Source organism: Biomphalaria glabrata, chromosome 6 (genome assembly GCF_947242115.1).
Source record: "Biomphalaria glabrata chromosome 6, xgBioGlab47.1, whole genome shotgun sequence".
Lineage (NCBI taxonomy): Eukaryota > Metazoa > Mollusca > Gastropoda > Planorbidae > Biomphalaria > Biomphalaria glabrata.
The window spans coordinates 23975031-24119209 of NC_074716.1; the positions used below are offsets into that span (position 1 = coordinate 23975031).

The following is a 144179-nucleotide window of genomic DNA, read 5'->3' on the forward strand; positions in this document are numbered from 1 at the left end:
CTAGGCAGCCATGATTAATAAAGGGTAATGTTTCATTCTCTTTTGGCTGTAGCAATAACAAGACGTGGAGAGATGAGGTGACTGAGTGGTTAAGCTCTTTGCTTCCAAACTTGGAGTCCTGGGTTCGAATCTCGGTGAAGACTGGGATTTTGAATTTCTTTATTTTTTCTGGCTCCTCTGAGTCCACACAACTTTAATGGGTACCGAACCTAGTTGGGGAAAGTAAAGACATGAAAGGTCTTTGATTGTCCCGTAGGAACTATTTTAATCAACAGTGTTTTCTAAGAAATCAAAGTCATTTCAGAAATTTAATAAAATGCTAAACTATACATATAGATGAATTGACTACATAAAACAATGCGCTGTAAGGCTTGAAATCAATGAATGTCCCTAAGTCCACTGCTGGCATTCTTCAACCTGCGGTTTATCTATTGAATATCTATTCCGAAAAATATTTACACCAGTGAAAATTCCGCCCACCTGGCACCGATAACTCCAAGCAAGGGGGAAAGACCTTTGTTCTAACAGATAAGCGTCATTTAGATTTACCTGTTCTAGATCGAACTCTGCACGGAGGAATAAAGTCATGAATTTATCGAAAACTTCGCCGGTTTTTTTTGTCATCTAGAAGCTTTTGTGACATTAACTTTTTAAATTTTTGCCGAATTATGTACCTGAGGGATATTCATGAATTATGAACAGATTCTGCTTGTAATAGATATCCTTAGTGGCCTTATGTGTGAATTTGGAGCAATAGACCGCTACACTTTATCGCGACCAGAACTATACGATAGTTGATTACAAAACTTTTTAGCAGGAAGATTCTAGATCTATGTGCATTTTATTTGGATTGTGTCTTTTGAATAGTACTTAGAATGAAAGCCATCTAATAGGTATGTATATAAACTAACATACAAAATATTTATGAAATAGACAGCTAAAGAGATTTAATTTACAGGCGCATTTATATAAATAGACTGGATGGTTAGTGATAGAAAGGGAATGGTTCCATATATTAGATTTGGTTGGGAGGCAATAGCGTCCATCTAAAATGTATGGAAATCTTTTACCTTAAATACTTATGTCCATAATGTTAATACATGGGAAGACACCAGAAGAAAGGTGTATCGATTCCAGTCAATTTAATTTGTTGATTGATCCCAATCAGTGGACATGACGCTCTTTTTAATGTAAATTTTGTCTTACTTAAGAAACACCAGCCTATGGGGGGGGGTATTATTAATTATTATTGTTCTCATATATTTTTATATTAGTCATATTAATTCAAATCAAGGAAACCCTTTCGAGAACCATAGTAACTCAAAACTATGAAGGAAGAAAAAAAAAGGAAGAAAAAAAAACCTACAAAGGCCAAATTTCTATGTACAATATAGCCTACCACTAAAACGCGAATTCCTATTTTTTTAACCAGCAAGTTTGATGCCGTTGGAAATAAATGTTATTTTAAATTCCATTTTCTATTCTTGTAAAGTTCGTGCTAACTCCAATGATATACCAGCAGCTTGACGCAGATCTAATTGTCTATTGAGTTTTCAAAACTCTCTGATCATAACTCATACGTCCTGTGGGCCTTATAAGACATGTTGCTATCCAGCCTCTAGAAACTTCTACTCACAGTGCACTATAAGGCTGCAAAGGACCTGGTCCAGTGGCGTAGCATCCATGGCGCGAAGGGGCTCAAGGAACCCGGGCCCACAACCATTAGGGGCCCAAAGTCTGTGCCTTAGCCTACCAACCATGGCAAGTTTGGGTTTTATTGCGTTTAGGCCCATGGCTCCATTGGGGTCCACATGAAGCGAATTAAAACTACTTGCATTTAAATGTTTTTTGGTAAATATTCAGACTACTGTTGTTGTTTTTTTGCCACACATTAAATTTGTTCTGGGGGGGGGCACCAACATTTTCTTGAGCCCTGGCCCACGGGTATCTTGCTCCGCCACTGAACATTAGACTCGACGATTAGTGCAGAGATGCGGTCCGTCACACATTAGCCTGAAATTTATTTTGTTCTCGGTGAAAAAAAAACAAAACTTGTTGCTGACAGTGTATTCAGCTATCTTAAGTTGAATACAATGTAGACCTGCTCCATGGGGTAAATGTTAGTTGCAGATGCAGGAAGCAGTAAACCATACAGTTTAATTCTTAAGATGTGTAAATTAATCGTTATAATGATATTAATGTCATTAATACAATACCTCTATTTAATTCACACATTCCAACTGGGTGGGCTAAACCTTCTGGGTAAAACCTAAAACCTGGGTGGACAAGGTTCTCGAAAACAAAAAATAAAAAATGTCCATATGTGACAAGTCAAAAACTCGCTGTCAGAGTCACTCTAAATTATCACAGCATTAATTATTATTTTTCATTATTTATTTATTTTATTTTAATTATTTCCCCATCCTACCCCTGAATTCTTCACCCGCCCCACCTTTTCCTCTCTACCAGGCTAGACTTAGTCCACCACCTTGGAGAAAACTAGGCCAGTCCTTTCATTTATCTTCCCTTGACCGGGGCAAAGATACGCACAGACTCTTTGATCTTATCGGCAGGATGTCTGACAGCCGCAGTGGACACCACCTTGTGTGGAATGCAAGTCACTCCCCCACCCCCTTCTCCCACGTCTCTCTTTGATCTAAGAGATTACTCGGGTCAACACACCGCGTGATACTCCAAGGTGCGACTCTTGTCGAACTTCACCCACGTGTAAGATAATCCTTAAGCCTAGGGCATTTCCTGTTTCCGCTCACATTTCCCAGGCATATATAAAGTAAATCAAATCAAGCCAGACTCTCTTTCATTTCTCCTTCGAGCTGAGCTATCGAGTCTGGACTATATAATTTATTCTTACTCCTAGAGGAATACCTGGTGGTAAGCCGAACTTAATCACAAGTTCCATCTTAATTACTCTGTGTATATTTCCATTGGATTTTATCATGTGTAGTTTATTATTTCGTTTATATTTAATTAGTGCATTGTGTATTTCTCACTGTCGTAAGTAGAAAACATGAACATGACTAATGTATATTTTATGTATTGCATTAATCTATTAATGCTACGTTGCTCAATTGATCGTTGATGCAACCATGTATATATTTGTACATCTTATTTTATTTCCTTTATCTCGGTTGACCGACTTGATAATTTTACTAGCGCACTAATACTGCGTCTAGAAAAGAGATACGAGTTATCTCCCCTGTAGTGAATTGTCTCCCCTGTAGTCATTTTACTCTAAGGAGAGTTGCGCCGCTTGAAGGGACACCCTCTCCATTCAAGCACGCTTCATTGATCTCGACCCACGGTCATATGTAAACAAACCACCTGGGTCGCTGACCACCGCCCATTCCCCCCCCCCTTCTTTCTCTATCCACCTGTGGTGTTTATTTGAGATTATTATTTCCCCTTCTATGTACATTCTTATATTATTATTTCCCCTTTTATGTACATTTCTATATTGCTACTATCTGCCATCTATTTTCCCAAATCCCATTTGTCATCATCTCCTCATTGTGCTCTAAAGCAATTTCACCAATCTGACGAATGCACCTCAGTCGAGGGCATCGATAAGATGCATGAGAGACATGTCCTAACTTGTCTTTATTTATCCGCAGCCTCCCTCAGGTGTCTGCCTATTTAATTGCTATTTGCTGTTCAGTGTCTACTCGACGCCACTCAACTACTGCCTATGTGCTTAGTGCTATTCAGCGCTGCACTTGCCTATTGAGATCTACTCAACTCTACCACTTGGCGCTATCGGCATTGCCCGCCTATTCGACAGCCCACCTGTCAAGCTATTAGGTGCGACGTCCCTATAGATTCAGATCTGTGTGAGACGTCATAGCTACGCCAACCCTCTGCAACTCACTGGACATATCCTGTCAACTACGCTGCCCACGGCAGATCCGCTCTGCCCGCAGTAACCTTGTGCCCACGGTAGCCGGCCACCCACAGGACAACCAGCTAAGTCAGAGGCCAAAGTGACATACTCTCTTATTAAATGCACGAGTGATGATTAAATCTAGTATTATTTAGAGATAGAAGCAAACCCTCCCCCTTTTATTCTTATATGTATATTTATGTAAATAAATATTCTTCATTTTTAACTTTTGTATCTATCTTTCATTGCTTTGTCTCGTTGCGTGTCTGCTCCCGATACATATGCTGATAGGTTGGGGTGTGATAGCTTTAAAAATAATCATCCCCTAGACATAAAACGCGCCAAACACACGTCACATTTCCCCACCTGTCACACCATATACTTTTTAAATCTAACATGATATCAGCTAGCTATCTGATGTATCAGATGTATAGAAAATAGGAAGTGTTGATTAGGAATGTAATGTAGAAGGTGTACTTTACATTTTGCATACTTTTTAATTTTAACACTATAAAATGAAATATCAAAGTTTTTTGCTTGTTACACAAACAACTTTGTAGTGTTTAGTTGGCAACAGCGATCTTTAAATAGAGCGTCCTTGACATTGTTTGGAATTAAACATGTTACGTGAATATCTCTAATAGTAAGACTGCAGAAACCTAGATCTAGTCATAGCTCAAAAGTGACAATTTGTCCTCATTATAAAAACCGGCTTCATTCAAAAAGTAAACCCGCACAAGGAAAGGAAGATGAAGTTCTTTTATTTTCCATTGCTTTCTTGCCTTCACCTCGTTTGGTTCCGGCCGGAAATACACCACGGGGGCTCATCTTTCTAAAAAGGTAGCATTGGATTAAAGAAAGATTATAGGATAAGTGGAAACTGCTCGTCAGGCAACAGTTTAGACAAAGAGCCTTTGACTTCTCCCAGACCCGACCCGCTTGAACCTAATGATGTTTATTCCTGTCGAGAGACGATCAAAGATATAGTTCTCTTAGATTTGATAAAAAGCTTGCAGTGTAGGATTCTTTCATGGGTCAGATATGAAGTAATACAGAAGGATTTATACAATCACACACACACACACCCTGGCAAATGACGGCCACGTGGTTAAAACTTAAGATGTATATAACAAAAAGTGTTACTAAATTATCTTCTGGTTAAAGATATAGGACTTCAATTCATTGAAGAACGAAGAACGTGTACTTAAATAGATTGAAAGTTAATTCTGCTAACAAAACAAGATTCAATAGGGCCTAAACCTTTTTTGAACGTAAATGTTTCTTAAAACTTAAGTATCGGTAAATAATATTACAAAGGGCAACAACGGGTAATCTCCACTTTGTCTTACGTTATTGAAAGTTTACGAGCACTTCACTAGCAGAGTGGTTAGTATGTCGGCCTATGGAGGTTCGAGCCATGAGTTCACAATCAGGTCGTTCCCTCTTTTTTTTTTTTAAAGCTAACGAGCTCTGCGTTTTTTTTGTTGTTGTTTTTTTAGGATCATTGTTATTTTATATTTATATTACTTCTGTATTCTGTCAAATGAAACAAATCTTCAAGTAAGTGAAAGAATAAAACAAAACATTGGAAGTTTTCAACTTTTTTTTTCTTTCCGTGTTTTTCCTTTATGTATAGCAAGGTTAATGTAATCATTAGAACTGAATTTTAAAAAAAAGCGAACCCTTTAGGCCTAATGTTATGCAAATGCATCAATTTTAAAACAATACTAGAAAGACTAATATAGTAAAAATATTAATGAGAGTTTTTATCAGGGAGGCCATACTAGAAAGGGAATGATAATTTAGTATTTTTTGAGTAACTGACATTTGTATATAGAGTTGTGTTATTCCGAAATGTCATTTATATATAATAACATTGATTATATATGCCATACCTATTACAGATAACTTCAGAGAAAATATAGTGATGACCTCCGAGAGAGCAGTCATGCTGACTCAATTTGTTAAGATCCTCCACAGTAGACAAAAAGATTAGGGATGACTATTGTTAGGATTTTTTTCACGTGGAGTAGAAAATCATTTGTACCAGTAATCTCCAATTTTCCAAGGATGAATTTCTAAAAACAAAAACTAATTGAATACTTGAAAAAGTCAATGTTTAAGAACTTCAACAGACTTTCAATTGTGCGGCTTATGTTTTGCATAGTTTTGGAGTTGTCATGTGTTCACGTTTGGATACAATCGCAGACTTTAAGGCACAGTGGATGATGCACGAGTTGTCCAGTGCCATTGTATAAACAAACTGAATCAGATTGGGTAAGAAGGGGCTTATTCTCAATTTCTCCAAAACTATTTCTTAGCCGCTAGGAAGGATCGCTGCAGTCAAGGATTTATTCCTACTCGAGTTTGTATTCCTATTAGAACAAAAAGTCTCTAAGTCATCACGGTTTAGGTTCTTAGTTTCAATGATTGAAAATAAATAGCAGGATTTAGAGTAGCAGGTGTCTAGCGAGTTGACCAGATACTTAACTAAAATTACAGCAACTACTTGTAGACGTCACATGCAATAAGCGTAACTCTTAATGCTAAATACAGAATTTATTAACTTCAATGTTCTAATATTGATACTTAAAATTTGCATGCATGTAAGTTTAAGTTGTCTAAAAAAAACTTAAAATATCACTGTTTACAAAACCAGTTGAAAAGTTAAAACAAAGCCAATGTTTCGCCAGTCTAAGGTTTGGGTAAACATGACTTATGGAACATTGTTTTTTTTTTTTTTTTTTTTTATCTTCCTCGCTCTAACATCCCTGATGGATCTCATGGGAGAGCGGCACTTGAATGTGCATCATTTGCACCTTGTTCACAGCTGGTGTACGCTAACTCCTGCCCCTCACCTTAATGTGTTGCAGTTGATGGAGATATGCCTTCTGTTTCTGCAGATACTTGTGACACTTGTCTTCTCACTAAACACCTGAGTTCAACACCAAATACTCACGCTCAGAAACAACAGGCTTTGGCGTGTGACATGTCCAATGTAGGCTACTACTTAAAACTGCTGATCTTCTCTATTTTTTTCCACTTGACATTCTTCAATATGCAGTTAGGGATAGCAGTACTTAAAAGAAAATTCAATTGAAAATATTGCAGTACATTAAGTAATTTGAAATTTACTTAGCAATTTGTAAAGTAATCTGAATTGACTATAGCAGTTGTATTAGATATCTTGTGCATGCAACTTGTTTACTTTCAACAGTAATGACTGAGTTCCATTCGTTGCTTTAATTCTGTACGCCAATGCTGCCGATGAAAAAAACTCTCAATGGAGTCTTCTTGATTTCACTTCTGACTTCACCACACCTGCAGACTTGCAAGCCGTCCAAAAATGACTTCTTAAGTGACATACTTCGTCCTAAGCTGAGCACTGACCTGGTTTGTGTTCTTTGCCGCTACTCACATTTCTTGGTGTTCTTTTAAAGTTATTGGTAGCTGAGATTCTACTTCACTTTCATGAGTTCAAGCTGTCATTCAGTTGCCATTCAGTTGCCATTCAGTTGCCTCAGTTGCCCTGCTGGTTCTCTCAAAAGTCGTGCTCCAGGGTTGTCATTCTTTATTCCACCAACTTAACGTATGTTTTAGTAGGGAATCTTTTAGCCTTGGAATTGAAGTCAGTGACAAAGTTGTCAAATGATGCCACTTCGTGTTCAGATCGCTGGAAAGACACATGTCTTTCAATAGTCAAATCTTTTCTTGGCTGACAGTATTTCTCAAATTTGTTAAGAATGCATGAAGTGTTTGGAAGGACTTTTTTTTTTTATCTCACATGCATTACAATTATTATAGGAAAAATAATAATAGATAACTATGAAAACTTTTATTTTTATAAGCACTTCGTTGGCACAGTGGTAAGTGTATTGGCTTGAGGAGGTGTTGACTTGTAGCACCAAAATGCTGGTAGACAACTAAACCACTGTAGGCGTATTATATTTTAACTTTTAAAACTTGAAATAACTTGAGTAACTTCTTTGTGAACAATAGTACATATACATTTTATTACAATAGAGATAAAATCAACTTGAGCTGATATTACTAAATGCAGTATTTCGAAAAAATCTAACTAATTACAAAAATAGTCTTTTCATTTTGGCGTTCTGGTGTCGTCTGTCCTACTTAAGACCGCTGATGATAAATCCACTTATTTTGAATCATTCACACTTCACAGCTAACCACTTCCCACCGTCACCATGGAAACACACATACTCCATAACGGGAGCAATCGAGTTCGAATTCATGTCGTACAACTTTTTGCATGCATTTGAAAAGTGATCACGGTAACATTCACACAGATACTCCTTTCTTTCTCCACCTTCCCCAACTGGTCCAGACAAGTGACAGGATCATAGAGTATTGAGAAAGCTAAATGCATAAAATTGTGCTAAACAGAAACAATTGATAAAAGTTTTTTAATCGCACATATTTATTATTGTGAGTCTAAATCTATTACAACTTGAACTACAGGACTGATCCAAACCAATTGATACTATTGCACTTAATATATGTTTTGTTTGTAAGTAATTTTTGTTTATTATTGCTTACTGGGCAACCAACTGCTTCAGTTCATGTTAAAATGGATTCTTTTCTCGTCATATAGATGCCGTCACAGACACAGAGTTGATGCAGTCTTTTCTTTCTCTCTGAGTCTTCAAGAGACATCCAAAACTTAGCTCTGACCTTTACACAAACATGAACCAAGGTTTAAGTAACTAGACCTTGAGTTATTTCTTTCTTGTAGCCGCCGTACAAAAGTTTGTTTCCAAAAACTTTGAACTGCATGACCTTTCATGCTCCTTCACCTGAATAGTCGACACCTGTAAATAGACTTGAGAGATTTACACCAAACTCTTTCAATTGTACACTTCTTTCATGCACACGGCCACTTTCTCTATCACACACGTGCTTCTCTCATCTATTCTTTGTCTTGCTTCAATCGAGATGCTCCAAGAGCCGCTCAACCAATGTGTGTGAATATCAGGTTAGGGTTAGGTGGATCATAAGCAAATGGCCTACCTCATTGGAGGGCCGCTTTCGACATTCATTTCGTGGGAGCTATCGGCCGAGGTTCAGTTTTCATGTCCTAGTATCTCAACATCTTATACAATTGTGAATTATTATGTACTGCCACATGTAGAACGGAGACCTTTTGATTGAACGTTTTCTGATGCACATAATCTACATATAACACCAGATCTAGTTGCTAGTATGCATTATAAATGGGCATGTTGAAATTATCCTGAGAGACAGGGGCAGGATCAACAATAACCTTAAAAAAAATGGCTAGTGAATTCTAGTAATCCTTCAGGATCAATTGACGTAGCTTTGGTGATCCCACAGACCCCAAAAGGGATGTCTCTTTCCATTAAGTCATCACACATTTTTGTTTTGACTTGTCTCTAGTGTGAAAGAGAGGACGTTATATGGGTGGGAAATCACGGCTAACTAAGTTACTTCCACTTGGCTGCATTTCTTGGAAACCTTTTTGGTCTTGGATATCATACATATAATTATCTTTCAAATACGTATTATAATTATATAGGCCTACCAATTATTTTTTTTTCATTACATTTTTCATCCTTTTCCTTACAATTGGTAATATGAAGGTTCGTTAAAAAAACAACAACTTTGAGACAAAAACAATAGCAACAAATTAAAATTTTATATTCGTAATAAAGAGGTGTTTTGTTTTTTTCACCTGAACTAAATGATAAGCTATATTTAGATCTGACAAACGTTTATATTAGTCTTTTGCTTTGCTTTCATTTAGTAATATAGAAAATGGAGAAAACATCTAAACAAAAAACAAACAAACAAAACAAAAACAAAAAAACAAGAGCAGCAAAATATATATAAAAAAAAAAAGAAACTAAACATCACAAACAATTAGTATAACATGCAAAAAAGAAATATAACAAAATTGGCTGCAATATATATATATTGTATATATATATATACAATATATAAAGAAAGAGAGAGCGAGAGAGAGAGAGAGAGAGAGATAAAGCGAAAAATAAAAAGAGAAAGGATGAGAAATTAAAGTGAAAAAGAGTTGCAATGGCTTTTGTCAGCTGCTCACGACGCTGCTAAGTAACAGAACGAGGTTGGGTCGACTCATAAATAATCTATCCAGAGACCGAGTACAAACTACTCCATTCAGAGACCTGAGACCGAGTACAAACTACTCCATTCAGAGACCAGAGACCGAGTACAAACTACTCCATTCAGAGACCTGAGACCGAGTACAAACTACTCCATTCAGAGACCAGAGACCGAGTACAAACTACTCCATTCAGAGACCTGAGACCGAGTACAAAGTACTCCATTCAGAGACCAGAGACCGAGTACAAACTACTCCATTCAGAGACCAGAGACCGAGTACAAACTACTCCATTCAGAGACCTGAGACCGAGTACAAACTACTCCATTCAGAGACCTGAGACCGAGTACAAACTACTCCATTCAGAGACCGAGTACAAACTACTCCATTCAGAGACCTGAGACCGAGTACAAACTACTCCATTCAGAGACCTGAGACCGAGTACAAACTACTCCATTCAGAGACCGAGTACAAACTACTCCATTAAGAGACCGAGTACAAACTACTCCATTCAGAGACCTGAGACCGAGTACAAACTACTCCATTCAGAGACCTGAGACCGAGTACAAACTACTCCATTCAGAGACCTGAGACCGAGTACAAACTACTCCATTCAGAGACCAGAGACCGAGTACAAATTACTCAATTCAGAGACCTGAGACCGAGTACAAACTACTCCATTCAGAGACCTGAGACCGAGTACAAACTACTCCATTCAGAGACCTGAGACCGAGTACAAACTACTCCATTCAGAGACCTGAGACCGAGTACAAACTACTCCATTCAGAGACCAGAGACCGAGTACAAACTACTCCATTCAGAGACCGAGTACAAACTACTCCATTAAGAGACCGAGTACAAACTACTCCATTCAGAGACCGAGTACAAACTACTCCATTAAGAGACCGAGTACAAACTACTCCATTCAGAGACCGAGTACAAACTACTCCATTCAGAGACCGAGTACAAACTACTCCATTCAGAGACCGAGTACAAACTACTCCATTCAGAGACCTGAGACCGAGTACAAACTACTCCATTCAGAGACCAGAGACCGAGTACAAACTACTCCATTCAGAGACCGAGTACAAACTACTCCATTCAGAGACCTGAGACCGAGTACAAACTACTCCATTCAGAGACCTGAGACCGAGTACAAACTACTCCATTCAGAGACCAGAGACCGAGTACAAACTACTCCATTCAGAGACCTGAGACCGAGTACAAACTACTCCATTCAGAGACCAGAGACCGAGTACAAACTACTCCATTCAGAGACCAGAGACCGAGTACAAACTACTCCATTCAGAGACCTGAGACCGAGTACAAACTACTCCATTCAGAGACCTGAGACCGAGTACAAAGTACTCCATTCAGAGACCGAGTACAAACTACTCCATTAAGAGACCGAGTACAAAGTACTCCATTCAGAGACCGAGTACAAAGTACTCCATTCAGAGACCGAGTACAAACTACTCCATTCAGAGACCTGAGACCGAGTACAAACTACTCCATTCAGAGACCTGAGACCGAGTACAAAGTACTCCATTCAGAGACCGAGTACAAACTACTCCATTAAGAGACCGAGTACAAACTACTCCATTAAGAGACCGAGTACAAAGTACTCCATTCAGAGACCGAGTACAAACTACTCCATTAAGAGACCGAGTACAAACTACTCCATTAAGAGACCGAGTACAAACTACTCCATTCAGAGACCTGAGACCGAGTACAAACTACTCCATTCAGAGACCGAGTACAAACTACTCCATTCAGAGACCTGAGACCGAGTACAAACTACTCCATTCAGAGACCGAGTACAAACTACTACATTAAGAGACCGAGTACAAACTACTCCATTCAGAGACCGAGTACAAACTACTACATTAAGAGACCGAGTACAAACTACTCCATTCAGAGACCGAGTACAAACTACTACATTAAGAGACCGAGTACAAACTACTCCATTCAGAGACCTGAGACCGAGTACAAACTACTCCATTCAGAGACCTGAGACCGAGTACAAACTACTCCATTCAGAGACCTAGTACAAACTACTCCATTAAGAGACCGAGTACAAACTACTCCATTCAGAGACCTAGTACAAACTACTCCATTAAGAGACCGAGTACAAACTACTCCATTAAGAGACCGAGTACAAACTACTCCATTCAGAGACCTAGTACAAACTACTCCATTCAGAGACCGAGTACAAACTACTCCATTAAGAGACCGAGTACAAACTACTCCATTAAGAGACCGAGTACAAACTACTCCATTCAGAGACCGAGTACAAACTACTCCATTAAGAGACCGAGTACAAACTACTCCATTCAGAGACCGAGTACAAACTACTCCATTAAGAGACCGAGTACAAACTACTCCATTAAGAGACCGAGTACAAACTACTCCATTAAGAGACCGAGTACAAACTACTCCATTCAGAGACCGAGTACAAACTACTCCATTAAGAGACCGAGTACAAACTACTCCATTAAGAGACCGAGTACAAACTACTCCATTAAGAGACCTGAGACCGAGTACAAACTACTCCATTCAGAGACCTGAGACCGAGTACAAACTACTCCATTCAGAGACCAGAGACCGAGTACAAACTACTCCATTCAGAGACCGAGTACAAACTACTCCATTCAGAGACCTGAGACCGAGTACAAACTACTCCATTCAGAGACCTGAGACCGAGTACAAACTACTCCATTCAGAGACCGAGTACAAACTACTCCATTAAGAGACCGAGTACAAACTACTCCATTAAGAGACCGAGTACAAACTACTCCATTAAGAGACCGAGTACAAACTACTCCATTAAGAGACCGAGTACAAACTACTCCATTCAGAGACCAGAGACCGAGTACAAACTACTCCATTCAGAGACCTGAGACCGAGTACAAACTACTCCATTCAGAGACCTGAGACCGAGTACAAACTACTCCATTCAGAGACCTGAGACCGAGTACAAACTACTCCATTCAGAGACCGAGTACAAACTACTCCATTCAGAGACCGAGTACAAACTACTCCATTAAGAGACCGAGTACAAACTACTCCATTCAGAGACCGAGTACAAACTACTCCATTAAGAGACCTAGTACAAACTACTCCATTAAGAGACCGAGTACAAACTACTCCATTCAGAGACCGAGTACAAACTACTCCATTAAGAGACCGAGTACAAACTACTCCATTAAGAGACCGAGTACAAACTACTCCATTAAGAGACCGAGTACAAACTACTCCATTAAGAGACCGAGTACAAACTACTCCATTCAGAGACCGAGTACAAACTACTCCATTAAGAGACCGAGTACAAACTACTCCATTAAGAGACCGAGTACAAACTACTCCATTCAGAGACCGAGTACAAACTACTCCATTAAGAGACCAGAGACCGAGTACAAACTACTCCATTCAGAGACCAGAGACCGAGTACAAACTACTCCATTCAGAGACCGAGTACAAACTACTCCATTCAGAGACCGAGTACAAACTACTCCATTCAGAGACCTGAGACCGAGTACAAACTACTCCATTCAGAGACCGAGTACAAACTACTCCATTCAGAGACCTGAGACCGAGTACAAACTACTCCATTCAGAGACCGAGTACAAACTACTCCATTCAGAGACCGAGTACAAACTACTCCATTCAGAGACCGAGTACAAACTACTCCATTCAGAGACCTGAGACCGAGTACAAACTACTCCATTCAGAGACCTGAGACCGAGTACAAACTACTCCATTCAGAGACCTGAGACCGAGTACAAACTACTCCATTCAGAGACCTGAGACCGAGTACAAACTACTCCATTCAGAGACCTGAGACCGAGTACAAACTACTCCATTCAGAGACCGAGTACAAACTACTCCATTCAGAGACCGAGTACAAACTACTCCATTCAGAGACCGAGTACAAACTACTCCATTCAGAGACCGAGTACAAACTACTCCATTAAGAGACCGAGTACAAACTACTCCATTCAGAGACCAAGTACAAACTACTCCATTAAGAGACCGAGTACAAACTACTCCATTCAGAGACCGAGTACAAACTACTCCATTCAGAGACCGAGTACAAACTACTCCATTAAGAGACCGAGTACAAACTACTCCATTCAGAGACCGAGTACAAACTACTCCATTAAGAGACCGAGTACAAACTACTCCATTAAGAGACCGAGTACAAACTACTCCATTCAGAGACCTGAGACCGAGTACAAACTACTCCATTAAGAGACCGAGTACAAACTACTCCATTAAGAGACCGAGTACAAACTACTCCATTCAGAGACCTGAGACCGAGTACAAACTACTCCATTCAGAGACCTGAGACCGAGTACAAACTACTCCATTCAGAGACCAGAGACCGAGTACAAACTACTCCATTCAGAGACCAGAGACCGAGTACAAACTACTCCATTCAGAGACCTGAGACCGAGTACAAACTACTCCATTCAGAGACCAGAGACCGAGTACAAACTACTCCATTCAGAGACCAGAGACCGAGTACAAACTACTCCATTCAGAGACCAGAGACCGAGTATAAACTACTCCATTCAGAGACCAGAGACCGAGTACAAACTACTCCATTCAGAGACCTGAGACCGAGTACAAACTACTCCATTCAGAGACCTGAGACCGAGTACAAACTACTCCATTCAGAGACCAGAGACCGAGTACAAACTACTCCATTCAGAGACCTGAGACCGAGTACAAACTACTCCATTCAGAGACCTGAGACCGAGTACAAACTACTCCATTCAGAGACCTGAGACCGAGTACAAACTACTCCATTCAGAGACCTGAGACCGAGTACAAACTACTCCATTCAGAGACCAGAGACCGAGTACAAACTACTCCATTAAGAGACCGAGTACAAACTACTCCATTCAGAGACCGAGTACAAACTACTCCATTCAGAGACCGAGTACAAACTACTCCATTCAGAGACCGAGTACAAACTACTCCATTAAGAGACCGAGTACAAACTACTCCATTCAGAGACCGAGTACAAACTACTCCATTAAGAGACCGAGTACAAACTACTCCATTAAGAGACCGAGTACAAACTACTCCATTCAGAGACCGAGTACAAACTACTCCATTCAGAGACCGAGTACAAACTACTCCATTAAGAGACCGAGTACAAACTACTCCATTCAGAGACCTAGTACAAACTACTCCATTAAGAGACCGAGTACAAACTACTCCATTCAGAGACCGAGTACAAACTACTCCATTCAGAGACCGAGTACAAACTACTCCATTAAGAGACCGAGTACAAACTACTCCATTCAGAGACCGAGTACAAACTACTCCATTCAGAGACCGAGTACAAACTACTCCATTCAGAGACCGAGTACAAACTACTCCATTAAGAGACCGAGTACAAACTACTCCATTAAGAGACCGAGTACAAACTACTCCATTAAGAGACCGAGTACAAACTACTCCATTCAGAGACCTAGTACAAACTACTCCATTAAGAGACCGAGTACAAACTACTCCATTCAGAGACCGAGTACAAACTACTCCATTAAGAGACCGAGTACAAACTACTCCATTAAGAGACCGAGTACAAACTACTCCATTCAGAGACCGAGTACAAACTACTCCATTCAGAGACCGAGTACAAACTACTCCATTAAGAGACCGAGTACAAACTACTCCATTCAGAGACCGAGTACAAACTACTCCATTCAGAGACCTGTTTGTTTTTTCTTCTCTTCAATGCCGACTGTCTTTGTTTGGGGGTACAGATATAGCTCATTGGTGGAGGCAATACATTACAATACTACATGCTGGGGTGAACAGTTGGCTAGTATTGTTATTGTGGTTAGTAACAGTGTCGGTTATTCACCCCGTGAAACAACAAGTTGTCTGTAAACGAAGTTTAGATACGAATCTGTAGGTAAGCGTTTTGTTCTATGAAATAAAGGAATCTCATCTCTCTATCTTGTCTTCTAGAGCTAACGTTTTGTTCTATGAAATAAAGGCATCTCATCTCTCTATCTTGTCTTCTAGAGCTAACGTTTTGTTCTATGAAATAAAGGCATCTCATCTCTCTATCTTGTCTTCTAGAGCTAATGTTTTGTCAGGTAATAAACACAGGCGCCAGATGGACTCTATGTTAATGTTATAAATAAACACCTTTAGTCTAATTAATTGACAAACAGCAGAAACACTCAGACACAATTATCAACGCATGTAGAGTAGTTATCAAACACACATACTCATTCAATGCAGATGCAGAAATACACGCAATTAAAAAAGGGTACTCTCAAGGTGCTCCTTTAATTTGCGTCAACAGATTACCCTTTGTAAATTTGTACTTGCCATGCACCTCCCTCCGTTTTTACAAAGTTTATATCAACTCACTGTCTGCCTGTCTGGCAAAAAAGTGTGTACACGTTATTTCTCCCACACCCATTCTCAGATCAAGTTGAAACTTTGCACAATTACTAATTAGCATAGACAGTACATGAATCAAGGAAAAAAGTAAACAATTAGTCAAACAATTACTAGTAATGTACTATTTTATTTGATTCCAACAAGGGAAATTCATCTTATAGTATTCACATATATGGCTAAATATGTTGGGTTTCGTCTCCTTGGATAATGGGAAAACGTTATTTACGATGACTACTTTGATTTCTTTTTCTTCTTTCACGTGTTATGTTGTAGCGTTCAGGTGACTAGACCAATATACCAGATGAACAGTGCAGTGGTTTCCAAATCAGGGAGCTCTCCATATGATTTTCTTTCAGTAGGGGTGTTTTGGGGCCAGTTCGGGTCTCTTAATAAAAAAATGCAGTTTTGAAGAACATGATCAACATTCTCTGGTGATACTCCACATGGGCAGATTTCACTGGTTCCAATTTTGAGCTTCCGGTACATATGTTGTCTCATTCTGTTGTGTCCGGTCCTGAGTCGAAAGATTAGACGTTGATCTTGTCGGGATAGCTTATAATAGGCATTATCTTTCTTGTGATTCGAACACTTTGATTTCAATATAAGATTAATGCGACTATTAGATTACATGATTAAGACAAAAAAAAATAATACTTCATGAAAATTAGATCTCTACAGTGATAGTTTTTTTTTCTTTTTAACAAATAGTTATTAATAATCTGAACATAAAAAATTGTCAACCGCTATAATGAAGAAATGCACATTTCATTTTACGGTTCGGTGCACATCAAAATTGCTTATGCTCTCTGGTATTTACTTTTACAAGCCCATTCACAGTTCAGTAATATAGGTCAACTTGTGGTGGGCGAGCAGTGCCTTTGATTCTGTTTTGAATCTTGTCGAATATTTAATATGTGGCAATAAGTTACATTCTTTGATAACACTTTGACATTAACGCAATGCCCTTCATGTGTTTGTTCAAACCGTATCCCTGCATTCTTTTATTTGTGGACGTTTGATAACTTCACATTCTAGTTTCCATGACCTATGAAATTGTTAAAATTGACTTAATTTTATTTCAAATTCTGTCAGAAAAGCTTCTTTCTTTAATTTTTCTAAAGTCCATTTAAAAAAGAATTTATTGTTTACCTAACGTAATACTCAAAGGTAATGTTCGCCACTGTGCTGCAGTAGATAGAGGTGATAATTGCTTAAATTAGTATTTAATAAAAATATTCAAAAACTTAACATGATTTTGTTAGTGGAAATAGTTGATGGCTCAATACATTTCATTTGAGATTTTCCTTGGCATTAACTTGCAAAGAAATACAAGACTAAAGATATATGATTGTCATGAAATATTCAGGATTTTTTTTTCTTTTTTTTTTTTAAATAGCAATAGGGATACTTTATTTTGGCCGGCCTGATAATATATATCTTAAATCAATACATTCGTGTAAAACTGTGGTTTAAATGTACATTTCATTGACCATCGTTCTGTTTCCTTATCTTATCATAAAGATTTCAGACGTTATTTCAATAGAGAAGAATTATTATTATTATAATTTAAAGAAAAAGTATCGTTAAAGAGAAAAGTAAATGCTCTGAGTATATATAACTTGCCTATTAGTCTGTGTTTTAATATTTCTATACATTATAAAAACCTTGGCTACCACCATATACGACCTACATAACTTTGTATCATTGTAAATTGCAATGAAGCCACCATATATTAACTGTCACAGCTCTGTGCCAGTCTCTGTTTAAAAGAGAAATGTTAAAAATCCTTATTACAACTTGTTCTCTGTAAAATTGCACATTTACGAGATTGATGTTGCACATATTGATAAGAAACACCAATTACGAGATTGATGTTGCACATATTGATAAGAAACCCCAATTACGAGATTGATGTTGCACATATTGATAAGAAACACATTTACGAGATTGATGTTGCACATATTGATAAGAAACCCATTTACGAGATTGATGTTGCACATATTGATAAGAAACACATTTACGAGATTGATGTTGCACATATTGATAAGAAACACATTTACGAGATTGATGTTGCACATATTGATAAGAAACCCATTTACGAGATTGATGTTGCACATATTGATAAGAAACACATTTACGAGATTGATGTTGCACATATTGATAAGAAACACATTTACGAGATTGATGTTGCACATATTGATAAGAAACACATTTACGAGATTGATGTTGCACATATTGATAAGAAACCCATTTACGAGATTGATGTTGCACATATTGATAAGAAACACATTTACGAGATTGATGTTGCACATATTGATAAGAAACCCATTTACGAGATTGATGTTGCACATATTGATAAGAAACCCATTTACGAGATTGATGTTGCACATATTGATAAGAAACACATTTACGAAATTGATGTTGCACATATTGATAAGAAACACCAATTACGAGATTGATGTTGCACATATTGATAAGAAACACATTTACGAAATTGATGTTGCACATATTGATAAGAAACACCAATTACGAGATTGATGTTGCACATATTGATAAGAAACCCATTTACGAGATTGATGTTGCACATATTGATAAGAAACACCAATTACGAGATTGATGTTGCACATATTGATAAGAAACACATTTACGAGATTGATGTTGCACATATTGATAAGAAACACATTTACGAGATTGATGTTGCACATATTGATAAGAAACAAGCATAGTAATCGAGTAAAAAAGAGTCAATGTTGAGTAGTGCAGTGTTCTGAAGACCCAACAGTGACCCACAAACGTAGCTACATCTACGTAGATGAGTCCTTTCCGCTGTAAATATGACTAAAGCACAAAACTATGAATTAATTCGGCGTCACAGTTATGCCGTAAAAAAAACACACGTCTTATCCTCATATATATGGTACACACCCTGGCCCACACCGCTTTCTTTCGGACATTATCACGTAATGTTCAACCATATCAACTTAGTTGATCAACAAGAAGCCAGCACATGCAAAGGTCATAGGTCAGATAAATCGTTTCACTGGCATTCTCATATTGTTTCCGCCTACACTCTGTATTTATACACAACCTGGCATGTCAGAAAAAAGGCGATAAAGGTTTGGATTTTATATGTACAGAAAACTTAGATCTAGGTTGTTTTTTTATTCGCTAACATTTGAAAGTTGTTTTCGTTATCTTTAGCCTCGTTCTAAAATATCACATGATCCGTTCATATTTGAATAATTTTTATGTCATTCATTAGACCAGTGTTTCCCAAACATTTCTTTAGCGGAACACTTCGCACATTCTGAATATTTAGCGGAACACTGCTTATTTTTACAAAGCTAATATCAACTCACTCTGTCTGTCTGGTAAAAAGTTTGTACACGTTATTTCTCCTACACCCAATATCGGATCAAGCTGAAATTTCGCACAATTATTTATTTTACCTACCAACACAAGAATCAATTTAAAAAAAACCGAACCAATTAATTAATTAACTGTTGGTAATTAATTATTTTGTTTGGTATCTCGAACAAGGGAAAGAAATTTTACTTGACTGATAAGGTGGTATAAGCTGAATTAGTCCCCTTTATTGTTTAAAACCTTTTTTTTTTTTTTTGCATAAGGAGCTCCTTGGCACAGTGGTTACCTACTGGCTTGAGAAGGCTGAAATATATTTATATTTCAAGCTGACCCAACATATTAATTAATTATTATACGCAGCTGTTTTGCGTATCCCAGGGTTAAGGGATGGGGGGGGGGTTATGGGAAGAGGAGATTATTGCATGTGTGTCTTCTCGCTCCGAGTCTTACATGGCAAATAGAAGAAACAAAATACATAGTCTAGAATATGAAAGGAACCATATGTTAGATCAGTGATGGTCAAATTACTTCCCGTGGGCCATATCCGGCTATGACGCAACGTTTTCCGATCACTCGAAGCTTCTGTCTACAATGTATACTGAAGCCACAAGGGCTCGGTTACATTGGGCTCAGTTACATTAGGCTCAACGGTTACATTGGACTCAGTTACATTGGGCTCAGTTACATTGGGCTCAGTTACATTAGGCTCAGTTACATTAGGCTCAACGGTTACATTGGACTCAGTTACATTGGGCTCAGTTACATTGGACTCAGTTACATTGGGCTCAGTTACATTAGGCTCAACGGTTACATTGGGCTCAGTTACATTAGGCTCAACGGTTACATTGGACACAGATACATTGGGCTCAGTTACATTAGGCTCAGTTACATTAGGCTCAACGGTTACATTGGACTCAGTTACATTGGGCTCAGTTACATTAGGCTCAACGGTTACATTGGGCTCAGTTACATTAGGCTCAACGGTTACATTGGACTCAGTTATATTTGGCTCAGTTACATTAGGCTCAACAGTTACATTGGGCTCAGTTACATTAGGCTCAACGGTTACATTGGACTCAGTTACATTGGGCTCAGTTACATTAGGCTCAGTTACATTAGGCTCAACGGTTACATTGGACTCAGTTACATTGGGCTCAGTTACATTAGGCTCAGTTACATAAGGCTCAACCGTTACATTGGGCTCAGTTACATTAGGCTCAACGGTTACATTGGGCTTAGTTACATTAGGCTCAACGGTTACATTGGACTCAGTTACATTGGGCTCAGTTACATTGGGCTCAGTTACATTAGGCTCAGTTACATTAGGCTCAACGGTTACATTGGACTCAGTTACATTGGGCTCAGTTACATTGGGCTCAGTTACATTGGGCTCAGTTACATTAGGCTCAGTTACATTAGGCTCAACGGTTACATTGGGCTCAGTTGCATTAGGCTCAGTTACATTGGGCTCAGTTACATTGGGCTCAGTTACATTAGGCTCAGTTACATTAGGCTCAACGGTTACATTGGGCTCAGTTGCATTAGGCTCAACGGTTACATTGGACTCAGTTACATTGGGCTCAGTTACATTGGACTCAGTTACATTGGGCTCAGTTACATTAGACTCAACGGTTACATTAGGCACAATGGTTACATTGGGCTCAGTTACATTAGGCTCAACGGTTAAATTGGGCTCAGTGGTTACATTGGGCTCAGTTACATTAGGCTCAGTTACATTGGGCTCAGTTACATTAGGCTCAGTTACATTAGGCTCAACGGTTACATTGGACTCAGTTACATTGGGGTCAGTTACATTGGGCTCAGTTACATTGGGCTCAGTTACATTAGGCTCAGTTACATTAGGCTCAGTTACATTAGGCTCAACGGTTACATTGGGCTCAGTTACATTAGGCTCAACGGTTACATTGGGCTCAGTTACATTAGACTCAACGGTTACATTAGGCTCAATGGTTACATTGGGCTCAGTTACATTAGGCTCAACGGTTAAATTGGGCTCAGTTACATTAGGCTCAGTTACATTGGGCTCGGTTACATTGGACTCAGTTACATTGGGCTCAGTTACATTAGGCTCAGTTACATTGGGCTCAGTTACATTAGGCTCAACGGTTACATTGGGCTCAGTTACATTAGGCTCAACGGTTACATTGGGCTCAGTTACATTAGGCTCAACGGTTACATTGGACTCAGTTACATTAGGCTCAACGGTTACATTGGGCTCAGTTACATTAGGCTCAACGGTTACATTGGACTCAGTTACATTAGGCTCAGTTACATTAGGCTCATCGGTTACATTGGGCTCAGTTACATTAGGCTCAACGGTTACATTGGGCTCAGTTACATTAGGCTCAGTTCCATTAGGCTCAATGGTTACATTGGGCTCAGTTTCATTAGGCTCAGTTACATTAGGCTCAACGGTTACATTAGGCTCAACGGTTACATTAGGCTCAATGGTTACATTAGGCTCAGTTACATTAGGCTCAACGGTTACATTAGGCTCAGTTACATTAGGCTCAATGGTTACATTGGGCTCAGTTACATTAGGCTCAACGGTTACATTAGGCTCAGTTACATTAGGCTCAACGGTTACATTGGACTCAGTTACATCAGGCTCAATGGTTACATTGGGCTCAGTTACATTAGGCTCAGTTCCATTAGGCTCAATGGTTACATTGGGCTCAGTTTCATTAGGCTCAGTTACATTAGGCTCAACGGTTACATTAGGCTCAACGGTTACATTAGGCTCAATGGTTACATTAGGCTCAGTTACATTAGGCTCATCGGTTACATTGGGCTCAGTTACATTAGGCTAAACGGTTACATTGGACTCAGTTACATTAGGCTCAGTTACATTAGGCTCAATGGTTACATTGGGCTCAGTTTCATTAGGCTCAGTTACATTAGGCTCAACGGTTACATTAGGCTCAACGGTTACATTAGGCTCAATGGTTACATAAGGCTCAGTTACATTAGGCTCAACGGTTACATTAGGCTCAGTTACATTAGGCTCAACGGTTACATTGGGCTCAGTTACATTAGGCTCAACGGTTACATTGGACTCAGTTACATTAGGCTCAACGGTTACATTGGGCTCAGTTACATTAGGCTCAACGGTTACATTGGACTCAGTTACATTAGGCTCAGTTACATTAGGCTCATCGGTTACATTGGGCTCAGTTACATTAGGCTCAACGGTTACATTGGGCTCAGTTACATTAGGCTCAGTTACATTAGGCTCAATGGTTACATTGGGCTCAGTTACATTAGGCTCAATGGTTACATTGGGCTCAGTTTCATTAGGCTCAGTTACATTAGGCTCAACGGTTACATTAGGCTCAACGGTTACATTAGGCTCAATGGTTACATTAGGCTCAGTTACATTAGGCTCAACGGTTACATTAGGCTCAGTTACATTAGGCTCAACGGTTACATTGGGCTCAGTTACATAAGGCTCAACGGTTACATTAGGCTCAGTTACATTAGGCTCAACGGTTACATTGGACTCAGTTACATCAGGCTCAATGGTTACATTGGGCTCAGTTACATTAGGCTCAGTTACATTAGGCTCAATGGTTACATTGGGCTCAGTTTCATTAGGCTCAGTTACATTAGGCTCAACGGTTACAATAGGCTCAGTTCCATTAGGCTCAATGGTTACATTGGGCTCAGTTTCATTAGGCTCAGTTACATTAGGCTCAACGGTTACATTAGGCTCAACGGTTACATTAGGCTCAATGGTTACATTAGGCTCAGTTACATTAGGCTCAACGGTTACATTAGGCTCAGTTACATTAGGCTCAATGGTTACATTGGGCTCAGTTACATTAGGCTCAACGGTTACATTAGGCTCAGTTACATTAGGCTCAACGGTTACATTGGACTCAGTTACATCAGGCTCAATGGTTACATTGGGCTCAGTTACATTAGGCTCAGTTCCATTAGGCTCAATGGTTACATTGGGCTCAGTTTCATTAGGCTCAGTTACATTAGGCTCAACGGTTACATTAGGCTCAACGGTTACATTAGGCTCAATGGTTACATTAGGCTCAGTTACATTAGGCTCATCGGTTACATTGGGCTCAGTTACATTAGGCTAAACGGTTACATTGGACTCAGTTACATTAGGCTCAGTTACATTAGGCTCAATGGTTACATTGGGCTCAGTTTCATTAGGCTCAGTTACATTAGGCTCAACGGTTACATTAGGCTCAACGGTTACATTAGGCTCAATGGTTACATAAGGCTCAGTTACATTAGGCTCAACGGTTACATTAGGCTCAGTTACATTAGGCTCAACGGTTACATTGGGCTCAGTTACATTAGGCTCAACGGTTACATTGGACTCAGTTACATTAGGCTCAACGGTTACATTGGGCTCAGTTACATTAGGCTCAACGGTTACATTGGACTCAGTTACATTAGGCTCAGTTACATTAGGCTCATCGGTTACATTGGGCTCAGTTACATTAGGCTCAACGGTTACATTGGGCTCAGTTACATTAGGCTCAGTTACATTAGGCTCAATGGTTACATTGGGCTCAGTTACATTAGGCTCAATGGTTACATTGGGCTCAGTTTCATTAGGCTCAGTTACATTAGGCTCAACGGTTACATTAGGCTCAACGGTTACATTAGGCTCAATGGTTACATTAGGCTCAGTTACATTAGGCTCAACGGTTACATTAGGCTCAGTTACATTAGGCTCAACGGTTACATTGGGCTCAGTTACATAAGGCTCAACGGTTACATTAGGCTCAGTTACATTAGGCTCAACGGTTACATTGGACTCAGTTACATCAGGCTCAATGGTTACATTGGGCTCAGTTACATTAGGCTCAGTTACATTAGGCTCAATGGTTACATTGGGCTCAGTTTCATTAGGCTCAGTTACATTAGGCTCAACGGTTACAATAGGCTCAGTTACATTAGGCTCAACAGTTACATTAGGCTCAGTTACATTAGGCTCAGTTACATTAGACTCAACGGTTACATTGGACTCAGTTACATTAGGCTCAACGGTTACATTGGGTTCAGTTACATTAGGCTCAACGGTTACATTGGACTCAGTTACATTGGGCTCAGTTACATTAGGCTCAGTTACATTAGGCTCAACGGTTACATTGGACTCAGTTACATTAGGCTCAACGGTTACATTGGACTCAGTTACATTAGGCTCAACGGTTACATTGGACTCAGTTACATCAGGCTGACTCAGTTAAATTGGGCTCAGTTACATTAGGCTCAACGGTTACATTGGGCTCAGTTACATTGGGCCCGGTTACATTGGACTTAGTTACATTGGGCTCAGTTACATTAGGCTCAACGGTTACAGTGGGCTCAGTTACATTGGTTTCAGTTACATTAGGCTCAATGGTTACATTGGGCTCAGTTACATTAGGCTCAACGGTTACATTGGGCTCAGTTACATTAGGCTCAACAGTTACATTGGACTCAGTTACATTGGGCTCAGTTAGATTAGGCTCAACGGTTACATTGGGCTCAGTTACATTAGGCTCAACAGTTACATTGGACTCAGTTACATTAGGCTCAGTTACATTAGGCTCAACGGTTACATTGGGCTCAGTTACATTAGGCTCAACGGTTACATTGGACTCAGTTACATTGGGCTCAGTTATATTAGGCTCAGTTACATTAGGCTCAACGGTTACATTGGGCTCAGTTAAATTAGGCTAAGTTACATTAGGCTCAACGGTTACATTAGGCTCAGTTACATTAGGCTCAATGGTTACATTAGGCTCAGTTACATTAGGCTCAACGGTTACATTAGGCTCAGTTACATTAGGCTCAACGGTTACATTGGGCTCAGTTACATTAGGCTCAATGGTTACATTAGGCTCAGTTACATTAGGCTCAACGGTTACAATAGGCTCAATGGTTACATTGGACTCAGTTACATTAGGCTCAACGGTTACATTAGGCTCAGTTACATTAGGCTCAACGGTTACATTGGGCTCAGTTACATTAGGCTCAACGGTTACATTAGGCTCAGTTACATTAGGCTCAACGGTTACATTGGACTCAGTTACATCAGGCTCAATGGTTACATTAGGCTCAGTTACATTGGACTCAGTTACATTAGGCTCAACGGTTACATTAGGCTCAGTTACATTAGGCTCAGTTACATCGGACTCAGTTACATTAGGCTCAACGGTTACATTGGACTCAGTTACATTAGGCTCAACGGTTACATTGGGCTCAGTTACATTAGGCTCAACGGTTACATTAGGCTCAGTTACATTAGGCTCAACGGTTACATTGGACTCAGTTACATCAGGCTCAACGGTTTCATTGGACTCAGTTACATTAGGCTCAACGGTTACATTAGGCTCAGTTACATTGGACTCAGTTACATTAGGCTCAACGGTTACATTAGGCTCAGTTACATTAGGCTCAGTTACATCGGACTCAGTTACATTAGGCTCAACGGTTACATTGGACTCAGTTACATTAGGCTCAACGGTTACATTGGGCTCAGTTACATTAGGCTCAACGGTTACATTGGACTCAGTTACATTGGGCTCAACGGTTACATTGGACTCAGTTACATTAGGCTCAACGGTTACATTGGGCTCAGTTACATTAGGCTCAACGGTTACATTGGGCTCAGTTACATTGGGCTCAACGGTTACATTGGGCTCAGTTACATTAGGCTCAACGGTTACATTGGGCTCAGTTACATTAGGCTCAACGGTTACATTGGACTCAGTTACATTGGACTCAGTTACATTAGGCTCAACGGTTACATTGGGCTCAGTTACATTAGGCTCAACGGTTACATTGGGCTCAGTTACATTAGGCTCAACGGTTACATTGGACTCAGTTACATTGGACTCAGTTACATTAGGCTCAACGGTTACATTGGGCTCAGTTACATTAGGCTCAACGGTTACATTGGACTCAGTTACATTGGACTCAGTTACATTAGGCTCAACGGTTACATTGGACTCAGTTACATTAGGCTCAACGGTTACATTGGACTCAGTTACATTAGGCTCAACGGTTACATTGGACTCAGTTACATTACGCTCAACGGTTACATTGGACTCAGTTACATTAGGCTCAACGGTTACATTGGACTTAGTTACATTAGGCTCAACGGTTACATTGGACTCAGTTACATTAGGCTCAACGGTTACAATGGGTTTTGATGCGGTCTGTAATACTTTTTCTGGACATGTAGATGTCCCTCAGATAAAAACAGTCTGATAGACAGCACTGATAGACAGCACTGAATCACTGATTGACAGCACTGATAGACAGCACTGATAGATACCACTGATAGACACCACTGATAGACACCACTGATAGACACCACTGATAGACACCACTGATAGACACCACTGATCTATTTCTTTTCTTCTTCGTAACTGTCCTTCGAGTTGAGTTTAGGATTCTTTGAACCCTTGGTCTATGGAAGCTTGCCTCCTCTGCCTGTATGAACAAACTTCTGTTTGGGAATGATCCTAGCAGATTTTAATTATTCCATCCCTAATCATGGATGGCTCTCAGGGCGCTCTGGTTATGTGAGGCCGAAGGCCGAGCACATTGGGGAAACTCCCCCCAATTTTTTGTTTGTAAAAAATGTTTGTAAAATGTTTTACATTTTTCGGATGTTCCTTCAGAGTAAAAGATAGTTAACTTCCTAGTCCAAACATCCCGCAGGACGACGGGGGATGGGAGCGGGCAGGGTTTGAACTCGGGTCCATCGATCAATCCAAACGACAGTCCAGCGCGCAAACCGCACGACCAGGCAGCCATCTCTGTACCATATCAGTCGTGCAGGTGTTGATGCTGAGAAGCATAGCCCGGGGATATATATATATGAAATGAGGTACCCAATCAAAACATGTTAAACACAAAATTGAACTAGATTGTGTACAAAACTTTATTTTGTAATCCTCACAGGGATTATTTCCGTCTACCATTACGGAAAGCCAAATGGCTCAATTTTACTTTTATATTATAATACATTCATAGACCATTTATTTTCCGTGAAGGCATTGGTTCATGCATTGAGAATTTGGTCCGTTGTCATTGGGGCAAATTACCATCTCACAAATAACAAAGTCCACCCTTTTGTAGACGTCGCCAGAGTTTCGTTTGCCGTGAATGCAGGAATCGATGCACGCTTGATTGCTGGCTCCGCAAGACATTTCACAGACCACATAATCGGCTCTTGGATCTATCAACAGAAAACACATGAACAACAATGGATATAGCGAGGACATTACTGATTACTGATAACAACATTTCGTTTTGTCTTAGCGTGAAGGTTGTTAATGAGTGAATCAGCTCAGTAAGTATTCAATAGTCGTCTATTTCTTTCAGAAACACACTTCATTGGGTCATGTCCACATTGAAGTTATAAACATAAGTTCTATTAATATCTATATGTGTTTGAGATTGCTCAGTCAGAATGGATATAGTCTTACTAAATCGTGTTTATTGATAATATCTTATAAAATGTAATAAAAAATTGAATCCCATACACCAATAAAAATTCCTAATATAACAATTTTTTTTTTACTTGGTGATAACAGTTAACATTAAAAAAGGAATGACTGTTGTTGTAAAGAGAGACGGGCAATCTTATTTAGCCAACTAATATCATTTTACAAGATTCACGAATAATCACATTTATTAGTTCATTCACATTCGGTCGCTTTCCGATGTCTACAGGATATCTTAGTCCATAACTTATTGTCCTTAAGTTCGAAGTGCTTGGTTAGTGACCACTGAGAACTCAAAAGATTCGTGTTAAAATGAAGTTTAAAGTACTTCTCCTCAATGAGAAAAAACTTAAAGAGTTGGGTTAAATGGAATTTTAAAGTACATTTCCTCAAAGAGGACTTAAAGAGTTGGATTAAAATAAAGTTAAATGTCTCCACTGAGAACTTAAAGATTTGGGTTAAAATGAAGCTTAAAGTACATGTCTTCACAGAGGACTTAAAGAGTTGAGTTAAAATAAGGTTTAAAGTACATTTCCTCATTGGCAACTTAAAAAGTCTAGTTAAACTGAAGTTGAAAGTCCATGTCCCCAGAGAACTGAATTCAGTCTAGAATCCAACAGGGAGCTAACATGTTCACATTTTAAAAACAAAGTTTCTTAATGAAATCAATTATGAACGTAATTACCTATGATGAATGCAAAAGCTCCGTAAGTGAGTGCTAATAGACAAACAAGGAATAGGCTCTTCATGTTTACAGATTGATGGTAGGAGAAACTTAAAACAGGATCAGACTCAGAGCATGTGCATTGTCTTCATAATGTGCGGCTATTTATAGCTGGCATTTGAAAACCTGGCCTTCATATCTGAAGAGAAAACGTGCCAGATAATTCAGAAGTTGACAAAAAGAAATTATCGCTGTAAAGGTTTCTACTCTAATTCATATTGACATATTTTATACACATTTTACCAATATAGGAATTACATAAAAAAAAGGAATAACAAAAAGACTAAGACTAAGACTAAGACTGCTTTATTGATCCTTACGGAAATTTGTTGTGATTACAAGGACTCGTTTCTCATATAAAGACAACACAACAGAAAAAATACACATAAATACAAATGTCTTATCATGTAGTGTTTATCGTTTTTACTATAATAAGCCCGCATTTTTTAAATTTACACTAGATCAAGGTCAAGGTCTCGATTTAAAAGTAAAATTCATATTTGGAATATTAAAAACTAATCAGTCAACTGTAGAATTTATTTCTAAACAAACAACAATCTTAGGGACTATTACTATAGACGACTGTTTAGGAGAATGTTATGTGGCCAGCACAACGACCAACCAATTTTACTCCCCCAACGTAAGTCAGGTACCCATTGGAGTTAGATGGTCTCAGGGGCGTCACAACATTCCCGAAATTCAAAAGCCCAGTCTTTACCATGATTCGAACACCAGACCCCTTCGGTTCGGAAGCTAAAAGCTTTACAACTCAGCCACCATGCCCCAGAATTTATTTATTTAAAGTGGAATAGAAAGAGAAATCGGCAATAACTTGTGACTGTGGCCAATGATTACGAGGAAGTTATGTATTCAGCACAATGTGACCTACCGCTTCTATGTTCCCTGCTACTCATGTTTATATTTTTTCTTACTCATCAATGCACCCACTTCAGTCTAATGCTTACTATCTGGTGGGGAAAAGTCATATCGTAATAAGCCAATGAAACTGGAATACACTAATCCACCTATTTATTTTAAAAGCTTGTAAAATACCAAATGTTGTACATTAACCAGGAGTCTCTCATTCTTTGGTCTGTGTCGATCGTTTTGTGGTCTCGATGACATCATTTCCAATTGAGGGGGGCGGGGAGTGGCGTTTAAAAAATATAGAGAAATTCTAATGCTAAACAAAACAAAAAAGTTTGGTTGTTTTTTAAATGTCGTCCTCATTTCTCTTGCCTACTAACCAATCAGGTTTAAGTTTTCTTTAGATCTTTATGGAGTATCGACGTCACAAAGGAGCCCTGATCATCCTTCCCTTCTTCACATCATGTCTTGATATTCTGCTTACGAAGTACGTTATGAGTTGTCGACGTTTTGTGGAAACCACTTCACGTCAGGATGTGACTTTCCATATGCTAGGACTAATTTGTACAAATACTCCTTCTTCCCTAGCGCTATTAGAGCATGGAGTGGGTTGCCTGAGCTAGCCAGGAAAACCAGTGACTTGGCAGAATTTAAGTCATTGGTTAATATGCATGACTAAATACATGACGAGTAGGACGTAATCATCTTCTTTTTTGAAGTAACGTCTGTATTATATAAGATAAGATTAAAGGAGAGCTTTAATAAAATGATAGTTTTCATGAGTCTACACTAGTGTACAGTCACTGTACAGTGTGTATTAATTTGAGTCTCTGTTGAAACAGAACAGTCCTCCTGGTTACTTCTCACACGTACACTTGTCGGCATTAACCTCTGTCCATCTCTCACGTCTTGCCTATGTCTGGTCTATGTCTTGTTCATGTTTTGACCATGTTTTGTCCATGTCTTGTCTATGTCTTGTTCATGTCTTGTCTATGTCTTGTCTATGTCTTGTCTATGTCTTGTCTATGTCTTGTCTATGTCTTGTCTATGTCTTGTCTATGTCTTGTCTATGTCTTGTCTATGTCTTTTTCATTTCTTTTCAATGTCTTGTCAATGTCTTGTCTATGTCTTGTCTATGTCTTGTCTATGTCTTGTCTATGTCTTGTCTATGTCTTGTCTATGTCTTGTCTATGTCTTGTTCATTTCTTGTCTATGTCTTGTCTATGTCTTGTCTATGTCTTGTCTATGTCTTGTCTATGTCTTGTCTATGTCTTGTCTATGTCTTGTCTATGTCTTGTCTATGTCTGGTCTATGTCTGGTCTATGTCTTGTCTATGTCTTGTTCATTTCTTTTCAATGTATTGTCTAGTTTGTCTATGTCTTGTCTATGTCTTGTCCATGTCTTGCCCATGTCTTGTCTTGTCCATGTCTTGTCTATGTCTAGTCTATGTCTAGTCTATGTCTTGTCTATGTCTTGTCTATGTCTTGTCTATGTCTTGTCTATGTCTTGTCTATGTCTTGTCTATGTCTTGTCTATGTCTTGTCTATGTCCCCTATTGTCCACTTCAGAAGCACTACATAAACTACGTTCTACTTTGTGTCGAGTTCTTTAGTCTGTTAGTCAAAGTGCTACTTACTATCAATGCACAAGATCTTATCTTTACACAACAAATCAGCATGTATTGTAGATCACAAGTTCGAACGCTAATATATTTACTATTTTCGAGAGGCACTCTCTGGAAGAATAATTTAAACATAGGAAAATTATCTAACAATGAGAACATATGTTTTATCTTTATACACATCTTGATGAACACATTTTTTATTCTAATACACAGACTTAATAAACATATCATTTGTTCTTGTACACAGACTTAATAAACGTATCATTTGTTCTTGTACACAGACTTAATAAACGTATCATTTGGTCTTGTACACAGACTTAATAAACATATCATTTGTTCTTGTACACAGACTTAATAAACATATCATTTGTTCTTGTACACAGACTTAATAAACATATCATTTGTTCTTGTACACAGACTTAATAAACATATCATTTGTTCTTGTACACAGACTTAATAAACATATCATTTGTTCTTGTACACAGACTTAATAAACATATCATTTGTTCTTGTACACAGACTTAATAAACATAGGGCCTATCATTTGGTCTTGAGTGAGTTGAAACAGTTGTTTTATTTTGTATCCATATTGAATAACTGGTCTTTGTTGTGCTTAAAATAAAACCGATATAAAGACAAGATTAGTAATGTCCAAACTACGACCCGAGGTCTATATCCTGCCAGTCACGCAGTGCAATCCGACTAATCGAAACTTCTATCCACAGCGCATGAGGCCTTCATCAGCCACAAAACAAATGGCTCGATAGAGAACAACATCGGACAGAGAAGTTCACTTAAGACTATTTTCTGTTAATTGTTTGTCTTTTACTTTGAAACACTTGCAACTTTCATAATTTATATTTTTTTCAACCACGCTAATAAATATTTATAATTATACTTTTGAATGGCAAGCAATGTGTTTTTTTTTATTAAATAAAAATACTCATACTGTAAAATAGCTGTTAAATTATCTAATATATTGTTATAACCCTGTCATGCGCACCATCTGCACTATATACATTATTATTGTCTGCAAAACTCTAGACTTCTATTAAGTAGCAAGGCGTGGTTTCAAATCAACTTTACAATGATGAAAATCTAAATATGGCTATACCATCGTGAATGTGAAGCAAATAATAAAGTTTTATCTAATTCATTGACTATTTTTTCCCAGAAACACCAACGCATGTGTATAATGTAATGTGTAGGAAGAAGATAACATGTCAGTGTAGTCAAAGTTATCTGACAGCTTACTAGTGACATGGGCTGATGACTCATACCAGATAACTTATACCTGCCTGTGCTTGGGGTCCTTGGGGTAAATACTTTGGTAAGTAGGTTTCTCAATTTTTTACTTGTCATATGTTTGAATCTATGTTTTAATCTCTCGAAAATAGTTTCATAGTTTACTTATTTTTTTAATAAAGAGACAATAATTGAATTAGATTCAACAGGCTACGATCATACACAGTAAAATGTATTTAAGGCGAAATTTTCTCTGACTGTGACCTGTCCTCTGTCAGCTACAAAGTTTGGGTGCTATAAGTACTACATTCGACTGTTCGTGGCAGCACTCCCCCCCCCCAGTACATTCGACTGTTCGTGGCAGCACTCCCCACCCCCCAGTACATTCGACTGTTCGTGGCAGCACTCCCCCCATTACATTCGACTGTTCGTGGCAGCACTTCCCCCCAGTACATTCGACTGTTCGTAGCAGCACTCCCCCCCCCCAGTACATTCGACTGTTCGTAGCAGCACTCCCCCCCCCCAGTACATTCGACTGTTCGTGGCAGCACTCCCCCCCCCCCAGTACATTCGACTGTTCGTGGCAGCACTCCCCCCACCCGTTACTCTATCCTAGTTTCTCTACATAATAGCTTGACAGTTCTCGCCGTATCTGCCCCCACTCTCTATATGTCCAGAAGACTGTGTCTAAGATGAAAAAAATATTGAAATAATCGTTTATTTAATTTTGTTCTAAAGTAGCTAGCATTATATCAGATAGTTAGTGATCTTTATATACACATCTAATTTGGCTAACATCGTATCAGAGAACGTTATGTACGCATCATAATGAGCAAACATTGTATCAGACAGTGAGAAACAGTTCATTGTTGTGATAAGTATTAAAGAGGGGTTTTACAGTATTTAAAATGTAATTAAATATCTAAAGATGATGGGAATTTTAGTTATCCCCCCCCAATCACCTAGTTTTACCTGCCATGAAAGAGAATCGAAACGACGTCGTCCCAAGGAATGCAATGCCACAGTAAGGACTTCCTGTAGTCTTCACTTACCTGTATCAGATAGCACTCCAACTCTTAATGCTAATCGGCCCCAGTGTGTTAACTGTGTGCTAAGACGATATTCATAGATATGTTGGAATCACCGAGAGACAGCCATACCTTCACAAAGAATACTCCACATCATAAATACTCTGGCATTGACTAATTAAGATTCCCTAACTCGCTATCAATTGTCGACTCCAGGCGCTGCTTAGACCATCTTAGATTCGCCTTGATGTTGCAGCAGGAAAAATAAAGCTGCGTGCCATGACGGTGCACTGTCACAATTGTCTGTGTGCCATGACGGTGCACTGTCACAGTTGTCTGTGTGCCATGACGGTGCACTGTCACAGTTGTCTGTGTGTTTCATCAGATATTAAACCTGTCATCGTTATTTTCCTTTGGCGTTGAGTTGCTTGTCATTGAATTAATTCAATACTGTCACGATTGTGTTTTTGGAGAGCTGGGTACTGTCTCCACAATCATATGACGGATTCGGAGGTGCCCATAAATCTTGTAACTCACTACTTGGTTACACCGAAGAAAAATAGCTCCTTAAATAGTACCGTACAAAGATTCTTCTGGATTCGTTACTTCACTGATAGTAAATTCTACAAGCTTCCAAAATTCCACATTGACCCTACATCATTTTAATTCAAATCGAGGTTCTGTAGAAGGATGCCACGCACATGCAACGTGACCTAATACGGTTAAAGGGATGGCCTTAAGCATAGACAAAGTAGGCAGCCGCCTAGGGCCTCCAATTTAAAAAAATGCGAAACTAGGAACAACTCCCAAATATGACAGATCTATGTCAATTATCCTAACTCTAAGTCTTTACAATAACTCATTGATTTTTCGTGAATGTTTTGATCTACCTGTTAGACTACCTATGTTTAGAAAAACATTGTTTTCGTTGTTTAGGTCTGATGCATCAAAATGCAAATGAAAAGTAGCGGAGAATGCAGTGGTGCTTAGTAATTTGCGTTACTTGTTAGCATTGATTGTTTTAACCAAACAATAGAAATTGCGTTATTTTATTTTTAGCTTGTTTATTTTTATTTTCGTATTTTATTAGGAGCCCCTAAATTCACTTCGCCTAGGGCAGTGGTTCCCAAACTTTTTTGTCTCGTAGACCCCTTGTCATGTTTTTTTTTGGTTATCCGTAGACCCCCTGCTTAAGTTAAATTGAATTTTTGAAAATTTTGTTTAAAAAAATTTCTAGCCAGTGACACGAATAGTGAAAAAGTTTTTTAAACCTACATTTGAAGGTGAATTAATTTTTGAAAATAAATGTATTAACAAAATTCAAATTTAAACCATTATATAACAGTTAATATGTATCGTTTCTATCACTATACACATTTTTTAAAGGTTTGCAAGCTTACCATCCGTTACTATGGAGATTATTTTTCATATAGGGATTTGTTGGTTTATGAAGTAGTTCTTCAAAACATTAAATATTAATGTGCCTTAAGTATCACAGTTAAAGTTTTCACAAAGAGCAGTTTTTCGTGGATTTCTTGAGCCATAATAATTTGAATAAAAAAATACATCATTACTAGACAAAGCTGATTCTGTCAGCTGTATAGAGAAATTTTTTGTTTGCAGAAATATTTCGTTTGCAAAGACTTATATAAGAAGAAAGAAAAATTTGACTATATTCCAACAGAGCTCAAGAATTTAGTGAACTCTTCTACAAATCCATTGCCCTAACAACCAATGAGTCAGAGTTTGCATGGATGGTTCTCAGAAAGCCACCACAAACGGAGGAGCTGGAATATTTATTGAATGTCCCAATGGAGAAAAAATAATTTAAAAATTAACCACAGAGAAGAAATAGGAGCACTGGAGCTAACAGTTACCATGCTAGCCAATCGGCCAAGTTCGCCAAACAGTTAATTTTTTTCTTGACCAATATTAAAAATAGTAATTCAAAGCTTGACAAACTCTGATGTATCCTAAATGAAACAACTCATGATGCCTGGACTGATGGTAGGTGGTCCCCTTGCCTGCTCGCATCTCCCGTCGGGAGATTTGGGTTAGGATGTTATAATCCACATAATCTGAAGGAACATCCAAATTTTTTTGTACAAAACATATTGTGTGACCTGTTCTCCAATGTTGAAATAGAAGGAAATAGAAGGCTGACTAACTTGCCAAATGTGAGAAAACAAATACACACTTGAACATCGCACTTTATCAGGAAGAAAAGAAGAAACTAATAGTGAATTGTAAAAACGAGAAATGGACAAGCTCTCATTCGATATACAAGAAAGATGACACCTATTATAAACTATCCCGATATAACCACCTAAAATTTTTCACATCAGAACCGTACACATCATAATGAGAAAACATATGTTCCGGAAGCTCAAAATTGGGACCATTGAAATTTGTCCTTTTCGAGTGTCACCAGAGAATGCCACCAATGCCTTCAAAAATGCATTCTTCATCAAGAGGCCCAAAACAAGTCACCGGCCACAAAACCCAAACATAAAATTCTTTTAATGATATAAGTTTGTGTAAGAGTTTTTTAACTATTTCTTCAATGGCTAGTAAAATCAATAATTTGCCTATCATGTGAGGTTTTTACTATAATCATTTTCTCAATGTCATGTCAAAGAGAGTTTTTGTGGGTGTATTCTGAACTTTATCTTTGAGTGTTGCAAACTTTTTTCTTTTTATTAGGGTGGTATCATCTCAAATGATCCTCCAGCTTAATTGGTTTCATAGCATCATAAAAAAATGGCACATTGTTTGACAAGGAAGTAATGAAGTTCAATTTCAAATATTTAACGCTGTACAGTTTACATTTATTTATTTTTAAGTTATAACTAGACAAAACTACACTATTTAAATATAGTTATTAAATTAAACAAAACAATTTTTCATTCAATCAGCAGGATAAAAAATTTAAGGATTTTCTAAGGTACAAATCATTAATGTGTGTATGAAAAAAATTACAATTGTTAAAATTAAAGTCACAACATGCTGAATTAAGATTCTTTATCGTAGACCCCCGTGCACATCTCATAGACCCCCAATTCCCTTTTTAACTTTCGTAGACCCCTTGGAAGTCTTCGTAGACCCCTGGGGGTCTATATAGACCACTTTGGGAATCACTGGCCTAGGGCCTCCGGTTATATAAGGCCGGCCCTGACGGCTATTTCACGTAGTATCACGTAGTACTGAATAGCCATTATTGTGTGCTGTCAAGCGTAACATAGACACATGAGACTTACATTTGCATTCGTAATTGGATATAGAAAGGATCAACCACAAACGTCATTTAATGAGTTATTGGTCAATTTTGTCTTCCTCTTTGGGGGGTATAGAAAGTATAATTATGCCACACCATGATTTATAAACTCGTAGGTCGTCTTCGTAAAACAGAGTAAAAAATTCATATATAGATTTCCTACTTTTTAAAATTAATATTTTTTTGAAACAGGCTTTTTTTGTGTTCTTAGACTTTTTGAAAGCGTTCGTCCTTGTGACTCAAATATCACCCAATAACCAATTAATCCAAATGTGATGAATGGAACTCGTCTGCTGAAACCACAGCATACTTCAGAAACGAAAGATGTTTGCAGAGTTGTCGTCCTTGGTTATCAGGGCGTAGGAAAAACAGGTTACACTAACTGACAGTTATAATCTATCTTTCTGTAATTTTTCTAATAAAAACTAATTCAGAAGCTATAATAGTAAACTATTCATTATTTTTAATGGGGTGGGGTGGGGTAAGGTGGGGGTGCAAATGTATCAACGTCAGATAAAATCAGGTTTTCAATTCTTTGACCTATTTAAACTAATAGCTTTAAAAAATTATTGGCTATTAAGAGTTCAAGAGTGTATTTCTCTTTCTGTCCAATTTTCACTACATTTAGCACTGGTCGTCAGATTTCTAACCAAACGATTCCTAGGAGAATATTGTCCCACTCTTGGTAAGTCAGTTTGTCTAGGACTAGGTGTACTTAGGTCTAATTAGTTCTCTCAAGATAACATTGTTAGACTGACCTGGGCCGGAATTAGACTTCATTTCCCCTACTGGCTTTGTCCATCATTCGGCTATTTTCTTTTGATCTTTCTTCAAAATAATTGAAATATCCCTGGAACTAAGCTCTAGTTTGTTTTGCTTAAAAATAAATCCAGCACTGAGACTGACATAAGAAAAAAAATGGATATTTTATACACTGAGACAAATTAACTATATTCCATTGGTATTAAAAATGAGTGTCCACTACTCCACAGAAAGTATTTACAGATATAGCTCTGATAAATCAGACGAAGATGACGTGAGAATGGACATTCTGGACACTGCTGGACATGCCGATGTAAGAGATTTCAGGCCCTCAGAGTAACATCTAAGCTAAAGTAAAATCAGTAATGATAATTATCTAAAAAGCAGAGAACAGATTTATTTTAGATTTGAACTCTTATTAGGCAAATACTGTTTTTAATTTGGCTATGAGATCCTCTCAGAGATCAATTGGCTTTCTAAATATCGTTCACACACAGAAAAAAAAAACAGACAACAAAAGAAAGATAACTAATACATTACTCAGGTGAAGATTATTTCAAAGAACATTTATCTACCAACTACAGCAGCATCGAACGAGCATGTAACTCCCATATTCCTTTGTTTTTATTTTTGGATAGCGAATCGCTTTCTCTGAAATTCAACATTAATATTGCTCTAAAATAAGATACAAAAGTCTTGGCTCATTTGGTGCTGCCTATTTTAAATTTGAAAAAATAAGACATTAAACAAATACACTATTATTATTATGATGATGATGCTGATAATGATGAAAAATAGATTAGTCACTTTGTATACCTATAAAATGCTTCCTATGTCAAGCGTCTCAAATAGCCTCTGACCACATTTTCTAACTCCTGGCCTTGACTTGTGGCTCTCATATAGGGCCCGGTCGAACAGTTATCACTTATAGTAGAAGGGGCAAAGGCGAGTAACTGGCACCTAAACCAGTGAGCTTCGGGCAGGAGGGTCTCGTTAGCCTTGGTTGGCTAACCACCTAGAAACTCTGAATTCAAACCCCTGCTGCCTTGCAGCTAAACCCATACATGGGGAAGGCTTCGGGAGTAAGCCCTGGGGGTGTGGGCCACAGCTAATGTCCAGGCATTCATCTCATTTCTATGAGCTAATCCGTTGTCGTTTGGCGACTGAAGGTCATTCTGACGACAGAGAGAAAACGTAAGGTCTAGTGATGACGATGTTGTGTTTTAGTATTATTATTAAAAACAAACAAGTATTCATTCTCTGGCACTGCCATGGTCGAGCTTCGTTTTAAGAGAAACAAAATTCAATGTAGTCTCTTTATCAGTTAAAATTATTATTCAAATTTGAAAGATTGTAAAGTATTTCTCTTCTTGTGGCCCTATGTAATATTTCAGACTCAGTCATGTTGGAATGAAGGCTACGCTCTCTGGGGAGATTGCTTTGTTTTGGTCTATTCCATTACCGAAGAAATCAGTTTTAAGGAAGTGCAAAATTTGAGACATCTCTTGGAGGCTGCCAAAAGACAAAATGTTTATTTCTGTGTCCTAGTCGGCAACAAGAATGACCTTGTGTACGACAGACAGGTCACGACCTCACAAGGTCAAGAGTTAGCAGACGATATAGGTTGTAAGTTTTATGAAGTCTCAGCTTGCGAGTGGAATCAGTTACCTCAGGTACAAAAAGTTACATCTCGTTATTCTTCTTTATTTCACCCCTTCTTTATTTCTGATTCTATTTTAACAAAGATTTGACACACTCACTCTGTCTCTTGTAAACAAAATAATTGTACACGTTATTTCTCCCTCAGCCATTCTTGGATCAAGTTGAAACTTTGCACAATTATTTTGTGTATCTGACAAAACAAGAATTAATTTTTAAACAAATGACCAATTAGTTAACTAACTACGGTAATTAGTTATTTTGTTTGGTATCTCGAACAAGGGAAAGATATTGTACTTAACTTATGTGGTGGTATAAGTTGAATTAATCCTCTTTATACTTTGTGTAGAGAATTAGGTAGGTCGTCGAGTTTGAAACTAACAGTGGATAACTATAAAACCTTCTATTTTCATAAGCACTTCAATGGCACAGTGGTTAGTGTATTGGAATGAGGAAGCTTGAGCCCTCAAGTTCAAAGTCAAGTCGTACAACTTTTTTTTTCATAAAAAGCATTTAGAAAGCGATCACGGTAACATTCACAGAAATACCCTAGTCTTTCTCTTTCCTACTCTTATCATTGTTCTTCTCTGTTTCGTATATACATACCATACACTAATACTTTTCACATTTTCTCTTTAAGATTCCTTTAAAACATCCTACTTAATGATGGTTATAACAAATAAATGTAAACATTTAAAATTGTTTATGTGTGTGTGGTCTATTTAAAGAGAACTTTTCACAGGTAAAAAATAGTACAGCCGCTGCGCCAGATCAGTTTCTTAAATTGGGGTTTTCCTAGATTTGGGCTGAAGTGCCAACAGAGCGCAAGAAAAGTCAGATAATTATTGTAGTTGTCTTCCCTTTGTTAACATAACTTACGCTGAGTTCCTGGAAAGGTTTCAAAATATTTATTTGAAATGGTCGCTGATGTTTACACGATAAAGTGAAAGCCCGTAGGTTGTATTGACTTTCATGCCTTAGTAACAGCCTTTGATGTAAATTTCCTTTAGACAAATGGTGCTGCGCCAATGATTTACTTCCATGTGATAACGTAAAGAGATAGACAGAGAGCAGAAAGAATGAATGCTATTTTGTTGAGGAGAATTTTGTATTTGATAAAGTACTAAAGATTATAATTTTCATTTACATCGTCTATATTATCTAATAAATCTGGAATAGAATACGCCCAAGATTAGAATCACCAAGACTGTATATATTTGAACGATTACAAACAAGGTCTTTATATTTAATTCAAGAAGCAATTACCGATATTATTATTTGAACTACCAGTTGATGTATATAATATAACAATTCTGTTCCCAGGTTGTAGATATCTTCATTGACCTCCATGCCACTTGGCGACGTTCCAAACAAGCAAGAGATGGGCGCCCAAGGAAGTCCAGCTCGAGCACCAAGTTTAGACAAGCCATACAGAAAGTCATCTCTGGGAAAAGTTCCAACGTAAAAAAAAATGACAGCCACCAATAATGGAAGTGTATAGGACTAAGCGTGCTGGGGGGGCGGCGTCTCTAGGGGATAGTTTGGGAGAGGGGGTCGTCATAAGGGGAGTGTTATGGAGTGTTGACGGGCTGTCTCTAGACTCTAGGGGATTGTTGGGGGCTGTCTCTATGGGGAATGTCTCTAGGGGAATTTGGGGGGAGGGGGCTGCCCCTGGAAATTTCGGGAAACCATCTGAAGGCAAGTTTTGGGTGCTGTCTCTTAGCGAGTGTTAGGGGGCTGTCTGTAGGGAAGCTTTGGTGTCTGCCTCTAGGGAGTGTTCGGTGTAGTCTCTAGTGTTTAGGAACGTTATTGTAGATATCAACACATTTCTGATTACGTTCAAGTGTATATAATGACAGTTTACAAATGTTGTTTCCTTTGTTAGTCTTAAAGATCTGATCTAAACAGCATCACTGTGTGTCCTGCAGTATCCTTGTGTACGATATTACCTCATGGTGTGTTAATTTGTATCACATATATCATGGTGTTTTAAATTGTGTCCCAGATATCAATGGTGGGTCATTGTATCCTAATGTATTATATTATGTCGGTATAAGGGTGGGAGGTTAAATATTTCAAGCGATGTGGCTGATTTGATTCCACCCTCGCCAGTATCAACTTGAAGATATTTGATCACAACCATTTGAAATTAGGATAAAAATCGATTCATGTGTTCACCCGTCCCAAATGTCCACGTCTCTTATGGTAACGTACCATTGCGTGGGATACTCTTATTTGACCTCCCCAGTTTTACTTCTTTTGGTTATCTCCCTTAGACTAATGGTTCTCTAGCATGATACTGACACAATTTTTCCTTATCGATGACAACATATGAACTAATTGAAAAATTTAGACAAGAAGTTGATCATTTTGTAATAATTAATCAATTTTGTTTTCTATGGCAAAGGGAGTTAAACCTTGCAGTGTGGAGAGGTATGGAAGTGTTTTTGCTTTTTCACCCCCTTAGATAAGATTTGTTTTTTTTAAAGTATTTTGTAAAAATATTTTGCTTATTGTTTCGTAGGGATAAAACTGCTCGCTTTGATTTTAAAGTTGGTTGTGTTCAACGGACATTGCAACCATTTTTGTACCTCTCATATCTTTAGGTTAATGAATTCAATTATTGACAGTCTGATATAAAGCTGCATAACCTCCACCTGTGCGAGGCAGCCGAGATTAGTAGTTAGGCTACAGGTGGTTGGAAGTTGTGCTGGTCATATCTTAGTATATTTCATCTTATCTTATGAAATACAGACGTTACTTCAAAAAAAAAAGATTACGTTTTACGCGTGTCCCTAGGTCAATTTAGTCATGTTAATCAATGACTTAAATTCTGCCAAGTCATTGGTTTTCCTGGTTGACTTAGGCAACCCATTCCATGCTCTACTAGGAAAGAAATTTAGAATTTTAGAAATTTAGAAACTCTTCAGGATAGGGAGACTTAAAAGTAAAGTAACAATTATACATAAAACTTTAAACCATAATCTTCACACAAATGAACAACTAATAAAATACCTAGAAAGACAGACAAAGGAGACAGGATAGTGAGAAAAAAGTCCCCCCCCTCTCTCTCTCTCTTGTTTAAATATGGTGGACAGCGCATATAACTTCGTGCGAAATTTTCCGTCAATACATTGCATAGTCTGGATAACACATCTAGCAACCTTCATGCAAAGTTCTGTATCTATACTGAGAACATTTTCAACTCGTCTCAGTTTAAAATCTCATGGAATTAGAAAACAAAAATAGCACACATAAAAAGTGCATAAATATTTTTGTTACACAATCCTTCGTTTGATTTCTTGCAAAAAAAATTTTTTGAACTGAAAAGAATGTTTTCAATAAAAGATATTTGTTGATATGCTCTAACCTATAAATCTAAGCTGTAAGATTTAACGTACTACTGATAATAACTTTTATGGTAATTTAGCAGGGCATGAATAAAGCGCAGGCTTCTTTGCAGAGCTGATGCCATTATATATATATTACAGGAGTTTTGTTTTCAAATGAATTATTTGTTGCTGTTTCTTTTTGTTTTTTCAAATCTCTATCAATTAAATGTTTTATGAAAACTATGCACAAAATAAATATAAAGTCTTTCCAAGGCAATTACTTTTTTTTTTTAATTACCAGTAACTTGTGTTTTGAAATTTAATCTAATGAAACTTAAAAACTTAACACTTAAATCAGAACATTTACATGGTACATTTTCTCCCTTTCGCTGGTCTATGTATAAAAAGTTGATATGCAAATAAATGCCGAAAAAAACAACAACAACAAAATTATGACCAATAGCCAACAGGGCTTTAAAAGGGGCATCAGTATTGGAGGTTAAAAGCGTGACTAGTGTCAGTAGTTTCAAATACCTTGGATCTATTGTCTCAGATGAGGGAACGAAACCTGAACTACTAGCCCGAATTGCACAGTCCACAGCAGCCCTTTTAAAACTTAAAATAATATGGAAAGACAAATGCATAACCCTTGACACCAAAATCAGACTGACGCGCTCCCTGGTCATGGCCACATTTTTATATGCTTGTGACTGCTGAGCTAGAGAGGAGGATCCTAGCAATGGATTGAGATGTTATAGAAAGATCCTAGGTATTACATTTAAAGACCGCATCACAAACCCAGAGATTAGAGACAGGGTTAGTGCAGCGTTTGGACCCCATGATGACCTACTAACTATCGTAAAAAAAAAAAACAAGCTAAAAATCTATGGCCATATTACAAGATCTTCGGTGCTCTCAAAGACCTTCCTTCATGGAACAGTACCAAGAAAAAGAAGAAGACAGACAGAGAAAGCGAATGGAAGACAACATAAAAGAATGGACGAGCCTGCCACTGAAAGAGGTTCTAACTAAAGCAAAAGACAGAGAGAAATGGAGAAAGACGGTCGACAAATCTTGCGTCGTGCCCCAACGGTCCAACAGACTAAAGGGATAGTTAAAAAAAAGGGTTTAAAAAAATACATAATACGTTGCTTAGCTGTGTAGTATTTTTTAGAAGGTAGAGAAGGACTAACCAGAACATATTTAAATCAATTCCTCTGTTGGTCAACGTTTGACTGCATATTGAGAAAACTCAAGCCTGTTGTGGAGAAAAAAAATGAAGTCATTCAGATCGTGCATTGAAAGATAAGACTTTCACCTTTGGTAGTATTTTAACATTGATCTGCTCCTAGTTGCTGTAAGAATATAAATAAAAGGACTTGGTGAAATAATTGTTATTTAATAGATTGTATTCAAGGATATAGAGAGACTTAAATTAACTGAAGGTATAATTCAATATGAAGTTCATATTAATACTGGCTGTCTTGGCGCTTACCTGTATTCTATGTCAAGGTAACAGTTTACATAAACATTGCCACATATCTCTCTAGATTTACCTATGTGTATATTGTGTAGACTCAGAACAAACAATAGAGAAGTGCTAGCGGAGGTTTTCATAAATCTTACTGGTGTATCCGGTGGAGAGAGAATACAGAAGTTTTGATAAACTGTACATTATTACGAGCTATAGCAAATCAAAAACTTTGATGAGGCGTCCTCTCTAAGGTTTGGGAGTGGGGGTGCTATAGCAAATCAAGAACCTAAGTAACATTGGGAGGCTGTTGTAGACAGTCTTTGACTTGTAGCACCAAACTGCTGTTAGACAACTAAACCGCTGTAGGCGTATTTTAATTTTAATTTGTAAAACCTTGAAATAACTTCTTTATGAACTATAGTAATTATTATTTTTATTACAATATAGACTAATTTAGCTTTAGATGAAATACAGGTAGTTGACTTTAGTAATAATATAAAATGGTATTTTGAAGAAAATCTAACTCACTTCAAAACACGTCTTTTCACTCAGGTGTTCTGCAGTCGTCTGGCCTACACAAGACAGCTGACGACAATGACGCTTATCTTGCATCTTTCACACGGCATAGCCATCAACCAATCGCTAACTTCTTCTCACCGTCACCATAGAAACACACGCACACACCCAGCTTTTCAGCTTTTGTGCTTTTCTCTTTCCATGATATATGCATGAAGTGTCTAAAGTATTGGTTTTAAAAGTCTTTTTGTTTCGTGGACCAAACACAACAATAACAGCAAAATGCAGTGTAAAAAAGCAATAGTCCAGTGGCATAGCTAGGAATTCGCCATCATTAGGGGGCCCGGGGAGCTTGACCTCTTTGGGGGTCCCTGCATTTTGCGTAATATTTAATATTTAATGTAAAAAAACTCATTTCGGGGCCCTCCTCAAGTAGGGGCCGCGGAAATTTTCTCATTCTCCCCCCCCCTCTCCCACCCTAGCTACGTCACTGCAGTAGTTGACATAGTCGAGTTTGTTAAACTCACATTAGTTTGGGAAAAGGAAGGGCGGTTGGTCATTGTGCTGGACACAATACACCCTCGTTAAATTGTTGCATTGAAACTGATGATCTTTACATGATCTTTACATGATCTGCTCTATTAATTGCTAGGTCTGAAAGGCGTAATTTTTTTTTAAACTCACAAAACAGAAGAATAGAATTGAGTCAGCACATCCCTACATTTCAGGTCAGTTTGATTTCTGTGCTAGCTGCAACCCAGAGCTGAACAGACTGTGCTCATTGTGTATCAAGCCTCAAATTGTGAAAAGAAACTGTTTTTGTGGCATCAGTGACCCACAGTCTCCAGAGTGTCTTGCAGTTTCCATCTGTGACGGTGTCGGCAAATAAAATGATAAATTAAGTTAGTAAAATCAGAACGCTTAGATCTATATGATGTGAATTCTGAATAATCTTTTCCTTTCAAAAAATAAAGAACCCCTAAAACTAAACCCAGAGTTCAAGATTGTTTATACGTTTTGTTACGTGTGGCTCAAAGCGATTCAGCGAAATGATCTCAACCAATTAAATCGAGTTAAAGCAAGTGGTTCTTAAAATGTGTATTTTAATACCCAAGCAATTTTACCAGAAATAAGAAAAACATTAAAAAAATACTTATAAAAAAACAAACAAACCCAAACCTCTTTTATACAACTTACAGAGCGATTTATTTTCTCTTAATAGCTAATGAATGTTAGATTAAAAAAAGTTGAATTTCCAAGATTTTATCTGCGAGTTCGTTTATTCAAAATGTCTATAGTAGATAGATCTTACTCACACACAGTACAACAAGAACAAAGTAAAGTAAGGCTGCTTGCTTTGAATATTTAATCAAATAAAGAATAGCACATTACATTACAATATCATGAGTGCGTGTTCGAATCTTCATCTTCTTCCGCCAGGTGGCGTGCTTCTAGAGTTTCGTTTCTTTCGAAGTGTTTCCGTCTTCTTGTCTCAGTTCTTTCAAGTTCGCCCCCATCAGTTTTAGAGGAGCCATAGGACATCCCACTTCTGACACCGATTGTAGCTACTCCCTATATATTCAGGCTCTCTGCAAACTGCACCACACGAAACTACCTGACTCAAAGAAAATGACATCTCAGGGCTCCAAAATAAAGTAATATTTTAATGTCCTATAAATCAGAGCCAATAAATCCAGCAGCATTCTTGTCTTGACTACTGGTTGATAACGCCAGAGGTGGTAATGGTTGTTAAGCGCATCATTACGTATACACTACTTCCAGTGAACTACCCACAATGAAGGAGTTGAATAAAGTAACCCCCCCCCCCACCCTTGTGGAGCTCAACAAAGCCATAGACAACATGGCTGCCGGCAAAGCGCTTGGATAATTGCCCCCGCCCCCCCCCCCCCCCCGATTTTCTGAAACTACACTAAGCCAACGTCTACAAGAACACAAGAACAAAGGTGACAGAAGCGACTGCAACAATCACAAGGGAATTTCTCTCCTAAGTATTGTAGGCAAAGTCTTTGCTCGAGTGATACTTCCCAGGCTACAGAAATTCGCTAATCGGGTCTATCCAGAATCACAGTGCGAGATCCAAGATCGACATGATTTTCTCCATCCGTCAACTTCAGGAATAGTTGCAGAGAAAAATAAATGCCTTTGTACATTGTGTTAATTGACCTGATTAAGGCCTTCGATCTAGGCATGGCTCTTTTCACAGGCTTTTAAAGATGTAGGATTTAAAGGGTTTACCTATTGAGTGTATCGTACAATTGACGTGACTTTAGGTAACCCACTGGCATCTATTTCGTTTGAGTTGCTTCCTACGCATGTTTACAATAGATTTTAGTCCAATGAATTATGTCTAATAAAGTTACCGCCAATCATACGATACACTAAATATGTCAAAGCCATGACTGATAGTCATATGCTTAATGTAAATTGCGGAGCTCCTGCCAGGCGTGGGGCCCATATTGGAGCAATCGGTCAAATCGGCCTAAGGCCGACCCTGCCTAAATCGATCGTAATATACAGATACATGCATGGAGACTCGAATTTTTTTTATTTGTTTTTAACACTCGGAGCCTATTGTCGTATTCCTGAGCCCGGGTCACGTGTATCTTGTTACGGTTACTGTGTTACAGGACGTGCTATCCAAAGCAATAATAAACTGATCGATACAAATTAACACATTTGACGTGTCACATATATGGCATTGCTGTTCAATCAAATAGTTAGCCACACTCAAAAGTTCACCTTTAGTCCATTCACAGGTTTTCCCCCTAGATCTATAACGCTTTTGCTAGCGGGATTTTCCGTTATTTAGCAAGAACTGTTGGGGATTCTTAAATACTAGTGACTAGTCTAGAGCACAAAACATGTTTCGATGTCATTGATTTGTCTAGATTTCTTAAATCTACACAGAAGCCATGAAGTGAAGAAAGGATTCACCTTTAGGTAACGATTTTATAAATATTTTGACCCAATTTATTTCATACAAAGTAGTTCTCATTCCATAACTAATTGACTCTAGTGTCCTTTACATCACGTATTGATTAAATTCTTCATCAAATAGAGTTTTAATAGAGTCTGTGTCAATTATAGAATGTGTTATTTCATATCAATTAGATCTAGATCTAAGAAATTAAAAATGACAGTCATTGCCAGGATTAGAACCCGGGACCCCTCGGTTAGGAAGCCAAGCGTTTAATCCATCATTTTTGATGCGGTCTTTGTATGTGATATCTAGGATCTTTCTGTAGCCTCTCAATTCCATTGCGAGGATCCTCCTCTCTAGCTCTGCAGTCAGCATCCAACATTCATAGTGTTTACATGGCACCACTGAAAGGCCTTCTAGACTAAGGTCACCGACCAGGGGCGGAAAAGTACCAAGACGGGTTGCAACGGCCACATGTTCAGGACCAAGGCGAACCACCTATTCGGAGATTCTCAGCTGTGGTCAGGCATGGTGAGAGGGGGGAGGTTGGTCAGGCATGGTGAGGGGGGGGGGGCTGTTCAGGCACGGTGAGAGGGGGGGGGGCTGGTCAGGCATGGTGAGAGGGGGGGGGGCTGGTCAGGCATGGTGAGAGGGGGGGGCTGGTCAGGCATGGTGAGAGGGGGGGGGGCTGGACAGGCCTGGTGAGAGGGGGGCTGGTCAGGCATGGTGAGAGGGGGGGGGCTGTTCAGGCATGGTGAGAGGGGGGGGGGCTGGTCAGGCATGGTGAGAGGGGGGGGGGCTGGTCAGGCATGGTGAGAGGGGGGGGGGCTGGACAGGCATGGTGAGAGGGGGGGGGCTGGTCAGGCATGGTAAGAGGGGGGGGGCTGGTCAGGCATGGTGAGGGGGGGGGCTGGTCAGGCCTGGTGAGAGGGGGGGGGCATGAAATAAGAATCATAAATACGTCCATGTAATGCACACTAAGCGACAATTAGAAAAGCTCAAGTATACAAAGTATCGGACAGTACATAGGACAGACTCAAGTATACAAAGTATCGGACAGTAAATAGGACAGACTCAAGTATACAAAGTATCGGACAGTAAATAGGACAGACTCGTGTAAACAAAGTATCGGACAGTAAATAGGACAGACTCAAGTATACAAAGTATCGGACAGTAAATAGGACAGACTCGTGTAAACAAAGTATCGGACAGTAAATAGGACAGACTCGTGTAAACAAAGTATCGGACAGTAAATAGGACAGACTCGTGGATACAAAGTATCGGACAGTAAATAGGACAGACTCAAGTATACAAAGTATCGGACAGTACATAGGACAGACTCGTGGATACAAAGTATCGGACAGTAAATAGGACAGACTCAAGTATACAAAGTATCGGACAGTAAATAGGACAGACTCGTGTATACAAAGTATCGGACAGTAAATAGGACAGACTCAAGTATACAAAGTATCGGACAGTAAATAGGACAGACTCGTGTAAACAAAGTATCGGACAGTAAATAGGACAGACTCAAGTATACAAAGTATCGGACAGTAAATAGGACAGACTCGTGTATACAAAGTATCGGACAGTAAATAGGACAGACTCGTGTAAACAAAGTATCGGACAGTAAATAGGACAGACTCGTGGATACAAAGTATCGGACAGTAAATAGGACAGACTCAAGTATACAAAGTATCGGACAGTACATAGGACAGACTCGTGGATACAAAGTATCGGACAGTAAATAGGACAGACTCAAGTATACAAAGTATCGGACAGTAAATAGAACAGACTCGTGTATACAAAGTATCGGACAGTAAATAGGACAGACTCAAGTATACAAAGTATCGGACAGTAAATAGGACAGACTCGTGTAAACAAAGTATCGGACAGTAAATAGGACAGACTCAAGTATACAAAGTATCGGACAGTAAATAGGACAGACTCGTGTAAACAAAGTATCGGACAGTAAATAAGACAGACTAGTGTAAACAAAGTATCGGACAGTAAATAGGACAGACTCAAGTATACAAAGTATCGGACAGTACATAAGACAGACTCGTGTAAACAAAGTATCGGACAGTAAATAGGACAGACTCAAGTATACAAAGTATCGGACAGTACATAGGACAGACTCGTGTATACAAAGTATCGGACAGTACATAGGACAGACTCGTGTATACAAAGTATCGGACAGTAAATAGGACAGACTCGTGTATACAAAGTATCGGACAGTAAATAGGACAGACTCGTGTAAACAAAGTATCGGACAGTAAAGAGTACAGACTCGTGTATACAAAATATCGGACAGTAAATAGGACAGACTCGTGTATACAAAGAATAAGACATCAAGAGTCGGACATAAAGAAAGGTAGTAACTCTAGGTTTCTTTTTTACATTACCTTTATTGAAGTCAGAACTTCATGCAGAAACCTGGTTGGAACCTCGTCAAGGATCCCAAAAATGGCTTCAACGATTTTCCAAGATGTCTAACAGTTACCGTATATTGCTGAGAAAAAAAAATACTAGTTCGTTGGCCATATTGGGAAAACTCTAGTTTGTATTTATACTTTTTCAAATTAAATTTTCAAAGTAAAGATTTTTCAAGGAACAGGGAGAATTCCCTTACAAATAGGCCTACATAACGATCGTATTCGAATTTATCTTTGTTTTCCAGTGTCGGTATAATATATATAGGTCTGTGATTGATACATTCGCTTAAAACCAAGATTTTTGTCTCGGGCGGAAAGGAGGTAGAAGGGGTTAAAAAATGTTCAAATGTTTTTCTAACATTCAGTCATTATAAAGAAAAACAAAATATAAGTTATAAGGTCTCTAAAAAAGTTTTTCTGGTTAATTCTTATCTAGATCTGCAATGATTGAAGTTGATGCTGCAAACTAATCTTTAGATTCATGCAACGAAATCCTGTTTTAAAATGCTACAATGGGCTCGTTATTGTCTTCAGATGCTGTCTTGACTAAGGTAAATAAAACACAATATTTGGTTCTGATATTTTAAAGTTACATGAGGTCCTTGAAGAAAAAGAAAAATGTTAGAAAACCCAACATTAGTTTACTGTCTTTTTGCGTTGAAATCATCGGATGGACTTTACATGGCGCAGAAGGACTGACCACTTGTTACAGTTTATATTCAATTAAAAATGTTTTTGTTTAAAAAAAATAATATTTTAATACATATCCGGGATAAAAATGCTCAGAAAGACTCAAAGATAAATGCACATTTTTAGTTCAATATGCTAGGACAAATTAGTACAAGTACTCCTTCTTCCCTAGTGCTATTAGAGCATGGAATGGGTTGACTGAGTAAGCCAGGAAAATTAATGACTTGGTAGAATTTTACTCGTTGATTAACATACATGACTAGAATGACCTATGGACACCCGTAGGACGTAATTAGGTCTATGTTCTTTTTTTGAAGTAACGTCTGTATTTTAGATCTTTATCGTAATAACCTTTTCTTCTAAAATACAGAAGCGCTCTCTCTCTCTCTCTCTCTTTCTCTCTTTCTCTCTCTCTATCTCTCTCTCTCTCTCTCTATCTATCTATCTATATATCTATCTATCTATCTATCTATCTATCTCTCTTCTAGTCAATCGATTGTCAATTAAATTTGTTAAGCTGGCAATAATGGAACTAAGCTTTTTTTTTTTAAATAAAATGTTTGTTTCGAGAAAACTGGCTACAGATAATATAGACCAATAATCTGTGACACTAAAGTTTCTTATTACCTTCAAGACGTACTGTTTTGTACTATATATATAAATTAGTGTTAACGGAACATTTTGCACATTCTGAATATTTCGCGGAACACTGATCAGTTTTAAGGAAATATTTTTTTCTATCATTTAAATTTAAAAAGTAATAATTAAACTATATTCTAAATTAAGCATTTTTTCACCTATAAAACTTTAAAATATAGATAGATAGATAGATAGATAGATAGATAGATAGATAGATAGATAGATAGATAGATAGATAGATAGATAAGGTTTACGCGAATTACTTTGACAAATTTGTCGTTTCAAACCAAATTAAAGTTATCAGATAGTCTTATTTAGTATAGCCACGTCTCACAAGCTACATTACACACTCGTATACGTGCCATGAGTTACTTGACACTATTCTCTACACTCTAAAACTGTTAGATGACTGATGGTATATCGTTTCATTATTATTGACATTTCTCCACTCAACAGAGAAACTCCTTTGATATCAAGAATCTAGTTGGTACGTTTTAAAACATTAGATTTCTATATATAGCTCTCTGGGTATTTTACTTTTTCTTAACGTTCTAATAATGTAAATCTACCATTGAGTATTTTCACATTACATTGTAACACAATAATCTGCTGTTTATAAGTAATACCTCTATTCAAGTCACTCCTTCATGGAGGGTGGATACTAATCTCAAATACGGCTCAAACGATTTTACTCTGAATTTAACCGTTGATGTATACAGGGCCGGCCTTAGGCCACTGCAACCTATGCGGCGGCAGTGGGTCCCGCACTTTCATAGGCCCCGCGCTAACTCTAGGTGTAAATTATTAAAGAAAAACCGTTATAAGTTATATATAATAACAGGGTTTCCGTGGCCTCCTGATTTTCTAGGGCCTCCTGGAAATCTCCATAAATTGCAAAATAGATGAAACGGTCCCAGAGATCTCCTGAAATTGTTAAAATCTCCTGAAAACTCATAAAAATCTCCTGAAAAATAGACAAAGTTGTCATTTTGGGATTGCCAATCCTACGCGCGATAGACAAAAACCGCATTGTCAGCCTTCATTTAATAAAAATGTATTGTAAAGACGAATGTATTTTCTAATACAAAATCTTAATTTTGACATTATGCTTATTCCTACCAAGAATGGGCCTCGCGCAATCCGTTTCGCATAGGGCCCCGCAACTGTTAAGACCGGCCCTGGATGTATATCACTATGGAAAAAAATACTAGCTCGTTGGCCACACGGGGAAAACTCTAGTTTGACCGTTATCATTTTCTATGTAAAAAATAAAGGAATCTAAATTTGGCTAGAGACTAAATCTAGGTCTACATCCGATATCGATTTTGAAAGGACTATCGCGTTCTTAAAAGGACTATCGCGTTCGGTAATAGATTGATTCAAGAGTTTAATAACTTAATGTTCAGGAAATTTTTGCGCATTTTCTTAGTCTAGATCTAAATACTCATTGTTAGAATATTAAAAGGTGTACTAGATCTATACATTCGCTTAACAAAGATTCTCTCTCAGGGAGAAGGGGGAAAGGAGGGGGGCACGGAGTAACATGGAATTACGTTATTTAAGCACTAAGTTACAGTAACATGGAATTACATTATTTAAGCACTAAGTTACAGTAACATGGAATTACATTATTTAAGCACTAAGTTACAGTAACATGGAATTACGTTATTAAAGCACTAAGTTACAGTAACATGGAATTACATTATTTAAGCACTAAGTTACAGTAACATGGAGTTACATTATTTAAGCACTAAGTTACAGTAACATGGAATTACATTATTTAAGCACTAAGTTACAGTAACATGGAATTACATTATTTAAGCACTAAGTTACAGTAACATGGAATTACGTTATTTAAGCACTAAGTTACAGTAACATGGAATTACATTATTTAAGCACTAAGTTACAGTAACATGGAATTACGTTATTTAAGCACTAAGTTACAGTAACATGGAATTACGTTATTTAAGCACTAAGTTACAGTAACATGGAATTACATTATTTAAGCACTAAGTTACAGTAACATGGAATTACATTATTTAAGCACTAAGTTACAGTAACATGGAATTACGTTATTAAAGCACTAAGTTACAGTAACATGGAATTACATTATTTAAGCACTAAGTTACAGTAACATGGAATTACATCATTTAAGCACTAAGTTACAGTAACATGGAATTACGTTATTTAAGCACAAAGTTACAGTAACATGGAATTACATTATTTAAGCTTACAGTAACATGGAATTACATTATTTAAGCACTAAGTTACAGTAACATGGAATTACATTATTTAAGCACAAAGTTACAGTAACATGGAATTACATTATTTAAGCTTACAGTAACATGGAATTACATTATTTAAGCACTAAGTTACAGTAACATGGAATTACATTATTTAAGCACTAAGTTACAGTAACATGGAATTACATTATTTAAGCACAAAGTTACAGTAATATGGAATTACACTATTTAAGCACTAAGTTACAGTAACATGGAATTACGTTATTTAAGCACAAAGTTACAGTAACATGGAATTACATTATTTAAGCTTACAGTAACATGGAATTACATTATTCAAGCACTAAGTTACAGTAACATGGAATTACATTAGTTAGGCACAATGTTACAGTAACATGGAATTACATTATTTAAGCACTAAGTTACAGTAACATGGAATTACATCATTTAAGCACTAAGTTACAGTAACATGGAATTACGTTATTTAAGCACAAAGTTACAGTAACATGGAATTACATTATTTAAGCTTACAGTAACATGGAATTACATTATTTAAGCACTAAGTTACAGTAACATGGAATTACATTATTTAAGCACTAAGTTACAGTAACATGGAATTACATTATGTAAGCACAAAGTTACAGTAACATGGAATTACATTATGTAAGCACAAAGTTACAGTAACATGGAATTACATTAGTTAGGCACAAAGTTACAGTAACATGGAATTACATTATTTAAGCACAAAGTTACAGTAACATGGAAAGATAGAAGAAGAAGTAATATGGATGAATGTTGGGGCGATATTAAAACAAAGATAGAGAGAATTAATCTAAGCCAATATATAAACTAAACAAACGCAAAAGAAGTATCATGAAATATCACTTGCGTCCACTACATAATAGAAGCTACTGCTTGCTACAATCGAAAACGGATCATATACATTTAAAACAAAACTTAGTTAATCATTGCTTCTTGTAGTCTGTACGTCAGCAATATAGACAATAGCTAGCTATTTAGAGCCAATGTCCAGTCTACTTTCACTTCTTGTCACCCATTGTATTCTACAGTTAATCACGAAACAGAAGTGTTGAAAGTGGAAGCAGCTGATGTCCATACACTTATAGATCAATGTCGTAAGAATCCAGGCCATGCCAATTTTATTCCTGTTTCAAGATTTCAAGTAACAGACTTACCAAAAGGATACCGTGACATTAATCTGTACGAATACATCATAGCGACTGCTGACCTAACAGTCAGATTAGCTGTCAAAAAAGTTAGCCCAAACAGGCCACAATTTTGGCCTGGCACCAAGAAACCTTATCCTTTTTGTGATACGACAGAGAGCGTAATTAGAACAGGCACTGGGGAACTTACGATACATAAGTACATAGAGGGAACAGGCCAGGATGCACATGGAAGTAATTCTAACATTGTCTCTGGAAGTAAACTAGAGACAATGTACAAAACTTGCCCTTGTAAAAAATGTCAATCCTCAGAGCAGCCTTCCAATGTTTGGTGGGAAATCTATGTCCACACGGCCACACATGTGGTTTTTGATGAGGCCGAGGCCGCGGCCACCACATGCAGATTGTTTTACGATGAGAAGGCGTGTCCTGTGGTCAGTTTTGACAGAGTCAGTGAAGTCGAGGCCAACGTGGAGAGAGATAAGTGTATGTTAAAATATGAGACGTGTGATATGGCGCTGGGAGAGAAGCTGTTCAAGACGGAAGTACGTTGTGGGCGTCTCTTCAAGAAAGTCGGAAACAAGTTTGCGAGAAAACTTGGAAACAAATTCATGTTTATTGTGTCACATCCTCATGGAGGTCCCAAACAGGTCAGCATCGGTAAGTGGAGGACTTCCATCAAAGTCGGCCAATTTAATAAAACTTTTGACAGAACAAAGATAACGTACACTACCTGCACATGCCCAGGGAGCAGTGGAGCATTAATCCACTGCGTTGGATTGAGTGGAAATCATATCCACAGTGGAGCTTTGGAGACAAAACTGAACTGTAGCGGTGTCGGTTACCACTACAGACAGTGAAGTCCATTTTGGTGACCAGATTAATAGCACCATGATTATAAGACTGCCAACACTGACTCCAGACAGATGTCGACCAACAAACTTTTAAATAGAATGTCACAATACTGAATGCTGTCTTTATTGACCATGTTATTGACTGATTTTAATTTGAACTTACTAAACACATTGGCGTAATATTATAATCAGATATTTGAAGAAATCTGTATATTAGAAAAAATAGAGATCTTAACGCTACAATGTGTTTGATATTGCCTACAAAATGCAGATAATAATCTTTTGAAACATTTCGATTTGTTTTCTTTTTAATTGTTTAAATTGCAAAAGACAAAAATATAAACAAGTAATGTTTTAATCGACATTTGATTTGAATAAATAAAAGAACCAGCAACAAAAACAAATAAAAAAAAAAAAAATTAAGTACTTTTTTTTTTATATTTATATTAGTATCCATTCTCTCTCTCTCTCTCTCTCTCTCTCTCTCTCGCTCTCTCTCAATATATATATGTTATGTTCATAAGCTCTCTATTAGCAGCGTGGTTACTGTGTTGGCTTGAGAAGCCTGAGAAGGTTTGACCCCTTTTTATTTTTATATTTATAAATGCTTTTTTAACATTAGTCTAGAATAGTCCAGATCTATTACAAATTTAATTACCTGACTGATCCAAACTAATTAATACAATGACACTTTATAAAAGCTTTGTTTTTTAAAAAGAATTTTAAAAAAATGTTTTCTTGTTATAAACTTACAACTTAAGCAAGTTCGTATCAGTGTTGTTGTATTTTTTAAACAACATTTGAATCGGTAACTCATTCAATGAGTTAGTTAATAAATGGAGAATATATTTTATAATGGCCCATTGATACTTTTCCCAGTGTAACCGTAGATGCAAATTGTTTGTATTAATGCGCGAATCTATGTATGAGTTATTAATGAAGAAGTCTATGACCTTTTTAAAAAACTTGCATTCCCTGAAGTTTTTCATTCAAAAGTGTTTTTTTTTTGTTTTTTTTAAATCTGCTTGCATAGTTAATTTTAAAAATTAAATGGTTCAGAACTTTAAAAGATCCAAAATATCACGATGTCCGATGTCCGATTTTCATTTTCTTCTACAGTTTCTGAACGGAAGGATGGACAGACAGACCACACAAAACTCAGCTATTCCCCCTTTTGGGGGTCTCTAAAATGTACTCAAAATCTAGGAAGAAACATTACTTTATATCTCAGTATATTGTTATAATTGTAATTATTTTTGTCAGCATACTATTCAGTTGAGAAGGGCTAAAATAATCTTAAGTAAAGAATGAATAGAGTCAATTAAACAGATGTTACAAAACATTAGTCTCAACGAGCTGAAAGACACATCACAAAATAGAATACAACAGTGGCTCGATTATGTGCAGTGTTCAGTGGCATTCTCTTTATATATAGACTTTCACTTTCTCTCTCTCTCTCTCTCTGTTTCTCTCTCTTTCTCTTTCTCTCTCGCTCTCTTGCACTCTCCATTTCTAGTTTTTCAAGCAGACCTGTTTTTTTTTTAAAGATAAGACTTTTAAGGATTTTTTTTTCTCGGATTTGTTTCTGGACCTGGTTTCTGTTGTAAGTGATCTGAAAAACAAATTGACATTCTTGACTTTAAAATCCAAAGTGATTATAGTCAATAATGCGTCTTATATTTGTTCTGAGTGTGGTGGCAATGACCAGTACTTTAAGTCAAGGTAAAAGTATGTAGATTGATTATTCAAGGACTAATTGATAGTCGATGTGCGATAGATAAATAACTTCAAGACAATGTTAATTTAATGATAAATTTTATGTTTATACAGAGATAAACTTACATAGATAGATAGATAGATAGATAGATAGATAGATAGATAAATAGATAGATAGATAGATAGACAGACAGACAGATAGAGAGAGAGAGACAGACAGATAGATAGATAGATAGATAGATAGATAGATAGATAGATAGATAGATAGATAGATAGATAGATAGATAGATAGATAGATAGATAGACAGACAGATAGAGAGAGACAGACAGATAGATAGATAGATAGATAGATAGATAGATAGATAGACAGACAGACAGATAGATAGATTGATTGATTGATTGATTGATTGGTTGATTGACGTAGACATATCAAAACACGTTTCTTTCTTCGTCTTTCAGGTCAGTTTTCTTTCTGTGACCTTTGCCCCCAAGGGTTCAACAGGTTATGTACATTTTGTGTCAGACCAGCCGTCGTCACAAACAACTGTATCTGCGGCATCAGCGACCCCGAGTCCATTGAATGTCTGACCGCTAATCAGTGTGATGGAGTTGGGAAATAACGTGATAGATACAAATCACAAGTTCAATAATAAAATCATTCCAATTACTTACATTTGTGTGTGTGTGTGTTTATTTATTAAGCATGATTTGAAATGTACATTAAATTTAAACATATATTTATTTAGCTACTTTTAAAATTTCCTCAATTCCTTCTAAAATTAAATGTAAACTGAAGACTCGCTAGAATTAAATGTACTAAATTTACCACTAAATGTGACAAGTTAATATTCCAACTTACTGAATGTTCCATTACAAAAAGACATTTAGTCAATTTTAATGTAGGCCTACTTAACGAAAAGTCCTATAACTACTTTCTACAAGTAATAGTGTCCTGACACTTAATTCAGTAACGTCTTCGTACTAGAATAGTGTCCTGACAATCTATTCAATAAAGGAAAGGTTGAACAGAGTCTCAAAGAGTAAAGAACAAGTGTATACCGTTTGTGTCTGTTTTCGTATTTATAGCAAAATATCATCCACGTAAAGTACATTTGTCTTTGTTCTGGTTCTGAAGTATGTGCATGTGATGTTTTATTTTGTGTTTTTATTTAGAGAAGCAATGACGTGAAAATTGCACGTCTTGAAAAGGGCAGTGTGGTTTTACCTGCTCTTGTTATGAGTCTGTCCTGTGTCCAAGCGATAACTTAGTTTCGCTGATGTTTTTGCATACCTCTAGATCTAGACATGACTAGATTGAACTAGGAATACGCATAGGACGTAATCATCTTCTTCTTTTTTTTTTTTTTGGAAATAACGTCTGCATTTATTAAGATAAGATAAAATAAGACAGTTTTTACACCCGTTCAAGTATTATTTTGTTTCACGGTAACAATAATGTGCAATATTATGTCTTACGGAGCTGATTCAATGAGAAAGGTAAAAGAGTTTTTGTCTGCACGGTATTGGCGCACAAAAAAGTAGATCTATTTATCTATCCGCCTGGTAGTGTTAGTGTTTAAGGCGACCTTAAAACTCACTGCTCGCTTCCTTTCACGTGCTCTAACGGATTAATTCTCAGCATGGTTAGCTCCCAATGGGGTTTCTGATTCGGTAGTGTCGTATGACTGATCTCTTAAATCTCTGTTGGCGAACTTCAAAAGTCCCAGAGGACTGGCAAAAGGGAGTGATTGTAAAGCTTCCAAAAAAGGGCAACTTGGCAGACTGTAACAACTGGAGGGGCATTACTCTCCTCTCTGTCCCAGGCAAAGTTTTCAGCACTGTTTTGTTGAGACGGCTTCAACAGTATGTAGATGAAAGGCTCAGAGAAGAACAAGCAGGTTTCCGAAGAGGCAGATCATGTACAGAGCAGATTTTCGTTTTACGAAATATCATAGAACAAAGTCTTGAGTACCAACAACGGCTAACGATCAGTTTTGTGGACTTCAAAAAAGCGTTTGATAGTGTCCACCGAGAATCACTATGGAAAATAGTTAGAGATTACGGTATCCCAGAAAAATTCGTCCAGATCCTACGACACCTTTACAGTCAGTCTAGTTGCTGCATTAAAACAGAAGAGGGAACAACAGAGTTTTTTACAATCGAGACAGGTGTGAGACAGGGGTGCATCTTATCTCCCTTCCTTTTCCTCCTAGCCATCGACTACATAATGAGGAGAGCAATGAACCAGACTGCCTTTGGTATTCCATGGCATGAACAACTCCGATTGACGGACTTGGACTTTGCTGATGATGTTGCACTACTCGGGGCTACAAATAAATGCATTCAAGAAATGACGGAGAGCCTAGACAGAGAGGCACCCAAAATTGGCCTCCGCATAAACTTGGATAAGACTAAAATTATGCGAGTGGGATATAAGGCAAAGGGTGTCCCCGTCAGACTTGGCGAGTCAAAGCTTGAAGAGCTGGACAAGTTCACGTACCTTGGCAGCATCATAACAAATGATGGAGATGCTTACCATGATGTAGCGTGCCGAATAGGAAAGGCAGGGAGCATTTTCCAAAGGCTGCAGCCTATTTGGACTAGCCAAGCCATTGGACTCGAGACAAAAATACACCTTCTCAACACAATCGTCATTCCAACTGCTACATATGCATGTGAGACATGGAAGTCATCTGTCAAAATTGAGAAAAGACTAAATGTGGCTCAACAGAGATGGCTGAGACGGATTTTGGGAGTCAGTTACACAGACCGGATCTCAAACAAGGAAATCCTTTGCCGAACTGGGAGTCGAACACTTAGTGAGGTTGTGACTGAGCGTCGCATGAGGTTTGCGGGTCATGTTCTACGTCAAAATGAATTACGCACACCAAGAGTTGCGATAACATGGAAGCCAAAACGAGGAAAGCGCAAACAGGGACGTCCTCGTATTACCTGGCGACACACCTTCATGGAGGACCTCAGAACAGTGGACACCAGATGGGAAGAGGCTTCAGACATTGCCAGTGACAGATCATTATGGAGACAGCTTGCCGCCCAATGCGCCGAACGGCGCGGGAGGACCTAAGTAAGTAAGTCTAAGTGTCGTATGCCATGCGTTTCAGACATCACGATAGATTCGAGTTCGAATACTGCCCGACGTCATGACCTGCTGTCCTGCAGGATTCTGGTGCTAGGACGTAATATATATTCATTCCTCAAGGAAAGTTCAAAACTTGTCTCCTGAGTCTGCAGTGTCATGTCATATTTTGTTTTACAGTAAATTGTCAAAGATTTGGTTCTTACGTTTCAGTGGTAGAAGATAAGAAACAGAATGGTGTAGATAGCAGAGACTACACATGATCTTAAAGTTGTTTGTTGTACAGGTAACTCTTTGTTTGGACATCAAAAGCTCGAACATCAAGATGAAAATCTTGTTCCTATTGGTCACCTTCTGTGCTGGACTTTGTCTGTCTCAATGTAAGTCTATGTACTGGAATCTATCGGACACACTATAAGTTAATGTATTGGAATCTGACACAATTTTAGTTTATATACTAGACTTTGTCATGGGGTAGGTTTGTAACTTTGTAAGAGTATTGTTTACTTATGTAACTTTATGTTACTTTATGTAAGTTAATTAATAGTTCAACTAGGGCACGTTATTCTTTAGTAAGAAAAATAGAATACACTTTGTAGATAAACCTATTTCAATGTATTGTGGTGTTTTTGTCGATGAATGATGGACGAAGACAAGCTTTTATTAAGCTTGACAACAGCCTATAATCTACAACGCAGTTACTTCCCTTGACGATGGGCTCTATAACCTTCTTCTGGAGCCTATGTAAGACTTTATCTCTGAAACTCATCCTACAATAGTACAGTCCCTTGAGTTAGCCGATCATTGAGATGCTTAATATATCTCACTTTCTTACGATTGTTTCAAATAAGCTTACACACACATTCCCTGCACACACATTCCCTGAAGTCAGTGAATGCTTTCTCACACACACACTTTGTTCATTCTGACGTTGTTGTTTTTAATTAATACTCTTTATTACTTATTCATTTATGTTTTTTTGTTGTTTTTTTTTTTTGCTTTTTACACAAAATTACGAAATCCTTCAAACGGTGGCTGCAAATATTATTAACATTCACTAGAAGACCATTTGAAATAAAAAAAAAATAAAATAAAATAAATAACTACTGATTTAACACAAAACCTTTGCAACATGTCAAAAACTATTGTAATCTCTCTATATTAGGAATGTTCATGATTAACACAGTAATCTACCTCTTGTTTCATTTTCGGTTTCTAGGATCCTGCTTAGGGGTCGTTCGTAAATAACGTCACGCAAAAATGACCTTTTTTGACCCCCCCCTCTTCCCTGTCACAAAGTATCACAAAATCTCAGACCCCACCTTCCCCCTCTGCGTCAAGTCACAAAATAAAATTCGTGAAAATTATAATAATTTTCGAGCGATGAAAAATGACGTGTGACCTCTTCGAAAGTCCGGGCGATAGAAAGAGAATTTTGGCGATCTCGGCAAAATGAAGCGAAATGAACAGAATAATTCAAATCGGACAAATTCGTTACAGAAACTATAGCGAGAAATAATTGAAAGTTCCTGCGGATGTTTCACTCGTTAACCTCTGTGTGTTGTTGAATGTTCGTTGATGAATTCAAGTCCTTTATGCGATGTCACAGCTGATCTTTTGATAAATATATTGAATTGAATTTATTTCTCCATTTGATGTTTTCAGGCTAGAGATTTAGTATTTCTTGAGAAGAACAACGTGACATTCTCAGTCGGCAGTGCTAACATGATGTTTTCAGTTGAACTCCTCAAACAAGACTGAAATATCTCTATATTTTCAATGCTTTTTAGAGAATAACATTACCTGAGAAGTTCATGTACCTAAAAATGTTATTATTTTTCAAAGATTTTTGAAGATAAAAAAAAGTATTTTCTTTGTGTTTTTTTTCTGAATTTTAAATTTGTGACGACAAAAAATCGCTAACCCCCCCCCCTTTCCCCCTTGTTACAAAGTGTCACATTTTCTCAACCCTCCTCCCCCAAGAGAGTGACGTCATTTACGAACGACCCCTTACATTTATTTCAACAGGAGCGGGAAACAACACTGAGGAGAGTGGGACGGGCTGCTGGAGACGTTCTTTTGAGGAAAGGAAGGGGTCAATGTAGGGGTAAAGTCACGTGACTCACGTAATGTAGGCCTACGCGTCAGAATCTCAAGATTTGAATTTTTAAAAAAGTTATGTATAACAAATAGAACCCCAGAAGACAATCATAATTATGCATCAAGGCGTTATTCTTGAAGAATACGTTGTTTACAAATATATCTAGCTTCGACCAAATACGAGAACTTGCCCGTATCGGGTGTGGGAAGTTCCATATACTAAACATATATTCCTAGTCAGGTCGAGAAATGGGAGAAACCTAGTTTGGGAACACTATATAAGCAAGGGAAGACAACAACCGCTGTGGAGCGCTGTTTGTGTCTACGTCTTCGAATTATAAAGTGTAATTAAATCCAAATTAAACTTTGCTCCTTAGTAGAGTCACCTCCCTACAACACTATTTAAATGTTTGTTCTTCTCTATTGCAGTGGTGGTTCCACAAATAAATGTTTGTGAGTATTGTCAGGCAGGAAAAGTTCAATGTTTAAATAACTGTATTTCCATGGCGACGCTCTCTAACCCCGACGCCTACGTGAACGGACTATTCTGTATCTGTGGTGACAACAAGGTCTGCAAGGATCTATGTGCCCCTCTACTTGGGCAAATAGGAATTTAGAATGTGGTGTGCATGTAATCACATTCAGGTGTTCCAGTTCTTTGTATTCAACCAGATCCTTGAAGGCAGACTTGCCGTGAGAAAATAAACATTCACTTTCACAATGCCTTTTTTATTTGTATTCCCAGTTGAAAGTAATGTTATTCTCTAATGAGAAAGCATTTTAAAAATATCACGACTTTCTGTATAGTATTTCTTTTGCCATAAGTGAATTTTCTAAACTTGTCTTACATCATTTCTACTTCCACTAAATAAAAAACAAAACCAATCCTAATATCATCTAAATAAGATCTAGCCTTTTTCTTTCATTCAAGAGAGAGAAAGAGAAAGGAATAGATCTATTGTCATTTCACTTCATTCAAAAGGGGTGAGATAAACTATTACAATTAATTAAACTAAAAATGATCTTTCTTTTTATTTAGAGAACAAAAAAATAAACAAGGTTACAAAGACAGTTTGTGTGAAAACACAAACTCAAAATCGGCCCCCAAAGTGGTCCACCCAGGCAGGTAAAAAAGCAGGTTTCAATATTTTCCGAAGAATATCGGTATTAAATTCTATCAGAAGTGGTCCACCCAGGCAGGTAAAAAGGCAGGTTTCAATATTTTTAGAAAGAACATCATAACGAAATTCAATTAAAGACAAATGACAGAGAAGGATGGAGAAATGTTGACAGATCCCTAAGGGATAGGTGAAAGTGAAGTTAGATGTGAACCTGGCCTAACTGATGTCTTATAATGAGTATCTAATTGATCAAATTGTTCTGTAAATGGTCAATCTCTTATTCAAAGCCTCAAGAAAAAATAACAATTCCTTTAAAAAAAATTATTAAAAAATATCCCCTACCTTTATTCTGTTTCCATATGGACTTTTTTAAAGACAAAAAACCTATTTAGCATGCATATTAGATGGGCATATTTAAAACAACAATTAATAATGCAATGCAAATATTAAAGCATAGTACACTAACGAAAGAAATATTTTTTTTAATTTTTTGTACGGAAATGTTGTTTTTTTTCCTTGAGGATTTGAATAAGAGATTGACTCTTTACAAAACAATAGGGTTTGTTGGACTAGTCCGTTTCGTTTCTTTGATTAAAAAGTTTTGGGTCGGAAGTCGCTTTTTTCCCTATATATCTTTGTATTTTTCAGTTCTCTTTTCAAATTAAACTGACATTATTATGCTATAATTTTAAGTGTACCTGATAGAGAAAAAAATTCTGCACAAAAATACGGGTAGTTGGGATATAACCCGATAGAGGCTATAAAAAGAAAAGACCTGAAACTAGCGCGTGAAACTACACATTTACAGTACTTTATTTGATGAGTATTTTACCCAAGATCTGTGTTGTTTTTTAAGGACTAGCTTATTTCATGTACCCGGCATTTTCCGATACACAATTTCATACACAAAATAATTGTTGAAAAAAATTGTAGTGATTTTAAACTTTAAATGATTACTTAACAAGGTGTTACTCTAATCAATTTAGAATATTATTTTGTTATGAATGTCACTGTTTATTTTGTGTCTGTTCTAGTTTCTTAAATTTTTCTTGAGTTAAGGGGTCGTTTTTCTCCTAATGTGTATACCTGATTTCTCCAAGCAGCCTTTGTAAAATATTGGTCCTAAATAATGCTATGTTTATAAACGAAAAATCGCATGGCTGCATTATGATGAATGTACGTTTTAGTTCAATATATTTTATATTACTAGGTAACTATAAATAACCGCATAAATAGACGTAAGTTTAATTTTTTTTCTGTTAGATAAAGTCATATGGCAAATTTTTATTTATATCCTAATTCTAAAAAGGAATAGTAGTAGAATTATACAGTAAAAATAATCACTAAGATTTTCTTTTAATAGTTTTGAAAGTCTAACTGAGTTTGTGTTTTTGCAGATGTACACAAGCTACACTATGAGTCAGTCCATCTCTTCTAATTGTTTAGAAATGAGTGTAAAAATGTAGGCTTCAATATTTTTAGCCTGAATTTAAGAAGTTACAAACTTCAAACAACTAATATGTTACCTCTACCATAAAACTTTGTACTTCAAAAATAAATTTATCCAATGCTCGAAATCCTGCTTGTATACTTAGGCCCTATTTAAATCGATCCGGTATCAATGTATTAAGTAGCAATAACCCCGCAAATAAAAATTAAATGAAAGAAGATTGAGATATACATATATTTTTGTGACGGTACGCACCGGTACGAGGTACCGGCACCTTTTTTCAATGTCGGGAAAAATGATTACTTTTCTTGTAATTCAACGTTAATTGTTAATTTATTATTAGTTGAAAGTTAGGCAATCTATCACTGAGTACCGACATGCCGTATTATTAAAAACACCTCTATGTGAACTTCTCAATCATCTAGAGTCTTAGACAGTCATTATTTTAGACTAGATTTAAGTAGAGTCTAGACCTAGATTTAGTAGGCCTATTATTATAAAAAAAAATAATCAGTCATTATAGACATCATTCGCAATTTTATTATTAGGTCTAGACATTGAAAAGTAAATCTAATAATAAACTATAATAGATCTAAGCATGGGCGTAGCCAGGGGGGGGGGGTTCTTGGGGTTCAAACCCACCCCCACCCCCGAAATGAAATCCCCCCCTGGGGGGGGATCGGAACTTAGTGACTGATTTTTTTATTTGATTTTGTTTATTTTAGGTGAGATTTTAATACTAAACCATCACTTGCCACAGCACAGCCAAGGGGGTTTTCTGTTTAAAAACCCCTACCAGGGGGTTTTTAGTTTAAAACCCCTTTCTAGGGGGGTTCGAGTTTAAAAAACCCTACCAGGGGGAGGTTTGAGTTTAAAACCTCCTACCAGGGGTTTTTGCAGCTAAATCCCCCTCTTCTATAAAACAAAACAAAAAAAAATGCAAACGACAATCCCCAAATTCGAAGAGCACAGTTAAGAAAGATTTTGATTTTAAAACCCTCTCCAAAATTTACGACAAACCCCCTCTTCAATATAAAAAAAAGCAAATTACACACTCAGAATTCTATGACGGTATCCAAAGAGGTTTTGAGTTTACCTCCCCTCCCCCCCTTTAAGTAGGGTTTAAGTTAAAAAAAATACCTCTTCAATACCCGATATAAAAAAAAAGCAAATTACGCACTCAAAATGTTATGAGTGTAGCAAATTGGGTTTTGACTCAGTTTTGAGTTTAAACAACCCTTCAGCGGGGTGAGGGTAAAAAATACCTCTTTAATATTAAAAACAAAGCAAACTAAACATTCAAAATGTTATGAGTGTAGTCAAAGGTGTTTTGAGTTTAAACCCCCCGCAAGCGTGGTTTGAAGCTAAAAAATACATCTTCAATGTATACTAAAAGCAAAAGGCAACACTCAAAATGCCATGAGCGTTGCCAAAAGGGGTTTAAACTCCCTTTCAGAGGGGTTTGATGCTAAAAAATACCTCTTCAATATAAAAAAAAAAAGCAAATTACACACTAAAATTATTTGAGCATAGCCAAGCTAATTGGGGGTTTTGAGTTTTAATCCCTCTCCTACAAATGGCTTTTTAAAAAAGTTTAATACCCTTCCAGATGGTTTTGAGTTTAAAATCCCCCTACAGCGCGTTTTGAGGTGGAAAACCTGTATCTTCAATATTATTCTAGAGCAAACTACAGTTACTAAATTCTATGACCGTAGCTAAATGGGGATTTGAATTTAAAAAAAAACAAACAACTCCTGAGATTTTTTAGTTTAAAACCCCCAAACAGATGATTTTGACGATAAAACTTCTCTTTTCGATATAAAATCTAAAGCAAACTACAGTCACTTAATTCCAAGTGCGTATTCAAGAGAGGTTAAACATTTCACCAGTGGCGGGGCTCCATTAATAAAGTGCAGTGAATAGTCATCTGCCGAAATTGAAAAAAAAACTAAATGTGGCTCAACAAAGATAGCTAAGACAGCTCTTAGGAGTCAGTTATAGAGATCGGGTCTAAATCAAGGAAATCCTATGCCGAACTGGGAGTTGACACCTTAGTAAGATTGTGACAGAGCGTCGCATGAGGTTTGCGGGACATGTTCAAAATGAATTACCCTATAAGAAAAGTTGCGATGACATCCTAGTACAACTTGTCGCCACACACTCATGGAGGTCCTCAGAGCAAGTGGGAAGAGGCTTCAGACATTACCAGTGACAGATTTTTGTGGAAACAGCCTGCCGCCAAATGTTCCGAACGGCGCGGTAGGGTCTAAAAGTCAGTAAGAATAGCAGATTAGGTTTTTGAAATAAAACTTTTAATAGCAGGAAAATGCACCGTAGATACCTCAGAATATGCATTTTGTTGGCTTTCAATACCAGAAATAGTGCTTGGCGGCGGGGCTTCGCCCCGCGCTGGGGGAGCTCTTAGCGCTCCCCCAGACCCCCTTGATGGCAATGGCGGCAGTCTACAATTTTTCCACTAACTCCAGGAAGAACCTATTCTATGGCACAATAAACGTCTTCCGAAAGAATGAAGGATCAGAATGTAATAAAGATTATGTACACACACACACACATATATACATATTAAAAAAAATGCGCGGGGTGGTGGGGGGGGGAAGGAAAAAATCTCCCCCCCCCAACCCCCCCCCCCCCCCGAAAAAAATCCTGGCTACGCCCATGGATCTAAGTCTAAGTACTAACTTATTAAATAAGTCATTATAAGTAGAAGTATTATAATGAATATTGTATAGATTTAGATTGACTAGATTATAGATCTATAGATAGATCTCTAGTCTACTAGATTAAGTATAGAGTATAGTAAACGTATTACAGTATTATTAGATATATGTCTTGTCTATATCTAACAATCTAATAATTAAAAAACTTTAGTCTTTATTAATATCTAGACTTTTTTCTAATAAAAACTGACTATAGGCATAGCATAGGCTAGACTCGGCAATCTAGTCTCAAGATAGAATCTATACTATTACTAGATCTATTCGATTTTTATATATAGATCTAGACTAGAATTAGATTATAGATCTAAATATACTAATGAAGAGATGATATGAGGTGTTAGCTAATAGCGTTGCACAAGAAACAAACCTGGGTTTTTCTAAACTCTAATACTTGGTATGTAATAGTAAAACAGCACCTACCTAAATAAATCGTAACTAGCAATCAAAAACCTATATTTATTGTAGTATATATAGGTCTGTGGTTATATTTTATATAGCCTTCGTATCTTCTTCTATAGAGAAATGACTTTTGTAATTTCTTTTACTGAAAATTGGGCTATTCGCATAGACATAAATAAATATAGACTGGAAGTAGGAAGTTATTTTTATTTGGGGGGAGTCAATATGTTTTATGTACTATATCTATGTGAAAAAAAAAATGGCGGCGATTGAGCTATAAATTCTAGGACTAACATTTCAGCCAATATATACCTTTGATCTTTAGTTTTGAAAAGTGCAAAACTGCCATATTCCCAATATTTTGTCTTTGTTTTATAATCATAGACATAGGCAAATATATATAGGTTTGTGATGTGGATCTACACACTTATCTTTTCCCAAATATTTCCGATAATAATTTGTTCTTTATCGTCCAGTCTATATATATATGTCTATGGCTATTCGCGTCTGACACATATAATTTTTATGTTCAGCAACAAACCCTATTAGATCAATTAGGCCTAGATATTCATTATAAGACATCAGTTAGGTCGGGTTCGCATTTAACTTTATATTCACTTTCACCTATCCTTTGGTCTGATGGACCGCTGGGGCACCACTCAAGATCTGTCAATCTTCTTTCTCCATTCTTCTCTGTCATTTTTCTTTGATAGAATTTCATTCTGATGTTCTTTCTGAAAATATTGAAACCTGCCATTTTAAATGCCAGGGTGGACTTCTTCGGGGGGTCGATTTTGAGTTTGTGTTTCCACACAAACTGTCTTTGTAACCTTGTTTTAGTTTATTTTTCATAAAGTCTATTTATTTTTAATAAGCATTACGTCATTTCTACTTCCTATTCAAAATTGACTCAAAACCAGGGCCGGTCCTACAGGTTGCGGGGCCCTATACGAAACATATTGCGCGGGGCCTAATTTGGGTTGTGATAAGGATAATAAGTGAAAATTAAGATTTTGTATTAGAAGATAGATTCGTATTTGCATTTTATTTATATAGTTTAATAAGTACAAAATCACTGTCAAAAATTATCTTTACGAGCAATCTACAGTAGATAATAGTTTTCCAACATAAAGCCGATAAACATTCAGATCTGCCTTTTAGATTTACTATCGACTAGCAAAATATCACTTTTGTTCAAGGAGGTCGCGATAGATTTAGATCTATATTTGTAATAATTTGTATGCCAGTGACTATTAAAGTACATTAAGTATTAGAACTTCTTGTTTTGGTTAAAATTCGTCTTATTATTGCATTTTTAGTAAATGAAAACTGACAATGCCGTTTCGTTTTTTTAATCGCGAGTAGGATTGGCGTTTTCCATATTAAATGACACCCCAAAATGACAATTTTGTCAGTTTTAAGTAGATTTGCATCAATTTTCAGAAGATTTAAATAATTTCAGGAGATTTTCATGACTTTTTCTTATATTTTATAATTTCAGGAGAATTCCAGGAACTCTTTAATAATTAGTTAAAATGGTTTAATATAATAATTTACACCTTGAATAAGCATCGCGCGGGGTCTATGAAAGTGCGGGGCCCACTTCGGCGTATAGGTTGCAGTGGCTTAAGACTGGCCCTGCTCAAAACACTGCATGAATTTTTTTTAAATAACTTGAAAAAAATAGATCTACTGTCATTTCGCTACATCCAAATGGGTGAGATAAACTAATACAATGGGTGAGATAAACTAATACAATGGGTGAGATAAACTAATACAACAAATAAAACCAAATTGATATTTCCATTTACTAAGAGAACAAAATACCTAGAGAAATGTAGAAAGGGGAACGAGCATGTGTGTACGAAGGACTTTTTGTTGTTGGCGTGGAGGGGAGATAAGTCAAAATGTTACTAAAATTAACGGGCCCAAAATATGAGAGCGTGTATGTGTTTGGGTGCATTATGGAGCGGGTCTTTCCAAATCAAGTCTATGGGGGAGAAAATACGAAAACAAAATGGGGGTTCATGAAAGTTATAAAAAAAAAGACAGACAACGGGCTGAAAATGTAAAATGTGGCCCGTTTCTTTAAAAAAAAGAACAGAAAATGATAAACAGTAAAAAGCCTTGGAACAAATCAACGGGCGTAACCGGTGCGTACTGCTAGTCAAGATATAAAGGAAAATCTAAATCAAGCACTAGTGTTTTTTTTTTATCTTTACTCAAATGTTACAGACATTCTCTTTAACACTTTAGTCAATTCGTCTTGGAACTCAGCGGCGTGTCTTGATTAGTTCACTTTATGTAACCAATGCCTTAAATTATTCTCTCGATAAAGAAGTAACACTGATGATAAAATATTCGCTGGACAGGTATGATGAGTCACTAAGACTAGAAAGACGAGAAGAACTTTGACAACATCTTGTCGTGAGTGACAATGTCCATCTTGTGGGTCAGTTTATCTTAAAATAACTTGGTCGTGCTAGAAGGCTGCATAATTAATATTTGTTGAATTAATGTGTTCATTTTTAGAATGTGTTCAATCCAGAAGCTTATCGTCGTGTACAGAAACATTAGATAAAATATTCAGTAACATCTGGCATGGTTCCATAGATGAATAGCTTTTACATTTCTAGACAGCAGACGACAAAGATGACGATTCAGGTTCTCTTATTCTTACTTCTTGCCTATTGCCATGGTAACTTTATTTTTAACTACGAGTTTTACTTTCTTTATTTATAGTTTTTATTATTTTGTGTGTGTGTGTGTGTGTTTTTTAGTTTTATTTCTTTTTGTTTTGTAGATAGTCGGGAGTACAAGTCAAATCATCAATAGATTTAAGAATTATTTTTTTTTCAAATTCACAGCAATATTAAAGATTTCCAAAGAAAAAAGTGTTGTTGTTTTTTTTTTAAGTAATCATCTTTTTGTTTACTAATTGGATTTTACAATTTGATTCTGCAGTGTTAACAAATAGTATATTACACAATTCTGTAAATTAATGGTGTATTATACACCAAACAAAAGTAATTTTTTATGGATTTGCCTTCAATTTATGAAATTCTCTTAAAGTTCAGCCTGCATAGAAAGATAAAAATAATAGTGACATAGGTCTATATAGTTGTACATTGGGTCTGATAGCATTAATAGTGACATAGGTCTATATAGTTGTACATTGGGTCTGATAGCATTAATAGTGACATAGGTCTATATAGTTGTACATTAGGTCTGATAGCATTAATAGTGGCATAGGTCTATATAGTTGTACATTGGGTCTGATAGCATTAATAGTGACATAGGTCTATATAGTTGTACATTGGGTCTGATAGCATTAATAGTGGCATAGGTCTATATAGTTGTACATTGGGTTTGATAGCATTAATAGTGACATCGGTCTATATAGTTGTACATTGGGTCTGATAGCATTAATAGTGGCATAGGTCTATATAGTTGTACATTGGGTCTGATAGCATTAATAGTGACATAGGTCTATATAGTTGTACATTGGGTCTGACAGCATTAATAGTGACATAGGTCTATATAGTTGTACATTGGGTCTGATAGCATTAATAGTGGCATAGGTCTATATAGTTGTACATTGGGTTTGATAGCATTAATAGTGACATCGGTCTATATAGTTGTACATTGGGTCTGATAGCATTAATAGTGGCATAGGTCTATATAGTTGTACATTGGGTCTGATAGCATTAATAGTGACATAGGTCTATATAGTTGTACATTGGGTCTGACAGCATTAATAGTGACATAGGTCTATATAGTTGTACATTGGGTCTGATAGCATTAATAGTGACATAGGTCTATATAGTTGTACATTGGGTCTGATAGCATTAATAGTGGCATAGGTCTATATAGTTGTACATTGGGTTTGATAGCATTAATAGTGACATCGGTCTATATAGTTGTACATTGGGTCTGATAGCATTAATAGTGGCATAGGTCTATATAGTTGTACATTGGATCGATGTCATTAATAGTGACATAGGTCTATATAGTTGTACATTGGGTCTGATAGCATTATTAGGTACATAGGTCTATATAGTTGTACATTGGGTCTAATAGCATTAATAGTGGCATAGGTCTATATAGTTGTACATTGGGTTTGATAGCATTAATAGTGACATAGGTCTATATAGTTGTACATTGGGTCTGATAGCATTAATAGTGACATAGGTCTATATAGTTGCACATTGGGTTTGATAGCATTAATAGTGACATAGGTCTATATAGTTGTACATTGGGTTTGATAGCATTAATAGTGACATAGGTCTATATAGTTGTACATTGGGTTTGATAGCATTAATAGTGACATAGGTCTATATAGTTGTACATTGGGTCTGATAGCATTAATAGTGACATAGGCCTATATAGTTGTACATTGGTCTGATAGCATTAATAGTGGCATAGGTCTATATAGTTGTACATTGGGTCTGATAGCATTATTACTGACATAGGTCTATATAGTTGTACATTGGGTCTGATAGCATTATTAGGTACATAGGTCTATATAGTTGTACATTGGGTCTGATAGCATTATTAGTGACATAGGTCTATATAGTTGTACATTGGGTCTGATAGCATTATTAGGTACATAGGTCTATATAGATGTACATTGGGTCTGATAGCATTATTAGGTACATAGGTCTATATAGTTGTACATTGGGTCTGATAGCATTAATAGTGGCATAGGTCTATATAGTTGTACATTGGGTTTGATAGCATTAATAGTGACATAGGTCTATATAGTTGTACATTGGGTCTGATAGCATTAATAGTGGCATAGGTCTATATAGTTGTACATTGAATCGATGTCATTAATAGTGACATAGGTCTATATAGTTGTACATTGGGTCTGATAGCATTAATAGTGACATAGGTCTATATAGTTGCACATTGGGTTTGATAGCATTAATAGTGACATAGGTCTATATAGTTGTACATTGGGTTTGATAGCATTAATAGTGACATAGGTCTATATAGTTGTACATTGGGTTTGATAGCATTAATAGTGACATAGGTCTATATAGTTGTACATTGGGTCTGATAGCATTAATAGTGACATAGGTATATATAGTTGTACATTGGTCTGATAGCATTAATAGTGGCATAGGTCTATATAGTTGTACATTGGGTCTGATAGCATTATTAGTGACATAGGTCTATATAGTTGTACATTGGGTCTGATAGCATTATTAGGTACATAGGTCTATATAGTTGTACATTGGGTCTGATAGCATTATTAGTGACATAGGTCTATATAGTTGTACATTGGGTCTGATAGCATTAATAGTGGCATAGGTCTATATAGATGTACATTGGGTCTGATAGCATTATTAGGTACATAGGTCTATATAGTTGTACATTGGGTCTGATAGCATTAATAGTGACATAGGTCTATATAGTTGTACATTGGGTTTGACATCATTTAGCTTCTGCAATGATCTCATGAATTTCCCCTTTCTAGCTATACTTTAATGTTACTATTAACAATCTTTAAATTTTGTTCTTCTGTTGCAGGTTTCCTTATACAAAAGTTTGACTGTCTGACTTGTGCTGAGGGGGACACTTTCTGTCTGTCGAATTGTATCTTCACCATCTTCCCAACCAATTTGTGCTCTAACTGTCTGCCCACTGACTTTCAGTGTTTGTCGTCTTGCAAGCTGATTGGATGATGTGGTCACGTGTTATGTGCTACTGAAGGACATTTGGTTTATGTATGACATTGTATGTGAATATGTTAATGTGTTAGAATTGTGCTGGTATTCAACTATAAGGGTATCAAGAAACTAAAGACTGTCTTGGACAAAATATGCCGTGTTTAGTTGCGAATTGCTTTTTAATGCTATCGACACTTTTCAAAACACTTACATTGAAAGTTGTTTTCTGTTTTTAAAGTAAGGAGTCCTACTAGAACAATATTTTGTAGCTTGGAACAAAGAAACACCTGAAAAATTCAGTTGTTTATAAAAGAGAGAGCCCAAACTCAGTTTCTAACGTTTCTGTTCTTAAATTAGAAGCAAGCTAACTCTAGTCTACATTTTGAAATTTTGAGGATTTTTTGTTTTGTTTCAGTGTACCTCGAGTTTCTTCCTTCATTTCTACGGTCCCTTTTATGCCCAGCGCCACCCAACCGCCCCCATTGTGCCGAGCGCCCCCTAACCCTTCCTTTTGACTCCCAGCGCTCCCAAATATCAAGAAATCGCTCCCAGTGGGGCGCTAGACCCCGTTGAAGAACACTAACAATAATAATGTGCAATTACAAATATTTTTACTGGTTGCTTAAATCTAGCGCAATTTCATGCTTTTAACTTTCTCAGTACGCTATGGTCCTATACCTTGTTTGGACCAGTTCTAAAGGGGTAGGGGAGAAAAAAGGAGGTATCTGGGTGATCGATTTTTGAATACATTTATTAAAAAAAAGGTAAACGACCTGAATTCGAAGTCGAGGGCTAAAGCCTCCTCAGCCTCATCAAGCCAATACTCTAACCAATGTGCCATGTTTGTGAAAATAGAAGGTTTATTAATTATCTATTGTTAGTTTCAAATTTTCCTCTCTACAAAGTATAAAGGGGACTAATTCAGTTTATACCACCACATCAGTCAACATCAGTCAAGTACAATTTCTTATCTTTTTTTTTTAGATACCAAACAAAAAAAATATTACCAATAGTTAACTAACTAATTGGATATTTTTTTTTATTGATTCTTGTGTTGTCAGGTAAAATAAATAATTGTGTAAACTTTCATCTTGATCCGAGATCGGAAGTTGGAGAAATAACATGTACAAACATTTTACAAGATAGTCCTATACATAGAACTAAAGATCACAATGGATAGAATTAAATGGAACATTAACATTCGTGAGTGAGGTGAAGTGAAGTATCTTACAATGGAGTATTCTGGAACGTTCATTGTAGAAACACCTTTGAAAGTGTAGTCGTAAAGGAATTATCAAAGTATCAAAAATCAAATTGTGTTTCAGACACAATTCTAACAATCCAAATCAATGAACTTAGGCATGGTAATACCAGACATGGTTTTGAGGTTTTATTCTGTCACTGCGAACTTTAACTCTTCCCTTTGAAAGTCAATCTTTCTTCCATCTTTTCAATTTGGAGCTATAGGTCAGATGATGAAAAGGTCATCTGTTTATGTGGCCTACGGTTTACGAGGGTGTCACGTGGCCGACACATCGACCAACCACCTTTACTTTTCCCCAACTAATGTCAAGTACCCATTAGAGATGGGTGGACTCAGAGGCGGCCAAAGATCCCGAAATTAAAAATCTCAGTCTTCAACAGAATTCGAACCGGGGACCCCCAGCGCTTTACCGCTCAGCCACCGCACAACTGCAGCTATAGCCTAATAATGACAGCAAAACACGATTTTAGACTATTCCTGACTGTTTATCTATTTATTTGTATTTTTTTTTATGCCAGAAGATAGTAAAAAAAATATCTTTGACCTATTTTTACTGAAACATTCTAAATATAGAGCTCGCGGTTTTGTGAAAACATAAGGCGGACTAACTGCACAGAATTATTCAATTAGAACAATGAAGCTGGTAATAGTCCTTGTTTTCATAGCCGTAACATCCGGGATCTCTACAGGTAATACAACATCATCAATTATCTAATGTATGCGATGTTTTAAGGGATTGTTATTTTAAAAAACTACTTCAATTGAAACGTACACTTGACTGATGCTGATAATATTCTAACTAGTATGTAACTGACTTTATTTTTTTTTTACAATCTAAATTCTTGGTAGTTAAACCCAGCGGCTACATTATAAGATCCTGAATGTTGTTAAAATATCGATCTTTGAAAGACCGAACTGAAGACTTCATGCACAGCTTTGAATACATGTAGTATTATGTTGGTAAGAGAGGTTTGGTAATTGTGCATACCTGACAACGTCGTGGACTATTCGTCACTTGATCTTTAATTTTAATACCTTAGGAGAGAGAGAGAGAGAGAGAGAGAGAGAGAGAGAGAGAGAGAGAGAGAGAGAGAGAGAGAAAGAGATGCTTCAGAACCGACGGGTGTCGAGTTCAGGTTCAAACTGAGGTCTTAAATTTTGAGATTTTTTGGACGCTCCTGAAATGGCCTGAATCCACCCATCTCTAATGGACACATGCATTGGGCAGTAAATGCGGTTGGTCGTTGTGCTGGCCACATGACGCCTTGTCAACCATTAGCTATAGAAACATAAAAACTGAAAATCAATTTGTAGATCTAAAAGTCTGAAAGAGTACCTTTCCTTTCTTTTCCTATCTAAAATAATGCTACTAAAGCATGATGTGTGAAGTGCAATCATTTAATGGTTGGATCATTGATGTCTTCTTTTTTTCAGCTCTGCTGACAGATCTTTTAGGGTTAGACTGCCTCACATGTTTACCCACAGACTTCTCGTGTCGGTTCAGGTGCCCGGAACTATTGCGAAGGCAGCTATGTCAACACTGTTCTCCCAGCGACCCGGTCTGCATGCCGCTGTGTCTGAGGACTCTGAGACGTCGACGTGACATAGAATGTTTGATGTGTCATGAGAACCTTTCGTGTTTAATTCAATGTGGCTACGTGGGTGTTAGCGTTGGGAAATAAAACCCAAAGATCTAATTCGAGTATTGTTCGTGCGAGTAGCATTTCGCTTTTTTTGAGTTCTTCATTAAGAGATTCGATTTTTAATTTTTTGTGAAAATAGAATGTAAAAATAAATTTATATGTTATATGTACTCTGTGGAGTCAGTGTTTCTTATATATGCTTTATATGTTAATTTAAACTGTTCACCAAACGTCAAATAAAGAAGAACTTGACGAAAGGGAACGAATAGCTATTGCTAGTTTAAATATAAACTAAAAAATAAATGAAACGGTGACAAGCGGCAATCGTCAAGTTTCGTTTCTTAATTATCCCTTGGGCCCCACATGAAAAGGTCTTTTAAGTTAGTCTTGAATGGTTCCTTCAATGGCAGTGTGCAACGCTAATTCCTAACAGTATAAATCTACATGTAAGTGCAGTCGTTCTATGAAATATTAAAGAGGCGGGGCAGTTTTTACACTGCTATTTTTTTATTGAGAAGATTACATTGCCAAAAACACACAAGACACAAACAACAATTAAGGTTTACATCGTTCAGACATTGTTCACAGGGGCGTAACTAGGGATTTGGGGGCCCAGGGGGATTGACCTCTTTGGGGGCCCCTTACATTTTGACATTCGACATATGACATGAGATAATGTACGCAAATATATATAAGCCCAAAATCAAATTGGTTCATTATATCAGTAAACTTAACAAAAAAGTAATCATGAAGACTCTTTTAATGAATAATGCCGTTGTTTAATAGTTAAATAATGCACAAGTGACAAATCTAAACAGATATCGCTTCACGTCGTGCATTCTGTGCAGCAGAGACATCTATAACATCAACTACATCGATACTTTCTAGTATTTGTGACTTTACTGAAATTAAAGCCATGATAAGCCTTTCTTGCGTCATTGTGCTCCTGAGATAGTCTTTGATGAGCTTGAGCTTTGAGAATGATCTCTCACTTGACGTAATGGAAGTGGCCTGAGTTAGCGGTATTCGGAGGAGGTTGCAAAGTTTGAGCACACGTTATTCCCATATGAAGCCTTTTTCCTCAATATGTCTATTGGTGATTGTATTACTGGTTTGTTGATGAAAAGTGCTCGTGCATCAATGACATCTTTGAAAAAGCGATTTTCCATTTATTTCATCATACAAACAGGAAAAGTAGCACAGTTTGTCAGAAGCCTGTCTTCATTTAACAGGTGTCTTGTTTCAAGAAGAAACCCAAAGGTATCCATTTTCTTTCCAGCCTTGGAATCTGCCCTTCATCTCCATATGAAATCTGTCCAGCACTTCTGTCGCAACACGTTTGAATTGCGGTTCTATTGACAGTTCCTACATTAGAACTCAACTTCCCATCAAGTCTTTTCTTTCTTCTGGTTGTTTTGATTACAGGGAATCCATAGTATTCACTACCTACTTTTGCTTTTTCGATGGATTGGGTTTTTGTCAGTTTCTCATTATTTTGCAGAAAGGGTACTAATTTCTTTAGGAGCTTCCCGTATATGCAGTCCAGACTTTTGTAGTTTCTTCTGAACTATATTAATTGGGCGCAGGAGCTTTGACCAGAATTCAAGATAGGCAAAAAATTCTTAATTTTCCACTGCATGAAGTTGATTCTGTGCTAATATTATATGGTATTACGTCATTGTTGGTTGTTTATGTTTTGTGCGAAAGCAAAAAGATTCAGAGCATACAAAAGTGGGAAAGATCCATATCTCGTTATGCTCGAGTATAGAAATACTCCGATAAGTGGACTGCCGTATTCACCATCACAACTGCTGACGAGTAGAAGACTCAGGGAATCATTCCAACTGATCCCAAACTATTGAAACCATCGGTAGCTGAAAATGCAGAGACATTACTCAACGAACGACAGATGAAAAGCAAAGTGAAATACAATGCAAAACTACCTAAAGATTATTCTGTCGGAGAGTCCGTCTATGTCGAACATGGCAGAAAGCAGTTGTCATAAAAAAACATTCAGCACCCAGATCTTACACCATTAAGACAAACGATGAAAAAACATGCAGAAGAAACCAACGCTTTTTGAATAAGAGTTTCGATCAAGACATCTCTGGGTACTATGATACCGATGAAGACAATGAACTGCAAACTGTTGGAACAAACGAAACAGACAGTTATAGACCAACGTCTAGAGAACTTGTTGTGCCAGTCAAGACAACCAGAAGTGAACGAATTCTTAAAGTTCCTAGTAGACAGGGCCGGCCTTAGGCCTCTTCAGCCTATGCGGTCACAGTGGGCCCCGCGCTTTCATATGCCCCGCGCTAATTCTAAGTATTAAATTAAACCATTATAACGTAAATAAATTAACAGGGTTTTCGCGACCTCCTGATTTTCCAGGGCCTCCAGGAAATCTCACGAGAAGGCAAAATATACGATAAAGTCCTCAACTTTTTTTGAATTTATTCAAATCCCCTGAAGAATAGACCAAATTGACATTTTGGGGTGCCTATAAATAAAAAGTGGCATTGCGAGCTTTCATTTGATAAAAATTTATTGCAAAGACGAAAGTAGGCCTATTTTCTAATTAAAAAAAAATAATTTTGACATTATGCTTATCTACCCAGACTAGGCCCCGCGCGATCCGTTTCGCATAGGGCCCGCAAAAGCTAGGGCCGGCCCTGCTAGTAGATATCACTCTTAAGAACTTTAAAAGAAAGGGTGTGATAATAACTTCAAAAGGAAGGATGTGCTAATATTATATGATATTACGTCATTGTTTGTTGTTTATGTTTTGAGCGAAAGCAAAAGGATTAGATGGAAATAAAAAGGGAGTGTCCATTGAATGGAGGAAAGATAAATAGAGGGGTAATAACTCGAGTGTGACGTTTAATTCTGAAATTATAGACGCCAAACCCGAATAATGGACTATTTTAGCATTATTAAGTATAACTTTTAGATCTGTTAAACTCGATTCTGTAAATTTTGCTTCAAGGTTAATTAGTGTAGCCATAAAATACTCGCCATTTAGATCTATTATTTGTAAAGGTAACAAGATACCTGGAATTCGCTGTATATCATGTAGTTTTATTCGTGGCAACAAAGTTTAAAATGTAAAACTAACTTTAAAAAAAACTTTGATCTCTGTGGGAAAAAATATTTTTAAAATGTCAACAAAGTCAACGTACTGATAGACCTAGATCTAGGTTTAAAATGTTAACAAAGTCAACGTACTGATAGACCTAGATCAAGTTTAAAATATCAACAAAGTCAACGTACTGATAGACCTAGATCTAGGTTTAAAATGTCAACAAAGTCAACGTACTGATAGACCTAGATCTAGGTTTAAAATGTCAACAAAGTCAACGTACTGATAGACCTAGATCTAGGTTTAAAATGTCAACAAAGTCAACGTACTGATAGACCTAGATCTAGGTTTAGTCTTTGTGATAAATTTAATCCATAAATGTTGAAAAAGAAAAGACACCCGATGACACTATTTTTCAATCAAATATATTAATTTATGTATTTACAAATAAATTTCGGACACCCATTTTCGGGCCCCCCAGGGGGGCACGGATTTTCTAATTCTCCCCACCCCTCCCACCCCTTAGTTACGCCACTGATTGTTCAGACATCGTCCAGACATTGTTCAGACTTCATGATCACTGCATACACGAGTGTTTGCTGTACCGATGCATGGGCGACCAATTATATATCTACCTTTATATAAAGAATTATTTTTGTCTTACAAAACAGGTCTATAATTAAAACTTTTGTTTTCCCTTTAGGCCTAGCACCGGTTACCCCCTAGGCTTCATATTGTTTATTATGTCCGCAATATCCCCTCCTTTATTAAACTTCCAATAAACGGACCCCATTTGAACGATCCCATAAACTACTTTTTAGCCCGTGAATTATTGTATGTGTGAGTATGAAATGAAACGGCCTGCTCTCTTTTTCTTTCATTTTCTCTCTCTCTCTCTCTCTCTCTCTCTCTCTCTCTCTCTCTCTCTCTCTCTCTCTCGCTCTCTCTCACCCCTTTATTTATTTTGACAACCTGACATAGACTTTTGATTTGGTTTGGACCGACCAGTTGTATAACATTTGAAACACACACATGCTCCTGAATTCTAATATTTCTTATACGCTCCCTTCCAATCGCAACAAAATGTTAGTCCAACGTAAAATTGTTTTTACTTTTATTCAGCTTCTCAATTGAAAATCAAATTATTTACTAGGCCTAGTCTATGTTATTGTCAAGCGCCCTCCTCCAACACACATCCGCAGTCGCACCTTTCGGACCTTTTTTTGTTAGCATCCTCCAATTGACCAGTCATCACACACTTTTCAGCTTTTAAATTCTAGATAAAGCACTTTGAGGTCTCAAGTCACTGATTGACTTCATTGAGGCTTCGAATCATTGACTTCATTGAGGTTTCGAGTCACTGACTGACTTATTTGAGGCCTCAAGTCACTGATTGACTTCATTGAGGTTTCGAGTCACTGACTGACTTCATTGAGGCTTCGAATCATTGATTTCATTGAGGTTTCGAGTCACTGACTGAATTATTTGAGGCCTCGAGTCACTGATTGACTTCATTGAGGTTTCGAGTCACTGACTGACTTCATTGAGGTTTCGAGGGCCGGCCTTAGGCCACTGCAATCTATGCGACCGTAGTTGGTCCAGCACTTTCATAGCACTGGTGTAAATTATTAAATTAAACCATTTTATAACTTATAACAGATTTCCCGCGGCCTCCTGATTTACCAGAGCGCCTGGAAATCTCCTGAAATTGCAAAATATACCCCAAAAAAAGTCCTGGAAATCTCCGGAAATTAAAAAAAATCTTTTGAAAACTCATACAAATCTCCTGAAATATATAGACAAAAAATTGTCATTTTGGGGTGTCATTCAATATGGAAAACGACAATCCTACTTGCGATTAAAAAAAAACGGCAGTATGCAATACACGTAATTGTGGAATCTGGTGAAAGAAGCTTCTCGCGCCTCAAACTAATCTAATGAAGAATTACTTGAGGTTAACAATTCTCAAAGATAGATTGAAACATTTGGTAATTCTTGCTATTGAGCATGATCTATGTAGGAACTAGAATGTTTATGATAGAGTCATCTTTTCCTTACCTCTTGGTGTCCAAACTGTTGAGCCATGAAGAGAAGTATATATATAGATAGTTGACATTAGTTGACAATCATTATTGTTGTTATTCTATTATCTACTGAGCAATATGTTTTCAATGGTTTTAGAAATAGATAATTTTGTTTGAAACGGTCTCATAATTGACGTCACTTTTCAATGTCAAACTCTTATCTAGTAAAATAAATATATAGTTGTTGTTTTTTTTTTCTTTTTTTCTGGTTAATGAAAAATAAAATCATGAACTGAGACAAGTGCACAAAGGGTAAAGAAGAGAATGTTAAAGTAAATGGATGAGAACTTAAGAGCCAGTGCTGGTGTGTCTGCTAAAGGTAGCTGTCTAGCTCTGTGTTTCACTGGCTAACGATTCGATACTAAAGCAGTTGTGATTCTAGCGTTGCAATGAAAGGACACACTTTGAAAAAATATAAAATAGTGAATTAAATCTAAATAACTAACATTTAATGAAACACATAATCATCAGCAAGCCTAACGCAGTAGATAAAACTTATCAATAATACGTACATAGAATAAATAACAAGATGGCCTAACTTGACTTTTGGTTTGAGATGTTTTTAATATAGAAATATAGCTGAATATGCTTTTGTTATTCAGTGCCCTGTTTTAATTCACACAATTTTTTAATCCTGCGTTTGATAAATGTTCTATTATTTATAATAATAACAACAGATTCATTTGTTTAACGCAATTTTGAAATTCAAATACACTGGCGCGTCTTCTTTTTTGAAGTTACGTCTGTATTATATAAGATAAGATAAGAATATAAGATATATAAGATATATAAGATATGAACCCACCACCAGCTCGGCAGCCTAAGTGTTCTACCACTCTGCCAGGATAGTCTTTGTTAGTTAACGCAAAAAGTACTCTATAACTATTAATAGAGTGGTATTTTTAAAAGATATTTGTGTGAAACATTCGTTTTCTGAGACTTTAAAAAAAAATTAAGCGGGGAAAAAAATGCAGAACTTTTGCAACCAATTATTTCACAGAGACATTTAGTTTATAGTATTTAAAAAAGTGAACCACATTCTCTTATAACAGAATCATAAATAATACTTGTATCATTTTTCTATCTCTAAAGGTTTCAATGGTTAGGTAGTATGTCTTTGTTATTAAATAACATTTCTATTACTATTATTATATTTTTAGGTTAATCACTTTTCAATTGTTTATGATTTAATACTTGTGAATTATTAGAGCTTACAAATAAAAACCTATATAAAAAAAAAAAAGAAAGCTCACAAAAGAGGCAAGATGGCCCATAGAAGAGGCACATAAAGCCCAAAAAGAGGCCCAAGGATTCCTATGATGATAAAGCTAAAATTGAATAGCGCAAATTCTGAGGTTTCCTTTAAAAAAAAATAAGTGTTGTATCTTTGAATGAATATATTAAAGACATGCCAACTACAATTATGTAATAAAAACGAAAGCATAAAGCTTACGAGCAATTAATTCAGAGCTTTATATTATATCAAGCAATCAAGACAAGGATACGTATAGCTATTAAGATATTTAATCTCTTTGCTCTTTAGTAGGCGTTCACTTTGCCAAGCCATTCAAACACATTACAACACAGCCAACCACTGGATTTGTACAATCACAGTTTCGTGGTGGGCAGTTAAATGGACAGGTCGTGTTGAAATACACACATGTCGTGCATGGGTCAAGTCCCAGCATTCCTGGCGTGAGAGAAAAGAAAACATGTTTAGATGACAAAGAAATACTTGAACTGAAATAAATCATGATTACCTAGAAGACTTTTAATCAATTTTTTTGATTGTTTTTACTATTACTATGTTTATTACTGTTCCTGATATTATTATTGTTATTACTAGTATTATTGTTTTTAAATTGTTTACATTATTTTTAGAGAATATGTCTGATGTAACACAAGGTAAACGGTTCACAAATTCTTAGCAAACAAATGTTGACTAAAACTATGGTGTAGACTTTGAATGAACAGCAGTTATTTCCTAACGATCCCCAGGAGGGAAAGATTTAACTTGAAATACTAAATAAAGAATGTTATCATTAAGAAGTATTTAAAATGTCTATGTGGACCAGGCTGTGTCCTACATATTTCTAATGTTTAACAAAGCAAAAGTCTCATTTGAAAACGAAATCTCAGAGCTTACCATTAGAAAAGACAAGACTCAAAACAACTACCAGCACAATCAATAAAACCTTCATTTTCAAATCTATGCGTTACTGTCTTCCCGTCAATGAAATTCAATCGGATTGTGTAACTTGTAACCTTAACTGTCTTTAAAATATAAACTTTTTTTTCATATTGTAGATTTTAATTTTAGTTTTAATGAAGAAAAAAATATACAACAAAACCTCACGTTTTTTTAACTGCAATTTTATGTGGACCAAAACACATCGTGACGTACTTGTAATCTTGTAGATATTTCTAGTGAATGTAACTTAGACTAAGAGTTTTACTTTCAAATGAGCAGTCTCCACCATTTTCTCTATGATTAGCTCAGATTGACGCACGGAAAGAACAACGGACATACAGATGACACAAAACTAATAGCATTTTTTTTCACCTTTCAAGAGCCGCTTAAAAACGGCAAGAAATTTTTCATTGAACACTCTAATCAAGTTTTTATGTTGTTTGTTTTTAATATAGTAGTTGCCTTCAAACTTATCAACCCTCAACATTTCTCCACACCGCTTTCTCGTCCCCCTCCCCTCCTTTATTGTATTGATATTGATGAAGATCTAGACTTTGAGTACGGACCTTACCAATCACATTCTACGTGCATGTTAAACTGTTGCGGAGTCAAAGTAAAAAAAAAAGAAAACAAAACAATCCGTCAAGATTATCAGACAAGATTATCAGACAAGATTATCAGACAAGATTATCAGACAAGATTATCAGACAAGATTATCAGACAAGATTATCACGCAGACTCAAGCGGCACTGAATGTGTTCGCCGATTGGTCCGCAATTCCAGGTAGATTCACAGGTATCGACATTTTCAGCAAGAATATTAGAAGCGTTGATGTTAAAGTATGATTGCCTGCGACGTTTTACACCCAATGCATAAGATCCTCATTGTTTCCCGTCTGAATACAGAACAGTGGAACAGCACATGCTTTTTTACAGATAGACAAAAATATTTAGGGCAGCATTGAAGTTCTGGGTGTGTGTGTTTTCTCCTTAGGAATGTGATTAAATGATTATCTCGCATTCTGGTATATCATGAATATAATATACCATTTAGCCTCTGATAAAAACTTTTTTTAAATACCGTTTGGTATGACATTATGTAAGCTGTAGTTAAGCGGGAAATTAAAAAAAAAAACTATTTCTATAACGTTTCGTTTAGAAATGTGGTTTGGTGATTATACTCAATATGTACATTCTTTTTTTTATTTGAAACAGAAACAAAACTGTATACATAAATGTTACCTAAATAAAAAGTGCACTACAATTTGACAAAATTATCGTTCTTTGTTAACATAATATCCCTTACATTTATGTATTGTTTTAAAAGTAGTATATTTTAGGAATAAACCACTTCAATAATTAATTTCATTTATTTTATTGTTTTCTTTCAGGTGACAAAAAATAGAAGTAATACCAAAACCTAGCAAGACACAAAATATGGTGAAATAAAAAGTTTCATAAGCTTTTCTAGTTGTTTATATTATTATTTATACATGTCAGATGGACAGACAGACTACGCAAAACTAATAGCAGTTCGTCCGTTTACTCGGGCCGCTAAAAATAGAAAAATTGTTTCTATATTGTACATGTACGCAAGTCGCAATTAATTGTTGATTTCTTAATTAGTTAGATCTTATCATTAAACACATGGACGGCCTCGACCTCTTTTTGCTTATCTTTTTGGTCGACATATTGTGAGTTTTTTTTTAGTGTGGATGGTCTGACTGTCTAGTAGCTGGAGTCTTCAAAATGAGTTTCTTAACTTTTGCATTGATTTTATTACTGTTGTGTTCTATAAAGGGAGGTAATTATGACCACTTTGAATTTAACCGTATTGTGTTCATGTTTAAACACTGATTTAAGTTCACCTAGGAAGAATGTTTGCTCTACTCAAAATGATAAAACGCATTAAGATTGATATTATCAACAAATGATTTCCCTTGTACAAAACTACATTGACTTGGCATACAACATACATTACAAAGTAGTAAGGTGAAAGTATAAACAAATCTCCCCTATGTCGGCAGCAGGTGTCCACAAAACAAAACGGTAGTCAAGGCCTCCTGCTGGACGACGAGGGGATGGCAGCGAGCAGGGTTTGAACACTGGACCATCGGGACAACCGAACGACAGTCCAGCGCATAGCCTACTGCACGACCAGACAGCCAAACAATGTTTGTTGTTTTAATCCTCATTTCTCTTTTCTTTGATTTTTGTTTTTAAATTCCAAATGCCTGTAAATATAGAACATTTTAATAACTAGACAATTAATGGGATAAAACATCTGGGTACATGTCATCATACATGTCACAAGAAGAGAAACATTAATTCATTTTGTTTCATTGACCAGGTTGGTGTTTCATGCCATGCAGTATGTGTCCTAAAGATGACGATTTTTGCCCAACTTATTGTGTGGATGACTTTGAATGGCAGTCCATTATTGGTCGAGCAGTTTGATGTCAGACTATGTAGACTGAACAGACAATATAGACATCCATAAATGTACATAGTCTTTCGTTTTTTTCAATGTCAACAAATGAAATAAAAAAAATTTTTAAATCTCTTTTTTTTGATACTGTGATACGTTTGCTTAGGGTTAAATCTAAATATTTCCTTCCTTCTAGACTAGATCTTAACAGTGTACGCTACTACTCGTAAGTAGGAGTTAAGTAATGGAGTTGAATACAAGATTAAAGGCAGATTATTAGAAGAAATTGACATTTGACTAGAGAAACACCATCAATAGATTTAGAGACACTTCAGGACACAAAACTTTAAAAGTGAAACTAATACATAAAAGCACAAAAACATAACTTAAGAGAATATATGTAAAATACTCAGAAAGACACATAGATAAATGCATAGTTCTTAATCCTTATGATAGGACAAATTCGTACAACTACTTACCTCATACAGTCAGTACCATTAATGTACGGACAGACTTGTTCAGATCAATCAAGAAAACCAACGACCGAGCAGAGCTGAAGTCTCTATAAACGATTACCACACGGATACTCACGAGACGTTACTATCTTCTCTTTTAAAAGAACGTCTGTAATTTATAAGATACCATAATACATAATACTACAGTATAGCTTATACAGTATGTGCCAAATGGAGAGCAAGAAGGGCCCTGGTTGCAGATGACATACACACCAGAAGAAGAAAGCAGGGTGAAAGTGCAACGGCACCTGGTGATTCCAGATGCTCAGCCTGTGACCACGGTTGTGGACTCCTTAGTCCCATGAGAATTTGCCAAGGGAAAGGATAGTCTCATGAGAAGTTGCCAAGGGAAAGGATAGTCTCATGAGAATTTGCCAAGGGAAAGGATAGTCTCATGAGAATTTGCCAAGGGAAATGATAGTCTCATGAGAATTTGCCAAGGAAAGGATAGTCTCATGAGAATTTGCCAAGGGAAATGATAGTCTCATGAGAATTTGCCAAGGGAAATGATAGTCTCATGTGACAAAGATGCAACAGAGACCCCCAACCAGTTACACGAAATTGACCGTGATAACTCAAGACCCTTGTTAGTCTCAATACCGAAATATCTTAACAATGAGTGTGTCACAGTACACTGGTTAGGTAGGTCAACAAAACAAATGTTACGTTTGAAACCAAATTGTCCATCGAAATTTCGGGCCCAGTTGTTCAGTTAAAACAAGATCAAGATTCATAGGTTAACAACATATCTTCAGTGAACAACATATCTTCAGTTAACAACATATCTTCAGTGAACAACATATCTTCAGTGAACAACATATCTTCAGTGAACAACATATCTTCAGTTCACAACATATCTTCAGTTAACAACATATCTTCAGTGAACAACATATCTTCAGTGAACAACATATCTTCAGTTAACAACATATCTTCAGTGAACAACATATCTTCAGTTCACAACATATCTTCAGTTAACAACATATCTTCAGTGAACAACATATCTTCAGTGAACAACATATCTTCAGTGAACAACATATCTTCAGTTAACAACATATCTTCAGTTAACAACATATCTTCAGTTAACAACATATTTTCAGTGAACAACATATCTTCAGTGAACAACATATCTTCAGTGAACAACATATCTTCAGTGAACAACATATTTTCAATGAACAGCTTACATGCCTAGATCCACGGCCAAAATACATACAGATCTAGCATTATCTAGCTGCGACCAAGCCCCTTTAATTTCAGTTATGAAATCAGATTGACTTTGACATCGACAGTGTAAATAAACTTGTTTTATCCGCTGACCTTGTTTCCAGTCCAATTACATCCGGTTTGTTACAATATGCGTCGTCTGCATTAGTCGTCTCCTCTATTTATTATCTCTGTGCTTAGTCAAGCACCTTTGACCTGCTTATTTAAACATAATCGAGTTCATTTCATCCTTAAAAACAACAATTGTAATCCGGCTAGAGAGACTATATAAGGTTTGGTGTTTGTAAGTCCATTCATTGGATCGCCATCCATTTGTGATCGACCTCTTCACGTCCACGAACAAAATAAAGAAGATGAAGATCTTTCTGGTCACACTTGTGGCAGTGACACTCTGCCTAGCTCAAGGTAGACAAACTTGACCAATGTATTGTTTTCAGGAATTAATACGTTTATTTGTTCATCTTTTTACTTTGTAAACATTTTAGGGACACGACTTGTTATCGCTCTCGTTTTGTTCAAGAACCTGTTATACTAATATATATACAACGAATGTATCTAGTAGAGTTGGGTACTAATGAAGTGAATTACACTTTATTCCTCGTTTGCGTTGGTCACTATTAAACATTTTGCTTTATTTTGACTATTACATCCAATAAAATATTAATGTTATAAACATGTTTAACTTTTATACCAACAAGGCTTTTAGTAGAACTAGACTCAAGTATTACTACTACTAAGAAAGCTGTAATAGAAATAGACTCAAGTATTACTACTACTAAGAAAGCTGTAATAGAAATAGACTCAAGTATTACTACTACTAAGAAAGCTGTAATAGAAATAGACTCAAGTATTACTACTACTAAGAAAGCTGTAATAGAAATAGACTCAAGTATTACTACTACTAAGAAAGCTGTAATAGAAATAGACTCAAGTATTACTACTACTAAGAAAGCTGTAATAGAAATAGACTAAGGTATTACTACTACTAGAAGTAGGGCTTGGGTAAAAAAAGACAAAAATAAACTTTAAGGGCGAAACCAATATGCAATGAATGATTTTAGTATTCTTAGTAATTGACATCAATCAAAAATATTGTCATACTCTGACTTATGCCTAGAACGTAAAGAGTAGTTACCAAGAGTAATTAACTAGCACCTTTAGTGTTTTATGTACTTCTGAAGGTCACCGAACAATTAGAGACCCTTTCTTTGTTGTAGATAGTCCTAATTAATTAAACTCACTTTAACTTTTTACACAATAAGATTAAAACACAGCAACATGATCAGTTTTAATTTTTATAGGCAAAAAATACAGTCCTAGAAAAAAAAAAGAAAGCAATATTGAGAAATGAAAATGTGGAAGCGGTATTAAGAAATCTAAGAAAAACATTTTAAAAGATTGTTCATTACTGAATTATATGGGCACATTATACATTGTAACATTTCTATAACTTTATACACCAAAAATCTATTTTTAGGCGTCCAAATAATTTATTGTTTCTTTTTTGCATATAAATAATGTTTGTCTTCTTTAATGCCTTTCATCTTTAAATGAAAAGTTTTGTAACGATGAAATATGATGATTGTTAAAACACCTCAATACAGGTGCAGCTGTCCACGACCTGCCAGCTCCTAATGGATTGTCATCACGGTTCAGAAGACAAGTGGATTGTCGAACTTGTGATAGAAACACATTCACTTGCTCTGGTGTTTGTAAGTAAATTTAATGATCATAACTTGAAATCTGTGTCACTGTAAAGTGGGATGCTAATATATTCCGTGAAGTCGCTCTTGAGATAAAGAAACTCTTTGATCTTCAGTTTTTTTAAGTTTTGAAACAACGCCAGTGTCATTTTTTTACGGTAATTTGTCAAGTAATTCAACTAATTTAGCATCATTCTAGAACCATCTACCGGATTTTCGCGCATATATTCGCACAAGCGTATTCCCCGGACACACTTATTCCACGCACAAAATATGTGAAAACTAAATCGTACAACCCGAATTCTTATATACCCCGCATGTGCACAGCGTGACTTGTTGTAAACTACCTAACATAAAGTACTTTCATCAGTACTCTTTGTTCTCTTGAAGTTTAGAATGAGATGTTCAGAATGTACATTTCACAACCACACAGTGAACTATAAGAGATATGATAATGAAGACCCACCGGTATCTCTTTAGTGACCATTATGCTATGTTTATGAGTAAAATACATTTTGTAAACCCCGCACCTTTTTATACCACTCGCAGCTGCCATTCTTTTGTAAAACCTGTATAACCCGCGGGTTATATGCTCGACCATGTTTGCAATATCTGCAGAAGTATAGCGATGTTTACTAGCAATTAAAACTAGAAGATTGAATTAATATTTATCACCAGTGCCAAATTCTTTCTGATTCTTTAATTAATCATGACCTCAATATAGAGTAACACATATCTATCTACACTTTATCGCTATGACAAAATCTTGTTCAAGTATAGTAATTATATATTTCCATTTCATTTGATCTCACTTTTGACATTGGTTTGTTACATTCATGATGCTATTTTAAAGCATTGATTTGTTATTGTTGTTATTTAACCAAGTAAATAAATTTTACTTTATAGGTCAGTACTACTTGAACGCATGTCTCTCTGGATGTGACATAATCCCATCTCTATATTGTAAACGAGACTGTTACGTGAAATATTCCAAAGCCTGAACCTAGCATGATCCCTAACAGCTTCAAGAGGGGAAACAACTGTGTGCTTTATCGTGGAGTACTATTAAGAGTTGCTTACCTTATGTAGTTCTGCTTTGAATAAAACTTAATTGTTGGGATAAAAATGTATTATACAAATTAATAACATTTTAATGGTGTACATGCGTGATTGATACTGTTTGAACGACATTGATGAAATCCAATTCATATAGACCTATAAACTACGTAATGGATGTTTGGATGGCGCGATTCTGCGCCCTATTTTTCATTCACATAATATACATCATAAGACAAAACATTGTTACGCTGACATAGCGTTGTGTCTTTCTTTGCCTATTAAATAAAGAGTTATATATTTTTACAATCTGTGTTTGTCATCTATTACAATGATCTAGGGATAACGGATCTTATTCTATTTATGGGCATACGTGCATACAGTGCATTATTTGTAAAAAAAAAAAAAAATAGGTGCCGGTACCCAGTGATTAGGTGCCGGTACTCAGTAGTTGATTGCCTAACTTTTAACTACTAAAATTTAATAATATACCTTAAAATACAAGAAAAGTATTAATTTTTTCAAAAATGTGCCGGTACGTGGAAAATTAGTTATAAAAACAAAAATTGCATGTGGAAGATCAAAGAGACTATTTCTTTGTAATCACATTCATTTGGACATAGAGAAGTAAATAGAGAAGTAAATATTTTTAGAATGAGCATAAAATAGTAATTGAAATAATTTTTTTAAAAGTATTCATTAGAAGATCAAAAGTAGATTGGCTACCTGTTCACGTGGTATGCGCTCGTCTCTGTCGTCAAGATGGTCCTGGGTTCGAATCTTTGCCTTCTTAAAGGAAGTTTGGGTTAGGAAATAATGACCATCCTGTCTGACAGGTCAAGACTGGCCATTAAGTCATAGTAATACTATAAATAATATTAAAATAGTAAATGTATATTAAGTTCTCCTTTCAGACCATTAGGACCATAGTCTGAACCTGCCTCTTAAAACAAATCCTTTGATACGATTTTCACAAACAGCTGTTATGATACTATCTGTGAAAGTATATAAAGCAAGTGATTTTGTTGCAGTCAAACCACATAGTATTGGTTACCTTTGTACAAAACTAAAGATGGTAGTAGTTTTGGCTGTAATGTCTTTTTTTAAGTAAAAACTAATTTTAAAATGTCTACCGTAGTTGCAAATTATATTTAGATCTGTTTCTTTGTATTTCTTTTGTAAGCAATAAATTAATTATCATGTCTTTCAGGTGGAGGTCTTTAAAATTATTTATAACTAGACTTTCATTACAATCCAGTCAGTAAATCATCAAACATTATTCGAGTGGACTTGATTAAATAAACAAGCTTGTTGTTTAAAAAAAAAAGTGGAAAGTTCTACCAAGATTCGTTTATTTCAACGTTGAATAGCGAGACATCGAGACACAAAAACACACCAGATGTCGAGGCACAATGGCGAGACACAATAACATACCAGATGGCGAGACACAATGGCGAGACACAATGTCGAGACACAATGGCGAGACACAATAACATACCAGATGGCGAGACACAATGGCGAGACACAAAAACACACCAGATGTCGAGACACAATGGCGAGACAAAATAACATACCAGATGGCGAGACACAATGGCGAGACACAAAAACACACCAGATGTCGAGACACAATGGCGAGACAAAATAACATACCAGATGGCGAGACACAATGGCGAGACACAAAAACACACCAGATGTCGAGACACAATGGCGAGACACAATAACACACCAGATGGCGAGACACAATGGCGAGACACAAAAACACACCAGATGTCGAGACACAATGGCGAGACAGAATAACATACCAGATGGCGAGACAGAATAACATACCAGATGGCGAGACGACACAAAACACACCAGATGTCGAGACACAATGGCGAGACAATAACATACCAGATGTCGAGACAGAATAACATTCCAGATGGCGAGACAGAATAACATACCAGATGGCAGGACTACACACCTATTCTTACCAAGTTACTTTCATGTTTAATTTACACAATGTCACACACGTGGTTTATTGTTTACATTTCATTGTCACCCTATCACACGACCCTGACCTTGTCTTAAAACTCATTCAAGTTGTGCAGTTACTCACAATTTACTATCTGGTGATGTGGAGATTTATCCAGATTACTAGACACGCAACACTAGATTGACAATGAGTTCATTTGAAATTTTGATATCTTACGGTATTGAGATATATTGCTGTAAATGCGGAGTTCTTCTCCTTAAATAAGCTTTGATGTCTTTTTTCAAAGTATTTGTTTTTTATTTTGCTTGTTTTAAAACTTTTTCATTTCAGACTTTTATTAAATCGGTGAGCGTGCTCTCTATTACACCTGTATTGGCCTATTTTACCTGGTGACGTCATTTGGCGATAACTCAACATCAAGTTTTCGTCTGCTAATGATGTTAAGCCATCTGTTGGGGAAAGACAACTCTGGAACATAGCAGTACATGCATACATGTCCTTTAAGTTCTGCGTTGTTGTTGACTTTCTAATCCAGTCATAAGTTCAAAACAAAATATGCGTCGTTGGTATCTATTGTTTTTCTGTTTGTCTCCCCTAGTAAGACAATCCCCAAATCTTGTTGCTTCCAATTATATCCGGTGATAAGAGTTATGGGGGCAACAACATCAAATATAATCCGCCTTGGGAGATTACATAAAGTTTAGTGTTGGTATTTCTAGACAGTTATCTCTGACCTTCTATGATTGATTACATGGGTAGATTAAGGATGAATATTTATCTAGTAACAGTTATCGCTGTGACTCAGTCTTTCTCAGAGTATAGATTACTAGTAAAAAGTATTTTTTACATTTTCTTTGTTAGTTAAATTAACTAGTTGAAGGCTATATGCACTGATATATTTAATCATGTTTTTCAAAAATTATATACTGGTTGTCCGAACATCATAACATACTTGTCGCAACATCATAACATACTTGTCGCAACATTATAACATACTTGTCGCAACATTATAACATACTTGTCGCAACATTATAACATACTTGTCGCAACATTATAACATACTTGTCGCAACATTATAACATACTTGTCGCAACATTATAACATACTTGTCGCAACATTATAACATACTTGTGGCAACATCATAACATACTTGTGGCAACATTATAACATACTTGTGGCAACATTATAACATACTTGTCGCAACATTATAACATACTTGTCGCAACATTATAACATACATGTGGCAACATCATAACATACTTGTCGCAACATTATAACATACTTGTCGCAACATTATAACATACTTGTGGCAACATCATAACATACTTGTCGCAACATTATAATATGCTGGTTCTCAGAACATCTTAACATGCTGTTTGTCAGAACATCATAACTTATTGTTTATCACAACATCATAACTTACTTGTTGCCACAACATCATAACATAATGGTTGTCACAACATCGTAACAGACAGACCACACAAAACTTATAGCGGCTTTTCGGGGGCTGCTAAAAATTGTTAATAACTCCACAATCCACATTTCTCTTTCTATACGTGAAAATAAAAGAAATCAACTGGATGCAACGACTTTGTCTTTTGGGCTGTTGTCCTCTTCAAGCAAACAAGCAAACAAACAAACAGGTTTATGTATGTCAAGAGAGTGGAAGAGAAATCAAAATAATTATTGACTTACTTGATCTAAACCTATATCGAAGGCAACATTTTAGGCTTGTCATATATTTACAACTTTATACAGAAAAAGAGAGAAACATATACATTGTCCATAACACAATCACTTGGTCTTTGTCTTCCCCTTCGCCTTTATATTTGGATTTTATTGATTTACTTTGTTCATTCAAGATTCTATTCATTCAAGATTCTATTTATTTAAGATTCTATTTATTCAAGATTCTATTTATTCAAGATTTTATTTATTTAAGATTCTATTCATTCAAGATTCTATTCATTCAAGATTCTATTCATTCAAGATTCTATTCATTCAAGATTCTATTTATTTAAGATTCTATTTATTTAAGATTCTATTCATTCAAGATTCTATTTATTTAAGATTCTATTTATTCAAGATTCTATTCATTCAAGATTCTATTTATTTAAGATTCTATTTATTTAAGATTCTATTTATTTAAGATTCTATTCATTCAAGATTCTATTCATTCAAGATTCTATTCATTCAAGATTCTATTCATTCAAGATTCTATTTATTTAAGATTCTATTTATTTAAGATTCTATTCATTCAAGATTCTATTTATTTAAGATTCTATTTATTCAAGATTTTATTTATTTAAGATTCTATTCATTCAAGATTCTATTCATTCAAGATTCTATTCATTCACCCAAAAATGTCTCCCCCTATCAATGTCTAAATAACCATCAAACAGTTAATATTTGATTTCCCTGTTGCTGAGAACCACAGTAGTCCAGGTGATTGTGTAACCAGCACAAAGACAAGATGTTTCTAATTTCCCAATCTGAGGAAGCTGAGTGAAAAATATCAGTGTAAGTCTACAGTCCAAGTCCATGAGATTAGACAAGGATTTAAACATTTTGAATAAGACTTCTGGACGGAAGTCTTCAATATGGAGATATCTAATAGTGAGGACAGAACTGTGCAGATATCTAATAGTGAGGACAGTACTGTGGAGATATCTAATAGTGAGGACAGAACTGTGCAGATATCTAATAGTGAGGACAGAACTGTGGAGATATTTAATAGTGAGGACAGAACTGTGGAAATATCTAATAGTGAGGACAGAACTGTGGAGATATCTAATAGTGAGGACAGAACTGTGGAGATATCTAATAGTGAGGACAGAACTGTGCAGATATCTAATAGTGAGGACAGAACTGTGCAGATATCTAATAGTGAGGACAGAACTGTGGAGATATCTAATAGTGAGGACAGAACTGTGGAGATATCTAATAGTGAGGACAGAACTGTGGAGATATCTAATAGTGAGGACAGAACTGTGGAGATATTTAATAGTGAGGACAGAACTGTGGAGATATCTAATAGTGAGGACAGAACTGTGTAGATATCTAATAGTGAGGACAGAACTGTGGAGATATTTAATAGTGAGGACAGAACTGTGGAGATATCTAATAGTGAGGACAGAACTGTGGAGATATCTAACAGTGAGGACAGAACTGTGGAGATATCTAATAGTGAGGACAGAACTGTGCAGATATCTAATAGTGAGGACAGAACTGTGGAGATATCTAATAGTGAGGACAGAACTGTGGAGATATCTAATAGTGAGGACAGAACTGTGCAGATATCTAATAGTGAGGACAGAACTGTGCAGATATCTAATAGTGAGGACAGAACTGTGCAGATATCTAATAGTGAGGACAGAACGGTTAGCTTCCTAGCTTTTCAGTAGGCCTTCTTCAACTAGTCTGCTTGGCCAGGCTTGGTCGCTCAGGCACTTACCTCATAGATGTGGCATATTTTAATATCAGTTCAACAAGTTAAAAAAAATGTTTTTTGTTTTTTTTTTACATTTGAGAAAGTTATTTGATTTATACAATATATTTATTCATTGATCTTTTATCTTATGTACACAATTAGTAAAACCGCTATTTTCTTACTATACGTGTACATATTACATTCAGCAGACATGCAGACATCAGCGACGGTATCAATCAACAGTGGAAGGCACAAACTACAGACATATAAGTACATTACCCACGGGTGTTAGAGTGGTTAAGTGCTCTGCTTCTATTCAAAACGCAAAAGGTTTACTATTATTCGTTTAGTATTCGGGCTTTCCTGACTCTCTAGGGGTTCCAAGTCTCCAATGAAGAAAGTGATATCGTTGTGCTGGTCACATAATACCCTAGTTAACTTTTAACTTGAAATTTGTGTATGATTAGCGTTCTAAACCGTAAGGTCTACAAGGGGATATTACTTTTAATTGCATATCGTCAAAGTATAGAAACTGTGGTCAAATTGATAATAGTTTAATCGCAGCCAAAGATATGACGGGTTTACTGCTAGTGAAGTAACTAGATCTAGATCTAACTTAGAACGAGCGCGTGTCGTCTTGATAAGAGCGTGTTTAATAACAACTTTATTGCTTCGTCAAAATTGTACAACATGCCTAGAGATTATTGCGCCTACTGGGAACAATGGCTAATAGAGTTGGTTTTAAATACAAGCCTTTTAGCACTTGGAGAAACGAGTCGATAGCATTGGCAGACATTTCTTATGGGGGCGGGGGAGGGGGGTGTAAGAAGGGTTAGAGACCTTTTATTTGTCGGAATTTAAATAGACTTGGGCCTACTGATGTTTAAATGAGCTAAAACCTTTGACTAGTGGTAAGCAGTAGGCTCCATGGTTGACACCACTCAAGTTGTAGTGTAGTACTGGGTGGACCGCTTCCCTTTAGTCCGCCACTGCCTGAATAAATCGATTAGGACTGCTCGACCAAATCAAGCGTATCTTCTTCAAAGATCATGCTCCGTGAAGCTAATGAGTCTACGTGTTGAGATTAATAGACTAGCAGCAGCACTTCATAATGAATGTACCGGCCAGACACACTTGACTGACGTGACAGTGTGCAGGGAAGGTATTTCTTTTTTGTTCCAGTCGATATGTCGTTCTGTTTGAAACAGACGTTTGGTAAATATTTAGGCGGGAAAGGGGGGGGGGGTATTGTGTCTAGTCCAGTGGTTCCCAAACTTTTAATCCTTGATATCCTTATTTTTTTTTACCAACTAAACCGAAATAGTTGATATCATTAAATAGACAAATAAAACAAAATAAAAGTCCATTTCTTCTTTATCTAAAGACATTTATTTGGAGATGTTTGTTCTAAGGATTATAGAGAGTAATCTTCTCTTTATTTACATTTGCTTTTTATTTCTTTCAACAGTACCTTACCTCATATGGGTGCTGTGACATTTCTTTTCTCACCTTACCTCATATGAGTGCTGTGAGAGTTATCGTCTCACCTTACATCATATGGGTGGTGTGACATTTCTTTTCTCACCTTACCTCATATGAGTGCTGTGAGAGTTATCGTCTCACCTTACCTCATATGAGTGCTGTGACAGTTCTTTTCTCACCTTACCTCATATGAGTGCTGTGACAGTTCTCGTCTCACCTTACCTCATATGGGTGCTGTGACAGTTCTCATCTCACCTTACCTCATATGAGTGCTGTGACAGTTCTCGTCTCACCTTACCTCATATGGGTGCTGTGACAGTTCTCGTCTCACCTTACCTCATATGGGTGCTGTGACAGTTCTCGTCTCACCTTACCTCATATGGGTGCTGTGACAGTTCTCGTCTCACCTTACCTCATATGAGTGCTGTGACAGTTCTCGTCTCACCTTACCTCATATGGGTGCTGTGACAGTTCTTTTCTCACCTTACCTCATATGAGTGCTGTGACAGTTCTCGTCTCACCTTACCTCATATGGGTGCTGTGACAGTTCTCGTCTCACCTTACCTCATATGGGTGCTGTGACAGTTCTCGTCTCACCTTACCTCATATGGGTGCTGTGACAGTTCTCGTCTCACCTTACCTCATATGGGTGCTGTGACAGTTCTCGTCTCACCTTACCTCATATGAGTGCTGTGACAGTTCATTTCTCACCTTACCTCATATGGGTGCTGTGACAGTTCTCGTCTCACCTTACCTCATATGGGTGCTGTGACAGTTCTCGTCTCACCTTACCTCATATGGGTGCTGTGACAGTTCTCGTCTCACCTTACCTCATATGGGTGCTGTGACAGTTCTTTTCTCACCTTACATCATATGAGTGCTGTGACAGTTCCTCATCTCACCTTACCTCATATGGGTGCTGTGACAGTTCTCGTCTCACCTTACCTCATATGAGTGCTGTGACAATTCTTTTCTCACCTTACCTCATATGGGTGCTGTGACAGTTCTCGTCTCATCTTACCTCATATGGGTGCTGTGACAGTTCCTCATCTCACCTTACCTCATATGGGTGCTGTGACAGTTCCTCATCTCACCTTACCTCCTATGGGTGCTGTGACAGTTCCTCATCTCACCTTACCTCATATGGGTGCTGTGACAGTTCCTCATCTCACCTTACCTCATATGGGTGCTGTGACAGTTCCTCATCTCACCTTACCTCATATGAGTGCTGTGACAGTTCTCGTCTCACCTTACCTCATATGGGTGCTGTGACAGTTCCTCATCTCACCTTACCTCATATGGGTGCTGTGACAGTTCCTCATCTCACCTTACCTCATATGGGTGCTGTGACAGTTCCTCATCTCACCTTACCTCATATGGGTGCTGTGACAGTTCTCGTCTCACCTTACCTCATATGGGTGCTGTGACAGTTCTTTTCTCACTTTACCTCATATGGGTGCTGTGACAGTTCCTCATCTCACCTTACCTCATATGGGTGCTGTGACAGTTCCTCATCTCACCTTACCTCATATGGGTGCTGTGACAGTTCTCGTCTCACCTTACCTCATATGAGTGCTGTGACAGTTCCTCATCTCACCTTACCTCATATGGGTGCTGTGACAGTTCTCGTCTCACCTTACCTCATATGGGTGCTGTGACAGTTCCTCATCTCACCTTACCTCATATGGGTGCTGTGACAGTTCTCGTCTCACCTTACCTCATATGGGTGCTGTGACAGTTCTTTTCTCACCTTACCTCATATTAGTGCTGTGACAGTTCCTCATCTCACCTTACCTCATATGGGTGCTGTGACAGTTCTCGTCTCACCTTACCTCATATGAGTGCTGTGACAGTTCATTTCTCACCTTACCTCATATGGGTGCTGTGACAGTTCTCGTCTCACCTTACCTCATATGGGTGCTGTGACAGTTCTCGTCTCACCTTACCTCATATGGGTGCTGTGACAGTTCTCGTCTCACCTTACCTCATATGGGTGCTGTGACAGTTCTTTTCTCACCTTACATCATATGAGTGCTGTGACAGTTCCTCATCTCACCTTACCTCATATGGGTGCTGTGACAGTTCTCGTCTCACCTTACCTCATATGAGTGCTGTGACAATTCTTTTCTCACCTTACCTCATATGGGTGCTGTGACAGTTCTCGTCTCATCTTACCTCATATGGGTGCTGTGACAGTTCCTCATCTCACCTTACCTCATATGGGTGCTGTGACAGTTCTCGTCTCACCTTACCTCATATGGGTGCTGTGACAGTTCCTCATCTCACCTTACCTCATATGGGTGCTGTGACAGTTCCTCATCTCACCTTACCTCATATGGGTGCTGTGACAGTTCCTCATCTCACCTTACCTCATATGAGTGCTGTGACAGTTCTCGTCTCACCTTACCTCATATGGGTGCTGTGACAGTTCCTCATCTCACCTTACCTCATATGGGTGCTGTGACAGTTCCTCATCTCACCTTACCTCATATGGGTGCTGTGACAGTTCCTCATCTCACCTTACCTCATATGGGTGCTGTGACAGTTCTCGTCTCACCTTACCTCATATGGGTGCTGTGACAGTTCTTTTCTCACTTTACCTCATATGGGTGCTGTGACAGTTCCTCATCTCACCTTACCTCATATGGGTGCTGTGACAGTTCCTCATCTCACCTTACCTCATATGGGTGCTGTGACAGTTCTCGTCTCACCTTACCTCATATGGGTGCTGTGACAGTTCCTCATCTCACCTTACCTCATATGTGTGCTGTGACAGTTCTCGTCTCACCTTACCTCATATGGGTGCTGTGACAGTTCCTCATCTCACCTTACCTCATATGGGTGCTGTGACAGTTCCTCATCTCACCTTACCTCATATGGGTGCTGTGACAGTTCTCGTCTCACCTTACCTCATATGAGTGCTGTGACAGTTCTTTTCTCACCTTACCTCATATGGGTGCTGTGACAGTTCTCGTCTCACCTTACCTCATATGGGTGCTGTGACAGTTCTCGTCTCACCTTACATCATATGGGTGCTGTGACAGTTCTCGTCTCACCTTACCTCATATGGGTGCTGTGACAGTTCTCGTCTCACCTTACCTCATATGGGTGCTGTGACAGTTCTTTTCTCACCTTACCTCATATGAGTGCTGTGACAGTTCTCGTCTCACCTTACCTCATATGGGTGCTGTGACAGTTCTCGTCTCACCTTACCTCATATGGGTGCTGTGACAGTTCTAGTCTCACCTTACCTCATATGGGTGCTGTGACAGTTCTCGTCTCACCTTACCTCATATGGGTGCTGTGACAGTTCTTTTCTCACCTTACCTCATATGAGTGCTGTGACAGTTCTCGTCTCACCTTACCTCAAATGGGTGCTGTGACAGTTCCTCATCTCACCTTACCTCATATGGGTGCTGTGACAGTTCTCGTCTCACCTTACCTCATATGGGTGCTGTGACAGTTCCTCATCTCACCTTACCTCATATGGGTGCTGTGACAGTTCCTCATCTCACCTTACCTCATATGGGTGCTGTGACAGTTCCTCATCTCACCTTACCTCATATGAGTGCTGTGACAGTTCTCGTCTCACCTTACCTCATATGGGTGCTGTGACAGTTCCTCATCTCACCTTACCTCATATGGGTGCTGTGACAGTTCCTCATCTCACCTTACCTCATATGGGTGCTGTGACAGTTCCTCATCTCACCTTACCTCATATGGGTGCTGTGACAGTTCTCGTCTCACCTTACCTCATATGGGTGCTGTGACAGTTCTTTTCTCACTTTACCTCATATGGGTGCTGTGACAGTTCCTCATCTCACCTTACCTCATATGGGTGCTGTGACAGTTCCTCATCTCACCTTACCTCATATGGGTGCTGTGACAGTTCTCGTCTCACCTTACCTCATATGGGTGCTGTGACAGTTCCTCATCTCACCTTACCTCATATGGGTGCTGTGACAGTTCTCGTCTCACCTTACCTCATATGGGTGCTGTGACAGTTCCTCATCTCACCTTACCTCATATGGGTGCTGTGACAGTTCCTCATCTCACCTTACCTCATATGGGTGCTGTGACAGTTCTCGTCTCACCTTACCTCATATGGGTGCTGTGACAGTTCCTCATCTCACCTTACCTCATATGGGTGCTGTGACAGTTCTCGTCTCACCTTACCTCATATGAGTGCTGTGACAGTTCTCGTCTCACCTTACCTCATATGGGTGCTGTGACAGTTCTCGTCTCACCTTACCTCATATGAGTGCTGTGACAGTTCCTCATCTCACCTTACCTCATATGGGTGCTGTGACAGTTCTCGTCTCACCTTACCTCATATGGGTGCTGTGACAGTTCTCGTCTCACCTTACCTCATATGGGTGCTGTGACAGTTCTCGTCAACAAATATATTCACTTTCTCCGGTTAGCAGCTGTTCTTAACAGAATATCAAGAGAGAAGCCGGTCCATTCCTTTACGTCATCTAGCCAGCTTTTGTTTAGGACTCTTTCCTCGTGCTCCCGCCACTGTACGTTGAAGGATGACTGTCGACACTGTGAGTCATGTCTTGCAATAGGACTGAACCAGCAAAAAAAATAAATGTTACTTGGTTTTAAAATTGTATAGTTTATCCATATTTCCGTTTTAAGTACACCGATATTCTATACACTAATATTCTATACATCGATATTATGTACAACGATATTCTGTACACCAATAGTCTGTACACCGATATTCTATACATCGATATTCTGTGCATCGATATTTTTTACATCGATATTCTGTACACCGGTATTATATACATCGATATTCTATACATCGATATTCTATATACCGATATTCTATACACCGATATTCTATACACCGATATTCTATACACCGATATTCTATACACCGATATTCTATACACCGAGTACATTAAAAAGCTTACTATTAATCGATATGCCTTTAGTTTCCAAGGTAGCAACTCTTCTAAAGTAGACTGCTCATGACGTGAATGCCCCTATTACAACATTTGTTTTTAGTGTTTTTGTTTCATGCTGGAAATTCTGAAAACATTCTAAAACTCAACATTTGTTTTATTAGTCCAACTTTCTTTTGACAATTATGTTTTGACGGATACAACTAGTTATTGTACGGTGTTTAAAAAGTATAAAAGACCATGTCCAGATGATTGTACTATGGTAACAGAAACTACATAATAGCAATTCCAGTTTATTGTACGGTGTTAATAGATGTCATTGTGACCAACAGGACTCAGCGTAAGTTTTGGAATACTGCTTTTAGTGGAGCACGCCCTCTGCAGCTCTCGTTCCCCCCACCTGACTTTATGGAAGCTAGTTGTCCCCAATGGAAGCTAGTTGTCCCCCCAATGTCATCTTATTGGTTCATTCAAAGCAAACTTTCAAGGTGATATTGAGAATGCATGTTTTTAAAATGATTTTATTCTAGCTTAAATTGCATCTCGATGTGTCTTATTGGAGCAGGGAAGTTATCTTTCATTTGGGCGAAAATCGTCTGAAATCGTATGAAATTATTTTATTCCAACTTTTACTTCAATTTATTTCCAAGTAGTTTTTTTTTAAACATTATTTCGAATTAGGAATCAGGCTTGCACTAGAATACACACACAAACCTATAGTTGGAAACCTTTGCACGAAGTACAACTACAATAATGAGTCATGAGATGTGTGGAACAAAGACCATAGGGTAATGGACTCTCTGGAAACAGCATAGTGAATGTAAATAGAGACTGATAACTGCTCCCCACCCCCTTCCGCCCCACCCCCTCTTCAAATGAAACAGTTTGATGTATGCCTAATTAGAATAACGTTCTCTGTTATTTTATCACCAACCATTTTCTTAAACTGGTTTTGAAGGGTTATGTTCCTTTAAAATGAAAAGCGTTCTAAGCAAACAAACTCACTGTTGTCGCCCCTGCAAGTACGTTTTGTTTGCCTAGTTTGCCGTAGTGCACAATCAGCGTTGTGCTCCATGACCGGCAGCAGGTTTATGAAGTCACTTATTGAAACGTGTGAATAGACCTTCAGCACACAGAATGTGTCTAGAGTGTCAGTGGTGTCCGTTAAGTCAAATATAGTCCATCTAATAGGGTAAGAGTTGTGTGCCCGTGATTCCAACACCAAGTTGTTTGTAGCAATGTGTTATATAGGATCTAACGTCAACCTACTAGGTAGATCTATTTACAAACATTGACAGACGTTCAAGCATAGCTCAATTCATTAGACATCTTCACTCGTGTGTGTTACAGAATAAAAAAAAGATTATGGGAAATAGTAGACACTAGACATAATGTATATTGTATAGCTTTCGCTATTCTCATTATTTGGTTATTAACTATCGAAACATTCAATACAATGGAAAGTAATAGAAATCAATAACTCTGTACATTTCTTAGGTTTCGGCTATCTTCCGTTAAAGTCTCCTTCCTTTCAAGACTCATCTATTATAAACGGATCTTACCTTCATGCCATCATTGATCTGTCTGGCGAGGGACGCTGTGACTGTACCACAAGAATGCAGCTATCAAAGCAAGGAGAGATTTATTGATTCTATAGGTGAGTACAAAAAAACACATTTTTCTTAGAACTATTTGTTTACTTGAGGAGATAACCACTATAGTGGGTTCCTAGCTAATATTTGTCTCCTTGTGGACATAATATTGTATGACACTATCGAATATTATATAAATATAATATGAAAAAAGTAAGTGGTTAAAAGCCTTTAGTATATTTTTTAAACAAGTTACTCATAAAAAATAGTAATTATCATCATCATTCGACTGGCGAAGGGATTTCCGGGAGTACGCTGGTTTGTGAAAATACGCTTAGCCTAGATGACCTAAATGACCTATATTATCTTATAAATCGCAGACGTTCCTTCAAAAAACAATATATATATATATATATATATGTCTTTATCTAGACATGCATGTTGATTAGAGACTTCAACTCTGCTAGGTCTTTCGAATTCCAAGATGATTTAGGCAAGCCATTCCAACCTCTAACATGTGGGATAATTCAGTCGGTCTCCCTCTTCAACGTGTCTGTAAAGCGACTTATTTTGAGGGGAAAAGAGTAAAAAGATCCCCTTTCAGACTTGGACAAGGCAGAAGATGTCAAGGTCATCTGTTTAGTATAGTATTCTAATCCACAGATCAAACCTAGAATATGACTTTTTTTATGCTATTCATTAAGCGTTTTGATCATGGCATTGGACTCTAGACCTCTTTTCTTTTTGTGGCCTCATTTATTTGCATTTTTTTAGGGGGGGGGGAGGATAGGTTTAATCTTTATTAAAAGTTAATTTAAATTTTGAAACAGTTGTCATATATTAAAAGATTCTATCAACCAATACTAAAGCAGAAATTGTGTGAATAGACAATCATGTAGTCAACACACAAAATGTGTCTAGAGAGTCAGTAGAATCTTTTAAGTCGCATGTATTAAATCTAGAGAGGAGATTAAGGTAAGAGTTGTGGTCTCGTTATTCTAACACTAAGTTGTTTGTTGCAGTACATTATTAGGACAACATCCTAAACACCATCCCGAACCAAACTCACCAACCACTAGCCAGATCCACTCCTGTTAAACCTAAATCTACTAAAATTAATACAACAGCCTCACTAAACAAACCTACTAAAGAAGTAATACCAAAATACCTTAAAACCTTAGTTATAAATTTTCAAAGCATTAGGAACAAAACAGCAGACTTAGAAATTTTATTAGAATGTGAGAAACCAGACATAATTGCTGGAACAGAAACTTGGCTACATCCTGAAATTTATAATGCAGAAATTTTCAATAGTAATTATGAAATTTTTAGAAAAGATAGGGCTGATAATCATGGATGAGTTCTTTTAGCAATAAAAAACACGCTTATAGCAGAAGAAATTACCTTACCTAACTCAAAAAATGTAGAATCAACATTTTGTAAAATTAATACCACCTCAACATCCCTAATAATAGGCAGCATTTACAGACCACCAAATTCTAGTTTAGAATACATGCAGGAACTATGTAATCAGATTACTACACTTAAAGAGACAAATAAAAATGCAGTTTTTTGGATTATGGGTGATTTCAACCTACCTGATATAAATTGGAAAACACTAACCATAGATAAACACCAAAACCTTAAGGACATAAATGAGCTTTTCATAGAAACTTTACACAACCTAAGTTTAGATCAAATCATTAAAAAGCCAACTAGATTAAACAACACATTAGATCTCTTCTTAACCAACAGACCTGGATTAGTAGTTGATTATGAAATTATCCCTGGTCTATCAGACCATGAGATCATAAAAATACACAGTCAGATAAAAGCAGTAGCCAATACAAAACCCAAAAGAAAAATCTTATTCTGGAATAAATGTAACCTGACACAACTACACCAAGCTGCACTAAACTTTCAACAAACATTCTTATTAGAAAAAGACATTAACCAACCAGTCGATGACCTCTGGAATTTCATTAAAAACCATCTTAAAAGCATTATAGAAAATCATATACCAACTAAATACACATGAAACAAAATAAATAAATGCTGGATTAATAATAGACTAAAGAAGCTTTGTAAACAGAAGGTAAACCTATATAAAAAATTTAAAGAAACTAATGCAGAAAGAGTTTACAAAAAGTATATAAAAATTAAACACTTAACCCAAAAAGTAAGCAGACAGCTGCAGAGTGAATACATAAACAATGTAATATCTAAAGATAACAACAAAAACCTATGGTCATACACCAAGTCTAAGACAATGGAAACAACAGGCATAGCGCCATTAAAAGATGAACATAACATAACACATAATGATAATGAAACTAAAGCAAACATCCTAAACAAATACTTTGCATCAGCATTCTCAGCCCCAGGAGACAAAGACATATTACTGAATTTGAACCAAGTAAACAACATAGAAGATATAGTAGTACAAGAAAATGGAATTCAAAAACTATTAGCCAACACCAAACCAAATAAAGCTTCTGGACCTGATGGTATTCCAGCTAGATTACTCAAAGAACTAAGCAATGAGCTAGCCCCAGTGTTCAAAATACTCTTTCAGGCTTCACTTAACCAGGGCAGAGTACCAAAGGACTGGAAAGAAGCTAATGTCACCCCCCTATTTAAAAAAGGAGAAAAATCTGACCCAGGAAACTACAGACCAGTATCACTTACCAGCATCACATGTAAAATCCTAGAACACATAATATGTAGCAACATCATAAACCACTTAGACAAACATAATGTCCTCACACCATACCAACATGGCTTTAGGAAATATAGATCATGTGAAACACAACTAATAGGACTAATTGATGATTTTTCAAAAGGTTTAGATAATAGTGAACAAATAGATGCTATCTTACTAGATTTTTCTAAGGCTTTTGACAAAGTTCACCACCATAGTTTGCTTAAAAAATTAAAATATTTCGGCATTAATGGTCCACTGCATCAGTGGATTAAAGATTTTCTGATAGGGAGAGAACAAACTGTAATAATAAATGGCTCTAAATCAACACCGATAACAGTAAACTCAGGTGTACCTCAAGGAACAGTCTTGGGTCCACTACTATTTTTAATTTACATAAATGATTTACCAAATTGCATTAGTTCAGGAACAAAAGTCAGATTATTTGCAGACGATTGCATAATATATAGAACAATAAAAACAACACAAGACACAGATATTTTACAAAGAGAATTAGATGAATTACAGAAATGGGAATCAAATTGGAGCATGTCTTTCCACCCAGAAAAATGTCAGTTGTTAAGAGTAACAAAAAAACTAAAACAAATTAATTCCACTTATCTTATTCATGGCAAACCAGTAACACAGACTAAAAACGCAAAATACCTAGGTGTTATAATAAATGAAAAACTATCATGGAATCCACATATTGATGAAACTACAAAAAAATCAAACAAAGCATTAGGATTTATTAAAAGAAATTTCTATAAATCAAATAAGAACATAAAACTAAAATGTTATTTAACCTTGGTTAGGCCAATAATAGAATATGCATCCTCCGTTTGGGACCCCTCAACTCAAGAAAACATTAAGAAACTGGAACAGACACAAAATAGAGCAGTGAGATTCATAACAAACGAATATTCACATTTGACTAGAGTAACACCTTTAGTAAAATCACTAAATTTAGAAAGCCTTCAGGACAGAAGGCTCAAAAGTAAAGTAGCAATCATACATAAAACACTGAACCATAATCTTCAAATACAAAAACAAAATTTAATAAAATACTCTGAAAGACACAAAGATAAAGGCACATTCCTCGTCCCATATGCTAGGACAAATTTGTACAAATACTCCTTCTTCCCTAGTGCTATTAGAGCATGGAATGGGTTGCCTGAGCTAGCAAGGAAAACCAGTGACTTGGCAGAATTTAAGTCATTGGTTAATATGCATGACTAAATGCATGACGCGTAGGACGTAACCATCTTCTTTTTTGAAGTAACGTCTGTATTATATAAGATAAGATAAGAAGACAATATAAATGTACTATTACACGGCCCTCTTAATATGCAAACAATTTATAGAGCATTTAACACACAATAATTAATCATACATCGGCTAATTTAATTTTTTTTTCTTCCAAAAATGCTAAAATTTACAAATCTGATTGGTCAAGTTTTCTTTTCAAAGCAAATGACTAACTATTCCCAGTTTCGAAAGCTTAGAATAGTTAATATTTTCTTACTATGCAGGGTAATAGTTTATTTTAGCTGTTGAATTATTACAATGTGCTCAATCATCAATGTCTACTGTCCCATACCAAAAACAAAGGAAATGGTCATAACACGGTTTCTTTACGCCTTACTTGCTCATACGGAATATGATCCCCAGCTAGCGGTCAACGAGTTGGCGTACGCTGCCGCTTCTTTTGGTTTAACTATAAACCTCGGAAAAACGAAAGTCATGTTCAAGAAGTGACCCAATAAAATCTACTCAGCCCCGAAAATGACCGTGAATAGATAGCTTTTTAACGTGGTACACAAGTTCACAAATCTGGGAGGCATAGTATGACGCATTGCTTTTAAGGGAGGTTGATAAGCGTCTGATCAGAGCCAGTAGTATTTTGGACGCCTCCAAGCAAGAGTGTGGCGAAATAAATCACCCGCCTGCCTACAAAAAATCAGTGTCTACCAAGCAGTGGTTCTCTCAATTCTTCTATCGGATCTGAGACATGGGTACTTTATACTGAATATACTAATTGCAATATTGAATGTCTGAACGTAACCATTTGAGAAGTTAGACTGCAAAGACTTTCTTCTTAGCCACTAATAGTCCAATAACTTTACGCAGAAGATGTAAGACCACACGACGTGAGCTCTGGTTTGTCTGCACTTTTGGAGGACCAAAGAGACTTTCTATTGAATCGCATTGCACAATTACATTGAGAACTAACAGAACACAAAGCTTTTCTAATTGGTAGTCTTGACCCGATCGTTCATTTTCCTAATTGCACAAATATTTCCAAAATGACTATCCTTCCTTATGAAATGATTCAACCGAGCAAGGCTCAGTCACCTGGTACTTTAGAATATAAGATAGTAGCCTACACAAATAAAATTTTAAAAAATGTATATTCCATTTCTTTTAATTAATTTTGTTAATTATACTTTTTGCGATTTTTGTACATGGTTTATATTAACATACACTGTCAGTCTGGTACAGGTTGTGAACACGTGATTTCTTTCTCTTCCCATTCTTGGAGGATCAAGTTGAAACGTTGCACAATTATTTATTGTTCCGGACAAAACATAAAGAAATTTAAACAAACAAGATTACAAAGACAGTTTGTGTGGAAACACAAACTCGAAATCGGGCCACGAAGTGGTCCACCCAGGCAGGTAAAAAGGCAAAATATTTTCAGAAAGAACATCAGAATAAAATTCTATTAAAGACAAATGACAGATAAGAATGGAGAAAGAAGGTTGACAGATCTTGTGTTGTGCCCCAGCGGTCCAGCAGACCAAAGGATAGGTGAAGGTAACTGATAAGTTAAATGTGAACATTGCCTAACTGATGTCTTATAATGAATAATTGTTTTGTAAAGGGTCTATCTCTTATTCAAATCCTCAAAAAAAAAAAAAAATTCCGTAAAAAAATGTCCTTTAGTTGTGTGTCCTATGGCTATAGAGTTGCACGTGCAGTTCACGCGATAATATGAAAACCTACCTATTAATTGTTGTCCAACTTATATGCAGACTAAATAGATTTTTTTTTTCTTAAAAAAAGTTTTTTTCGGGTAAATGTAGTAGTTAGTTTGACAGAACTTAAATAACAGAACTTACATAACGTAGCAATGCAAATGTAAAAAAAAAAAAATTTTGAACAAAAAGTCTAAAACCATTTGCATAAATGTGTTACTATTAATAGTGAATAATTGTAAAAGTGGTGTATTTTTATGAAAAAACTGCTTGTATAAGTGATTAAAAAATTAGATTTTTCGCTTTTAGAAAAGAAAAAAGTAGCCGTTGCATCAGAACTTTGAATGGACTAAAATATTATGATGTCGGATTTTCACTGTCTTTTCTAGTTTACGAGATCTATAAGGGACAGACAGACGGACAGACAGGCCACACCAAACTAATTGCGTCTTTTCTCCTTTCGGGAGCCGCTAAAAATAACAAATTAGTTAATTAGTGATACTTAATTTTGTAATGATATCGAAAATGGAAGATAAATCTTTCAGCATTGAGATTTATAGCTGTAAATATGCAGCTCTTTCCCTTTTATGGCCTTTGTTTTTTTTTGTTTTTTTTAAAGTATTTTTATAGATTCTTTTCAGATATGAATTGAAATTTCTCCCTGGAGGATTGACTACATTTGCATGTGATCAGTTCTGTCTGGATAGATAGTTTCTTTTGTTTAGAAACACAGAGGTCTGTCTCATTAATCGGTCACCAAAATGTCCACTGTATTTGAGAACATTAGTTACACGTCTCTGGATAAGATGAAGCTCTGCAGGCCAGGTGATACACCGGAAGATATAATCAAGCTATACAATGCACCTGCCAATGAAGATAGAGTGAAGGTGTACAATGCCTCAACTCCTGCAGACAGGTACAGGTGTCCAGTCTCTACCCCTGTGCTTGGTGGTCAACGCAGAGGCTACTCAGGTCTACCTGGACCAAGGCAAATATTTCTTACACAGGTAAAGTATGCCAATTAAATTTGTAAGATACTATTCAAAATTATTTGAAACTTGTTTTGAAGTGTGTATATAGGATATTTGGACTAATGTATTACTAAGGTTAGCATAAAATTAGATTCTATTTTTAGGGAATGAATGAATAGTTGAGTTTTAAACTGTACGTGTGAGTTTTACACAAGAGGAAAGGATGACGTAAAGGTGGGGAGGGGGAACGTGTGGAAACTGAATGGATTGGAGTGTGTTCAAAGTAAGGATGGAGAATCCTATCACATCATGTATATGAAATTATGTTTTTGTTATTGATACACTGACATATACTGCGTGTTCTATTAGAAGGCTCCTTGAACGCTTCAATCAAATGGACATTCGCTCCTTAATGGGCATTCTCTTGCATGACTATCTTGCAAATAGCCATGTTCTGCTGGAGGCCGGTGTGGACAGTACAGAAGCACTAATCATTCAACAGCTTCGCTGGGTCAGACACTTATCCCGCATAGGGGACAAACGCATGCCAAGGAAAATCTTTTTTGGCTAGCTTAAAGTAAAACGGGCTAACTGAGGTACCACTCGTAAGTGCTATAAACATCAACTCAGGCGCCATTTTGCCTTCAGTGGCACAGAAGAAAGTAGCTGGCAGTAGATTACCTCTGGAAGAGACAGTTGGAGTCTTGGAAAGCTCTCAATAAGAACGCGGAAAAAAACCCTAGTAGAGGACAGGCGCATAAGACGTCAAGAAAACTTAATTAGACGCCGGCGAACAATGGATTTGTCTGCATCAGGAGTGGACAAATATGCAGGTACTGTGTAATGTGAAACACTGCACTATTCATTAATCTTCAAAATCGAACACATAGCCGTTACACTGAAATGGAATGTCTATAGATCTTTTGGAATGAGTGAGATTTATTTTATTTAAAGAAAAGGCTTGTAGCTTCGGATTCAAATTGTTATTTAATTTGACATCATAAATATGCCAGCTTGTATTACTGGATTAGCTATCTGGAGCCACGTCACAAACTTACCAAAACAGAACTGAATCCACTTATTTCTTTGTGTTTAAATAGTAGAAGCCATGCAATGATATTTGTCATCATATACCAATAAAAAGTAATATACAGCCGAATCATGCAGGTATCTATATATACAAATATTTTTGTAGGAGGGGAGAATTTTAAGTATTCCTTTTTTAGCCCTCTAGCAACACTCCCTCACAGGAAAAGTTCTGTCACTTATATCTGAATCTCTACCGTTGGCACTTTTTTTCCATTAAAATACACCACTTTTACAACTATTCACTAATAATTGTAACTAACACGGTAGGCTCTCTAGTAGGGGAGATAACTATTTACCATATTTTTAACACATTTATGCAAATGGTTTTAGACTTTTTGTTTAAAAATTCTTTTTTTTTACATTTGCATTACTATTTTATGTTAGTTTTGTCATACTTACTACTACATTTACTCAAAAATAATATTTGTTTGTTTTTTTAAGAGAAAAAAATCTATTTAGTATGCATATAAGTTGGACATAATTTAAAACAAAAATTAATAAGTAGGTTTTCATATTATCGCGTGAACTGTAGCGCCACCTAGAAATCATAAAACACTAAACTAAAGGAATTTTTTTTTTTACGGAAATGTTTTTTTTTTCTTTTTTTTTTTTTTTGAGGATTTGCATAAGAGATTGACCCTTTTTAAAACAATTAGATCAATTAAATATTCATTATAAGACATCAGTTAGGCCAGGTTCGCATTTAACTTCACATTCACTTTTACTTATCCTTTGGGCTGCTGGACCCCTGGGGCACCACACAGGATCTGTCAACCTTTTTTCTCCATTCTTCTCTGCCATTTGTCTTTGATAGAATTTAATTCTGATGTTCTTTCTGAAAATATTGATACCTGCCTTTTTACCTGCCTGGGTGGACCACTTCAGGGGCCGATTTTGAGTTTGTGTTTCCACACAAACTGTCTTTGTAACCTTGTTTTTTTTTTTTACGTTTTGGATGTTCTTTCAGATTTTAAAGCTAATTACATCCAATCCTAACCTTCCACAGGACAACAGTAGACAGTGTTCAAACCTTAGAGACCACCGAACGTCAGTTCGGAGTGCATACCACACGACCAGGCAGCTACTCCTTCTTTGACGTTGTAAGATATAATCAAACGTACTGTTATTCACTTCAGAATTGTTCTATGGTATTGTTTCTTCTGCAGGTATTCAATGATGACACCTATAGGCCTACCAATCATATTAGTGGTAAACATGTTTTGGGCTATTATTTCCTCTCTACTAGGAATGGAGACAGGTAAATAACTCAAGTCGTTTGAATAGTCACACCAAAACAACGAGGCACACGCATAGTAATGGCAATGTATTCATTGACGAATGTTAAGGATGAGTGCACTGTTTCCAATGACTACGCAAACCCTGTTTCGACCTACATAGTTTTCCGTATCTCGTGCGGACAAAGTGGTTGTTTACCGGCAGTGCATACATATAATGTACATAGATAAAGGCCAAACAGTGGACCAAAGTTTATTGAGATTAAATGGTGGATTAAATAAAGCAAAATAAAGGGCAGTCCTGTCCAGAAGAAGAATTACGGACCTTCCGATCGTGACGACCTGTGACGTGGCAACGAGCTATTGGTCTAAACTGCCCACAGTTATGATACCTCTTATAGTGATTGGTCTTCCCTGACCATAGTTTGTCACGTCACGGTTCAGTGTTCAGGCCTACTGTGGCGATTAGTCTCCCGTGACGAGCATCAAGATATATTTTCGCTGCAGAAAATCCTTATGGTATAATTCTCAACATTACTTATTAATGAAAATAAGATGAAGTGAATTAATCTTTAAAAATTTGTGGGCGGCCCCTGCGGATCATTCAGATTTTTTTTATTACTTGCATTTGACCTATTTCAATCCTATGCCGAATGGGACTAATCTAAACCAACGTTTACGATAAGTTCAAAGGGGCGCAATCCCGCTATGAGTTTATTTTAAAGAGTAAGTTACGTAAAAAATAAAAAGCCCAGTTTGTCAGCATCTTTCAGAAATTGTCATTAAAATATATTTTTATTTGATACAATTGAAATGTATGTCCAATTAAATAGAGCAAACGCTTGCGTTGAGTTTTTTTTTTCTTTTTACCAGTTTAAAAACAAATATTAATTAAATATATACTTTTAAGAATTAATTTTTAATAGTCCTAAATCAATAAAGTTTATCAGTAGTGAAACTAATATAATGAAAATAACAGATAAAAAAATAAAAAATCCAATTCAAATAATATTTTGATTGGAATGTATCAATGAATTGTCGGTTAGCGAGGTGAGCTTTAGGATATATGGGAAATGCAGAGTTGTTTTTACAAAATTTATAACAACTTACTCTGTCTGATTGGTAAAAAGCCCATCACCAAACTATAATCCTCTACACTCTACACCACTATCCAGATTTAGTATATTAATCTAGACCACTGTCTTTTAATATTGGATCTTATTCATGAAATTTACATTTATTTCACTTTGAGTAGACTTGTACATGCGCTTTTCATTTTTTTAAATCTTTCATTCATTAGTTATTAATAGAAACGTCGTCGCTCTTACAAGAAGTCATCAGATTATTCAAGGAGGAATGGTCTTTTACATTTAATTTCTGTTACTTCTTTCCCTCCCTTTCCCCCACGTAACTCGTTTCAAAACTTATTGTAACATTCTGACAGAAAGCAGACAAATGTTTTCGAACGAATATCAATTGTTTCATTAATTTTGTTAGTCTTTATCTGCTTCGCTGTCAGCTAATTTATTTTTATTTTATTTGTCAGCACTCTAAGACACAGCACCAACAATCCATGGCTGGACAACCTTTGTGCCAGACCCGTCAATGAGATCCTCAGCAAGTCCCATGTCCAGTTTCCAATGGTGAAAGGACGTCCATTCTGGTCACATACGAAGCCTACGCAAGGGGAACAATCGTTATTGAAAGCCTGGGAACAAAACTCCAACATGTCTCGAGCGTCAAGAGGAGATAGTTCCCGAAGGGGCAAGCACTGGTCTCATCCGGGGCTTGTGAACATTAGTGACAGCGCATTTCCGGACGAGGTAGCCCAGGTAACTAGCGCTGGGGGCGCTGCTCCGAGGTATGGCGGACACACGTTCAAGCTGAGCAATGAGCCAGATGACCACAGTGACGACGATACAATGATGTCGCTTGAGAAACAACTTGAAGGGCCGGTGGTCGTGTCGTGTACCATACAGGAGCTACCACTGAAATCAGCTCGGTCAGAGCAAAGGAAGTCTTACAAACCTGCAGTACGCCTACCAAAGCTCAAAAAGGTGAAGAAGAAGACTAAAGACCAGACCCCAGAAACTGACTTATCTGGTTCCGATCCTGTTACAGAATGTACGCACCAGACGACATCGTCAGCAGACAGCGGAATACTAGAAAAACCTTCCGTGAATGTCAGGCCGTCGTCCATTATAAACATATTGCATCCGACTACAGATGACATACAAATCAATTATTGATAGGTGGCGGGGGGAGGGCTGATGCAATATAAAAATACATTGAAACATAAAAAAAAGGTGATCAAGATAATTTAAGATACTTAATTTATTTTTTTACACAATTTGTGTAATTTCTACACACAAAAAATACGTCCTCCCAGTTTGTTGATTGATGTGATCGCCCCTACCGACTCCCACCCGCCGGATCCGACAGTGACACATTAGGCCTATATGAACAACTAGGTTTTATAATGTTATGATAGCTGACTTTTCTTTCATAGAAGGTTCATAGAAGGTTCCAGCAGTCAAATGGATCCAATTAAAGACAAGGAATTAATGCCAATCAAGCGAAGCACTTTTCAAATGCTCTATAAAACTATTTACATGATCATTGACCATCTATTTATTTACCACAACGGGACCATTATACCGCTACGTGCCTCGTCTGAAACTTGATATGAAAGTCCAGAACAGTGTGAATTTCATAATTAGAAATGTTAACATCCACTTTAGTTAAAGTATTGAAACCACTTCTAAAACACATATAGGATAATTCATCACAAACGCCGAAATCACCATAAAAACGCACCAGGCCCATGGAAAGTACCTTTTTCACACCTTTCCATCTATTGGTCATATGCTGTAAAGCTTGTCTGTTTCTGTAGTCCAAGGTGTGGCCATCACAACGACCTTTACTTTTTCAACTAATGTCAGGTACGCCCTTAAAAATTCCGAAATTCAAATTCGAACCCGAGGAGACCCCTCTGTTTGAAAGCCAAGCGCTTGACCACTCAGCCACCTCGCCCACCTGTTCGTAACTTACTTTTTGATTAGTTTGTCCTTTCAACTCTTCTGATTAGTTTGACCTTTCAACTCTTCTGATTAGTTTGTCTTTCAACTCTTCTGATTAGTTTGTCCTTTCAACTCTTCTGATTAGTTAGTCTTTCAACTCTTCTGATTAGTTTGACCTTTCAACTCTTCTGATTAGTTTGACCTTTCAACTCTTCTGATTAGTTTGACCTTTCAACTCTCTGATTAGTTTGAACTTTCAACTCTTCTGATTAGTTTGTCTTCCAACTCTTCTGTTTAGTTTGACCTTTCAACTCTTCTGATTAGTTTGAACTTTTCAACTCTTCTGATTAGTTTGTCTTTCAACTCTTCTGATTAGTTTGTCTTTCAACTCTTCTGATTAGTTTGTCCTTTCAACTCTTCTGATTAGTTTGACCTTTCAACTCTTCTGATTAGTTTGTCTTTCAACTCTTCTGATTAGTTTGTCTTTCAACTCTTCTGATTAGTTTGAACTTTCAACTCTTCTGATTAGTTTGTCTTTCAACTCTTCTGATTAGTTTGACCTTTCAACTCTTCTGATTAGTTTGTCTTTCAACTCTTCTGATTAGTTTGTCTTTCAACTCTTCTGATTAGTTTGACCTTTCAACTCTTCTGATTAGTTTGTCTTTCAACTCTTCTGATTAGTATGACCTTTCAACTCTTCTGATTAGTTTGACCTTTCAACTCTTCTGATTAGTTTGACCTTTCAACTCTTCTGATTAGTTTGTCTTTCAACTCTTCTGATTAGTTTGAACTTTCAACTCTTCTGATTAGTTTGTCCTTTCAACTCTTCTGATTAGTTTGACCTTTCAACTCTTCTGATTAGTTTGTCTTTCAACTCTTCTGATTAGTTTGACCTTTCAACTCTTCTGATTAGTTTGTCTTTCAACTCTTCTGATTAGTTTGACCTTTCAACTCTTCTGATTAGTTTGACCTTTCAACTCTTCTATTCTAATTTTTTTCTCTGTTCTCGTAACGTTTTGAGCCAGCATCAAGTTACTGGACAGTGCTATAGACATTAAAGTGTTAGTGTCAATATTAGCAGCACATATCGTCAAGTTCTGTTGACATTATCCAAGTGGATAAGACGAAACAAGCATGTCAATCGGTCACTTAAGTTTCTATGGGAAATGCAGTTGTATTTAGATTGTATTACTAGTCTGGTGTGTTCTTACTGCAGTGATACTTTTGTTTACATTATATATGCTTAGATTTGATCTAATACAAATGTACTTCTCATAAAAAGTTTCTCTTGTCTTCACATTTTTAAAACACCTGGACTTGTTTGTTCATTAAATCTTGTGCTAGGAGTTTCAAACAGCAAACCATATTCAGAAGTTGGTTGCTCACAGGAACTCAAGTGTATGGCAAATCGTCACTTAAGAACCAGTTTCATCTACTTGTAAATAACATTCTCGAGCCATAGAGCTACAGTTTATGTTGAACATTGCGTCAAGCTCAAATTAACACTAAACTATTTTTTTTAAACTCTCATGCTGTACATTACTATATCAGTATGTAATTAAGGGCCTACTCAGTGAGGCACCAGGCTTGAAAATGGATAGATTTAAAGACCGTGTTGTACATTATAACAGCACTATTCTTAATAACCCATAAATATATAACGTCTAAAGTTATTATACATAACCCTTGACCTTTTAAGGACCTGTCTCTACACACTTTCTTCTTAACCCATCCAATGTCCCTCTGTATTATCTGGTTACTTTGAATTGCTTTTTACCAAACTTATATCAACTCACTTTGTCTGTCTGTCAAAACTGTATACACGTTATTTCTCCCACTTCCCATTGTCGGATCAAGTTGAAACGTGGCACAATTATTTATTGTTGATGACAACACATGAATCCAAAATAATTAACCTATTAATTAATCAATTACTCGTATACACACCTAATTATTTTATATGGAAAATTGGAAATACATTAAACTAATGGAAGATAACCCTTGCAATAATAAAAGATACGGAGGGGATTGAACGGTGCTCTCCTCCCAAAAAGCGAATTGGACTCTTCTCAACATGCAACAAAACAAACGCGTAAAAGTTGCAGTATCATCAGAGTAATTTACGCGATTGTGTACAGTTATGATCGATTCAAGAATAATTAATGCAATCTCAATCTATATAAGCGAAGCTCCTACTAAAAAAAGTATTTTAATATTTGTCGATATTTCTTTCATACTTTAGCAGGCACTGGTCCATTCAGTTTTGTGGACCCGTAGGGGAGGGATGAGTTAGTGAGAACGTATGAAATTGAATTTTGAAAATCAACCATGCAAGCAGTTGTTGTTTGTTTTTTAATAAAAATACACCATTTTTACAACTATTCACTAATAATAGTAACAGACACAGGAGGCTATTTAGTAAGGGAGATGACTATTTACCATATGCTTAACACATTTATGCTAACGGTGCAGATTTTTTGTCAAATATTTTATTTTACCAATGTATTGCTAAGTAAAGTAAGTTCTGTCATATTGACTAATACAGCTATACATTTTTAAAAACTTTTTTTTAAAAAAGAGAACAAATCTATTTATTATAAGTGAAACATATTTTAAAACAACAATCAATACGTAGTTATTTATGTTATCTCATGAACTACAGTACCGGTATGTCAACATAGGACACTTAACCAAAGGAATTTGTTTTAAGCAACATATTTCTTATTTCTTGAGGCTTTGAATAAGAGATTAACCCTTTACAAAACAATTAGATCCATTAGATATTCATTATATGACATCTATTAGGCCAGGTTCACATTTAAGTTCACTTTCACTTATTACTATCCCTTAGTCTGCTAGACCGTTGACATGATCTGTCAACCTTCTTTGTCCATTCTTCTCAGTCATTTGCCGTTTATAAAATTTCATTCAGATATTTTTACTGAAAATATTGAAATCAGCCTTTTTACCTGCCTGGATGGACTACTTCGGGGGCCGACCGGGGCCGATTTTGAGTTTGTGTTTCCACACAAACTGTCTTTGTAACCTTGTTTTTCTTTCCTTTTGTTCTTTAATTCTAACAGTTACTTAAGGGTCTTAAAATAAATTCATTAACATATTGTTTTATTTTGTTACGTAACAAATATCCAGATCCTTTTCCCCTTGTAACTAATCATAACAAATGTTTATACCTCTATCCCCTTGTAACTAATTGTAGTGATGGGCAAAAGTTAACTAAAAAGTTGCTAACTTTTAGTTTAACTAAAAAAAATTAGTTAAGGCCAAAGTTTAATTAAAAAAAAAAGTCTAGTTAAAATCCTAGTTTAATTTTTTTTTTTTAGTTACAAACTAAAAAATTTAATTACAAATTTTACAAACTTTTTTAACATACATACCAATAAATATTTAGATCTATGCAATTTGGAGAATATATTGTAATAACATAAGTGAGGCAACTCAACGAGGACATACACGTTTATTTACATAGAGACATGACAAACACAAAGGGCATCTGCCTTGAGTACACCATCTCCATATTGGCTCTCTCCTTGGGAGGAAATCGTTAGTCTCTTCATGTCAACATCCTGTTCTAGTTTGGTTACTAGAAGTGCGCATCTCTGCACTAGCCTGGATGGTGGTGCGCATGGCAAAGTCATAACATTGCCCCCGTCTTAGCACTTTTCGTCCCGAAAAGAAACACTGCAGTGGAGCTTTGACAGTTCAGGTGGAGGTCGATCTGTGGGAACCACAGACGTTAGGGTGCCTGTTGCCCACAAATCCATCTGCACAGTTTCCCGTGGTCGTCGCTTCCTCTTCTTCCAGTTGGCAAGTCTACGCTTGAGGAGATATCGTGGTCGCTGCTTCGACCTCATGACGATAGTCGGTGATGCCAGCCAGCTGACACAGGGAGAGTTAGTGGAGGTCAGGGTTGCCAGCCACGTAACACAAATGGATGTTGTGACGATCACCGTAGATTCCAGGGTTGTTGTTCTAAGACGCTGAGTCAGCGGACCTTTTCCATAGACGTGTTGTGACACAGTTGTAGGCCCACAGCTAGCCATGGTTTCAAGCACATAGTCTTTCTCAGCTTCATCTGTAAGGTATGCCCATGAAGCATCCTTGTAATGTTCATCCACCACTACATCAGGTTTCGCTGGGATTAATTCACCACCGTTCAAGTCACTTTCACTGATGTGGGCAGAAGTACACATTTCTGTCAAGTTCAGGTCTTGTAGCTGGGTTTCTTGGCATGGGCACTGTCCCCACAGGACGCCGCATATACAGTTCATGTCAATCGCCTGGATGCAATTGCCAAGCATCGAGTTCTCTCTTATGCCGCTGCCAAAGTCAAATTCGTTGTTTCTGCCTCGGCCATTGTTGGGGCCCGTATTCGCAATTTCACCCGACGACATCCAAGGCAAGGAATCAGAAACGGTCTTGAGGCTTTCATGGTTTGAGTTCTTATCAAAGGTACTGACAGATAAACAGAGGTCTTTAAGGTCCATAGCAGCCAGCTTGGACGCAGACCCAACGTTGTCTTGATCTGTCCGGCTCGTTGCAGGTATACCAGGAACAAAAGTTTCAGGCTCATAACAGACTTCTCTAGTTTCTTCATTTTTTTCTTTTCTTTCAATTCTGTATATCCCATTGATATCGCCGCAGCAATCGTTGGCACGTTTCTCGCCATGAAAGTCATCCCCGCCAGACTTGCCCACAACACAGTCACAGACAGCGCTCCAATCCCCAGCGCCTCCATCACCACTGTTTGTGCAGCCACAGTCCTGACCAGGCAACTGCTCCTTCCCTAACGAGTTTATTCCTCCTTTTGCTAGCGACACAATTTTATCACTTTGGTCTATTTGGCCTTCTACTTGCAATACACTTTCATCTACTTTACTCCCCATCCTATTAATTTGTGCACGCATTGCATCAATTTCTTCCTGTACCCTGCCAAAGAACTCAACAATCCCAAGTTCAATTTCAAATGTGTAGGTCTCCGGATCTTCTTCTTCATCGACCAAGGCTTGCCGCAGACGATCCGTGAGCGTTTCCCTGCTACCGAGGGATTTTAAACCTAGATCTAGGTCCCGAAGCTCTTGTCGTAGCTCTTTAATTGAGAGCTGATGTAATACCTTCAAATATGTCATTGTAATCAAAGCCTACCTCCTCTCGTTGAGTTGCCAATAATCCCACTTCTGACAACCAATTGTAATAACTTAAGTGAGGCAACTCAACGAGGACATAGACGTTTATTTACATAGAGACATGACAAACACAAAGGGCATCTGCCTTGAGTACAGCATCTCCATATTAGCTCTCTCCTTGGGCGGAAATCGTTAGTCTCTTCATGTCAACATCCTGTTCTAGTTTGGTTACTAGTAATTACTAGAAGTTACTAGAAGTGCGCATCTCTGTACTAACCTGGATGGTGGTGCGCATGGCAAAGTCATAACAATATATAATGGATAATAGAGAGGAGAATAAACTAGAGGGTGCAGGTCACTAGAAAGCCTTTTGACCTTTACCTTATAATGGTCGCTATTCCCGCCAATTCAAGGTATTTGAAAGGCGAGAAAAATAAACGTGTTCATTATATTTCTAGCAAGTTTCGCTGCTTGATAAATCCCGATAATTCCTTGCTTCTATAGATCTACATTTTGCAGCTTTTTATTAAACTCCAGAATTTAGCTTTACTATAGATCTAAAAGAAATGTCGACTCTTTTTATTTTAAAACTTTTTACTAGATAGATCTAGAGTTAGAGTCTAGTGAAGTCTAGCCTATTAGTATTAGACTATTACTACTATTAGATCTATAGTCTATAATAATCTATATTTAATTATTTAAGTCTCTTAGTCTTAAGTAGAGTCTAACTCTTAGTAGGCCTAGTCTTAGTCTTAGATCTAGAAAATCTAGATGTAAATTTAAAATTATAAGTAAATAATATAGATCTATTAATTGGTTTAGAGATTATACAATATAAAATTAGAGTCTAGATATATCTAGATTACTTATTATACTTAAGACCTGAGATGCATAGATGATAGATCTATAATGAGTGACTATAATACTAATAATAGTCGTCACTATACTAGATCTAATACTAAATTAACTAAATCTAGACTAGATCTACATCTACTTCTATTATAATTATACTTATATCTACTATCTAGATTCTAGATCTATTAGATCTAGTATTATCTACTAGAGTATATAGACATAGATCTAAATACCCATATCTAGTTATAATCATAATTATAATAATCTAAAATCTCTAGATCAAGAGTTACTAAGATATCTACTAGACTCTATCTAGATTTTAGATCATCTAGTAGTAGTAGTAGTAGTAACTAGTATTTCTTAGATTATTTTTAGATCTAGGTCTAGTAGTAGCTAGATCTAATTCTAGATCCAGATTATATTTCTGATCATTTCGTTTGTAGAAGATATTAGATCCAGAATATTCTAGAACCTAGAGTCTAGAGTTAATTAGAGAGTCAACATGCAGTTTTATCATTACTTCTAAAGGTAACAATTACTTCTAATTTCTTTCTATAATAGTATCATTCTAGTGATTCTATTAAGATCTACATCTATCCCATAAAGACATTTAAATCTTTTTTCATGTGCACAAATAAATGTTTATTACATTTTGCTAAAGAGATTGGTTGTTGTTTATATTTTTCATGTTTGGCTGTTTTGTCCTTAAAAAGGTCAAAATAGTTAGTAAAAGTTTAACTAAAGTTTCTTAGTTTAGTTTAACTAATTTTTTTCAATTTGTGATTAACTAAAAGTTTAATTACTTTTTTTTAGTTCAAACTTAGTTTTAGTTTAACTAAAAAAATTTAGTTTAGTTCCCATCACTAACTAATTGTAACAAAAGTTTATACCTCCATCCCCTCCCCCTTTCAGGCGTTTCGTAATATCCAAACGTTCCGTTACTTCGAACTTTTTTTTTTGGTGAACAATGAGTTAATGAGTGAGTGAGTTAATGAGCTAGTGAATTAATGAGCTAGTGAGTTAATGAGTGGGGGAGTTAATGAGCTAATGAGTTAATGAGCTAGTGAGTTAATGAGATAGTGAGTTAATGAGCTAGTGAGTTAATGAGTGGGTGAGTTAATGAGCTAGTGAGTTAATAAGTGGGTGAGCTAATAAGCTAGTGAGTTAATGAGTGGGTGAGTTAATGAGCTAGTGAGTTAATGAGCTAAAGAATTAATGAGTGGGTGAGTTAATGAGCTAGTGAGTTAATGAGTGGGTAAGTTAATGAGTGGGTGAGTTAATGAGTGGGTGAGTTAATGAGCTAGTGAGTTAATGAGCTAGTGAGTTAATGAGCTAGTGAGTTAATGAGCTAATGAGTTAATGAGCTAGTGAGTTAATGAGCTAAAGAATTAATGAGTGGGTGAGTTAATGAGCTAGTGAGTTAATGAGTGGGTAAGTTAATAAGTGGGTGAGTAAATGAGTGGGTGAGTTAATGAGCTAGTAAGTTAATGAGCTAGTGAGTTAATGAGCTAGTGAGTTAATGAGCTAGTGAGTTAATGAGTGGGTGAGTTAATGAGCTAGTGAGTTAATGAGTGAATGAGCTAGTGAGTTAATGAGTGGGTGAGTTAATGAGTGGGTGAGTTAATAGGTTAGTGAGTTAATGAGTTGGTGAGTTAATGAGCTAGTGAGTTAATGAGTGGGTGAGTTAATGAGTGGGTGAGTCAATGAGCTAGTGAGTTAATGAGTGGGTGAGTTAATGAGTGGGTGAGTTAATGAGCTAATGAGTTAATGAGTGGGTGAGTTAATGAACTAGTGAGTAAATGAGCTAGTAAGTTAATGAGTGGGTGAGTTAATGAGCTAGTGAGTTAATGAGCTAGTGAGTTAATGAGTGGGTGAGTTAATGAGTGGGTGAAGTAATAAGCTAGTGAGTTAATGAGTGGGTGAGTTAATGAACTAGTGAGTTAATGAGCTAGTGAGTTAATGAGCTAGTGAGTTAATGAGCTAGTGAGTTAATGAGTGGGTGAGTTAATGAACTAGTAAGTAAATAAGTGGGTGAGTTAATGAGCTAGTGAGTTAATGAGTGGGTGAGTTAATAAGCTAGGGAGTTAATGAGTGGGTGAGTTAATGAGTGGGTGAGTTAATGAGCTAGTGAGTTAAAGAGCTAAAGAATTAATGAGTGGATGAATTAATGAGCTAGTGAGTTAATGAGTGGGTGAGTTAATGAGTGGGTGAGTTAATGAGCTAGTGAGTTAATGAGCTAGTGAGTTAATTAGCTAGTGATTTAATGAGTGGGTGAGTTAATGAGCTAGTGAGTTAATGAGTGGGTGAGTTAATGAGCTAGTGAGTTAATGAGCTAGTGAGTTAATGAGTGGGTGAGTTAATGAGCTAATGAGTTAATGAGTGGGTGAGTTAATGAGTGGGTTAGTTAATGAGTGGGTGAGTTAATGAGTGGGTGAGTTAATGAGCTAGTGAGTTAATGAGCTAGTGAGTTAATGAGTGGGTGCGTTAATGAGCTAGTGAGTTAATGAGCTAGTGAGTTAATGAGCTAGTGAGTTAATGAGTGGGTGAGTTAATGAGCTAGTAAGTTAATGAGTGGGTGAGTTAATGAGTGGGTGAGTTAATGAGCAAGTGAGTTAATGAGTGGGTGAGTTAATGAGCTAGCGAGTTAATGAGTGGATGAGTTAATGAGTGGATGAGTTAATGAGCAATTGAGTTAATGAGTGGGTGAGTTAATGAGCTAGTGAGTCAATGAGTTCCTGAGTTAATGCGTTGGTGAGTTAGTGAGTAAGATAGTTAGTGATTAAGTTAGTTAGTGAGTTAACACCATCTCGTTGATGTGATACCTTTCTTCTAAATCAGGGGTGGGCAACATTTTTGTATCGAGGGCCGCATTAACAGAATATATATATACAACTTATAAAAATAAGCTAGCTAACTGTATAATGTCTTTTAATTCATATTTATACTGTATTATACATTCGCTTTTCCTTTTTTCACACTTCAAATTGAGGAATTACCACAAGAGTTAGCAATTTCTGAAACCAATTAACGATTTTTTTTTTAATTTGCTATTGCCTTTTCATATCATAACATTTCACCACAAATGTACAGTTGTACTTAACGTGAAGTATTTAACTGTTTACACTCGTGCGTAATGTTCCTGAATTGTGGAACTAGTTTTCTAGTTGTTGTACTTGTGACTGCTGTCAAATTATAGTCATTCACCATCGACCTGTGATTACAGTTGTTGTTTTTTATCCACAAAAAAAAAATACTTGTTCACATATGGATGTGTACCAAAATAATGTTAAAGCTTAGCAACAACGTTTTTTTATATGTGGAAATAAAACTTCTGGCACCCATTAAGCTACCGCGGAAGTACTGACTTGAACTTCTCTTACAGGTCATAATTTGCATGGAGTTATGTTCTTTGGAACTGAATCAGTTTCTGCACTAAATGGTGAGCTGATGGTATTGAAGACTGGTTCCAGACGTCTTAAAATTTGCCTTTATAAATTCCATAATTAAGGAGTCCAAATAAATCTGGTACTATTAACCATTTCACTAGAAACATTTCTACCTTTCAACAAAGGAAAATGACAAAACCTGTTTTCACCTGCTGGCCTGGAGAAATTGAAAAGCCTTGTTAGAATAGATTTAACATGCATTACATAAGCAAGCAGCCTATTGCAATAGCTACCATGAAAATCATAAAATGTCTTCCACTCTTCATTAGACATATTAGTAGCAAGGTCACAGTCAATGTCCTTCAAAGAACATATCCACATTCCTTCCTTGTTCTATTCTTCTCACGACCTTGTCAACGCTAGGCCAGCTGATACATCGGAAAAAAGTTTGTTTCTAAACTGCCTGCGGTTAAGGCCCCCTAGCTCTGTTGCTTTTTATTTCACTTTTGGCGGTTAGCAATATCAGGAGAAATCACGCAACTTTGTGCAAACTTTTCAGTTTAGAGTTTATGGTTGGGATATTCTTAAAAAAGTTTGTTTAAGTCAAAGATCGAGCTCCATCAGTTGTTACACTTGCCATCTTGTTCCAAGCTACCCAACACTCAACACAGTTCTTTAAAGCATTGAATAAATACTGGCCTGAAATTCTGTCTTAGACTTTCTATAATGAGAGAGTTTCGATAATTTATAGAGGTATTTAGAATTAGTTTTAATAGATTAACAAATTTTTATGTATATTCTGTGGGCACACATGATTTCTGTAGGTATTCGCGGCCGCATAAAACACTTCGGCGGGCCGCATGTGGCCCGCGGTCCGTAATTTGCCCACCCCTGTTCTAAATCAATGTATTGAACAAGATTCCTGCTGTAAAATACCCTAGGGCCATGACCTGCTTTGATAGAAGTCACGTAATGAAACATGTTAAGTTAAAAAAGCAACACATTGCTTGGCTACACATTTATTTCCAAAAAAGCAGACGTTAACGAGAGAGCTAAAAATAGCTACATAAGTCAAGGGAGCTAAAATTAAACATAAACTATTTAGTTTTGATTATTCTGGAGTCCATTTGAAAGAGAGTAGGGTGAGTAGCAGAGAGATTGAAGCTCCTTTATTTAATGTGCTTCATTTCGTTACTACCTAATAGGGATCAATTATTGAAATGAATTTATTAAATTACTTTAGGATATATTGTCTATCTGTACTTGTAGTATTGTAATCAGTTTGTTTATGTTCTTATTACACCAGTTAATACAACTATTACACTCCACAATTTCTTGAGCGAACAGACATACCATGATTATTTTGGCTCACTGCTTGAAACAATAATCTCTTTCTGCTCTCTCTCTCTCTCTCTCTCTGTATTTGTATATGTCGGTACAAAACCTTTATGTTCATTTAAACCCAGATTTAAAGCACTACTAAAATAAATACAATAATTAAAAGGACAGTAGTAATATCGAACAGTGATAATAATATTTTAATAAATAAATTTACATATTGTCTCCATCACTGAAAAATCTTTGTTTGGCAAAATCATATTCAACCATCTGCATGGTTACATTGTTTACGCTGGGCTCTGCTAACATATCACCCAATGCTGTATCGTCTGCTTATTTCTTCTCCCAGCTTGGAATCTGACAACTGGTTGATCTGTCACAATCTGCATCCTGGAACTAACTTAGTGCTTTTTCGCTGTTAGGACATTTCAGTTAATGATTTCTGTCATAAAAATCTTTGTACACATCTGAGGTGTATCTTTATTCTTTTATTATTATTATTATTATTATTTTGACATCTTTTTTTCCCTTTTTATTTCATGCCAAGATCTACTTAAGGGACTTAAAATAATTAAGGTATTTATTGGTTATTTCCCTTGCTACATGAATTTTGCAAAGGTATGAAGTAAACATCTGTATTTCACGTTCATCTAATTCTAAACTATTCTATATCATCGTTTGCCTTGTCCAGTGCTGAGATGAGAGAATTATGGACTTGCTCGTGTTGTTCGAGGTAAATAAAAACTTCAGTGTTCAGTGTTGATATCATTGCAGTTGATCAAGTTATGTTTTATTTCCAATAGTTTGTTCGACTTCAGTTCATCAGTTCAAAGTCTGGGGTAAAAAAAAAAGCCCAACTCACTATAAATAGTCACACAAACTATAAGCATGTCTGACAGTTCTGGATAGCGAACGCTAAAAGCATGTGTCCGTGACTGTACGAAATAGGATAGTGAATTACATAAACTTTGCATTGAGCATGAAAATTTCGACATGATCGTATTAATAGATTGTCTTTAAAAGCTCAAATTTTGACGGACAATTCCCATATTGCCATATTGTGTTTCTTAAATGCCTGACATTATGACTGACTTTATGGAAATAAAATGCGTGGGTATTCCATTCTTTTAACAACTGTTTTTGTCTGACGAGTCTTGTTGAACCGCTCAAGGTCACGGAGAAAGTTGTGAACTTTGACCTGAAGCTCCATGTTCTGGTTCCTGAGCTCCAGAAGGTGAGACTTTCTCCTTCTCTCTCCCAGAATCTCCATGTTCCTTCGTCTGTTTTCAAATGTCATGATAATCTCATCGTCTCTTGGGGCGACCCTGCTCAAAATTTCCAGCTCTCTCCTTGACCTTGACCTTATCACCGCAGTCTTGGCGCGAGGAGGTAAAATATCGTTAGGGTCCACCTCTCTCGTGTATCCGACGTCAGCAGTGATGGGCCTCAAGCCGCTCATAGAGGAAGACGTCGGTTTGAGGTAACCTTTTGCGCTCTTGGCGCGCGGCGGCGGTTTCAATTCCGGGATGAAAACAGATTTATCGTCAGAGACGACAGTCACGTGATCAGCGACCTCTTCCGTTATCTCCGACTCGACGATCGGTGGAGTGAAGAATTTTTTGGGATGCGGTAAAGTCTCGAACCCCAGCACTGTCTTTGACCGCCGAACGTTAAACAAGTTTTTAGCGCTGTATTTCTCCCTCTCGGCCTCAATTCTTTGCTGAGATTTGTTCCCCTTGTGATCTTCACCGATACTTCCGTGGCGAATGACCCTAGTGTTGGCCAACAGGTCAGCAGATTCTCCCGGAGCACGACTGTTGACCGCTTCTTGTAACTTAGTGATGACCTCAACCTGTTTCCGGATTTCTTCCAACTGTTCTCCAGTCTCGGCCAGCTGACGCTTCTCGTCCTGTTGGACAAATCAAAAATAAAAAACAATTTAATACTAAAAATAAGAACACCCAATCCCAGTGTTACGATGTTATTTGGAGAGAGCTTTGTAGTGTCTTGTCTTCACAATCATATGACAAATGCTGATTTAAAACACTACCAAGATACAACGAGGCACTGAATATAATTTCTTGAGTTTAATACCTTTAAACTCTAGATTCAACAAGCTTCTACCTGACCCTACATCACGTTTATGCAGTTAAAGGTTATCCAGAAAGGTCTGCCTCACGCACATTCAATGGAGGCGCGGTGGCTGAGCGGTCAAGCGCTTGGCTTCCGAACCGGGGACCGGGGTTCGAATCCTGGTGAGGACTGGGATTTTTAATTTCGGGATCTTCGGGCGCCTCTGAGTCCACCCAGCTCTAGTGGGTACATTAGTTAGGGAAAAGTAAAGGCGGTTGGTCGTTGTGCTGGCCACATGACACCCTCGTTAACCGTAGGCCACAAAAACAGACGACCTTTACATCATCTGCCCCAGAGACCACAAGGTCTGAAAGGGGAACTTTATTCTACATTCAATGTGACCTAATAATACCAACAGTTAAAGTACTTTCAGACAACGTTCTTCTTCCCCTTTCGCAGTGAGGCGTGACTAGCCCGCTCTTTCTGTTCTGCTGAATTAAAGTGTGACACCCAAGTTATTGTAAATTTTCTTCTGTGGCCAATAGCTTTTTATAGATAGCGTTTCTCTTTTACGAGGTGCATAGTTTGAATGTCTTCCAAACGGAGGGGTCCCGGGTTCAATTCTGATCAAGAGTGGGATTTTTAATTTCGGGATCTTTAGAGCGCCCCTGGGTCCACCCAGCTCTATTGGGTACCTGACTTTAGCTTGGGGAAAAGTAAAGACGGTTGGTCGTTGTGTTGGCCACATGACACCCTCGTTAACCGAGGGTCACAGAAACAGACGACCTTTACATCATCTGCCCTATAGGGCGTAAGGTCTGAAAGGGTGTAAGGTCTCAAAGGGAAACGTAACTATTTTTTTAACTTCATCTTTTACACTGGGAGTAATCAAATAGCTAGCTATTTATAGCCATGTTTAAAAATATTGATACAATAGTAAATAGTCGAATACAATGTTACACGTAATATCGGACATTTAATTTAATTTAATTTAAATATACGAGTATAAAATCATACTATTGAGCATATAATTTTACGTGAAACTTGTAAAGTATTACAAAAGAATAAATCTATCTTTTTCTTACAATTTCTCTTATCAGCTTGCAAGCTCTTCATAGGTTCTGGGTGAGTGGATGGACATGTATCTCGAAAACGGCCTAAACGATTTCCATAGAAATTGGACAGCTTATGTTATGTATATCTTTTTTTTTTTTTTGGGGGGGGGGGGAACATTAGCTAATTGGTCACATAAGGAAAACTGGATTCACCGTTAATTTTTTCAAATCTTATAATCTTAAAACTAAATCTGATTTAGAGAGTAAATTCACTTCAATAATCCAATAGACGTCCAGGAACATTCTGCGCACCAACTTATTGAGAAATAAATCTAGACTCTAGACTACAGTCTTTTTACATTTCTAGGTCTCGATCTGTAACACCAAACTCAAATCTTCTATATCTATTTCCAGGGCCGGTCCTAACAATTGCGAGGCCCTATGCGAAACAGTTTGCGCAGGGCCCGTCTGGGTAGGGATAAGCAGAATGTCAAAATTAAGATTTTTTTATTAGAAAATACATTCGTATTTGCAATAAATTTTTATTAAATGAAAGCTGACAATGACGCTTATTTTATATCGCGTGTAGGATTGGCTCCCCAAAAGGACAATTTTGCTATTTTTCAGGATATTTTAATAATTTCAGGAGATTTCTTGACTTCTTTGATATATTTTGCAATTACAGGAGATTTCCAAGAGGTCCTGGAAAATAAGGAGGCCGCTGAAACCATGTTATATAAAAGTTATAATAGTTTCATTGAATAATTTACTCCTTGAATTAGCGCGTGGTCTATGAAAGTGCGGGGCCCACCGCATAGGTTGCAGTGGCTTAAGTCCGGCCCTGCCTATTTCTAATGAAATCCAGTATTCTAGACCAGACTACTGTCTTTTATAAAGTTTCCAAGTCTGGATCAATATATTCAAACTAGAATTTTAGATACTTATCTTTTATATAGCGAGATTTTCATACTTACAGCATGCTCAGTGCGATATGGTCCAATGTCTTTTGTGGACCAGTTTTTTTTTTTTTTTTTTTTTTTTTTGGGGGGGGGGGGGTGGAGGGGGAGAAGGTTTTCCGTGTTGCCAATAGGCTCTCAGTCAACACAACTCTGCTAGAGTCGGGATTCGAGCTCGAGCCCCCTTGTTAGGTGGTCAAGTCACACATCCCACTCTGATTTGTTTCGAGAAATAAGAAACGGAGTAAAAACAAAATGTTGTTTTTAAACTACCTCAAGTCAGAACTTCGTATAAACTTCAGAAACCTGGATCCAGGAATCTGGACAGCTGATCTCAATAACGCCTCTAACGATTTTCTAAGAAATTCGTTGGCCACACGTAGAAAACTCAAGTTTGACTGTTATAATTTTTCAGAGTAAAAAATAAATTTGGCTTGAGACTTATATCTAGGTCTAGAGCCAACATGGCGTAAATTTAAAGTTACATTAAAGTTTATAAGCGTTGCTTATATTTTTACGTAAATCTAATATATAGTATTATATCTAGATTCTAGATTTAGAAGTAGATCTAGACTAGATATTAAGAATTCTAAATCAGAACTCTACTTCTAGTGTTAGATCTAGATGTCCATATAATGACCATACCATTAAATAATGGCAAAAGTATACCTGGACGATAAATGCTTAAGATCTAGCAGCTGACGGTGTTACGTGTTCTATACCTGGACGATACATGCTTAAGATCTAGCAGCTGACGGTGTTACGTGTTCTATACCTGAATGGATCCAAACATTTTTTTTTACTGTTTTAAAATTATTTTATTATATTTGAAGTTGAATAATGGCGTGTGACATAAAGGGGAACTAACTAACATGGCGGTAAAGAAAAAGTTTTTTTTTTTAATGTTTTTCTTGTTAAATATTAAAAGCCAAGTAACATGCTCTTACAAAATGTCATCAGCTTCATAAAGGAGGAGTTGTCTTTTTTTTTTTAAAAAAAAAGTATTTTTAAAGTATAATAAATTTGTGCTATAAAACAATATTACACTTTCAATTAACCCGGTTTTAAATTAACACACAACAGTGCAGTGTAACAGTGAACTATAAATTACCTTTACTGCTGTAAAGATTTATCGTACAAGCCTGTCATTAGATCTGTTGAATATGTAGGAACTATGAATTACGACCCACTTTATGCCGTTCTTCAAACTACAACTAAATGTTCCTGTTATTACAGCGCAGGTCAGAAAACGTTGGAGCGCGTCCCAAAAAAATAATAAGCAAATAATAAGGAACATAACTTTATATTGTTGTTATAAATCTTTCCGTCGTCCTTCTCTTCTCTGATACCAAAAGTTCAGGCCCTTGAATTCATAGGAATGATAAGATGTGTTCTTTTTGTGGAAATTATAAATACAGGTTATTCCAAAAGTATGTGGACAGTATGTAGTCCTATTAGTATCACACACATACACACACATACACACACACACACATATATAGAGAGAGGCGGGATGATAGATAGATAGATAGATAGATAGATAGATAGATAGATAGATAGATAGATAGATAGATAGATACTCAAACCAAGATACTGACCTGTCTAGTTATTAAAGTAGGTGTCTCGGTATTTTAACACGATGATAACATACAAAGCAATGCAATAACACGAGAGTGGAAAGCTTACTTGAGTATCAACTAGGCTTGTATTTCTTAATGTCGGAATGCTTGTGAGTGTAAGTCAATCATTGCAACCCTATTTAAGAACTGGAGTAGCACGACATCACCAGCCATACTTTTCTATCACATCCATCCATTCCAGTGGCGCTACAACCCATGGGGTGCTCTGCTTCAACACATTCCTCCATTCAGATCTCCCCTGGGCTTTAACTCTTTAAGTACGAAACAACACGATATCACCAGCCATACTTAGCTATCTATTACAAACCAAATCAAACTATCTTACCCTGTTCAGGTTGTAGATATGTTCCACGAGACCCTCTTCCAAAATATCGTTCTCCTTGTAAATATTGCTGTGGTCCATCTTGACCATGGGCAGGTGGGCCTGGTCATCAGGTCCTTTGTTTCTAGACTTGAACCTTCAGTCGTTTCAAAGACAACAGGAGAGAAAAGACTTTCATTAGATCATGCCATTTATCCGACATACTTGACATCTAATGTCTGCCCATAATTGACATCTAAATGTGTAATGTCTGCCCATAATTGACATCTAAATGTGTATTGTCTGCCCACCTCAAGCTGACCTGTAAAAATGAAATGTCAACTAGCTTTGTGGCACGAGGAACGATAACTCAGCAGGTAAATGTTTTAAAAATACTTTCAGCTGTTTCAAGTTAACTATAAACCTCGAGTTGTGGCAACAGGAAGCTTTGTGGGTAGAGGCAGTTGCAGAGGGGACATACGTTTCCACCAGGCCTCTATACAATAATGTTTCGATTTTGTTCGCATCATTGATTGCAGAATCTATTAGCCGATGATTGATAAGAAAGTGATCGCTTTGAGTGCAGTCATTTGGGCTTCAAGTGTTTATTTTACAATAGAGTCCCAGTGACTAAGAAAGTCTGGGCGATGGTAGGGGCGGGCGAAGGGAGAAGGCACGGGGGGGGGGGAGTTCCATACAGTAAGAAAACAAAGGTGTGTCCTGATTGTGTATGTGTAGATATTCTTTATGTACTCAATAGGACATGTGTACATCCAAGTTCAACTGTGCAATCAGCTTATTGAAATCTGACAATTAACACAATGTCAAACACAAGATAAGTGGGGAAAGGGTGCAGGCGAAGATCACATATACAGTCCACAACTGCACACACACACGCACACACCCATTCAGGAAGGTAAAATGACTTCGGTCTATAAATGGCGTAACACTTCATTGATTAGAACATATTTCATTGAATGTAAATGACTTTGACACTTGCAACCAAAACAAATGTTTCGAAAGAGATGACAACTGTCTTAAGATTTCTTATAAAATCCTCTCACGAAATAAAACCCATTAAACCCGTGTCTATTATCATTAAACCGTGATCAGTTTCTGTGGACTATATCTTTTATTGAATTCATTTACATGCTATAAGGACCTCATCCAAATTAAATTATTTTAAAGTACTACGTGTACTACTAATCCTGGACAAAAACAACATTAACAACAAAATTATGTAAAAATTACATGATCGGTACATCATCACTATATTCTAACATATGAGGTAATGTATGGCCAAGTTGAGCGCATACACTTCATCTCAAACAGAGGCAGAACTAATAGTGAAATGAATATAGATATATTCGTTGTTTATTTCTTTAGTTCGTTCAATTCATTACATGAAAGCTTTTACATTAATTATTAGTAGGAAAGACGGGCAGACCCTGGAACTATACTACCAAGGGTAGACAAAAGATAAACGCGGACTGTTCATCGCACTGTGTTAGATGAGAAAGTAATCTGCATTTTAATGTAACGGTAGTTTCCCTTGAATCGACTTTCTTTTTTCTTTCATCTAGAAGATATCGATTTCTTAGATTTTGAACAAACTTGTATACTTAGTCCAAGAACTAGTTTAGAGAAAGTAAGAGAAAGAGAGAACGTTAGAAAGGAGGGAAGTGAAAGATGGTGAGAGAGAGAGAGAGAGAGAAATGGAAAATAAGGGGGAATTGAGAGACGAGAGAAGGTTCAATGGAATGTAGAGGAAAAAAAACGAGATAAGGAGAGAAACAGAGAACAAAAGAGAGAAATAGAGAATAAAAGAGAATAAAAAGAGAGAAATGGAAGATGAAAGTGAAAAATAAGAAACTGAATGCTTAATACACCATAAGAGAGAGAGAGAGATAGATACAAACCTTTTAGTCTCTTTGATAATACCTTAAAATAATAGTTCCAGGTCAAAATTGAGAGCAGCCATAAGACATACTCCTCACGTGTACAGAGTTGAGAGCAGCTATAACAAATAACTTTCACGGTTAAAGAGCAGCCATAAAACATTACCTTTCACGTGTATAGAGCAGCCATAAAACACCTTTCACGTGTAAAGATTGAGAGCAGCCATAAGGCATACCTTTAATATGTAAATAATTGAAAGCTGACATAAGATCTACCTTTCACGTGTGCAGGGCAGCCATAAGAAATACCTTTCATGTGTACAGAATTGAGAGCTGCCATAAGAAGTACCTTTCACGTGTGCAGGGCAGCCATACGATACCTTTCACGTCTACAGCATGCTTGACTTGACATAGGTCTCGGTTCCCAAAGTTATAATTTGAGCGTTAGACCGTTGATCTTTCTTCTCATATAACCGCCTGGTATAATAATACGCTATGTAAAAATCTAAATGTAGAGGTCTGGTGTGAAAGGTAAGTGACAGCTCAGTAGTATATCATGGAATCCATAGAAAATAGTGCAGAGTTCAACAATAGTCAAAGAAAAATTAAACTCGTAAGAATGACACAATAATACAACTGAGGGCTAAAAAAAAACCCATTATATACAATCTTAAGCTTATAGAGTCCGGAGCATTGAAATTAAATGGAATTAGACAAGGCTCTATATCCTATTGTTCCTTTTGGACGAATGTTATTATATACCAGTGGTCGGCAAACTCGTCAACCAAAAGAGTCAAATATTGAAAAATGAAAAAATTAAAGTTTATTCAAAGAGCCATTTTTTTTTTAAATTGTATTACTTTCAACGATCAAAACAAGACCTTGGCTTGAATATTCCTGGTCCATGGATGAATTCAACGGGCCGCCTCTGAGCTTGTTTGATAACACAAACTCTTTTTGTTACCTTGTTTAACTTAAGTTTTGCTTTAGTGGAGACACATTTTGTGGAAGCAATTATAATTTAAAGTAGACTCTCGAGTTTACCTTTGCTAATTATGTATTAGTTTAACTAACGGAACATTAAATGAAGCTATGAATCACACTGATATAAAGAAAATATTTATTTAAAAATTTAGCAAGTTATAAAGTATCAAATGTTTCCTTAAAAAAAAACACTAAAAATACTCTTTGTAATGTGAACAATGATCTTCCATTTCCTAGGAAAGTATAGTCAGGATTTATGTTTTTTAATGTTAGGCACGACTCCAGGTTTAAATCGATAAGCCGATTTCTTAATGGAATCTTCATTACTTTTATGCTTGAATATTATTGTTCGCATTAGTATATAGACCCAAATTAGGAATACTATTCCAGGTGTTACAAATTAAAACATACTAGTCGACCGGCGGCGTAGCATACGCCGCTATGTTGCAGGGCCGGCCTTAGGCCACTGCAACCTATGCCACCGCATTGGGCCCCGCACTTTCATAGGACTCGCACTTTCATGGGACCCGCGCTAATTCTAGGTGTATAAATTATTAAATTAAACCATATTATAACTTAAAACAGATTTCCCGCGCCCTCCTGTCGATTTACCAGGAGCTCCTGGAAATCTCCCGAAATTACAAAATATACGAAAAAGTCCTTAAAATATACGGAAATATAGAGACGAAAATTGTCATTTTGGGGCGTCATTCAATATGCTATTGAGCATGATCTATGTAGGAAACAGAATTATCATATAATGTATAACTTTGCTATACGCAAGGCTCGTAAAGTAATTCTGTACGTAGTAAAGAATGAATAAAATGCATAGGCGAATTTATTTTCTAATAGAAACTCTTAAATTTCACTTTTTATCCGCTTCCCTACCCAATCTTGGCCCCGCGAAATCCGTTTCGCATAGGGCCCCACAATGCTTAAGTCCGGCCCTGCTATTTAGTGACGGGTGAATATACATAGTAGATTACTTGTTCTCTTTCCATGACTTCTTGGTCACAATGGTTAAGTCCGGCGCTGCTATTTAGTGTTTGAAAATGTTTGTTTGTAAAATGTTTTACATGTTTCAGATGTTCCTTCAGAGTTGAAGATAGTTTAATTCTTAGTCCAAACCTCCCGCAGGACAAAGGGGGTGGGAGAGGGCAGGGTTTGACAGTCCAGCGCGCAGCCATCCGTAGCGACGTGTGAATACCTATTTGTTCTCCCCCCCCCTCCCTCTTATTTTTCGTGGGGTTACTATCCGCAAAAATCAGAGAGAGAATGATCTTTCCTTTACTTTTTGCTCGTCCAAACTGTTGAGGGAAGAAGAGAATGATATATAGAGATATTTCAAAACAGACCAATTGTGCACATTTTTTCTCCAACAGCTAAAAATCGGCATTACATCTCTAGATACTTTAAACTACTTAATACAATTTTTTGGGATAAAAATCCAGTTCTGTATTTCAAACTTGTAAATAGAAGTATTAAAGGATTTTACTTCATTTTCAAAAAGGTTCATGTCGCTAAGGATTTTGTCCACCTGCTGAGAAACATTTCCTTCACATTTAACATGTTTTTGTTTTTTTTTAAAATAGCGAATGTCAATGTTGTAATTATTTTCTCGACAATATTTCAATGAGTATGGAAAGTGTATTAGAGTTTCTTTTTCTATGTCTTTGGCAAAATGAGGCAATTTTTTTTCAACTAAAAAATAATTCTAACATCGAAATAAAAGTTTTTCCTTTTCCTTTAACTTACAATAAAGTTAATTTAGACGAGAAGTAACTGCCGCAATGAAATCACTTTTCTTGTTCCAAAGAGCATTCGTAAGTCCTGTATAGTGAACACTCTTCTCAAGAAGAAATGCTTTTATTTCAGTAAACACTGAAGCAAAATTGTTTTAACTTGAATTCGAACTGGACGGCTAAAGCCTCCGTGTATTTCACTGTACCACTAAGCCAGCTAAGTGCTTATGAAAATAGAAGCTTTTTTGATATCTAGGTAGTTTTTAATTTTTTTTTAGACGACGACCTAATTTTCTACACAGGCTTATCTCCCCTTATCAAGTACTGTTTCCATATAAAACGAAATTAGCTAGATCTAATTTTTCTAATTGATAGAATAATTGGTCATTTTTAGCGGCCCCCGAAAGGGGAAAAGACGCTATTAGTTTTGTGCGAAATGTCTGACCGTCTGTCCGTCCGTCCCGTTTAGATCTCGTAAACTAGAAAAGATATTGAAAATCCGACAGCACAATATTTTAGGCCTTTCAAAGTTCTGATGCAACGGCTACTTTTTTTTTTCTGAAAGCGAAAAATCTAATTTTTAAAATCAGTTATGCAAACAGTTTTTTTTAAGAGGAAAAGCTAATTAGTATGCATTATAATTTAGACCTAAATTAACACGAATAGTAATCTTGTAAATGTCATTTTCGTGCACTTTTTTTTTTATTGCGAAAATACTTTTTTTTTTTTTTTTTTGCTGAGCATTCGAATAAGAGATTGAGCCTTTTCAAAACAATTATATCAATTATAAGACTTCAGTTAGGCCAGGAGAGGCGCGGTAGCTGAGCGGTAAAGCGCTTGGCTTCCGAACCGGGGGCCCCGGGTTCGAATCCTGGTGAAGACTGGGATTTTCAACTTCGGAATCCTTAGGCGCCTCTGAGTCCACCCAGTTCCAATGGGTACCTGATATTAGTGGGGAAAAGTAAAGGCGGTTGGTCGTTGTGCTGGCTACATGACAACCTCGTTAATCGTAGGACACAAAAACAGATGAACTTTACATCATCTGCCCTATAGACCACAAGGGTAGTGTAATGTAGTCTATTTAGCGATTTCTTTCTTCTCTTTCTAGTCAAGTAAGAGAAAAAAAAGGTATCCATCTTAAACCTTGCAATCTATAAGGCAGATGTTTCTTTGACCAAAGGTTAACGAGCAGGATGTCATGTGACCAGCACAACGACCAACCTCCTTTACTTTCCCCAACCAAAGCCAGGTACCCATTAGAATTGGGTGGACTCAAGGGCGCCCTAAAAATCCCGAAATTTAAAATCCCAGTATTCACAGAGATTCGAACCCAGGACCCAGGGTTCTTAACCACTAGCCCCCTTCTTCTATTTCTGGTGAAAATATTTGATTTCAGAAACAAAAAAACAATATTTGTGTTTATGGCGAAACGAAACAAAACGAAACATCAACATGTATGGAACGATGTATTTTAGACTAAATCTATTTCAGTATAGACTGCCAGGTAGTTGGCTCATTGATTTTCCTGTCAACCTGACGCGCTAAGTCGAAAGAGAAAGTGCACATTAGATTTGGCATTTCATTTCAAACATGGAGATGACACTGTGATAAAAAAAATGTCACACAGTGTGTTAAAGAACTTCAGTAGCTGTGTGAATTCTTCTCGTTTGATAAATTGAACTATGTAAAAATAAATTGTGCCGGTAGAATTCAATAATTTCAATGATTCTATTCTCTATTAGTATTTTCTCAGGCCACTCCCGTGAAACAGAAAATTATAAACTACGTACAAATGCTCCTTCTTACCTAGTGCTATTAGAGACTGGAATAGGTTGCCTGAATCAGCCAGGAAAACCAACGACTTAAAAGAGTTTAGGTCACTTATTAACATGCATGACTAGATTAACTCATGAAATGCGTAGGACGTAATTATCTTCTCTTTTGAAGAAACGTCTGTAATCTATAAGATAAGATATTGGTCTTGATATGTTTTTATTGATTGGATTGAGGTGCAGGGTTAAATTTGAATCTATTTTCAATCTAGTGATGATCACTCTTGTTTGTTAGAAAACTATGTGACTGACAAACATGAAATCGCCATTAAATTTATTTACCCTTAACATTTAGTTCTTGCAGAGAAAAAACAAAAGTAAAGATATGTTCTCTATTGCGGGACGTGGCTTATCAGCCTGTACACCGGATGCACTAAAGAGTTACTTCCGATGTTCATGAAGATCTCTAAACTTTTTTTAAAAACATTTCTTGATGCGATAGTCGAACTTTTTACAAAAATTTTATTATTTTGTTTTTGTCCTTTTTTTTTTATAACCAAAAGACAGTAGCAGTCAGACATGTAAGATTTTATTTTCTGTTCATTTTTCCTATTTATTATCCGTTCGGAGAGGTCATAGGGTGTAGAGTTGTATTTTACCCCGTTAAGTTTTTCTACTTGTTACAAAAAAAAAGAAAGGTGTTCGATTTATTTATTTTAAAGAGTTCAATAGTTTTCAGTCGAATAAATGAAAAGATGAAGGGGGGGGGGGTAGGTGGGAGCAGGTCAGCAAGTATCAATGTCATCAGCAAAAATCCAAATTCTAATTAAAAACAAATTAAAATGTGTAAAATTTAGCCTGAGTTTTTTTTTGACATGACAAATTGACAGATTTACCGCTGTGCTTGGTCTTATGAATAGGTTCGTCTAGTCGTGTTTCCCTCTGAACTGAAGTGATCCAAGAGCTATGAGTAGCAATGCTTTTATTGGACGTTTTATTCCGCTCATATTAAATAAATATTTTCCTGAACCCGAAATCTGTGAATGTGTCTAGGACTCAAGATCGAGATCAATTGGAGAATAACTAAAATCATATTTGCTCTAATAACTTTTGACAGGCGGACAAGGTGACATCAAACAAAGAAACGCCTATGTAGGCCTAATATGTTCATTTCTATTTTAGTATTTAATAACATATATCAGAATAATTTATTTGTGAACAAAACAGGGTTGAAACCAATATTATTTACATATAAAATTAATCATAAACCATAAGAGTTAAGTGACAAACGGACTGGCTACTTGGGTCATCGGGCAAATGACAATAAGTACCATAAATGTGATTGGCATTCCTTTACCTGTCATAAAAGATCTTTACAGACTTAACTGTGTAATACTAATGAAATACTCTCGTAATAAAGGAATCATCTAGATCTATAAACATATATCATGCTACAGGTGATTTACAATCCTCTATATACACTAAGCGATTTTAACAAACAACATATGGTTTATTTGTATAGCTCTGTAGAAGTTGCAGTCGTTTAAACAAACTCGGGTGAATGTATAACGAGACACTGAGTTTATAAACTAGTCATGAATGTCCTGTTATAAAGGGGTATTATTGTATACAGTCATCTATAGATTCACTCTGACCAAAAATGACTCAAATATAGCGTGTCCTGTCAAATGTGAATTATATTGGTTCATCGCAAGATCTCAGGATTTCCCCGTTACGAATTTTACGCCGCTAGGGCTAGAGAAACGAGTGGAGGTGAACAGAACGATAACTCTTGTAAGTGATGGAGATGAGAGCGAAGAGAGTTGTCTTGTAATAACTGTTCAAATGGTTGTTACTGAATTTAAGAAGTACAATTTTTGACTCACGTAACTTGTGAAATTGTTTGGCACTTTGAAACGTTTAAAGAGTAGACTAAAAAACATTTTGATAATGGTACAATGACAAGGTTTCATATTTAAGGCTTTTGATAAAGTTTGTGTTTAAAGAACCTTTTTATTCTTAATAAGTTAATGTATTGCAAAAACGTTCACATTGCTCCTGTAATAAAGTATTCTATTCAAGCTAATTGTGCTGCAATCGTACAATTGTTTGTACAAATAGCCATTTCTCAGAATGACCTCTATTTGTAGCATGCTTATTACATTTTATTTGACCGAGGGGGGGGGGCGGATGTTTTCACTACAGTCTGAGAGAGATTCAGTCCTATAGACATTTCAAGGCCCACATCGATATTTAGTCCTATAGACATTTCAAGGCCCACATCGATATTCAAAATCATGGCTGTCTGGTTAATAGTCAAGTGTTTTTGTCTTGTTATTTGTTTACCAATTGTCCACTACATCATGTCTAGGCTATATTAGCTATAGACTTGACTTACTTTGGGACTCTTGGAGTGATGGCATTTAAATTGACAATTTTATTCGACACAGCCTGGTCTAGCGGGATGTCATATTGGTCCTCCATTCTGGACTTGTTTCTGATTCAAAACCTGACAGTTCAAGACAAAAAGAAAACAAGAATTCATGTATTAGATTGTTGAAGTGTAACATAGTAGTTTTAAAATCTAACTAAATGTGTTTTTTTTTTAGTATTTTATGAGCTGTTCTGATAGTCTCCCTTTATTTCTCGGTTGTTTTATATTTCCTTTTCTCTCTTTTCTATTAAATCTCCTTCTTTTTTTTATTCTCTCCTGTTTCCCTATACCTAACTCTTTCCTAGATTAGAGTATGGATCCGGTGGCCTGAATTATCCAGGAAAACCAACGACTTAGCAGAGTTGACGTCTCTAATTCACAAGCACGACTAGATGACCTAGATTAACACAGATACATGTAGGACGTAGTGATCTTCTTTTTTGAAGGAACGTCTGTGATTTATAAGACGGAATCTCAGACATTGCAGAGTAGGGCAAGCATTGTTATTAAAGTCTCAGTGATATTGTACATCACTGTGAGGTTGTATTGTATTCATTTAAATATATGTTACCCAGCATGCCAATAGAGGAAGTAGACTAAAGTGGAAATAGACTGATCTCTTTAACGTAGGAGAGAACTATTAGTTTTTTAAGATTGAGTTTATTCAATACTTTCTCAATAACGCAAATAAACGCTCAAAACTTGTCCTCATGTATTCTTGTAGGCCTAGTAGCACCATTGTGCACAATGAGATTCTGTCAACAAAACACAAACCAACAGAAGCCTACCTTGTGTTGATGTCTAGCTCTCAGTTTCTCGGAGTAGTGTCTTGTTTTTCAGCTTTGCTTCACAGAGGAGCTTTATTCCACACATGAACTGAATTACTTTCATTATTTAAACTAGTTTAAACGATGGACATTCCAATCAAATCTGAACTCCCTTTTAGCAGAATGTGAACTGCATGATATAAACTTCTATTCCTGCTACTTTAATCAAAATTCTCTTTCTGTAATTTTATCCATTCCATTGAAATCAATGAAAACTGATATTTTCTCAAAATCTACAAATTCTGTCATGGTGCTTGCAGAGTGAGAAAATACTTTACAGGCAATATTAAATACATTTTAATCCCTTCGTATTTTCAGGATATACGTCCATTATATCCATAAACATTAAAAAGTCATATTTACAGCGCTAAACCTTTTTGGTCGTCGGTGTCAAGAGATTACCGCCCTTTAGTTTACGATACTTTCAAATGTATACAAATGTCAGTGTTAAATCAGGGGCGGTAATCGACGAGCGCTTTATTGATCTCACTTTCGCAAGGAGTTGTCCTTTCGCTAACATTTTTTTGCGTGTAAGCTATATAGTACAGGGGAGTATTTTCTTGTTGACTTTAAAACTTATAAAACTGTTTTGAAAGCCGAGTCAATAGAGAATAGATAGATGGTGTTTACCAATGAAAGCGAGTGCACTAGTTAAGAATGTCAAAGGTGATACTCTGCATGGGTAAGGAGTGTTGCGGAGCCTAGCGTCGACACTTGACCCTGTTTCATAAGATGTAGTAGGCCTAATTATAGTAGCGACGCAGAAATGCTTATGTTCTATGAATAGCTACCGGAACTAGAATGATTTGCATCCAAATGACTGTCACAGAACAAAATTTAATCGGGCGTTTGCAATGGTGGTTATGAGAGCGCCAAACCAAGTGTCTTTGACAACTCGAGCTAGATCTAGAACTTTCAGCTCTATATAGGATTATGTTATTTAGTTCATGATTAAGTGTTTTTTTAAATTAATGGATTAAAGAGATTCATTATTTTCTTTGAGATCTTGTCGTCTGCAAATTTTTCTCAATAAAATATTTACTTTCAAATCTTTTTAAACTCTAATCTCTAAAAGATATGTATTGACGTCATTCGAAGTATAGAGGGGTCGCTCTTATCTA

The 144179-nt window shown here is 36.8% G+C and overlaps 5 protein-coding genes and 7 long non-coding RNA genes across 20 annotated transcripts; 9 read left to right on the plus strand and 3 right to left on the minus strand.

Moving 5' to 3' along the window:
- Window positions 1-607: 607 nt before the first annotated feature.
- On the plus strand, window positions 608-43082 carry LOC106060541 (ras-related and estrogen-regulated growth inhibitor-like). 3 transcript variants are annotated; one of them, XM_056033191.1, is made up of 7 exons: window positions 611-893; window positions 32684-32839; window positions 37268-37428; window positions 37685-37741; window positions 38049-38131; window positions 39213-39491; window positions 40801-43082. In XM_056033191.1, exons 3-7 carry the CDS (start codon window positions 37332-37334, stop codon window positions 40963-40965), a joined length of 681 nt encoding a protein of 226 aa, XP_055889166.1. In that variant the 5' UTR covers window positions 611-893; window positions 32684-32839; window positions 37268-37331; the 3' UTR covers window positions 40966-43082. The 3 variants fall into 3 exon arrangements, with proteins under 3 accessions (XP_055889167.1, XP_055889166.1, XP_013073907.2); XM_056033192.1 differs by lacking the exon at window positions 37685-37741 and having other exon boundaries at window positions 608-893; XM_013218453.2 differs by lacking the exon at window positions 611-893 and having other exon boundaries at window positions 32661-32839.
- On the minus strand, window positions 27712-33822 carry LOC106060540 (uncharacterized). Its single transcript, XR_008778579.1, has 4 exons — window positions 33727-33822; window positions 31522-31620; window positions 28980-29157; window positions 27712-28026 (listed from the first exon to the last, which is right to left on the minus strand). It is a non-coding gene; the product is annotated as an uncharacterized LOC106060540 (long non-coding RNA).
- Window positions 43083-43980: 898 nt separating the features above from the next.
- On the plus strand, window positions 43981-45789 carry LOC106060557 (uncharacterized). The gene is made up of 2 exons (XR_001216457.2): window positions 43981-44321; window positions 45528-45789. It is a non-coding gene; the product is annotated as an uncharacterized LOC106060557 (long non-coding RNA).
- Window positions 45790-47602: 1813 nt separating this feature from the next.
- Window positions 47603-56549, plus strand: LOC106060542 (uncharacterized). Its single transcript, XM_013218456.2, has 4 exons — window positions 47603-47760; window positions 50612-50726; window positions 51961-51991; window positions 54815-56549. The coding sequence occupies exons 2-4, from the start codon at window positions 50688-50690 to the stop codon at window positions 55789-55791; spliced, it is 1047 nt and encodes a 348-aa protein (XP_013073910.2). The 5' UTR covers window positions 47603-47760; window positions 50612-50687; the 3' UTR covers window positions 55792-56549.
- Window positions 56550-56982: 433 nt separating this feature from the next.
- On the plus strand, window positions 56983-58172 carry LOC106060543 (uncharacterized). Its single transcript, XR_001216453.2, has 2 exons — window positions 56983-57507; window positions 57961-58172. It is a non-coding gene; the product is annotated as an uncharacterized LOC106060543 (long non-coding RNA).
- A 2483-nt stretch (window positions 58173-60655) lies between these two features.
- Window positions 60656-63419, plus strand: LOC106060544 (uncharacterized). The gene is made up of 2 exons (XR_008778737.1): window positions 60656-60978; window positions 63128-63419. It is a non-coding gene; the product is annotated as an uncharacterized LOC106060544 (long non-coding RNA).
- A 7254-nt stretch (window positions 63420-70673) lies between these two features.
- On the plus strand, window positions 70674-77158 carry LOC106060545 (uncharacterized). Of its 2 annotated transcripts, XR_001216455.2 has the most exons (4): window positions 70677-70833; window positions 70939-71104; window positions 73942-76034; window positions 76780-77158. It is a non-coding gene; the product is annotated as an uncharacterized LOC106060545 (long non-coding RNA). The 2 variants fall into 2 exon arrangements; XR_008778697.1 differs by having other exon boundaries at window positions 70674-71104.
- A 6502-nt stretch (window positions 77159-83660) lies between these two features.
- LOC106060559 (uncharacterized) lies at window positions 83661-85436 on the minus strand. The gene is made up of 2 exons (XR_001216459.2): window positions 84301-85436; window positions 83661-83844 (listed from the first exon to the last, which is right to left on the minus strand). It is a non-coding gene; the product is annotated as an uncharacterized LOC106060559 (long non-coding RNA).
- Window positions 85437-85601: 165 nt separating this feature from the next.
- On the plus strand, window positions 85602-86904 carry LOC106060560 (uncharacterized). The gene is made up of 2 exons (XR_001216460.2): window positions 85602-86148; window positions 86695-86904. It is a non-coding gene; the product is annotated as an uncharacterized LOC106060560 (long non-coding RNA).
- An 8935-nt stretch (window positions 86905-95839) lies between these two features.
- On the plus strand, window positions 95840-96295 carry LOC129926846 (uncharacterized). The gene has a single exon (XM_056033306.1). The coding sequence runs from the start codon at window positions 95840-95842 to the stop codon at window positions 96293-96295; it is 456 nt and encodes a 151-aa protein (XP_055889281.1).
- A 7834-nt stretch (window positions 96296-104129) lies between these two features.
- Window positions 104130-120109, plus strand: LOC106060546 (uncharacterized). 6 transcript variants are annotated; one of them, XM_013218459.2, is made up of 5 exons: window positions 104130-104460; window positions 104565-104724; window positions 110980-111345; window positions 113565-113656; window positions 115180-120109. In XM_013218459.2, exons 3-5 carry the CDS (start codon window positions 111100-111102, stop codon window positions 115880-115882), a joined length of 1041 nt encoding a protein of 346 aa, XP_013073913.1. In that variant the 5' UTR covers window positions 104130-104460; window positions 104565-104724; window positions 110980-111099; the 3' UTR covers window positions 115883-120109. The 6 variants fall into 6 exon arrangements, with proteins under 6 accessions (XP_013073913.1, XP_055889761.1, XP_055889759.1 ...); XM_056033786.1 differs by having other exon boundaries at window positions 104130-104339; XM_056033784.1 differs by having other exon boundaries at window positions 104130-104259.
- A 6936-nt stretch (window positions 120110-127045) lies between these two features.
- Window positions 127046-143684, minus strand: LOC129926946 (uncharacterized). Its single transcript, XM_056033702.1, has 4 exons — window positions 143020-143684; window positions 142196-142306; window positions 133426-133558; window positions 127046-129285 (listed from the first exon to the last, which is right to left on the minus strand). Exons 2-4 carry the CDS (start codon window positions 142279-142281, stop codon window positions 128470-128472), a joined length of 1035 nt encoding a protein of 344 aa, XP_055889677.1. The 5' UTR covers window positions 142282-142306; window positions 143020-143684; the 3' UTR covers window positions 127046-128469.
- Between the last annotated feature and the right edge of the window lie 495 nt (window positions 143685-144179).

Coding starts and splice junctions, on each gene's coding strand:
- LOC106060542 (XM_013218456.2), top strand. CDS start 50,688: ATGGGCTCGTTATTGTCTTCAGATGCTGTCTTGACTAAG. Junction 50,727..51,960: donor CAGATGCTGTCTTGACTAAG/GTAAATAAAACA, acceptor TCCACTCAACAG/AGAAACTCCTTTGATATCAA. Junction 51,992..54,814: donor TGATATCAAGAATCTAGTTG/GTACGTTTTAAA, acceptor TGTATTCTACAG/TTAATCACGAAACAGAAGTG.
- LOC129926946 (XM_056033702.1), bottom strand. CDS start 142,281: ATGGAGGACCAATATGACATCCCGCTAGACCAGGCTGTGTCGAATAAA. Junction 133,559..142,195: donor ATCACTCCAAGAGTCCCAAA/GTAAGTCAAGTC, acceptor AAACGACTGAAG/GTTCAAGTCTAGAAACAAAG. Junction 129,286..133,425: donor ATATCTACAACCTGAACAGG/GTAAGATAGTTT, acceptor TTTGTCCAACAG/GACGAGAAGCGTCAGCTGGC.
- LOC106060546 (XM_056033785.1), top strand. CDS start 111,100: ATGTCCACTGTATTTGAGAACATTAGTTACACGTCTCTGGATAAGATG. Junction 111,346..113,564: donor GGCAAATATTTCTTACACAG/GTAAAGTATGCC, acceptor TTTCTTCTGCAG/GTATTCAATGATGACACCTA. Junction 113,657..115,179: donor TCTACTAGGAATGGAGACAG/GTAAATAACTCA, acceptor TTTATTTGTCAG/CACTCTAAGACACAGCACCA.
- LOC129926846 (XM_056033306.1), top strand. CDS start 95,840: ATGGAGATATCTAATAGTGAGGACAGAACTGTGCAGATATCTAATAGT.
- LOC106060541 (XM_056033191.1), top strand. CDS start 37,332: ATGAATGGAACTCGTCTGCTGAAACCACAGCATACTTCAGAAACGAAA. Junction 37,742..38,048: donor AGAATATTGTCCCACTCTTG/GTAAGTCAGTTT, acceptor ACTACTCCACAG/AAAGTATTTACAGATATAGC. Junction 39,492..40,800: donor AGTGGAATCAGTTACCTCAG/GTACAAAAAGTT, acceptor TTCTGTTCCCAG/GTTGTAGATATCTTCATTGA.